Raw genomic sequence first — 144,179 nt, 5'->3', positions numbered from 1 at the left:
CCGTTTGGGCCTGGTACTCTCTAGCAGTCTCCTTACTTCCCACTCCGTGCTCTCTCTTTAGCTGAAGATGGATTTCGGGTAGCACTCCTAGTTGACCGTTCTCCCCCGTCAGTAGCCACTGCGCGGGCGCTGTTAGACAGCAACAGCCCCACAGGTCTGCTCCTCACTGAGCCCTATGGAGTTCTGCTCTAACTGACTCACTGCCCCTCCTCTCCTGTTCTTGCCTACGCCACCTAGCAACCAGACTCTCTTACCACACCCCTTGAGAGGAGATGGAGGCTTTTGGCCCCCTCCACTATTCCAGTGAAGGTCAAGGCTTTTCCCCCTCCTGGGATCCCCAGGGGTCCTCTCATGGGTACATGTGTGAGAGCTGATTACTATGCGCCTGTGTTCCACACCCCTGTCAGCCTTCTGGATTACCTGTATTGTACTGTCCCCAGCATGGGTGCAGTACTCAGTGGTGCCTGACCAGGTCAGGGGCGCCACAACACCAGCTTTAGTCTTTGGGGGGAGGTGGGATAACCTGTTTTTAATTCTATGGTCTTTTATCTTCGGGACACAGTAAGCTGTTTGACCAGTCAGCAAGTCTGTAAAATGTTTTGACTATTTTACTTAAATCACGTCATAACTTCAGAAATAGTTTTTGGCTTTTCATCCCTTTCATTCTGTTTTCAATAGCATTGAATAAAAATACCTATGTAAAGAAAACAAAGAATCATGCCAGGTAAGAAAGTACAGTCTTCAGTGACAGTCATCATCAGGCATAATAAAGTTATAATTGAAGGCTATATTCTACAATGTCTACAGCTCACATTAAAATGAGTCATTCAACTGTAAAATGTACAGCTTTCAAGACCTACATTGCTGTTCTTCGGGAAAATCAATGACATATGTATGTACATAACTCTCTCTAAATTAAAGACCCTCACTGTACGCTATGTCTTTTTCATTTGTTCTGGAATCTGCTATCCGGAGACCTATGGCAGCTTGTTCAACTTTATAATCCACTGGGGGCTTTCGGCAATTCACAAGTGACCAGAAATATGATAAAGGCATAGAATATTAAGCAAGAAAAATCTGTGTAGATTTGTAAACGAAACTATTGTGTGAGACAGGAAAATCATACATTATTTGTGGTTTTCCAATCGCTGCTGGAATATATGCTACCATACTGAGACTTTAAGCCTTGTTTAGATGACTTTTTCTAGTCCTTGCCTTTTCTGAAGCACATAGACCAATGGTAGCCTAAGTGCTAGTAAAAATGAATGATTTTCGATATGGAGAATTGCAGTACCTACTATTCTATTGTTTTTTTTTATGAGAATAGTGCATGAAATGTCAGACAGCCACTGCACCCCATGTGAAGAAGCACACAGAGCCAGTCACATCCGTAATTCACTGACATAACTAGATGATAATGGTCAACTAACCAAGCATTAGGCAACACTTTCAGAAAGTCTTGGCTATATACTGCCAAAACTATACGGTAATAATTTAAATAATGGTCATTAATTATTAAATGCATTGATATAACTTGTAAATATAGTCCAAACAGTCCGCTACCAGGCACTGAAGCTTATTTGTGGGACTCATTTGGGACATTCTCAAAACAGAACATACTGAACAATTTTAAATTCAGTTTAAGGCTAAGTTCACATATTTAGTATTTGGTCGGTATTTTTACATGAGTAATTATAAGCCAAAACCAGTGAGAAATGCTGAAGTGGTGCACGGGTTTCTATTATTTTTTTTCCTCTTATTGCTTCACTTCTGGTTTTGACTTGCAAATACTGATGTAAAATACTGACCAAATGCTGAAAGTGTGAACATGGCCTAATGGTTAGCCTTACTAAAGATGAGAGACTTACTTTGATGAAACCAAATACAATGGAACATTGGATTAAGGGTATGTACGCACGTTGCGTTCTGCGCAGTGTGGAAAAGAACGCACCCTCTAAAACTGTAAACACTGTGTTTGTCAAAAAAATGCATCCAAAATGCATGCACTTTGGAAGCATTTTGCATGGGTTTTGCATGCATTTTGCATGCGTTTTGGAAGCATTTTTTGCAGTGCGGTCCCGCGGCAATTGAGCTCTGCTACATGCCTGCTGACAGCAGACAGAGTCGCGCGTTGAGAATGAACTCGGATGAACTTCACCCGACTTCATTGTCATACTCTGTCTGTGTGTCTCGTCCTGATTAGCGGTCACCCGTGAAGGGCTCACCAGTGACCGCAAATCCCCTGAGTGACTGAAGTGAGCAGCGCAATCAGCGCTGCCGTCACTCAGGTTACCCGCGACCAGCTGGAGTCCTCCACCTGAGACCGCAACTCACCTGTGATGTCATCGCTGATCGCGCAGCTCACTTCAGTTACTCGGGCGACTTGCTGTCACAGTTGCAGGATCCAAGGGTGGCCGTGGGAAACCTTTGTGACATCATCGTTGATCATGCGTCTGACTTCAGTTGCTGCGTGGAGCTGACAGAGAGCGGTCTGGTCTGTGACCGCTCCTGTCAGCTTCATGTAGCAGAACTGAGAACGTCGTGGGACGTCGTGTGGATTATGCCGACCTGGATTGGTATTTGGGGGTTAATAAAGTGGTGATTGTGACGGGAGTGTACAACAGAGCAAAGGATGGACGAGGCCGAGGGACGATCCAACAGGTTTATTCACAAAAACACTGGAACAGCACACGACAAGTCCAAATAAAACAGATTCGGGGGCACCTCCCGATAATCCAAAGTGCCAGATCACAACGTAATAGTCCTTTTCAGAGTCCCAGAAACCCCACACAATCCACTGGACGCCACACAGGCCTAGCTCCGTCCGTGTCCACAGCCACCCAGGCTGGGGCTCCTGCTCTCTTCAAGTTTCAGCTCACTCTGACTGAATCTCCCAGGTAAGCAGAGTTTACACTAGTTGGACTCTAGGCCCACCTCCCCCTACTCCCAGGGATGGAAGTGCCTCAAGAGGATACAACCTTGCATTTTAGGGGGTGATTACCTACAACAATAGAAATGTACACAGAAGTAGTTCAAATAAGACAATGAACCCAGCTTGAAATAGGAATCTGTACAGCAAGATACACCTCCCCCATAGCCCACCATCACAGTGATAGAGGGTGTTTTTTTTGTCTTTTATTCCAAATAAAGGATTTTTTCAGGTGTATGTGTTTATTTTCTTTAACTTACAGGTTAATCATGGAAGGTATCTCTGGGAGACGCCTGCCATGATTAACCTAGGACTTAATGGCAGCTATGGGCTGCTGCCATTAACTCCTTATTACCACGATTACCACCGCAGCAGGGCAATTCGGGATGAGCCAGGTAGAGTCCCGGGACTGTTGCATCTAATGGATGCGGCAATTCCGGGTGGCTGCTGGCTATAATGTTAGGCTGGAGGGCTCCCCATAATGTGGAGCTCCCCATCCTAAGAATACCAGCCTTCAGCCGTGTGGCTTTACCCTGGCTGGTATCGAAATTGGGGGGGAAAGCAAATACTCATATACTCACCTCGCACACTTGAGGTTTTGTCCTTTCACCGCGCTCTGGCCCACTCTGGTGCTCTGTGTAAACCTACTGGAGGTAACTTTCTGTGCATATGTACTGTATAATGTATACCCTTGTACAGTACTGTATATATCATATAGCATGTCTATCAATTTGCATTTATGGATACAGTACTGTACTTTCTTTCTGCTAACCAGTACAGCACATTGCTTGCATTATAATCTAATTGCCTGGGCAGTATTCCTACACCAAATTTGGCTTAGTTCTGCCCTTATTTTGGTGAGAATAGATTTGGGGTGCTTTGTTTTGTGTATTGTACTAGAATAAAGATTGCCAAATTTATACATAATTTTTCCTCTCTATAGTACCTCCCGCACAGCAACAATTCTATTATCAGCTAACGTGCAGTTTAATTTGTTTTATGTTTGTAACTGTACTGTACAGTATTTTGTATTAGTGTACTGTAATTGTATATGAATACAGGACATTATTTTGTATTACTGTAATAAGTTTGTATAAATACAGTAAATATTTTTGGGTTGTGGAACGAATTGTCTGCTTTTCAATTATTTCCTATGGGAAACTTCGCTTTGATATAAGAGTAACTTTGTTTAACCCCTTCACTCCCAGGTGATTTTCCGCTTTTTTTTTGTTTTTTGCTCTCCTTCTTTCGAGAGCCATAACTTTTTTATTTTTCTGTCAATCGTGCTATATGAGGGCTTGTTTGTTGCAGAACAAGTTCAACTTTTAAACGAAGTCATGAGTTTTATCATATATTGTATTGGACAATGGCAAAAAAATTCCAAGTGCGGAAAAATTGCAAAAGAAAGTGCGATTGCACGAAGGTTTTGGGGATATTTTATTCACCGTTTTCACTGTATGGTAAAACTGATATTTCAGTGTGATGCCTCAGGTTGGTATGAGTTCATAGACAGTAAACATGTATAGATTTACTTTTATCTAAAGGATGAAAAAAAATCAGAAATTTGCCCAAAAAAGTGGCACACTTTTTGCACCAATTTCTACGACCCCTAGTGTTCTAATTTTTCAGGATATGGGGTTCAGTGATGGCTTATTTTTTTGTCTTGAGCTGACATTTTTAATGGTATTATTTTTGTGTAGATGCTATGTTTTGATCGCCTGTTATTGTATTTTGTGCAAAATTTGCAACAACCACAATACATAATTTTGATGTTTGGAATAGTTTTGCCGCTACGCCATTTATTGATCATAATCCTTGATTTTATATTTTGATAGATCGGTCCTTTCTCAATGCAGCGATACAAAATATGTGTATAGATTTTTTGTTAACCCTTTCATTTTTAATGGAGCAAATGGGGGGGATTTGAATTTTTAGGTTTTTTATTTTTTAATTTTTTTAAAGTTTTTTATTTTTCTACTTTTTATTGTTTTACTAGTCCCCCTAGGGGACTATAAGGATCAGCAGTCTGATTGCTGATTAATTTCTGTTGATTAGAGCTGCACAGCTCTGATCAGCAGAAATGCTGTGTTCCTGTTACAACCGCTACTCTGCCAGCTCTAACAGGAACTACGTCATGACAGAGACAGGAGTCATCACATGACCCATCGCAACCATGGTAACCATTGGCTCCCTGTCATCACATCACGGGGCCACTTATGGCAGCGGGGAAAGGCGATTTACCTGCTGTGGCTATTTAAATCACACTGTCACGTTTTGACCATCTAAGGGGTTAACAGACGCTGGTAGATCGCGGATCCACCTGCGCCTATTAGCCACACATGTCTGCTGTTCAAATCAGCAGACATGTGTAGGGATTGCTGCCGGCTCACCGCAGCAACCGGTGGTGATTATTACTCATTCATGATTTAGGACGTACCTGTACGTCCTCAGTTGTAAAGGGGTTAAGAACACATCCCGGAACAAATTATGCTCGTAATCCAAGGTATCACTGTATGTGGAAAATGTAAAAATAATTCACTAGCAAAATTTAACATTTCCTATGAATAATTTTGACATTTACCGTATTTTTCGGACTATAAGACGCACCAGACCATAAGACGCACCCTGGTTTTAGAGAAGGAAAATAGGAAAATAAAACTTTAAGCAAAAAATGTGGTCATGACACACTGTTATGGGGCGAGGATCTGCTGCTGACACTGTTATGGGGGTAATGTCTCCAAATTCTCTACTAAGGTACCCCATCCTGGTAATGATCCTCCTGCCTTGTGTATATATATGTCCTCATCCAGGTATAGCCCCATCTTGTTATATACTGCCATCCTGGTATGTGCTCCCATCCTGCTATACACGCCATCATCCTGCCCATATACCCCCATCATCCTGCTCATATACCCCCATCATCCTGCTCATATACCCCCATCATCCTGCTATATGCCATCATCTTGCTCATATACCCCCATCATCCTGCTCATATACCCCCATCCAGCCCATATACCCCCATCCTGTGGCACACAAAAAAAAATAAACGTTTACACTCACCTTTCCTCGTTCCACACATTGTCGCTCCTCCTCCTGTCTGTGCCGGCAGTGCTTTGTTGAGCCGGCCACGTTCCCTGCAGCATCACGATGTCCTCCAGTCTGCCGGCACGGCTGTGTGGACACACATGCGCACAGCGATGACGTCATCGCTGTGAGCCCCGCTAGTTTCCATACAGCCACGGCCGGCAGACTGGAGAACATCGCCGTGCTGCAGGGGAATGGTGAGTACATTGATTCACTGCCCCCCGCGCTCATGATGATGCGCGGGGAGCAGTGAATGCAGCCGCACATGATCACTCCAGGCTGTAGTTGCCAGGGGTGATCACGGCCGGCTGTTAATTATGCGCGCACCCCCCGTCCATCATCCCGCCCACCCGTCAGTGCCGTCTTCAGCGCTGAGAGATGGGCGGGAGGATGGGCGTGCATATGTAATGAGCGGGCCCACGTGGTCATGGCAGGCGCTGCTGCAGCCTGCTCGTGCCCCCGATGACCCGCTCCACCGCAGCACCCTCATTCCCCACAGCCATGCCCTACATTCAGACCATTAGACGCACCTTCCACTTTTCCCCAACATGTGGGGGAAAAAAAGTGTGTCTTATGGTCCAAAAAATACGGTAGTTTATGAAGGGAGAGCTGCTAGCAGCAGTGCCAGTGTGATTGATCAGATGAAATGCGTAGCTGGGTCGGTAGGTTGTACTGCTGTATCTGAATTACATATTTTTTTTTAACTCTTCATGCACTTTTTCAAAGAAAATAAAATTTTAACTCAGTGTCAAAAGAACTGTTCTTGTTGATTAATTCCCACCACACCTCCCCTGTTACAAGGATCCCTCTAGCCTCCACCAGGCTGGTATTGCATTTATTTCAACAAGCTGGCTACCTTTGTGCCAGCCCTTGGGTGTTACTGCCTTTCTCTATTGATCTGTTATACCTTGTTTACCTGGAGATTATTGTTGATTTACCAGGATCCCTTTATTCTCCATTAGGCTGACATTATATTTAGCTCTAACTAGCTGGTTACCCTTGCTACAGCCATGGTTGATAGGCCACTGTCACATTGTGTTTTTACCTACGTTCATTGGTCCCGTCGGGGCATCCGTCCGAGCCCTTTACCCCCCCACCGAATGTAGTCTATAACGTCTGGGTGTCTGCCTGCAGAAAACGTATAAGTCCGAAAATGGTGCAAGACAGAGCACACACTAACTCAGTCTTCTCCATGACTTAGGAACGTCTGACTGACGGCCCTAATTTGCCGTTCTGACCCAAACCAGTTATCCACCTTTCACCACTTTTCCACTAAAATAAGACACAGACTGCGTGACATTGGATGTAAAGGCCACAGCAGCCTCGTTTATTAACACCAAATTAATCAATAACATTCATAAATATAGTAAATAACTCCATAAGCATAACCACCAGCAAAGGAGGGGGGGTAAGTGAAGAGTCCCTTTGTCCATGATTGCAACACCAGCTCCACCATGTGCCCTCAGCCGCACCACACCGACTCGAGGACACCCAGCCGAGTGTTGCTCCACCATGTGCCCTCAGCCGCACCACACCGGCTCGAGGACACCCAGCACATTAACATGCCCTGCTGTGACCCAGCACAGCAGGGTCCCACGTTAACATGTCCCGCTGTGACCGAGCACAGCAGGGACCCACCAACCATACCATTGCACACCAGGGGTAACCCGCTCCTGCACTGGGTTCCCCCCCGCTCTTTGTGCAATCCACCGACTTCAAATACCCCCCTCCTTTCCGCCGACTGCTGCGACAAGGTCGATCCTCCTCGTCTCTCCATGACGATCGCCAGGAATCCCAAAAATAGGGCGGGTGGGCGGGACAATTCAAGACGTCTTCCAGGTAGTGAATGACCTCCCACCTCCTAATCTAGCCCTGTATATACCCCCCTACCCTAGCAACCCCCCTGACCAATTACATGGCCCCACAGTCCTATAACTCCACCTCCCACTTTTCCCGCACAAAATACCCTGTACCTTAACCCCTTGCTAACCCTCAGGCCTAGCATCCCTCCTCAGTCATGTTGCCCTCCCTTGAGCCCTTTCAGGGCAGGCGTCCGGGCTTTTCTTGACTTAGGAACGTCTGACTGACGGCCCTAATTTGCCGTTCTGACCCAAACCAGTTATCCACCTTTCACCACTTTTCCACTAAAATAAGACACAGACTGCGTGACATTGGATGTAAAGGCCACAGCAGCCTCGTTTATTAACACCAAATTAATCAATAACATTCATAAATATAGTAAATAACTCCATAAGCATAACCACCAGCAAAGGAGGGGGGGTAAGTGAAGAGTCCCTTTGTCCATGATTGCAACACCAGCTCCACCATGTGCCCTCAGCCGCACCACACCGACTCGAGGACACCCAGCCGAGTGTTGCTCCACCATGTGCCCTCAGCCGCACCACACCGGCTCGAGGACACCCAGCACATTAACATGCCCTGCTGTGACCCAGCACAGCAGGGTCCCACGTTAACATGTCCCGCTGTGACCGAGCACAGCAGGGACCCACCAACCATACCATTGCACACCAGGGGTAACCCGCTCCTGCACTGGGTTCCCCCCCGCTCTTTGTGCAATCCACCGACTTCAAATACCCCCCTCCTTTCCGCCACAGCGAGCACGTATGACACCTTGTACGTGCGAGCCCCACCACCAAAACCCGACCCGAGCCGACTCCTCGGGTCGAGCAACCAATACTGCGGGACCAATGTCAATCAAGCAAAATGACCCCCCAATAGACTTTACGATGTCAACCTGCACCAAACCACCAATACAACAAGGTCAGCCAACCCAAGACCTGCAACTAGCCGACCACATCGTCCGATCCTATGTACCGCCTGCGCGACCAGTCCCCAACGAGCCACCAGAGCCGCCGCCCCCATCTCCCCGGAATAGGGGGCAAGCTTGGCCTCGTTGAGACAGCTACCCTGCAGGCGCCGCTGAGATTTACCCATCCACTGATAAACAAAGCCAACCATTATTGGTGTACCAGTACCACAAGGGCAGCCGCCCCAAGACAAGCAACTAGCCAACCACGCTGTCCGATCCTATGCACCGCCTGCGCGACCAGTCCCCAACGAGCCACCAGAGCCGCCGCCCCCATCTCTACGGAATAGGGGGGCAAGCTTGGCCTCGTTGAGACAGCTACACTGCAGGCGCCGCTGAAATTTACACATCCACTGATAATTAAACAAAGCCAACCATTATTGGTGTACCAGTACAACAAGGGCAGCCGCCCCAAGACCAGAAACTAGCCAACTCCGCTATCCGATCCTATGCACCGCCTGCGCGACCAGTCCCCAACGAGCCACCTGAGCCGCCGCCCCCATCTCCAAGGAATAAGGGGGCAAGCTCGGCCTCGTTGAGACAGCTACACTGCAGGCGCCTCCAAATTACATATCAGCTGGTAATTAAGCAAAGCCAACCTTTACAGTTGGAAACAAAACAACCTCCCCTGGTTCCCCAACATCTGGCAGATCCTAAGACATACCAAACAATGAACCGCTAGACAGTCATGCCCCTGCGAACAACAACACGAGCACGCCACCCAGGCAGGGAGAAATGGCCCAGGGCAATCAAGCCCGATGTCACGGATCAAGCACCCCGGATGCCCCCCCAGCGACCACGTCTCCTCCACCCACGTGCGGTACCAAAACGCTGCTGTTCCCGTAAAATGTGTATTATCACACCGATCCTGGAATCACCACCCATTCCAATAGCCAAAACCATTCTACCCCAAAGACACAACAACACGGGACCAAAGACAGTCAAGCCGACCACCGGCCTGAAGAAAAGACCTTAACTATATCCCACTGTGTAACCATACTCCCACCACCAGATGATTTCCCTAATTAAGTCAGCATACACCCTTCTGACCACCGCATAATGCTCAAAGCCCCGTAAAAAGGGGGGGGGGGCACATAAGCACGGTTAATCATTGGTATCTCCGTGTGCTTTGAACCTGGAAGCACAACCCTACCGTTGCCACCCTCTCACCAAAAGCCAACTGCACACCACACCCCATCCCCGCTAAACTGCAGATTCAATACAACTCACAAAATGAGAGAAAGGAAACTCCCACTCGACCCGTAATCCAGGGAAACTCAAACACCATATTTCTCCGAAATTGCAGACACCATAAGCCAGGGCCAACCGTCAACGTTACACCCACGAGTGTCTGGTGCCTCCCCGCCATTCAGCCCTAAAGCGCCGCAAAACAACCCCCCAAACGGGGCACCACCCCAGACCATTACCACGTCCTTAAACCATAAGAGCCAGTGCATACCGCCCTGGCTACCCCAGCCATCCAGCCCAACATTGCGGGAGGGAATGGCATAATTACAACCTACTCACACACTACTTCAAATACCTCACCCGCAGCTGCGCCGCACCACTGTGCACCCGTGATACCTGCCGGTCCCGACCAATACGTAAGACCAAAGGAACCGCCCGGCAATGTACTGCCGGGAGGGGCTGCACCACCGCGTGACAGCCCGCGAAACCCACAACAGGCCCCACAGTCTGTCCACATAATCAACAAATGGAGCAACACCCGCCAGCAGCACTACCTGGCTGGAAACTCCCGCAAGTCGCCAATAGGAGGCCCCCCCCGACACCAATAAGCCACACACTAGATCACCCAATGCAAATGTCACTTATTCCTTGCACCGACACATTACCCGAGCCCCCTACCCGGGGGGCACCAGGAAGAAACACACCAAGACGAACCATACACCCATAAGGCAAAGCCAAGTCAGCTGTACCCAGAAGAAACACCCCAAACCCACCGTAAACGAGAACCACCTACTCCTATTATAAACTCCTGTGGAGCTACTATCAACCGCCATAACGAATGCCGCCCAATACGGCTGCCAACGTTAAGCCGGCAACCCTACTAAGAACCGCATACCAATCCGCGTGTATAAAACTTGTTACAACTGCCCCCGTGCAGACACTGCCGGCAGACTCCCGTAATCTCCCCATGAACCCCCAAACGGCACGTGAACCCATGAATTCAAGAAGCCAAACTGGACCACAAACAGTAGCATGATGTACACGGGAACCTGATAATGGCCCGTAACTGTACCTCAAACATAGGGCCCCACCTATACAAACCACACACATCGATTTATCCCACACATTCTAACTCTGCAAATACCCTCTGGGAATGAAGAAACAGCTTAGCAAGCCCCAGGTTGTCCCAGAAGCAGAAAATAAGCACTCAACCATCCCGAATATTGGAATAATACCCAACTATGGGAACGAACCCGAACCATAGACCCCAATAACCGGCATTGCCCAACCATAAAACATCCAGCTCCACACAATACATGTACGAAAGATATCGGAAACAAACACTGAAAAACGATTACAGGCAAAGGCAACAAAATCGTGACTTTTTTTTTTTTTTTTTTTTTTTTTTTTTTCTATATTTATCGCCTCTTACTCCTGTCAATAGACGGCTAGCCTGGGCACCGCATACAGGGGACTGCTCAACTTCAAGACCCCCACAAGGAAGGACAGATATCCAAAAACTGCTGTTCCCATCATCTCGACCTTAACGTCTGGCCGCAACAAAACATGCCGCGCCCCAGTGGACCAGCAAAATACCCCCAGTACTCACACAACACCAGTTGGAGAACCGGGCTAGCCCGATGCCCATAAAACTTAAAGCACCCCTCTTAACACACAACCACCTTCCCCTTCACCTCTCAAATAGCACACACCCCCTGCAACGCTCCAAAGTAAGACGCCGAATGCAAATGCGCCCCCGCACGCCAGGCCACCATGTCAGTGGACTACCATCAAACTCTTATCACATATTAGGAACCGAGATAATCCTCTAGCTAAAAGACCCCCATGACCATTACAGAAACCATGGGACTGCCGTGACCGTGGCTATCCACAACCCATTTGTAAGTATTCGTATCCCTGCCTCAATCACCGCCCCACCGCCAACTTCCACCTGAATCAGTCACAAACCACCTGGAAATCACCCAATCATACAAAACACCCAGAGAATGCGAGCGCCATAACGCCATCCAGAATAAACCAAGTCGTCACCTATAAATAGACACCCTAGCATAGCACGGCACCCGGGACCACGTAGCCACCACTCACACATAAAATTCAACGCCATACTCAGGGTCCCCAACCTCCTGCCGAAACTCGCTGACAAACCAACTACCGCCCTAATGCACCCAAAATCATACCTAACGACACCCTTACCACCCACCATAATTCAAGCATTAATACAAGGTTTTAAGTGAGCCGTAACTTACTAGGCTGACTCCATGGGATCCCACGGAACAGCCGTCACATGTCCTCCGCGTCGAGCACCGCCATCTTCTCCACGGGTAAACGCAGGCTGCAGCCCTCCAGGGCCGCAACGCAACCGGCCGGACTGGCCGGCCAGCCGGGGACGCTTGTCAAGTAGTCACCGGCTCGGAGCCACAACTTAGGGGGGGGGGGGGGTGGTGCGCTCCAGCCGCACATCCGCCAGCTGGCATATGCTGGCCGTAGTAAACGACCGAGATGCCAGGGGCATGTGACTGCGTCGCCAGACCCCGCACCGCGCCATGGGTCACGTGGCCGCGCCGCCCAGGTATCACGCTGACCCCCGCACCGCACTGATCTGAGGCTGTCAGGGCCAGTGATGTCACTTACCACTGCCCGCACCACTGCTGGACGGTCGTCTGGGTCTGCGAAATCCTCCCCGCATCCTGCTCTGCAGCCGCCGCCGATCGCTGCAGGTTTCATCGCCAACACTTCCGGGTCAGCTGACACCAGCGCCGAAGCACGTGACCGCATCGCCAGACCACGTGACCGCGTCGGGTCACGTGGCCGCGACGCGCGCGTCACCAATGCGCGCCGCAACCCGGAAGTGGAGGAGAGGCCGGTTACGTCACACCGCCCCGCTGCCGACATCCGATGCAGGTCACTGCGACGTCTTCCACTGGGACCGCAAGTGACCGCGCCGCCGGCCCACGGGACCGCGCCGCCCGCCCACGTGTTACCGCCGACCCACGTGACACTGCCGACCCACGTGACACCGCCGACCCACGTGACCGCGGCGGGTCAGGCGAGCGCGGCGGGTCAGGCGAGCGCGGCGGGTCAGGCGAGCTCGGCGAGCAAGTGAGCGCGGCGGGCCACGCAGCCGCGACGCGCGCATCACACTGCGCCCCGCGAACCGGAAGTGGAGGGAGGCCGGCCATGTCACTCACCGCCCCGCTGCCTTGATGCCCGTGGCCCGACTTCCGGCCCAGGCCCCGCTTCGTCCCGTTTCTTTAATCTGCCGCCGCTGCCGTGGGTCTTCCGCTGGGGCTTCTACTCCGCCGTCGGGTCCTCGCCGGCATCTCCGGGCTGAGGTGCTAAGAAACCGCGGTCTTCACTGCCGCTTCGGAGGCAGGGGGGGTCCCCATCTGCAGAGCCGCCGACATCGCCGGGCCATCGCTGCAGCTTCTCCTCCTCCTCTTCATCTGTACCCCGAAGCCCTCAATTTTCAGGATCCAAGCGAATCAGCAACAATTCAAGACGTCTTCCAGGTAGTGAATGACCTCCCACCTCCTAATCTAGCCCTGTATATACCCCCCTACCCTAGCAACCCCCCTGACCAATTACATGGCCCCACAGTCCTATAACTCCACCTCCCACTTTTCCCGCACAAAATACCCTGTACCTTAACCCCTTGCTAACCCTCAGGCCTAGCATCCCTCCTCAGTCATGTTGCCCTCCCTTGAGCCCTTTCAGGGCAGGCGTCCGGGCTTTTCTTTATAGTCAACGTTTTGTGGGGATGTTTGGACGGAAGCTCTGAGGGGACCACTGAACGGAGCTAAAAACGCAATGTGAAAGGGGCCTTACTGCTTTCTCTCTACAGAGCTGCTATACTCCCTTTTGCTTAAGGATTATTGTTGTTTTATATCTTTTTCCCTAACCCTGACCAGGGTTACCATTGCCTTTACAGTTTTATTCCAGTATTTGTATATGGATCTTTTTGTTTCAGGGGATTTTTCTATTGTACATGTATTTGTATCCACATTTTGCTACATGCTTATTGATTATATAATTTGGTAGTTGTGGTGTTTGGATTTGTTATGGGCTCTTGTTCCAAACAATGGTTTTAATTGTTTTTAATAAGTTTTTGCATCCAATAAAGATTACTTGTATTTTACAACTCAATGGAATGCTTCTGTATGCTGGTCTCTTTTTCTTCTTCTTGTCAAAAGAAGCATTCTTGTCACAAGTATAGTTTTTTAACCAAAAAAAATGAAATTTAACAAAACTCTTAACCTCACAAAGTGAATTTACGGTGGAATTTTGCGGTTGTTGGCATTGTGGACATGCACCCACCTACCTTGCATTTCATGTTACATTCTTTTTAGGGTGGGGGAAGGATGATTGTTTTTAAAAAACAAAAACACATTCTTCGTTATAAATTCAGATCTTAACAGATTTTAATGGGGTGGTCTGAAGTCAAACTAAATTTCCATCTAATTCCCTAAATATCTAATGCTGTAATCTAAGTTATTTTCTAATATATTATATTAAAAAAAATCCCTACTGTTCCCTACAGACACTAATTGCTATTTTATTTTTTCCCTATTTCCTGTCTGATGATGCTTTAATTGAGAACTCCAGTACATCTTGGGATACTTAAATGAAACCATCAGGGGGCAGAGGCTGCTGTCACAGCCTCTACCCACGCCCCGAAAGAAGCATTATCAGTGGGGCTTGTTTAAATGGCTATGCTCGTCTCTGCTGTGTTTCAAAATTGGGGGGAGCGAATGCCGTTTTTTGTTAATTATTTATTTACTTATTTTACTGTACATTATAAACTGGCCCACCGGCATCTGTGATTGGTTGCAGTCAGACAGATGTCACTCAGCGTGGGGGCGGGTCTGACTGCAACCAATCACAGCCACCGGTGAGCAGGGAAGGTGTGAATATGTTGAGACTAATGAGCGGCCAGCTCTGGAAGATGAAAGAGCTCTCGCAGTAGCAGCGTGACAGCCGACTGGTGATCGGTGAGTATGAAGCGCTTGCTCCTACCCCTTTGCACCAGATTGTGTTCCCCATAAACTTTATATGGGGAGTAGCATCTGGCCAGATACCGGGGATCAATCCTCCGCCGACCCAGAGTCAGCAGGTGATTGATCTTCCAGCCCTCCAAAATGCAGGGACCTGCGGGAAAGAATTGACATGTGTACTGCCCCGTGCTCGGCCGCAGCCGAGCCGCTCAGATTCGGGCTTGGTGGGTGGCTCGAGTGTCTCCGGACCCGGGGGCCCTGTGGTCACTCCGATCTGAAAGGGGCTGGCGGTTTAGGGGACGTAGGTGTACGGCCGGAGCCGTGTTAAGTTCGTGACGCAACTCACGGGATGTGGTGAAGGTGGACACCACCGCTGCGGTTTACGGGGCACCCGGGGGAGATGTTGCACAGCAAGTTGTTAACTCCTCCGTGGGTAGGGATGGTGGCCCCGGGACCTGTTGGGGGAGTAGTTGGGTGATGCAGGGAGATGGGTGGCCGGAGGGCACTGATGTACTCACGATTAGTAACACACTCAAGTCTCTGGTAAACCAAGTGGATGGGGGTTGGTGCCCGCAGCCGGCTGCGTCTAGTCCCCCACCCAGTTGGTGGTCTCTGCCTTTCTCCTGCACCATGTGGTGTATTTGGCTACCTGGCTTTGTGGGTGTCAGGAGAGCCCTTTTGCCCGCAGACGCTAGCCCGTGGGATCTCTCTGCCTGTGCGGTGGCTTTCTATCCCCCTCGTTGGGCTCTTGTCTTCAGTCGGGACTTTCTATGGGAAAGGACCTATAGTCCAGACCGCAATCAGTTAATTAACTCAGTCCAGTGGCTTCTGGACCTTGTTTCTGAGTACCCCCCCTTTGTGCTCCGGTTTCCGAGTCGGTTCCCCGGGTCGGTACCGGTGGGCCACTACCCTGTCCCGGTCCACCACTGTTCCACCGAGCTGTCTTCCCGGCTCCTGCAGGCTGAGGCCACCGTATGCCTCCTAGCCAAAGGTGCTGGGGCTCCAACCCTGGCACCTGTCAGTCTGTTACAGACCTGTCACACAGGCCTGTCCTCCTCCACTCCAACTAACAACTGAACTGAACTGAACTCAACTGAACTGTCTTGTGTTTCCTGGCTCTCTGAACTCCTCGGTGGTCATGGCTAACTGCCTGGCTCCACCCCCGTGGTGTGTCCATCAAGCACTGAGGGAGGTGACTAGGTTTTAATGGTTGGCTGATGACACCTTTTAGGGGACAGGTGTTGTGCGGGGCTCTAACTGTAACTACCTGGCTACTCCAGGGCGTCACACATGCACATTAATCCACAGCGGAAATTCTGCAGCAAAACCCGCAGGGACAAAAAAACACAGTGTGCGCACAGCATTTTTTCGTCCGCATAGGTTTTGCTGGAGAAGGACTGCAGAAATGTTATAATTACTTATAAACATTTTCTGAAGCATTCCTTCAGCGAAATCTGTGGCAATTCCACGGTAAAATCCGCAGCTTGTGCACAGAGCCTTACAACTGTTTAGCACATGATTAGTTATGCAGATCTTGTCATGTCACTGCCTTGTTACTGTTTTGCTCCAGATAGGGGAAAAATCTCCTTCTTCCTGTATGCTAGCTAGAAATTACGACGTTTTCACATTCTCTAATAGCTCAGTGTGTTATTAGGTTGATTCTCAAATGAAAAGTCACTGGTTCGAAACAAGAAGCAGCCATGAAGATTTCCTAAGAATAGAGTCACAGCATCATTCAGTTCATCGATAGCGGTCTGTCAGTCAAGAAAATTGCTAAACTGCATCATGTAACATGACTGTTGGAAGAATTTGAAATGAAGTCTGTTCATTCATTGAAAAGCAAAGAGGTGGATGTCCAGGCAAATTATTGGAGTCAACAATTGGGCTCATCACACGGTCTATCCGTTCTGGTGAGATGAACATAGCAGAGGAGGTGAATTATATGATTCATAATAGTGAGATCACAGACAGTCATACAAGTACCATGCGATGCATATTATACAAGTCTGGATAGGTGGCCTGGAAAAAGGTGAAGAAGTCTTGATTTCAATATTGTCATAAGAAGAGTGTGAGGTTTTCAGACTTTTTGCCTTGTTTTCTGTCATTTTTCTTTAATCTGTTTTTTTTCCATTGGCCATCTTGTTTCCTGTTCTGTTGCCCTCACCTTGCCATCAGTCAATATGGATTCCTCAGCTTCTATGTTCCTGCCCTGTTCCCTGCCAATTACCTGCTTAAGCTGCCTCGGCTGATGGAACAGTGCTTCTGAATCCTGTTTGCAGTCTGCCTGTAACCTGGTCTCCTGAAGTCTTTGGAGGAAATACCTTTCTGCCATCCTTTACTTTGGATCCCTGGAACTCATGTCCACACAGGAACCTTTCTGCTCTGCCATGGCCACTTACAAGTACAGTAAGAGAGACTGAATTATACCTTGAGACTTCTGTTGAACTTTGAGGATCTATTCCTGCTTAATTTGTTCTCAGCCTCTGCACCCTGCAACTGTTTAACCCTTTATGTTTTTTCGCACTTACGTGTATGAAGTAATATAAGAACTTTTTAGCAAACCAGTGTCCCTGTGTTTCCCTTGTACCCTTGTACTAGACTCTATACAAACAGTATTTAACACCTTACAAAGAGTCAGGTAGAATTTGTAGAAAAGTGGACAGTTGAAGATTGGAAACGACTGATTTGGAGTGATGGGATGAAACTCAATAGACTAGGATCCGATCTGAGCAAATGTCTGGAAGAAACCAGGGAGAAGTGGCTAACGGATCGATAAATTGAAGGAACTGTCAAGTTTGGTGGAGAAAGCATGATTATATTGGGTTGTTTCATCACCAAAGGCATTAGATACTTCTACAGAATTGATGGTGGTCTGGTGGCTGAGCTATATGTTACTATCCAACAAGATAAGTTATTTTGTTCACTCAAGTACAATGTTTACAAAGGACAACATAGTGTTCCAGCATGTTAACGACCCTAATCATATATCAAGATTGGGGAAGAAATAGTTTGATAACAATGAAGTAGAGGTGCTCTATTGGCTTCCACAGTCCCCAGACCTCAACCTAATAGAATACTTGTGGCTAGAGTTGAAGAAAAAGCTGTATACATACCCAAGGGAGTTGACCGGTATGCACCAACATTGGGAGACCTGGGATCAAATTTCAGTCTAGACATTCTTGAATCTGATTGAGCGCATGCTCTGAAATGTTTAGGCAGTGTTGAAAGCCATAGATGTATTCACAAAATAATAACAAAGTAATAAAATTTTAAAGTTAGATTTTAAGGTGCAAAACAATAACAATGCAGGGCCATGACATGCATCTGCATAACTAATTATATGCTAAATAGTTGCAAGTCTAATTTATGTATAAGGTAGCCAAGATGATTTTCTATAAAATTAAGGTAGTCTGACATTCAAAGCTGTAGTGGATGGTGAGATTTAGAATCTGAAACGTAAAAGTCCATAAACATTGATACCATTTTGCTTGTTAGTGTATGTTAGAAGAGCGCTTAAATTACAGCCCTAAATAAATAGGGATTTAGATGAAAATTTAGTTTGATTTGAGACCACCTCAGTTTGTTTCCCTGTAATTGCACACCTGTTTTTTTTTTTAGTGGTCTACCTACCTCGCACTTTTTATTATGTCTTTTTTTGGGAAGATGTGGATAACTTTGTTAAAACAATTGGAAAACAAAGAATCAATACTTATAACTCTGACACCTTCCTTACACACCTGATTTATTAATTATATTGAATACGCATATATGGCACATGAGTACAGCAGCCTGTTGCAGTTGCTGTTATTTTGGATGAGTACCTACATACCTAACATTTCGTTTTGCAACCTTCTGTAGTAAAGTGGAAAGTTTCTTAAAAAATAACAAAATGCATTAAAAAAAATCCATGCATTTCACAGTATATCTCTGTTTTTGCACACAATGGTCTGTTGTCGTCTTTGACTTTTTGGAAGTTTACCTGCACACCCATTTTTAATATGCCTTTTTTGTAATGGGCAACAATGAATTTTCTTCAAAAAATAGCAAAAAAAAAAAAAAAGAATAACCCCACAAATTTTACTGTTTTTGTCTGTTTTTGCACTCCTGTTTTATTAGTCCTAACAGTCCACATCAAATTTAGCAAACTACCTCCGGGTCGTGCATTCACTTCCTGTACTGCGCATTAGGCTCATCGCATACACACAGCTTTCCATGCTTTCCCCGCCCACCGGCCGATCTGTCGTCTGTGATTGGTTGCAGTCAGACGTACCCCCAGCCTGTGACAGAGTCTGCCTGCAGTCATCGCTCATCGTGGCTCAGTCATTGTCTGCACTCACAGCCGTCTATCTTGTTCTATGGCCGTTCGCTGCAGAGATGTTGCATTAAGTGGCGTGGGACCTCATGTGGATTACGCTGGACCTGGATGGGTATTTCGGGTTAATAAAGTGGTGAAACAGGGTGTGTTTTTGTACTTTATTCCAAATAAAGGATTGTTTCTCTGTGTTTGTACTTATTTACTTTCATTTACAGGTTGTGATGCAGGTATCTCATAGATGCCTGTACCATGGTAACCTAGGGTTTAGTAGCGGCTGTGCGCTGTTATTAACCCAATTGCCACCGAACCAGAGGAATGGGAAGAGTCGGTAAAGCACCTGGATTGTCACATCTACTGAATGTGGTAATACCGGCTGGCTACTGGGCTGAGAATATCAGCACCCAGCTGGCTTCATCTTGGCTGAGTATCAAAATTGGAGAGACCGCACATCATTTTTTAAAATTATTTATATAAATAATAGAAATAAAAGCCGCATATGGTTTCTCTTAGGTTGAAGTCACACTTGCGAGGGACTTGCGCGAGTCTTGCGTCGCATCTCCCAGCACGGCCACCCACTCTCCTAACAGGAGTGGGTCGACCGTTGTGTTTCTATGTGCCTGCATGCTCATGTTTGGAGTTTGGCAGGCCATGCTGAGTGATGTCATGCTAGACTTGTACGAGTCTTGCATCACTTTACCCGGCACAGCCACACACTCATATAACAGGAGCAAGTCAGCCGTTGTGTGTCTATGTACCTGCACGCTCATGTCATGCCGTTTGATGTGATGTGAGTTCATCGCATGTGTGACTCTGAGCTTATTTTGATATGCAGCACAGATAAAGCCCGATAGCTGGGGGCTGCAGCTATGGGCTTTATCTGTGCTGGTATCAGAATATGGGGGACCCTGCACCGATTGTTTTATTTATTCATTTATTTTTATACCATCATACTGGCCCACAGACACTTGCACTGCTTTCGCCGCCCACCGGCCATCCTGGTGACTGTGATTGGTTGCAGTCAGCTGACATGCTGCCACTCAGGGTGGGGGGGCGCGTCTAACTGCAACCAATTACACGCACTGATTGGCGAGCAAAGCAGTGAATATTTAATTGTCAGCTCCGGAAATGAAAACGTGACCCGGTAAGAGTGTGCTGCCATGACACAGCCTCAATGAGTACACCGTGCGGGCTCCTACCCCTCCCATCTCCTACACCAACGTTTTTAATCTCCTAATTCTGGTCCCAATAGTCTTATATGGGTACCAGATTCCGGAGCGGATCCGGGTTTATTTTTAAATTTAGCAGGGACCTTCTAGTCCTGTTTTTTTGCGAGTTCAACCAGCTCTACTCATGAAATTTACAGCACATCACTCCTCTTAATCACAGCTAGATGATGTTACCTTTGACAGTGAAACCATTATCTTGAGCCATTGTTCTGCCCAGTTCTTCTCCACCACCATAACCGTTAATATTTTACATTGCCGATTTTGAATTCCTAAAATGACAACTCTGTGTTCAGCTCTTTAGTCCCCTAAATCACAATACTCCAGGGGTCAATGAAGATATTTCACAACAATTTCTTCAAGTTGATTTATTTGGTGGAATGAATAGTCAGCTTTTGACCCATTCTAAATGATTAGGTGTGTTGGTGGCTGTTTTAACCATAGCAGACTTGCAAGTGGCAGCTTAAGAGGTTGAAAATCTAATGGTGGGAATTATCTGCTGCTCATGAGCTCGGGACATTTCTCACACTGAGGAAATACAGTAGTCAGCTGAATCAGAGATGCTCATGATTCTGTGATCGGAAAGACATGGTATCCCGATCAGGGTGCTGAAGAGGTGATGCCATCAAAGGAAGAGAGTTTTAGCGTTGGCATTCTGAATAATGTTAAAACATTTTCTTGGAGCTGATATGCTTTTCCTGCAGTCAGGTCAGGATGAGGTGATGCTGCAACTGCTGTTGGTGGAGGAGCCTCAATTGTGCCTTAAAGATCTGGTTTCTTAAGCAGAAGTTATGGGCGAATCCAAACTGTAAAGTTCGTGCACAAGGTCCCGAACACGAGTTTTCCTGGGAAACTCGTGTTACAGTTCGGGTCCAGTTCAGGTCCAGAAGCTGTAAAAAAAAAAAAAAAAGCCTTCAATGTAGTCCAAATACGAGCATCTCTTCAGCTCTGCTGCATCTGTGCGCGAGGGGACAAACACAACACTGACTACAGGACTTCCCATGATGTCATAGCCATGTGACCAGTCTGGTGTGAATGTTGTTGTTACATCGTAGGTTACAGGACCTTCCATGACGTCATAGCCATGTGACCAGATGTCAGCGCTCTCCCTGCCAACAAGCGCTCACTTTACGGCAGTGTTGCAGTGACATCAACTGAGGTTACCTGAGGGCACAGATGACCGACCTCAGCTGTGCACTCAGGTGAAGTGTCTAAGAGCTCTCACCTGAGTCTGTGCCTGCTCATCTGTGTGAGCAGACCTGTCTGTCTCCTCGCACAGGTGTATCAGAGCTGAAGATGCTCGCCCGCCTTTGGACTACGTCGGAGGTTTTTTTGGCTAATAAAGATGGAGTTCTAAATGTCTTCAGTTTTATTTCTCATAAAATATTTTTTTCTTTGTTATTATTTTATTTTACTGTTAAAATAACAGACAATCACAGACGCTGTCACAGAGTGGACGTCTGTGATTAAACCCTGGAGTAACCTGAAACCAGCCCATACATTCTAGCATGTATGGGCAGATTACTCCAACAGCCAATCACAGACGCCCATCATTCTCCTTGACAGCATCTGTGATTGACTGTTGGGTCCCTCCCACATATAGAAGTGTAAAAATAAAGTAATTTAAAAAAATGATGTAGCACTGCGGTATTTTTGATTCTCAGCTGAGATAAAGCAGACTGCTACGGGCTGCCACCCCCATCTGCTTGGCTTTACCTTGGCTGGCAATCAAAATACAGGGAAGCCCATTATTTTTTTATTTCATAAAATAATTAAAAAAAAATGCGTGGGCTCCCACCATATTTTGATTGCCAGTCAGGTAAAACCAGGCAGCTGGGGGCTGGAATTCTCCATGTGGTAAGGCCCAAGCGTTCTAGGACCCCATGCTAAAATCTGCAGTCACCCATGGAAATGGCGCATTGTTTCCTAGCGCCATTTCCAGGTGCTTTACGTGGCTCGTCCAGCAGCCCTGATGGCGGAGGCACGCTGGGTAATAAAGGGGTTAATACCAGTTTTGTTTACTCAGCTGGTACTAAGCCCAAAATTCATGGTGTTATGCCAAATTAGACATGGCCACCATGAATACACAGTAAAAAAAACACAACACATAGAATTTTTTTTATTAGAAATAAAACAAAAAAAACATTTAGAGATTCCATCTTTATTATAAAAAAAATCCTTTGTCCGAGACACATTTCCAGGAAACTCCAAGGGATGCCTTAGCAAGAATCCATTTTTTCCATATAAAGGAGGAGTTTATGCAAAAGTTAAGAGAAATAAGAAATCTCCACAAACCCTTTTTATCTAAGAAAAGTATTCACTGACCTCTCCAATGAGACCATGGCAATGTGCAAATCTTTCAATTTAACCACTAGCTTCTGCCGGGATAATAGAGTCCAGTATACGTGGGGTTTCCCCACTAAATTGTTGATCTCATTCAGAGGGAAAATAGTACCTATTACAATTCCTGAAGATGGCCACAGCTTTGTCAGCTCCCTGGAGGAAAGAGAAGCCCCTCACCCAGAACCACGACGAAGACCAACGTAGACGTGGCCTAGTTGAATTAATTGATTTACTTTGATAGGCCTGTTATTTTATTTTTTTCTCCAAAAATCTTGTGCTTTGAAAATATACAGTAACTCAAGATTTAACTTTGAGTAAAAGTACTATATTAAAGATTTTACAGCAATAGGCTAGTGCCCCAAAAGGGAAGTGTCTGACGAAAATGCAATCCCCGGAGACTTTATTTTGTTGGAACAATACTATTTTTTTCTTGTTTCTGTTTTTTTCTTTCAGTATTTTATAGGTAAGGACATTAAACGACAAGTCACAGAATTAAGAACCCTTAATTTATTTTTTTAATAAAGTATCTGGATTGAATTTTATCTTTTATTTTAGGTCAGCTAAAACTCTTAGTAACACATTTCAACGTTTAATGGCTAACATATAAATATAACTAAACACTAACACAACCACTATAAACCCAAAAAGGACATTAACATTCTATCAATAAATGTTAAAGGTATGAACAGCCCCAGTAGAGGATTCATGATTTGGAAGGAAATTAAAATTTTTAAAGCAAATATAATCTGTCTCCAAGAAACAAGATTAGCCAGAAACAATCACCCTAGGTTTGAAATTAAGAATTACACTAATATTTTTAAAGCCCTTAATGGAAAAAAAGAAGGCAGGCGTCATTACGATTATCAGTAACTCAACTAGGTTTTCCTTGATATCTGAAATACATGACCCTGAAAGATGGTACCTTATCATTATCAGTAGAAATAATGACAACCTATGTACTATCGAAAATGTATATGCCCCAAACAGTGGCCAGATTACTTTCCTTAACAATCTAATGGGAAAAATTCAGGAGTACAAACAAGGAGATCTCTTTGTAATAGGCAATTTTAACTTGATACCGTACATTAAGATGGACTCGACAGCAAATCCCAGACAATATCACTCATCATTGCATAAATGGCTTCAAACTCATGAACTGCTGGACACCTTCAGATGTCTTAACACCACATCTAAAGAACATACCTTCTACTCAACAGCCCACAAAACCTTTTCTAGAATAGATTTACTTGTAACGGAATACTTTTCGATCTCCAGAGTAACTTAAGTAGAAAATAAGGACAAAACTTTCTCAGACCACTCCCCCTTATTCTGCACAACTAAACTAGACCCCCCCCCCCAGACAGGTCAAATGTCACCTAGAAAAATAACCAGGCAATATTCCGAAACCCAAACTTTCAACAAGAAATCAAAAACTCTTTAAAAAAAAATTTCTCCGAAAGTGCCTCAGAATCTATGAACCCTTTTTCAGTTTGTAACACCAGCAAGGCAGTGCAAAGAGGTATATTAATTCAAATTTCTTCAAGATTGAAAAAACAAAGAAAATCAGAACTGTCTAATATACAATAAAAATAAAAGAAAGAGAACAGCAAAGACTACCCCAGCCCAGCCAACAAATACATGTCGATATTATAAAAAAATCCTTAGTCCGATGTAGTCCACAGATAGAGCATTGCCAGATCTGCATTGTCAGATCTGCTTTGTCAGATCTGCTTTATCGCTCTGTACAGACAAGCATCTATACAGAGCAAGAAGCAAGGAGAGCAATGTCAGCTCTGCTTCATCATTCTGTACAGACAAGCCTCTATACAGAGCGCGAAGCAGGGAGAGCAATATCGGCTCTACTTCAGCGCTCTGTACAGACAAGCATCCATACAGAGCGATAAGCCGGCTGACAGTGATAGTCAAAGTTCGATCGAGTCCATGGCTAAGCTAAGGACTTGAAAGAACCCTGACGTCACCGTGAACACGGCCGAAAAAGCCAAAGACTGCCGAGTGATGAGCAGTGCAGTGAATACCACCAAAAGTTAAGGATCGGACCCTGAAGCAGAAGTGGCGGGGAGACAGCGCCGCTGAGCAGGTCTGCAGGATGCCTTGCAGGACTGGTAAGTATAATGACAATGTTTATTATTACCTATATTTTTTTATTTTACAGACCCCCCCCCCCCCGCCCCATCCCATAACTGTAAAGTCCAAGCTCGGGGTTCGGATGTAAGTTTGCGCTATCTTCGTCTTCGAACTTTACAAAACATTCGGACGAGGCTCCCGATCCCAAACTTCAGGGGGGGTCACCCATCACTAGTAAGTAGGCCGGTACTAGTTGCTCAACTGAGCATCTTAGTACTCGATATACTCAGTAAGTGCCGAGTACCGGCGAGATGCTCGGGCATATGCTAGGCTCCCCCTCCCTGTATGTTAGGGCTTTTTACAGAGTCAGCCTTCATGTAGGGATTCGCTGCCACAGACTGTAATGCCACAGCCATGTTGGTTGTGGCATTACAGTGATTGGCTGGCCGCACAGCATCATCAGGTCTATATAAGACCTGACGGCGCTGTGCTTGTGACGCTGATCCACACTCAGCTAGTGTAGGGAGAGGTGCTGCTGAGCTAGGGACAGATTTAGTGTGTGTCTTAGGTAGTGTAGGTACAGGAGCCGGTGAATAGTGGCGCCGGGAATCAGGTGATCGGAGATCAATGTGGCTATAGTAACCCATTAGGTTACTATGTTAACTGTGGCAGCGGTGATGTCCCCGTTTACCAACCCACAGTCTCTGCTCACTCATTGAGTGATTAGACAGCACATGGAGCAGAAGCGTTCTTTCTCCTTCCATGCTTTCTGACATAGTAGAGCTGCATCGGTTGAAGAAGACAGAAGAAAAAAGACCAGGATCATGGAAGGGTGAGAGGGAGTAATAAAGATGGAGTCCCTATGTGTGTCTGTGTATTTATTTCTAATAAAGTTTTTTTTTGGTTTTTTTTTCTTTTTTTTCTTTGTGTGGTGTCTTTTTTTTTTTTTAGCCTTTATCTTAAAAATTCTTATGGCCGGGTCAAACTTGGCTTGACATTAAGAATCTTGGGTTTAATACCAGTTAGTAAAACAAAGCTGGTATTAACCCATTATTACCCAGCATGCCACCGTGCACCAGGGCTGCTTGAAGAGTTGGATACAGCGCCAGAAGATGGCGCTTCTATGAAAGCGCTATTTTCAGGGGTGGCTGCGGACTGAAATTCGCATTGGGGGGGCTGAAAGCTTGGGCCACCTTACGCTGTAGAGTCCAGTCCCCAGCTGCTTAGTTGTACCTGGCTGGACACAAAAATTGGGCGAACCCCACATCATTTTTTTTAATTATTTCATGAAATTCATGAAATAATTAAAAAAAGGGCTTCCCGATATTTCCATATTTTTGATTCCCTGCCGGGTACAAATATGCAGCTGGGGGTTGGGGGCAGCTCGTACCTGCCTGCTGTACCTGACTAGCATGCAAAAATATGGTGAAGCCCACATCATTTCGGTTCCAGGATTCACCAGTAAGCAGCTGATGCTGTCACCTGACAGCATCATCTGATCGTTTAAACTGGCTGGGTGGTAAAAAGCCATCCGGCTTTTATGAACGATCAGCTGATTAATCATATGATTGTTTAAAAGCTGGATGGTAAAAAGCCAGCCAGCTTTTCCCAGCTAGACTTAAACGATCAAATGATGCTGTCAGGTGACAGCATCAGCTGATTACCGGGAGGTCCTGGAGCTGATCAGACGTGTCCGGGAGTCTGCAGAGAGATGAGTATACTTTTTTTTTTTTCTTCTACTATTCACTTTTGATTTCACTTAGCAGCGAATATACAGGCAGAGAGGAGCTGCAGCACATACTCTACTAACCGAAAGTGCCTGTCTCACATGTCCCAGGGAGAAGGAACACAGGATTCTTGTTCCCTAATACTCAGACAACATTGTTCACAGCAGTAACTTGGGAGTAAGAAATGCTTACAGGGGTCTTTCCCATGCTGTTACCATGTCATTTGAGCAGTACTCTTATACATTTGTGACATTTTTAGGCTTTCTGCAGACCGCCGGGGTGCCGCCATAAAAATACTTGAGTTTCCCATAGGTTAACATTGGGCATTTTAATATATTCGATCCAAGCATCGAGCACTCGAGCATTTTACTGCTCACTCATCCCTACTAGTAAGCAGTGAGCTTATTTTTGGGTATCGTGGGTGTGCGTAGTTTTATCAAAGTTGCCAGAGGACCAATCTATTGCAGTGTCCACGCTCTGCAGTAAGAAAATAAGCTGTCACACTTCATAGATTCTCTTCAACTACAAATGGGCAAATTAGTTAGTGAAAATGTCAGAAGCATCAAGGCTGCCATGCATTTCTAGCATTTCTACAATGCAACACATGCCCTTTGAATGGCATATGTTCACAATTTCAGAGCACAAGGTCATGGCATAAAAGGTGACCTTTTTTTTTTTCTTTTTTCAAATAATATTCATAGGGAGTCATTCATGAGTACAATTTTTTTTTCCATCATCCTCATTTTTTGGCAAAAATTAGTATTTTATGTAAAACGACAACCGTGAATCTCCTCCATACAATTAGTTCAAGATCAAGCACCTTCGCAGGGCTGAGCAGAAGAGACAAAAACATTTTTTTAAGAAAAACTGGGCTTCCATGACTAGAATTTTTCTTTACCAAGTCCCTTTCTTTCTGCAAAAATGACAATCTTAAATTTGTTACTTAGGTTGGTGGGGAAGTGTCTTCTCAAACAAATCTTGGAGAATGTATATAAAGTGTAAATATACCATTTGAGCTCAAAGAAATTGAAATAATGCAAAATTACGTTTAATTACATTGAATAATATCTCAAAGCCCACATTATTATTGAATAAAAATATAAACATAACACTTGTTTTTGATCCCATTTTTGATGCGCTGAACTCAAAGATCGAAAACTTTTTCTATATACACAAGTCCTTTTTATCACAAATATTGTTAAAAGGTTTGTTTAAATCTGTCTTAGGCCGGTTTCACACATCCGGCTTTTTGCCGTTTTGCCGGATGCGGCGCTCTCCCGTACAGTTAATACAGTACAATGAAAGCGCTGTAACTTCCGGGTCACATGCGCCGGTCACATGACAGCATGTGACCGGCGCTTGTTGCGCTGTCATTGTACTGTATTAACTGTACGTGAGAGCGCCGCATCCGGCAAAACGGCAAAAAGCCGGATGTGTGAAACCGGCCTTAGTGAGCACTTCTCTGCCAAGATAATACATCCACCGCACAGGTGTGGCACAGGTGTGGCATATCAAGATGCTGATTACACAGCATGATTATTGCATAGATGTGCCTTACACTGGCCACAATAAAAGGCCACTCAAAAATGTGCAGTTTTATCATACCGCACAATACCACAGATGTCGTAGGTTTAGAGAGAGCGTGCTAAAAAGCTTACAGAAAATGTTCAGTAAGTTGAAGAAATGTATATTTTATGTGCAATAAATATCATTCCTGGGGTTCATTGTGTTGGCTAAACGGTTTAAGGTGGATTCTGGGAAGGTAAAGGCCAAAATTTATTTGGTTCTATCTAGGGACTTTAAAAGCATTGCAACGTTTTCTGGGGTACGTAAGTTATTACAAAAAAATGTATTAATGTATTTTTATCAGATTGTCAAACCTCTTACTGATCTCACACATGAGGAGGCAGATCTGGTCACCGGATACTGTTCGGGCCTTTAACCCCTTCACGACCGGCTGATTTTGCACTTTCCGTTTTTTTGTTTTTTTTCGCCATTCTTCTTTCGAGAGACATAACTTTTTTATTTTTCAGTCAATATGGTCATGTGAGAGCTCGTTGTTTGTGGAATGAGCTGTACTTTTAAATTAAACTATGAGTTTTACTATATAGTGTACTGGAAAATAGCAAAAAAATTCCAAATGCAGAAAAATTGCAAAAAAAGTGCGATAGCACTATTGTTTTTGAGATATTTTATTCACTGTGTTAACTATATGGTTAAACTAATGTGTCAATGGGATGCCTGAGGTCGGTGCGAGTTCCTAGACACCAAACATGATTAAGTTTACTTTTATCTAAGGGGTTAAAAAAAATCAGAAGTTTGTCTGAAAAAAGTGGCGTACATTTTATGCCATATTCCGTGACCCATAGTGAGTGATGGCTTATATTTTGTGTCTCAGGCTGACGTTTTTAATGGTACCATTTTTGCGCAGATGCTACATTTTGATTGCCTGTTATTGCATTTAGCGTAAAATTTGTGGCGACCAAAAAACGTAATTTTGGAATTTTTTGCGCTACGCCGTTTACCAATTAGATTAATTGATTTTATATTTTGATTGCTCATTTCTGAACACGGCAATACTAAATCTGTGTATATTTTTTATTTAACACTTTAATTTTCAATGGGGCGAAACTTGTGATTTGAAGTTTTAGCTTTTTATTTTTTTTCATTTTTTAAAACTTTTTTCTTAATTTTTTTTTTTAATTTTACTAGGTCCCCTAGGGGATTATATGGATCAGCTGTCTGATCGCTTTGCCATATCTGCTGATTACAGCTACACAGCTGTGAACAGCAGATATGCTCATTACCTGTCTCATACAGTACTCGGCTTTGTGAGGCAGGAAGTGAGTCATCTGAGCTACAGGAGTCATCATATGACTATGTGCTACCATGACAACTACCAGAATTCATGTGATCACATCATGTGACTTCCGGTATCAGCCAGTGAGTAAATGTTTACCACAGATGCGATTATAATGGCGCTGTCACATATTGACAGCGCCATTTAAGGGTTAAAAGGCACGGGCGGATAACGATTCTGCTCGTGCCTGGCAGGCACACATCTCAGCTGTAAAAATCAGCTGAGATATGCGGCGATCGCTGCAAGCTGCTTGCAGCAGACCACGGGCAGTAACACTATGGCCACTAGGTCGTAAGATTACTGCCCGCAGTCTTTAAGGGGTTAATAAATTAAAGTGTTTTAAAGGGAACCTGTCAGGTCAAAAAAGCGTTCTGACCTACAAGTGTGGAGGTGGCCTGAGCTATAAATTGTTTGTTCAATGTAATGAGAATGTGTATGTAAATAATCAAAATATAGATGTAGTTGCATAATTATCTGTCTGTCTATGTAGCAATTGCACAGACCTATAATATGATTCTAGTCATGAAGGGGTTACCAAGGATAAGTGAACAGATGTACAAACATAGAAGTTTTATAATGATGAGCAGAAGTCTTGTCAGTAGTTTTCACACAGAAAGAATGTATAACGAACAAGAGATGTATTTCATAACATGCTGGGAGAAATTGGGGAGAGGAATCCTCCCTAGACTCTGTGTTTTATTTTCAAGATTAATGATGCAAACTGTATAATTGAACCTATCCAATACACGAAGTTCAGTTGGTGACGCTGGCTCAAAGAGAGAACATGTCTCATGTGTTCATTGTCTGATTCATTACTATCGGCACTGATATACAGCTAATACGGCACCGGTCTCTGATACCCTGTATGAAGACTCCATTAGCAGTCTTACCCAAATTTCTCCCTTGACACAAGGAGGAGCCTGTGTGAGCTGTTGACCCCTTCCTACCCATCCCTGTGCTGTTATATTGTGTAATATGAAAGTAATAAAATATTGTTTTATTACTTTCATATGTCCTATGTAAATAACAATGTCTCTAGCCCCATGGGTGTCTCATCGCCTTGTGGGTATCTACATTCTTTCCATGGTATCATGCCCCTGCGGGCGTGATACCATGGATTTTCATCAGCGACGTGACTGTCACTACTTCAGAATCTCGCACATGCGTGCGCTTACCATTCTCACCGCCTCATCGTGGTGTTTGCGTGTCAGCTTCTGACATGCATTACGCACGCTCAGAATACACCTGCAGTTCTAGTCATGCGCAGTGTGCGTCAGAAGCCAAGAAGCAAGCACCAGGATGAGAAGGCGATGAGAATAGTAAGCGCGCACGCGAGATTCTAAAGCTGCAGAAGTGACGTTGCTGATGTAAATCCATGGTATCATGCCCACAGGGGCGTAGTATCATGGAAAGCATGCAAACGCCCACAGGGCGATGCGACGCCCATGAGGCTAGAGACCTATGCTATTTTCATAGGACATATGAAAGCAATAAAACATATTTTATTACTTTCATATTACACAATATAACACAGGGATGGGTAGGAAGGGGTTACTAGCTCACACAGGTTCCTGTTTGTAGGTCTGAATGCTTTTATGACCTGACAGGTTCCTTTTAAGTCCACTCCAGTTCTTGTCCTAACCGATCTCCAGAAACTGTTCACTGTGGAGGTGGATGCTTCTGAGATCCTAAAACATTAACCAACTGCCAGCTCTAACTTTTTCTCTAAGGAATTCTTGTCTGCTGAGAGAATATATGCTGTTGGGAATCGTAAGTTGCTTTCTGTCAAATTAATATTTGAAGAATGGAGACATTTTTTGCAGGGAGTTGTTCATCAATTCATGGTTGTGATTATTGTAAAAATTTAACTTATATTAAATCAGCCACACAGTTGACCTCAGAAGCCAGATGGTCTTTATTTTTCTCAGAATTTATTTTTTCTATCATGTTCAGGCTGAGGGTCTAAGAAAGTGAGGGCTGACACTTGGTCACACAGCCTTGATATCACATCTTCTCCTAAACCTTCCATCCTCCATTGTTCCTCAGGGTATTGTAGTTTCATGTTTTCCTCAGAGATGGAAGCAGAGATCTGTGAAGCCCAGTCTCTGTCTCTTTCTCTCTCCCAGAACTCTGCCAGTTGTACATTATGTTAGCATTGTGCTGTTGGCCTGTGTTCTTGTGTTTTGCCTGGTCTGATCATTGTTCGTTGACCCCAGATCTTTGGCTCACTATTCCTCTACTTGCTCCCCTTACCCAATGTGCTCTCCTAGTATTCTGACAAGATTAAGGGCTCCATGCCTGAAATGAATAGATGTGTGTTTTCTATCCATCAATGTGATAAGGTATGTTTTATGGACTTCTGAATGCTGGAAGTCTTTTTTGTTTCACCTGTATTCTTTGATCCAGGAACCGACCTGCAGTTCTGTGCACTGTACCTGCATTAGGCTACTACCATTTGGGAGCTGTTTCATATATCCACTTTTACTGCATTTTATTCATGTCATTTTGAATGCACAGAGATAACTTCACAAGATTTTGAGGCCCATTGTTGTGCCATTCATCCCCGACCATGGCCTCCTGTTGCAGCATGATAATGCACAGCCCCATGTTGTAAGGATCTGCACACAATTCCTGGAAGATGAAAACATTCCAGTTCTTGCATGGTCAGCAGAGTTGCCAGACATGTCACCCATTGAGAATGTTTGGGATACTCTGGATAGACGTTTACAACAGCGTATTCAAGTTCCTGCTAATATACAGCAACTTTGCACAGCCATTGAAGAGGAATGGACCAACATTCAACAGATCACAATTACAACCTGATCAACTCTATGAGAAGATGTGTTGCACTGCATGAGGCAAATTGTGGTCCAACTAGATACTAACTGGTTTTCTGACCTCTCTGACCGCCTAATACTGTAAAACTGCACAGTTTAGAGTGGCCTTCTATTGTTGACAGCCTAAGGCACACTTTTGCAAAAATCCCTATCTAATCAGCATCTTGAAATGCCACACCTGTAAAGTGGATGAATTATCTCAGCAATGAAGAAGTGCTCACTAAGGCTGGTTTCAGACGTCCGTGTTTAATCAGGTACCAGTCACACGCATGGTTATGGTCATAGGTGTGTTGTACGTGTGTCACACGTGTGACATCCGTGTGTGTCATACGTGTGACAGCCGTGTGACATCCATGTTTGCATACCTGTGACACGTACCGAGTAAAACACGTGGCTCTGTAATGAAAAGATGTTCTATATTTACCTGTATCCAGCAATGTTGTCTCCGCCTCTGCTGCGTCCCGCTCCTGATCCCTGCTCATTATTTTCATTGATTATTCACTGCCTGACGATCTGGAAGTCGGAAAATTGCGGGGACAGGCTGGGTACAGCACAGCCGAGGACAGCATCGCTGGGGACATCACCGGGGAGATTGCCGGTGACAGGTGAGTATACAGCAGTTTGTGGAGTGACATCCAGAGACTCATCAGGGTTCCCAATGAACTCTCATGAACCCCTGGTAGTCACCATCGTGACACTCGCTGTAACGCAGTTGTCTCAGGGGTGTCATCAGGAGGTCATCAGAGTTCATTGGGAAATCCGATGACCTCCTGGACGTCCCTGAACACACACTGCTGGCAGGATACTCACCTGTCACTAGGGATGTCCCCAGTGATGTCCTCGGCGGTGCTGTCCTTGGCGGTGCTGTCTCTTTTGCTGTCACCGCGATGCCCCTGCTCTCAGCTGCTCAACGCGGTGAATAATCAATGAAAATAATGAGCGGGGGTCAGGAGCGGGATGCAGCAGAGCCGGAGACAGAATCGCTGGATACAGGTAAATATAGAAAATCTTTTTATTTAAAACCCCGTGTTTTCTCCGGTACGTGTCACACTGATGTCACATGGATCACATCAGTGTGCGGTCCGTTTGACATCTGTGCTGATGGAGAAAAAACGGGCATGTCTCCTTGTGAAATAGCGGGGCCACACGGTCCGTGTGAAAACACGGCCGTGTGAGAGTGCACAATAGGGTAACATGGGTACGTGTGACATCCGTGTTAAAAACGGATGTCACACGTACCTAAAACACGGACGTCTGAAACCAGCCTAACAGATTTTGGCCCCCTTCACACGTCAGTGATTCTGGTACCAAAATCATGGATATACACAGACCCATTAAAATCATTGGGTCTGCACAAACAGCAGTGATTTCTCAGTGACGTGTTTCCATGCAGCACACATGCGTATCTGTGTGTTCCGCATGGAGACAAGTCCGTTTTTCTCCTTTATCACTGATGTTCCACAGACCAGACAGTGATGTGATCCGTGAAACACGTACCAGAAAAAAAAACACGTGTTTGAAATAAAAAGCTTTTTAAACTTGCCTGTCTCCAGCGATGCTGTCTTAAGCTGCTGCTGTCTCCTGCTTCCAGGCCGGCTAGTTATGTTAATGATTTTTAAAGTAGCTGCAGCGGGGAGAAAGCGGTGGCCGGACACAGCATCGCAGGAGACATCAGCACTGTGTATAGCATTGACAGGTGAGTATCAAGGATAGCACACAGAGATCCCATGTGTGTTAAAATCATGGCACACATCAGTGAAAAATGTGTTTGGTTTTCACTGACATGTGAAGGGGGCCTTAGACAAATTTGTGACGTGCTCATGAAAAATGGGAGCAAAACCAAAAGTGTTGCGTTTATATTTATGTTCGGAATATATTGCGTATTTCTTTTACATATTCTGAACCACTGATTCATACACTAAATACTGGGTGGTATTTGTAAAAATTCCAACATATGAAACTATGTCTAAAAAAAGTTTTATCTGCTCCATTATTGAATTAAATGAAGTATTAATAGTGAAATAACTGTACATTTAAAGACAGTGATATTTACATGATAGAAATAACACAAATCTCTATATAGCTAAAAGGGGCGGATTAACAAAGCTGTAACACAATCATTTATGGTGAGGAAGTGTGGTCTGCCAATAGGCTTTATATAAAAATGTTCATGGACAGATTTCCCGTATAATATGTTAAAATGATGATGTTTTCAGATGTAGAAGTTATCAAAACATATATTAGGCACATATGTGTTCCACTTAAAATCCAAGTAGTTATTAAATAAAAATAAATGGAGGCATCTAGAGGCTCTTAAATGGCCGTCTTTTCTAAACTCACATCTTTAACACTAAAACCAGAGCTTTAAGTCCCTACAGCTGACATGCGTGTGACAGCTGGGAGATGGAAACCTTTTGCCCTGTTTTCCTGTCCATAGTCACTCTGCATTGAACCTCATGACAGACTTCAAATAGACTCTTAGAATTATTACTTGAAAATGAAACATATTTTACAATCTGTAATTTCAAATGAATCACCTTCAACTTTCTAAAATCAAAACCACCTGAACAGACCTGAACAGAAAAACAGTTCCTACCTTGTTCTAAAGTCGTGGCTTAATCCCTGGAACTCAATGCATGTGAATGCTGGACGCGTGGAGAAAGTAAATCTGTTTTTGTTTTGTAACTTTTTTTAACTTCATCTGCCAGCAACCTACACTAATAGACTTACCTCTCCTGGGCCCAGGACTACAAATTTAAAGGATAGGTAGGATTCAGCTTTAAGTAAAAACAGCCCTCAACCAACATGGATTCCATCACTGCCTCAAATGTACACTACAACAAACGACATTGAGAAGCACCAGTAGCATAAATATACAGATGCAGATTCCGTGACTATTACAATAGTATATAAACAAATAGGCTAGGTAGATGTGATCAACTGAATATATGAATTTTGAACTGCTTTACTACTATGGTGTATATAGTATACAGTACTATTATACTACTGTGAGAACAATGCTCCAAAATTGAATTAAAAACAGAAAAGAAAAAACATGACTGAAAATCAATATTTTATGTTAATTAATTTTGTGCATTCTGAAGCACTATAAAAATGGTCTACGCCAAGACCTAGATATCCAAAAGAAAAATTGCATACCACGACCAATTATACAAATATCTTTATTGAATAATAAATTAAAACTAAGTACACTGATACAATGGAGGTGGAAGGAACCACCAGTGTGGTAAACAACAATAAAAAAGGGGGGAAAAAAATATGTGTTGTCAAGGTACATCCGTAATTATATTGGGATACAAAGAATCCCATAACCAAATGTTGCATGTTAGAGTCTATAGGCCACTTTACATACAGCGACATCACTAGCGATGTCGCTGCCGATCGCATCCGTCCCCGTCGTTTGTGCGTCACGGGCAAATCACTGCCCATGGTGCACAATATCGCTATTAACCGTCACACGGACTTACCTTCCCAGCGACGTTGCTGTGGCCGGCGAACAGCCTCTTTTCTAAGGGGGCGGTTCGTGCGGCATCACAGAGACGTCACACGGCAGGCGTCCAATAGAAGCGGAGAAGCAGAGAGCAGGCGCATGAAAGTCACGCCCACCTCATTGCCGGAGGACGCAGGTACGGTGGTGTTCGTCGTTCCTGGGGTGTCACATGTAGCGATGTGTGCTGCCTCAGGAACGACGAACAACCTGCGTCCTGAACCAGCAACGACATTTGGGAAATGAACGACGTGTCAATGATCAACGATTAGGTGAGTATTTTACATCGTTAGCGGTCACTCGTACATGTCACACGCAACAACGTGGCTAACGAGGCTGGATGTGCGTCACGAATTCCGTGACCCCAAATGACATCTCGTTAGCGATGTCACTGCGTGTAAAGCCCCCTTAAGGTTAATGAAAATCAATGATTAGTAAAGAGTTCAGTGCAAAAATAGCTATATAGAAATGCGCTATAAACCTGGATAATGATTATTATAACGCTATATTTATGGGTAACAAAAATGCAGAATATAACATATCAAAAGAAAGGTAAAAGGCAGTACAACAATGGCATTATTAAATTGTGTTATAGAATTTAGATAATAAATATAATATTATGAACTAAGAAATAGATTTTTCCTTTCGCCACGAGAGCACCCACGAGAGAGGGATCCGCCCCCTTCAGGACAGGAAACCTACAGATAAAAAGGGGCGGTCCCCCTCCCTCATCAGTTGGTTTCCTGTCCTGAATGGATCGGAACCTACCATACCTGGGTCCAGTGGAGTCCGTGCGTTCTCTAGGGGAACGGCGGAGCTCAGGATCCGGAAGCACGGTCGGTGGAGCTCCCCTCGTGGACTCCATCCTCCGGTGCACCTCGTCCTCTTTCCCTTGGTCTGGCCTTGTCCACCTGGGAAATGACGCCTGCAGGACCGCGCTGGTAAGTATGCTGTATGCGGTGGGGCCGGAGGCTCTCTCTGTGCCAAGTGCCTGCTTCTTCAGGGTTGCAGGGCACGTGTGCGCGGGGGGGGGGCGTATCCGAGGCCTGCCGTGTCAGCGCGCGCGCTACTGCAGCGACCCGGAAGTGCACGGGAGCACTTCCGGGGGAACGGACGGCATGGAAAACGCTCGTGGATCCCTCCCTCCTGACGCGAAGAAACGCTGCTGGGCGGTGAGTTGCTGTGCGCGGTGGGTCCGGCGCTCCCTCTACGCCACGTGCTTTGCAGCCTCAGGGTCGCGCGGCATGTACACGCGGGGGAGGGCGTGTCCGGGGCCTGCCGCGTCGGCGCTCGTTGCTACAGTGGTGACCCGGAAATGCAGGAGCGCTTGGAGGGGGGCGGGGTGAACATGGGGGTGCACTAAAGTGGGCTTCCCTATTAATGGAGAGTGGAGCTCCTGCAATGTGCTCCGTCCCTTGCCATGATGGGAAGTCCACACACCTCCCCATCCCGGGACCCTTCTCCATCCAGGGATGCTGGACGTAAGGACTCCAGCGACTCCAGGAGTTCCACGGGTCGTAAGAGGAAGGAGGACCGTATTGACTCTGCATCCTCTAAGGGCCGACTGGCGAAGCCTCCGTCTCCACCTCCAAAGCCGATATCCGTTCTTTTTCTGGTATGGGTGAGTGAACTTCGTGAATGTCCCCCTGATGTTCCCTTCCGGTTCTGTTCCAGGCCCCTAGGAAGTGCACCGCTAAGGCTAATAATAAAGAATGCCCCCTGTGTGCTTGTCCCCTCCCTAAAGACTACAAACAAAGACTTTGTGGGCCCTGCATCCAAGCTATACGGGGGGAGGCTCCGGCTTCTACTGTCCCCCCTCCGGATCTCCGGGACCTAATCCGTTCAGAGATTCAGGCTTCTCTTCAGTCCCTTCAAGGGTCTAAGAAGCACAAGAAAACTCACCGCCAGCATGATTCTCCCCCGTCTTCTGACTCGGATGAAAGCCATGGTGATTCTTCTTCAGCCTCTTCCTTGTCTTCTTCTGACGAGGCTGGAAAAGCATGTTTTTCATTGGATGGGATGGATGGCTTGGTGAAGGCCGTCTGATCAACTATGGGAGTTGCAGAAGAGAAAACCCCCAAATCAGCTGATCATACTCTATTTGCTGGTCTCGCTCAGAAGAAGCGGAAGTCTTTCCCTGTTAATGAGGCCCTTAAAACCCTTGTTCGCAAGGAATGGCAGAAACAGGATCATCGCGGGTTTCTCCCATCTTCTTCGAAACGGCGATACCCCTTTGATGACGCGGACTTATCTCAATGGTGCAAAGTCCCAAAGGTGGATGTGGCCGTGGCAAAATCCTCCAAAAAGTCGGCGCTGCCTTTCGAGGATATGGGATTCCTTCGAGATCCTCTGGACCATAAATCCGATGCCTTCCTGCGAAAGACCTGTGAAGCCTCTGCAGGGGCACTGAAGCCCGCCATTTCTGCGACATGTACTGCCCGGTCTCTTTCAGTCTGGCTGGATCACTTAGACAAGCAGCTTAAGTCGGGCACCTCTAGAGATAAGATTGTTTCCTCGCTCCCCTTACTCAAAGACGCGGCTAATTACTTGGCAGATGCTTCTGCTGACTCTGTCCGCCTGGCGGCCCGAGCGGCAGGGTCTTCTAATGCAGCCCGGAGAGCTTTCTGGCTGAAGTCGTGGAAAGGTGACACATCCTCAAAATCGAGACTGTGTGCACTTCCCTGTGAGGGTGAGTTCCTCTTTGGTCCTCAGCTGGATGACATACTCACCAAGGCTGGTGATAGTAAAAAGGGGTTCCCTAATGCATTTACTCCTCCCTCTAGGCCCCCGTATCGCAAACGTCGTTTCCAGCCCACCCGGCCCGACCGCAGGGAAAGATCTGACAACCCCGCTTCTGGGTCCAAGGGAGTCCTGTTTGGCAACCCTTCCTTCCGTCGGAAGTTCCCCAAACAATGATGAGGTTTTTCCGGTGGGAGGCAGGCTCCGTTTTTTTGTGGACGTTTGGACAACCATCACTTCCAGCTCCTTTATCCTGGATTTGCTCTCACATGGTCTCCGGCTGGAATTCACATCCTTCCCTCCTCGAATTTTTTGTTTTACACCCACTAGGAGGTCAGCAGCTCAACATCACGCACTGGTGTCAGCAGTCCTCACTCTCATGGACAAGCAGGTTCTTGCGCCGGTCCCGTTACATCAGAGGGGCCAAGGGTTCTACTCCCCCCTTTTCTTAGTACCAAAACCCGATGGGTCATTTAGGACTATAATTTATCTAAAGAAGCTTAATCTCTTTCTGAAATACCGGCCGTTTAAAATGGAATCCCTCCTGACCACTATAAAATTGCTCTACCCCAATTGTTACATGGCAGTCCTTGATCTACAAGATGCGTATTACCACGTCCCGATCCACCCACGTTATCAGCAGTACCTCCGGGTAGCACTCTCCATTCACGACTCCGTTCACCATTTCCAATTCACGGCCATGCCCTTCGGCGTTTCCCTCGCCCCACGGATTTTCACTAAAGTCATGGCTGAGGTCACTGCTCACCTTCGCGAACACCAGACTTTCATCGTCCCTTATTTGGATGACCTACTGGTTGTGGGTAGCACGGCGGCACAATTTTCCCTCCGCCTCCATCATGCTATGTCGACCCTGGGCCGTCTCGGGTGGCTTTTGAATCTACAAAAATCTAGACTCACGCCCTCCACCTTTTCAGTCTTTCCTAGGCATGCACCTGGATTCCCGCCAACAGCGTTGTTTTCTTCCGTCGGACAAAGTGGCCAAAATCCAGAGGATTGTACGGCGCGCACAGAGCCACAGGTCACTCTCTCTCCGGTCCGCCATGTCTCTGTTGGGGTCCCTATGGGGAGATAAGGTATGCACACCAGTGACTATGGAAGGGGAATACATGGAATAGCAGAAACTGCTGTGTGAATACTGACATGAAAAATTCAATAGCTATTTGTAAGAATGAAATGTGAAAAATGGAACCTGCATTACTGCCATGAATATATGAATAAAGAGAAATTTAGCTACTGAATTGATCAATGCAGAAGAGCCCCAACACTACGCCAAAGTATTTCTCTACGTTGGGGTCCCTAGCTTGTGTGTGTCCTCTCATGCAGTTAAAAAACTTACCGTGTATGGGACGCTGAGACCCAGGCTATATATGCGTATAATGTGGATTGGCAATAGGTGTGTATGGGGAGGGTTCACAAACGAAAAACTACTAACATTAAGGAATAACGTTTGGAACTCCATTCTATGTCTGAACTGGGTGCAAAAAACCTAAAAAACATCACTATGGGGAGATAAGGTATGCACACCAGTGACTATGGAAGGGGAATACATGGAATAGCAGAAACTGCTGTGTGAATACTGACATGAAAAATTCAATAGCTATTTGTAAGAATGAAATGTGAAAAATGGAACCTGCATTACTGCCATGAATATATGAATAAAGAGAAATTTAGCTACTGAATTGATCAATGCAGAAGAGCCTCAACACTACGCCAAAGTATTTCTCTACGTTGGGGTCCCTAGCTTGTGTGTGTCCTCTCATGCAGTTAAAAAACTTACCGTGTATGGGACGCTGAGACCCAGGCTATATATGCGTATAATGTGGATTGGCAATAGGTGTGTATGGGGAGGGTTCACAAACGAAAAACTACTAACATTAAGGAATAACGTTTGGAACTCCATTCTATGTCTGAACTGGGTGCAAAAAACCTAAAAAACATCACTATGGGGAGATAAGGTATGCACACCAGTGACTATGGAAGGGGAATACATGGAATAGCAGAAACTGCTGTGTGAATACTGACATGAAAAATTCAATAGCTATTTGTAAGAATGAAATGTGAAAAATGGAACCTGCATTACTGCCATGAATATATGAATAAAGAGAAATTTAGCTACTGAATTGATCAATGCAGAAGAGCCCCAACACTACGCCAAAGTATTTCTCTACGTTGGGGTCCCTAGCTTGTGTGTGTCCTCTCATGCAGTTAAAAAACTTACCGTGTATGGGACGCTGAGACCCAGGCTATATATGCGTATAATGTGGATTGGCAATAGGTGTGTATGGGGAGGGTTCACAAACGAAAAACTACTAACATTAAGGAATAACGTTTGGAACTCCATTCTAGGTCTGAACTGGGTGCAAAAAACCTAAAAAACATCACTATGGGGAGATAAGGTATGCACACCAGTGACTATGGAAGGGGAATACATGGAATAGCAGAAACTGCTGTGTGAATACTGACATGAAAAATTCAATAGCTATTTGTAAGAATGAAATGTGAAAAATGGAACCTGCATTACTGCCATGAATATATGAATAAAGAGAAATTTAGCTACTGAATTGATCAATGCAGAAGAGCCCCAACACTACGCCAAAGTATTTCTCTACGTTGGGGTCCCTAGCTTGTGTGTGTCCTCTCATGCAGTTAAAAAACTTACCGTGTATGGGACGCTGAGACCCAGGCTATATATGCGTATAATGTGGATTGGCAATAGGTGTGTATGGGGAGGGTTCACAAACGAAAAACTACTAACATTAAGGAATAACGTTTGGAACTCCATTCTATGTCTGAACTGGGTGCAAAAAACCTAAAAAACATCACTATGGGGAGATAAGGTATGCACACCAGTGACTATGGAAGGGGAATACATGGAATAGCAGAAACTGCTGTGTGAATACTGACATGAAAAATTCAATAGCTATTTGTAAGAATGAAATGTGAAAAATGGAACCTGCATTACTGCCATGAATATATGAATAAAGAGAAATTTAGCTACTGAATTGATCAATGCAGAAGAGCCCCAACACTACGCCAAAGTATTTCTCTACGTTGGGGTCCCTAGCTTGTGTGTGTCCTCTCATGCAGTTAAAAAACTTACCGTGTATGGGACGCTGAGACCCAGGCTATATATGCGTATAATGTGGATTGGCAATAGGTGTGTATGGGGAGGGTTCACAAACGAAAAACTACTAACATTAAGGAATAACGTTTGGAACTCCATTCTATGTCTGAACTGGGTGCAAAAAACCTAAAAAACATCACTATGGGGAGATAAGGTATGCACACCAGTGACTATGGAAGGGGAATACATGGAATAGCAGAAACTGCTGTGTGAATACTGACATGAAAAATTCAATAGCTATTTGTAAGAATGAAATGTGAAAAATGGAACCTGCATTACTGCCATGAATATATGAATAAAGAGAAATTTAGCTACTGAATTGATCAATGCAGAAGAGCCCCAACACTACGCCAAAGTATTTCTCTACGTTGGGGTCCCTAGCTTGTGTGTGTCCTCTCATGCAGTTAAAAAACTTACCGTGTATGGGACGCTGAGACCCAGGCTATATATGCGTATAATGTGGATTGGCAATAGGTGTGTATGGGGAGGGTTCACAAACGAAAAACTACTAACATTAAGGAATAACGTTTGGAACTCCATTCTATGTCTGAACTGGGTGCAAAAAACCTAAAAAACATCACTATGGGGAGATAAGGTATGCACACCAGTGACTATGGAAGGGGAATACATGGAATAGCAGAAACTGCTGTGTGAATACTGACATGAAAAATTCAATAGCTATTTGTAAGAATGAAATGTGAAAAATGGAACCTGCATTACTGCCATGAATATATGAATAAAGAGAAATTTAGCTACTGAATTGATCAATGCAGAAGAGCCCCAACACTACGCCAAAGTATTTCTCTACGTTGGGGTCCCTAGCTTGTGTGTGTCCTCTCATGCAGTTAAAAAACTTACCGTGTATGGGACGCTGAGACCCAGGCTATATATGCGTATAATGTGGATTGGCAATAGGTGTGTATGGGGAGGGTTCACAAACGAAAAACTACTAACATTAAGGAATAACGTTTGGAACTCCATTCTATGTCTGAACTGGGTGCAAAAAACCTAAAAAACATCACTATGGGGAGATAAGGTATGCACACCAGTGACTATGGAAGGGGAATACATGGAATAGCAGAAACTGCTGTGTGAATACTGACATGAAAAATTCAATAGTTATTTGTAAGAATGAAATGTGAAAAATGGAACCTGCATTACTGCCATGAATATATGAATAAAGAGAAATTTAGCTACTGAATTGATCAATGCAGAAGAGCCCCAACACTACGCCAAAGTATTTCTCTACGTTGGGGTCCCTAGCTTGTGTGTGTCCTCTCATGCAGTTAAAAAACTTACCGTGTATGGGACGCTGAGACCCAGGCTATATATGCGTATAATGTGGATTGGCAATAGGTGTGTATGGGGAGGGTTCACAAACGAAAAACTACTAACATTAAGGAATAACGTTTGGAACTCCATTCTATGTCTGAACTGGGTGCAAAAAACCTAAAAAACATCACTATGGGGAGATAAGGTATGCACACCAGTGACTATGGAAGGGGAATACATGGAATAGCAGAAACTGCTGTGTGAATACTGACATGAAAAATTCAATAGCTATTTGTAAGAATGAAATGTGAAAAATGGAACCTGCATTACTGCCATGAATATATGAATAAAGAGAAATTTAGCTACTGAATTGATCAATGCAGAAGAGCCCCAACACTACGCCAAAGTATTTCTCTACGTTGGGGTCCCTAGCTTGTGTGTGTCCTCTCATGCAGTTAAAAAACTTACCGTGTATGGGACGCTGAGACCCAGGCTATATATGCGTATAATGTGGATTGGCAATTTTGCACCCAGTTCAGACATAGAATGGAGTTCCAAACGTTATTCCTTAATGTTAGTAGTTTTTCGTTTGTGAACCCTCCCCATACACACCTATTGCCAATCCACATTATACGCATATATAGCCTGGGTCTCAGCGTCCCATACACGGTAAGTTTTTTAACTGCATGAGAGGACACACACAAGCTAGGGACCCCAACGTAGAGAAATACTTTGGCGTAGTGTTGGGGCTCTTCTGCATTGATCAATTCAGTAGCTAAATTTCTCTTTATTCATATATTCATGGCAGTAATGCAGGTTCCATTTTTCACATTTCATTCTTACAAATAGCTATTGAATTTTTCATGTCAGTATTCACACAGCAGTTTCTGCTATTCCATGTATTCCCCTTCCATAGTCACTGGTGTGCATACCTTATCTCCCCATAGTGATGTTTTTTAGGTTTTTTGCACCCAGTTCAGACATAGAATGGAGTTCCAAACGTTATTCCTTAATGTTAGTAGTTTTTCGTTTGTGAACCCTCCCCATACACACCTATTGCCAATCCACATTATACGCATATATAGCCTGGGTCTCAGCGTCCCATACACGGTAAGTTTTTTAACTGCATGAGAGGACACACACAAGCTAGGGACCCCAACGTAGAGAAATACTTTGGCGTAGTGTTGGGGCTCTTCTGCATTGATCAATTCAGTAGCTAAATTTCTCTTTATTCATATATTCATGGCAGTAATGCAGGTTCCATTTTTCACATTTCATTCTTACAAATAGCTATTGAATTTTTCATGTCAGTATTCACACAGCAGTTTCTGCTATTCCATGTATTCCCCTTCCATAGTCACTGGTGTGCATACCTTATCTCCCCATAGTGATGTTTTTTAGGTTTTTTGCACCCAGTTCAGACATAGAATGGAGTTCCAAACGTTATTCCTTAATGTCTGTTGGGGTCCCTGACTTCCTGTATCCCCACTGTCCAGTGGGCCCAGCTTCACTCCAGACAGCTACAGTGGGAGGTCCTGGCGGCTACAAGATCCCATCAAGGGTCCCTCGATCATCCTCTGACCTTGACAGACACTGCCCGTGCTTCCCTGACCTGGTGGCTGCTGGAGGCGAACTTAACCAAGGGGAAGGAATGGCATGTGCATTCCACCAGTCTCCTCTCAACGGACGCCAGCCCCTGGGGGTGGGGGGCTCACCTGGGGGACTCTATGGCCCAAGGTCTTTGGTCCGCTCAAGAGTCAACGGCGTCCTCCAACCGGAAAGAACTCATGGCAGTCAGTCAAGCCCTGATGTCCTTTCTTCCCCTCCTCAGGGGCACCCATGTACGGCTCTGTACGGACAATCGGACGGTGGTCGCATACATCAACCGCCAGGGGGGGACGAGGTCCTCTTCCCTCATGTCCACGTCGGTTCACCTATTGGAGCTCGCCGAAACCCATCTCTTGTCCCTCTCTGCGGTACACATCCGGGGGGTGGACAATGTCAAAGCGGATTTCCTCAGCCGTCACACTCTCCGTCAGGGGGAATGGGTCCTATATCGGTAGGTTTTTGCTCAAATCGTGCAGTGCTGGGGCCTGCCGGTTATAGACTTGTTTGCTACCAAAGACAACAGGCAGTTGAAACAATTTGGCTCCCTGAGCAGGGCAGATCAGCCGACGGTCCTGGATGCCCTTCAGGTTCCTTGGCGGTACAGCCTTGCTTATGCCTTCCCTCCCATGATTCTCCTTCCTACAGTCCTTCGGAAGATCAGGGAAGATCAAGCTCGCATTCTCCTTATTGCTCCCTTCTGGCCCAGGCGTCCCTGGTTCTCCCTCCTGAGACATATGTCAGTAACGGACCCCTGGGTTCTCCCCTCTCGACCAGACCTCCTTTCACAGGGTCCTTTCCTTCATCCACGCGTCAAGGGATTCCACTTGACTGCATGGAATTTGAAAGGGCGTTACTAGTCTCCCGTGGGTTTTCCAGTCGCCTTGTGGATACCCTACTGCGGAGTAGGAAGCCGGTAACCACCTGTCAGTATGGTCGAGTATGGAAGCAGTTCCTTGCCTCCTTCCCTGATTCCTCACCCTCTGTGGTCCCGATCCCCTCTATTCTGGAGTTTCTCCAGTCTGGACGGGATATGGGTCTATCAGTCAGTACCCTCAAAGTTCATGTGCCTGCCTTGGGCGCCCTTTACAATTCCAATATAGCAGGTAATAGGTGGGTCATGCGTTTCATCAAGGCATGTGACCGCGGTCAACCGCTCTGTCTCGCCTGCCCACCCCCCTGGGATCTCACTCTGGTTCTGGATGCCCTGACCCTTCAACCCTTTGAGCTGCTCGCCTCGGCATCTGTGAAATTACTGTCCCTCAAAACCTCCCTCTTAGTCGCTCTCACTTCTGCCCATCGTGTTAGCGATCTTCAGGCTCTGTCCGTGGATCCTCCCTTCCTTAGGATTTTTCCAGATCGAATCGTCCTCAAAACGGACCTGGCTTATTTGCCTAAAGTAGCTTCCCAGTTCCACCGTAGTCAAGAAATCATCCTCCCTTCCTTCTTTTCTGTCCCTACCACACCTGAAGAATGCCGTTTTCACACCCTAGACGTTAGGGAAACAGTTCTAGCTTATATATCTCGGACAGCCTCTTGGCGACAGGATAGGGCTTTGTTTGTTGCCTTTCAGGGTTCCAGACGTGGCCGTCAGGTGACGAAGCATACCTTGGCCCGATGGATGCGGGATGCCATTTCCATTACATATGAGATGAAGCAAGAGCCTCTTCCTTCCCCTGTACAGGCTCACTCTACTAGGGCGATGGCCTCCTCTTGGTGCCGCCATGGCAGATGTCTCCATCGACAGTATTTGTAAGGCGGCCACCTGGTCCTCTCCCTCTACCTTTTACAAACACTACAGGCTGGACCTTTCTTCCTCCTCAGACCTTGCTTTCGGGAGATCGGTCCTTCAGATGGTTGTCCCTCCCTAAGTGTATTCTCTCTCTCCAAGTCTCTTGTGGGTGCTGTCGTGGCGAAAGGAAAAGACTATATTACTTACCGGTAATGGGATTTTCCAGAGTCCACGACAGCACCCTTTACACCCCTGCCCTTTTTTCTTTTCACCCTTTGGTGTTATTTAAACTTTTCTCTTACCTTGTTACTAATCCTTGGCGGTTCCTCTCACATTCTCTGAAACTAACTGATGAGGGAGGGGGACCGCCCCTTTTTATCTGTAGGTTTCCTGTCCTGAAGGGGGCGGATCCCTCTCTCGTGGGTGCTGTCGTGGACTCTGGAAAATCCCATTACCGGTAAAGCCAGCTTTACACCTTACAATTAGGTATGCGATCTCGTATGCGATGTGACACGCCCAGGTCGCATACGCGATCTAATGAGATTGCACGTAGGTCGTTCATTTGCTGTCACACGTGCGTTAGTAGTCTATGTTAAATTGATCAATTTTGTGTGCGATCCTTTAGATCATGTGTTCTGTGACGTATGCATTGGGCACCTTTTTTTTTTTTTATTTATTGACTTGCCAAGCGTGTGTAATGTGTAGGGATGCGTTTTTACTATGTCATCTGCCGTTCAGCTCTGCTACATGGCCGCTGACAGCAGACACAGACAGCCATGTAGCAGAGCTGAATGGCAGATGACAGCAGACACAGACAGAGCCGCACTGTCAGAATGAACTCAGGTGAACCTCACCCGACTTCATTGTCATGCTGCGGCTCTGTCTGTGTCGCGTCCTGATTAGCGGTCACCAGTGAAGGACTCACCGGTGACCGCTAATCTCCTGAGTAAGTGAATTGAGCAGCCCTCTCTCATATACTCACCGATCCCCGATCCCCGGCGCTGCACGGCATTCACACTGCTCCGGCGGCTTTTACTGTTTTGAAAAAGCCGGCCGCCCATTAAACAATCTCGTATTCCCTGCTTACCCCGCCCACCGGCGCCTATGATTGGTTACAGTGAGACACGCCCCCACGCTGAGTGACAGGTGTCACACTGCACCCAATCACAGCAGCCGGTGGGCGTGTCTATACTGTGTAGTGAAAAAAATAATTAAATAATTAAAAAAAACGGCGTGCGGTCCCCCCCAATTTTAAAACCAGCCAGATAAAGCCATACGGCTGAAGGCTGGTATTCTCAGGATGGGGAGCTCCACGTTATGGGGAGCCCCCCAGCCTAACAATATCAGCCAACAGCCGCCCAGAATTGCCGCATACATTAGATGCGACAGTTCTGGGACTGTACCCGGCTCTTCCCGATTTGCCCTGGTGCGTTGGCAAATCGGGGTAATAAGGAGTTATTGGCAGCCCATAGCCGCCAATAAGTCCTAGATTAATCATGTCAGGCGTCTATGAGACACCCTCCATGATTAATCTGTAGATTACAGTAAATAAACACACACACACCCGAAAAAATCCTTTATTATAAATAAAAAACACACACATATACCCTGGTTCACCACTTTAATCAGCCCCAAAAAACCCTCCATGTCCGGCGGAAGCCAGGATGCTCCAGCGTCGCTTCCAGCTGTGCTGCATGGAGGTGACCGGAGCTGCAGCAGACACAGCCGCTCCGGTCACCTCCACACAGCAAATGAAGACAGCCGGCGATCAGCTGAGCTGTCACTGAGGTTACCCGCTGTCACTGGATCCAGCGGTGGATGCAGCGGTGACCGCGGGTAACCTCAGTGACAGCTCAGCTGATCGCGCTACTCACCGCTGCTCCGGTCAGCTCCAGTCAGCAACTGCGGTGAGTAGCGCGATCAGCTGAGCTGTCACTGAGGTTACCCGCGGCCACCGCTGCATCCACCGCTGGATCCAGTGACAGCGGGTAACCTCAGTGACAGATCAGCTGATCGCGCGGCTGTCTTCATTAGCTGTGTGGAGGTGACCGGAGCGGCGGTGTCTGCTGCAGCTCCGGTCACCTCCATGCAGCACAGCTGGAAGCGACGCTGGAGCATCCTGGATTATGCCGGACATGGAGGGCTTTTTTGGTCTGATTAAAGTGGTTAACCAGGGTATATGTTTGTGTTTTTTATTTCTAATAAAGGATTTTTTCGGGGGTGTGTGTTTATTTACTGTAATTTACAGATTAATCATGGAAGGTGTCTCATAGACGCCTGACATGATTAATCTAGGATTTATTGGCAGCTATGGGCTGCCAATAACTCCTTATTACCCCGATTTGCCAACGCACCAGGGCAAATCGGGAAGAGCCGGGTACAGTCCCAGAACTGTCGCATCTAATGTATGCGGCAATTCTGGGCGGCTGTTGGCTGATATTGTTAGGCTGGGGGGCTCCCCATAACGTGGAGCTCCCCATCCTGAGAATACCAGTCTTCAGCCGTATGGCTTTATCTGGCTGGTTTTAAAATTGGGGGGGACCGCACGCCGTTTTTTTTAATTATTTAATTATTTATTTCACTACACAGTATAGACACGCCCACCGGCTGCTGTGATTGGGTGCAGTGTGACACCTGTCACTCAGCGTGGGGGGCGTGTCTCACTGTAACCAATCATAGGCGCCGGTGGGCGGGGTAAGCAGGGAATACGAGATTGTTTAATGGGCGGCCGGCTTTTTCAAAACAGTAAAAGCCGCCGGAGCAGTGTGAATGCCGTGCAGCGCCGGGGATCGGGGATCGGTGAGTATATGAGAGAGGGGGATAGACTGACATGGACAGAGAGAGAGGGACAGAGAGAGGGACCGACTGACAGAGATTAGTGAATGACAGACATTGTGAGGCGCTTCAGAACGCAGCTTTTCAGCTGCGCTCTGAACCAGACCTTTTTTAAGCTGCGGTGCAGAGCACACACCTGCGCACATAGCATCAGACATCACAATCGTATGAGGGATGTCACACGTTACAATTGACTAGTTTCGTACAACAAAACGTCCAATGTATGAGGAATAAACGACGTGTATGCGATCACCGTATTTTCGTTCAATATCGATCGCACGTAGGTTTCACACGCAAATACGTCTCGAACGATGCAGGATGTGCGTCACTTACAACTTGACCCCGACGACGGATTGAAAGATCTATTGAAGTGTGTAAAACAGGCTTAAGTAATATAGTCTTTTTTTTCTATTATTATAGGTGAGAGATAATACAAAGGTTGTATTTCTACTCCAATTACAAATAATGCACATATGTTCCACTACTGCACCAAAAATGCATGTGTTTTTGGTGTGTTTTTGTGCCATGTGTTTATTTTAATTAACGCAATGGGTGTAAGGGTTAAAAAAAAAAAAAGCAGGAAAAAATGTTCCAATTGACCTAGTTTATTTTTTGCACCAAATTTGCAAGTAAAAAAAAATCACAAAGCACGTCAGAATTCTCATTGACTTTGCTAGCAGCACTGACATGAAGACAGATGTGTAGATTATAGCCACAATCTGCACCAAATCTGCATCAAAAAATGTACTGTGCACACAAGGCCTAAAGGGACCACACACAGAAACAAATTGAAGTGGACGAGACAAGAGGATGTTATCAGTGTTGCCATATTTTTTCTATATGACTTTTTAATCACTTTTAATTTTATTTTTTATGTTTCTATTTAATGAAAAAGTAACATTTTTTTATGTGTTTTTCTTTGATAGTACAGTTTTATATCTTGGAATTTTTTGGATGTGGACACACTAAATGTATGGGGGATTTTTTTTTTTTTACTTTTACATTTGATACTGCATAAAATAGTGTTTTTTAGTGGTTAAATATTTTTCAATTTTTTTTTTCATACCTCATTTAAATTTTTTTGTTATTCTCACAATTTTTTTAACTTTTTTTCTTGTTCCCACGAGGGACTTTTAACTCTTACTTGCCTGATCACTGATATAATATTTTGCAATGCTTTTGTACTGCAGGATATTTGATTTGTCAGTTTTACATTGACACTTTATTAGATCCTGCCTATTTCACGGCCGTACAGTCTGACATAGCTAAAACAAAAATTCAGCCAGCAAGGAGTTGCTTAAAGGGGGCTTTACATGCTGCGACATCGCTAATGCGGAGTCGTTGGGGTAACGGAATTTGTGACGCACATCCGGCCGCATTAGCGATGTTGCTGCGTGTGACACCGATGAGCGATTTTGCATCGTTGCAAAAACGTGCAAAATCGCTCATCGGTAACATGGGGGGCCATTCTCGATTATCGTTACTGCAGCAGTAACGATGTAGTTCGTCGTTCCTGCGGCAGCACACATCGGTATGTGTAACGCCGCAGGAACGAGGAAGCTCTCCTTACCTGCCTCCCGGCCGCTATGCGGAAGGAAGGAGGTGGGCGGGTTGTTACGTCCCGCTCATCTCCGCCCCTCCGCTGCTATTGGGCGGCCGCTCCGTGACGTCGCTGTGACGAAGCACGGACCGCCCCCTTAGAAAGGAGGCGGTTCGCCGGTCACAGCGACGTCGCTGGGCAGGTAAGTATGTGTGACAGGTCTGGGCGATGTTGTGCGGCACGGGCAGCGATTTGCCCGTGTCGCGCAACAGATGGGGGTGGGTACCCACACTAGCGATATCGGGACCGATATCGCAGTGTGTAAAGTAGCCTTTAGTATGACTCAAAGGCCATTGCTTGGCTTAGGGTTTCCATGGCAACTACTGTCAACCCACAACTTTGGGGGTTCTGCTAGGTTTAAAGGGAACCAATCACCAGGATTTTCATGTATAACCTAAAGCCACTGCTACAGTGGCACTATCAGGCTGAGTCTATACATACCTTTATTGGTCAGCTCAGATGTTTATATTTTGAAATCCAAGAGAGTAAAGCTTATAAAATCGGCAGCCTCTTGAGTGACAGCAGCTGAGGATCAGATAATATCTGGGGGAGTATTCAAAGTTATCCCCTCCCCTTGTTATAATTAGCATAAGTATTATATAATCAATTTACTTTTACTTGCAGGATCTGTGCTGAGGTCATACCGATGTGACCAGAAGGGGCGGAGCCTCAGCCAACAAAGCTGATACTGGGAAGCAACATTTTCTGTTGACTAAGGCTCCACCCCCTTCTGGTCACATGGGTATGATCTCATCCCAGGTCCTGCAAGTCAAAAATTAAATCGATTTTATAATACTTATGCTAATTCTAACAGGGGGAGGGGATAACTATATATACCCCCCAGATATTATCTGATCCTCTGCTGCTGTCAGTCAAGAAGCTGATGATTTTATAAACTTTACTTTCTTGGATTTCAAAACCTATACATCCAAACTGATCACTAAAGGTATGTAGAGAATAATTAATATTAATTAATAATAATAATAATAATTTTATTCATTTATATAGCGCTACTAATTCAACAGCGCTTTACATACATTGGCATACACCACCTCTCAATTTTTACTACCACATTTTAAGTGCACAATCTTGTCGCAATCAAAATGAGTGGCAAAATGACAGATGCTAGTGGAAAGTGGAAGAGGCATGTTGAAAAAGGAAAAAAAGGGTTTGTCCGTGGGGAAGGTGGCAAAGCTCCATTAACATCTGCTGAAGATAGACCATCTTCCAGCAAAAGTAAGATGTCTACTACTTACCGTGGACAATCCGATGTGCTCCCTTTTTTACGGACACGAACAACTGGAACAAAGGTAGATGATGGTCAAAAAAGGAAAATGCTTGAATGGACCTCAAGTGGTCCAACAAGTGCCCGCTCTGCCACCTCAACTACCGCATCCAAAAAACACCAGTCCTCTGAGTTGTCAGCCCAATCACACTTGCATTTCCCCAGCTCTGAAGTCTCCATTCGCCCTGCACAGTATGGTGGAACTGAGATGGCTGAGTCTGCAGAGCTGTTCAGTCACACTATAGCCTGGGAATCAGAGGTCTGCTCCCAAGCTACAGTGAGTACAGACCAGGAAATGGTCTGCAGTGATGCCCAGAACCTTTGTGTCTCTGATTTAGGCCGTGAGAAACAAGTTTCTGAGAATAATGTTGACCCTTTTTCACAAACTGTAACACCTGTTGTTATAGACAATGAGGAACATACTGATGACGATGAGATGCAGATACCAGATTGGGATGACAACTTAAATATTCGGTCAGGGCAAGAAGAGGCTCGGTCTGAGGGTGAGGGGAGTGCAAACACAACAATTGATGAGGAAGTTCTAGATCCCACCTACTGTCAACCCACAGTCAGGCACTCGAGGAGGTCAACAGAGGCGGTGGAGGAGGATGCAACCTACGACGAAGTTACCTTGTGCCTTCCTGGACAGAGTCAGAGCACTGGTAGCACGTCTACAACTGCATCCTCAGCCACCACTCTGCCTCTGAGCACTAGTCGGGGGGCTCAGCAGGTCGCATGCCCTCTAAGCCTTGCCTAGCCTGGTCCTTTTTTGACATAGAAAAAGATCGCCCAAATTATGTGATGTGTAAAATTTGTCGGGATTCTGTTAGTAGAGGTCAAGACCTCAGCAGTTTGACAACTTCTTCCATGAATCGTCACATGAATAAATATCATAGGTCCCAGTGGGAAGCTCACCGTGCTGCAATGCGGCCTAGCGGAGCGAACCATCCACCGCCTGCCCCTTCCAGTGCATCCGCGCGCACTTCATCTTCTAGGTCTGTGGGGACAGCTGTCACACCTGGTTTTCCACGCACAACTTCCACCACTGTAACCGCAACAGGTAGTTTGCTTGGTAGGTCGTCAGTTGGTTTGGAAGGGGAAACAAGTGCGTGTGTACAGCTCTCTCAGACATCGATAGCACAAACGTTGGATGAAGGCAACATCATGTCTCTGACTGCACTTTCCTCACAAACCTGCATTTTTCCAGGGGCACCCTACTCAACACCGTCTACACACAGCAGCCAGATCTCTGTCCCTCAGATGTGAACAAATAAAAGGCCATTTCCTGCGACCCATGACAAAGCTAAGAGGTTGACTTTATCCCTCTGTAAGCTGTTGGCTACCGAAATGCTGCCTTTTCGCCTGGTGGACACATAGGATTTTAGAGACCTTATGTCTGTCGCTGTGCCCCAGTACCAGATGCCCAGTCGCCACTACTTCTCTAAGAAAGGTGTGCCCGCGCTACACCAGCATGTCGCACACAACATCACCGCTTCCTTGAGAAACTCTGTGTGTCAACGGGTGCATTTCACCACCGATACTTGGACCAGTAAGCATGGACAGGGACGTTACATTTCGCTGACTGGGCACTGGGTAACTATGGTGATAGATGGTGAAGGGTCTGCTGCACAAGTCTTGCCGTCCCATGACTTGTGTGTCAATCCTCTGTCTGTCCAAGTTCCGCCACTGCTTCTGCCTCCTTCACCTCATCTGGGTCCTCCACCTCTGCCCCATGCCTGCCTGGTCAGGCCACCAGCGTTCTCACTGCGCAGAAGGAATCACGCACCCCTCATTACTATGCTGGCAGCAGAGCGCAACGTCATCAGGCGGTCTTTAGCTTGACATGTCTTGGAAATAGGAGTCACACAGCGGCTGAGTTGGGGGCAGCTCTGGAGACTGAGTTTAATAAATGGTTGTCTCCACTCAACCTGCAGCCTGGTAAGGCCGTGTGCGACAATGCTGCAAACCTGGGTGCGGCCCTTCGCCTGGGCAAGGTGACACACGTGCCTTGTATGGCTCACGTGTTGAACCTTGTTATCCAGCAATTTTTAACACACTATCCCGGCCTAGATGGCCTTCTGACCAGGGCACGAAAACTGTCTGCTCACTTCCGCCGTTCAACCGCCGCAGCTGAGCGACTTGCATCGCTCCAGAAGTCTTTCGGCCTGCCGGTTCATCGCCTGAAATGCGATGTGCCGACACGCTGGAATTCGACTCTCCACATGTTACAGCGACTGTGGCAGCACCGCCGAGCCCTGGTGCAATACGTCATGACGTATAGCCTGGGCCAACGAGATGCAGAGGTGGGGCAGATCACCCTGCTGGAGTGGTCTCATATCAAGGACCTATGCACCCTTCTGCACAGTTTCGACATGGCGACGAATATGTTTAGCGCTGCCTATGCTATTATCAGCATGACAATTCCAGTCATTTACATGCTGGAGCACACGCTAAACACTATTCGGAGTCAGGGGGTGGGACAACAGGAAGGGAGGAACTACAGGAGGATTCATATGCGCAAGACACAACAACATCACCAAGGTCCAGACGTTCATCATCACCAACGCGGCAGGCATGGGACCATGGGGGACAGGGATAAACAAGGGCGCATGGTAGCAGGCGAAATGTTGAGGAAGGTGCTGGAGAACATGAAGAAATGGAAGACGAACTGTCCATGGACATGGAAGACTCAGCGGATGAGGGAGACCTTGGTCAAATTTCAGTTGAAAGAGGTTGGGGGGAAATGTCAGAGGAAGAAAGAACGGTTAGCACCTCTATGCCACAAACACAGCGTGGACTTGGTCCGCATGGCTGCGCAAGACACATGAGCGCCTTCTTGCTGCTCTACCTTCAACATGACCCTTGTATTGTCAAAATTAGAAGTGATGATGACTACTGGCTTGCCACACTATTAGATCCTCGGTACAAGTCCAAATTTTGTGACATAATTCCAGCCATAGAAAGGGACGCACGTATGCAGGAGTATCAGCAGAAGCTGTTACTCGATCTTAGCTCGGCTTTTCCACCAAACAACCGTGCAGGTGCAGGGAGTGAATCTCCCAGTTGTAACTTGACAAACATGGGACGGTTTCGTCATCTTCAACAGTCTACCCGTACCAGTAGCACCGTACCTGGTGCTGGTAACAGCAATTTTATTGAATCTTTTCATAATTTTTTTAGACCGTCCTTTGCAAGGCCACCAGAGACAACAAGTCTGACACATAGTCAACGGCTAGAGAGGATGATACAGGAGTATCTCCAAATGGACATCGATGCCATGACTTTGCAGTTTTACTCATTTTGGGCTTCAAATCTTGAAAATGGCCAGAGCTCTCCACTTACGCCTTGGAGATTTTGTCGTGTCCAGCTGCCAGCGTTGTCTCTGAACGTGTCTTCAGTGCTGCTGGGTGTGTGCTGACAGATAAGCGCACGCGTCTGTCCAGTGACAATGTGGACAGACTAACGTTCATCACAATGAACAAGTCATGGATCCACAAGGAATTTACTACCCCTGTGTCATCCTGGGGAGAGTAAATGCTTGTGGATTTGGAATGTGCTTGATGCAAATCAAAACATCCTGTTTGCAACTAGGGCACAAGTGCTGCCACTGATGGGGTGTCTGTGTGGCCCAATTTTTGGAAAAAAAGGGAGACTCTGCTTGGAGTAACCCTTGCTTACATTGTTTTTAAAAATGATCCAAGATGAACAGATCTGGGATCAGGAAAGACTTAGCTATCTACCCCGGGGTCATCCTGGAAACGGTTAAGTATGGCGTATTTTTTAATGTGCTTGATGCAAATCTACCTGTGAAGTGTACAACTGGGGCACAACTACTGCCACTGAAGGGGTGAGTGCCTGTGTGGCCCAATTTTTGGAAAAAAGGGAGACTCCGCTTGGAGTAACCCTTGCTTGCTGTGTTTTTTAAAAGGAGCCTAGATGAACAAGTCATGGTTCAGCAAAGACTTAGCTACCTACCCCAGGGTCCTCCTGGGGACGGTTAAGTATGGCGTATTTTTGAATGTGCTTGATGCAAATCTACCTGTGAAGTGTACAACTGGGGCACAAGTGCTGTCACTGAAGGGGTGAGTGTCTGTGTGGCCCAATTTTTGGAAAAAAGGGAGACTCCGCTTGGAGTAACCCTTGCTTACATTGTTTGTAAAAATGATCTAAGATGAACAGATCTGGGATCAGGAAAGACTTTGCTACCTACTCCGGGGTCATCCTGGAAACGGTTAAGTATGGCGTATTTTTGAATGTGCTTGATGCAAATCTACCTGTGAAGTGTACAACTGGGGCACAAGTGCTGCAACCCACTGAAGGGGTGAGTGTCTGTGTGGCCCAATTTTTGGAAAAAAAGGGAGACTCCGCTTGGAGTCACCTTGCGGTGTTTTACATGATTTTAGAAGGGCGTGCCATGCCTATATCTGTGTCTCCTCCTCTTTTTCCTTGTCCTGCTCTTTTGTTTTTGCATGAGTATATGTCCTTGTCACTTTCCCATGTGTTTTTGTTGTGTTGTGAGTTGTTTGTCACCTTTTGGACACCTTTGAGGGTGTTTTCTAGGTGTTTTTATGTGTTTGTGATTGCCTGCCATTGTTTCCTATGCAGATCGAGTTCGGTTCGTCGAACGTTCGCCGAACCGAACTCGAACGGGACCCCCGTTCGACGAACCGAACTCGAGCCGAACCACGGCCGGTTCGCTCATCTCTACTTGTTATATACTGTAGTTATTCCAATGACCACATGTAAGCAGTAAAGAATATGTGAATAGTTACTTTTATTTATATGGCAGACTACTAAGGACTAGGAGAAAAGTGGGGTTGTCTATTATAAGAACTGTAGTGATTAGCAGGTGTTGTTGTGCAGAAACTGAGGCCATCGGGAAATATTCCTGTAGTCATGTAGAATATTTTCTTTATAAAGATAGTTTGAAAGTATGTCTTGTTTAGAGTTGAGGGCGGTTCGCGGTTCTCCAGTTCACGGCTCGAGTGATTTTGGGAGCTGTTCTAGATCGAACTAGAACTCGAGCTTTTTGCTAAAGCTCGATAGTTCTAGATACGTTCGAGAACGGTTCTAGCAGAAAAAAACCCCAGCTAATTCCTAGCTGGCTTTCCGCTGTAATAGTGTAAGTCACTCTGTGACTCACACTAATATGACATTTCAGTGTATAGTGTGCGGGAACAGCGCATTCAGATCACTGCTGTATGTATAATGGCGATCGCCATTTTTTTTTTATTTTCCTTGTCTTCCTTCCCTAAGCGCGCGCGTGTAGTGGGGCGGGCCAGCATGTCAGCCAATCCCAGACACACACACAGCTAAGTGGACTTTTAGCCAGAGAAGCAACGGCATGTGTGATAGGATGTCCATGTCACATGTCCCTACATTATAAAACCGGACATTTTCCTCCAGCACGCCATTATCTGCCTTCTGCGTCCTTGGTGTCAGACATCACTGGCGCAGCTCCTATCGCCGATACTGCTGTGTACGCTCCATACACAGCGCTGTACAGCATGGGGATAGCACTTTCTATCAGTCCTTTTAAGGGCTCATACCGGCAGGGTCAGAGCCATAGGTGACAGGTCCATGAAAACAGAGTTTAACAGCTACACAAGATGACAGCGTCTGTGTAGCTAAGGTCAGGGATTTCCTCTCTGCATTTCCCCATTAGGAGGGATAGAAAGGCAGGCATCCTTTCCTCTACCCAGAGACCCACAACCCTGGCACTGTACCCTCCTGCCCTTTGCACACTCAAACTCATTGTTACTAAGCCATTATACTAGCAAACACTGAGTGAACTTAGTGGCATCCTAAACGTGGCTGTTGGACTGCTGTATTGCCCCAGTAGTGCAAAGATATTTGCAGCACGTCTGCCTGCATTGCACACTAAAACTCATTGTTACTAAGCCATTATACTAGCAAACACTGAGTGAACTTAGTGGCATCCTAAACGTGGCTGTTGGACTGCTGTATTGCCCCAGTAGTGCAAAGATATTTGCAGCACGTCTGCCTGCATTGCACACTAAAACTCATTGTTACTAAGCCATTATACTAGCAAACACTGAGTGAACTTAGTGGCATCCTAAACGTGGCTTTTGTACTTTTGTATAGTCCCACAAGTGAAAAGATATTTGCAGCATGTCTGCCTGCATTGCACACTCCAACTCACTGTTACTAAGCCATTATACTAGCAAACACTGAGTGAACTTAGTGGCATCCTAAACGTGGCTGTTGGACTGCTGTATTGCCCCAGTAGTGCAAAGATATTTACAGCACGTCTGCCTGCATTGCACACTAAAACTCATTGTTACTAAGCCATTATACTAGCAAACACTGAGTGAACTTAGTGGCATCTTAAACGTGGCTGTTGGACTGCTGTATTGCCCCAGTAGTGCAAAGATATTTGCAGCACGTCTGCCTGCATTGCACACTAAAACTCATTGTTACTAAGACATTATACTAGCAAACACTGAGTGAACTTAGTGGCATCCTAAACGTGGCTGTTGGACTTCTGTATAGCCCCACTAGTGCAAAGATATTTTCAGCACGTCTGCCTGCATTGCACACTAAAACTCATTGTTACTAAGCCATTATACTAGCAAACACTGAGTGAACTTAGTGGCATCCTAAACGTGGCTGTTGGACTTCTGTATAGTCCCACTAGTGCAAAGATATTTGCAGCATGTCTGCCTGCATTGCACACTCCAACTCATTGTTACTAAGCCATTATACTAGCAAACACTGAGTGAACTTAGTGGCATCCTAAACGTGGCTGTTGGACTGCTGTATTGCCCCAGTAGTGCAAAGATATTTGCAGCACGTCTGCCTGCATTGCACACTCAAACTCATTGTTACTAAGACATTATACTAGCAAACACTGAGGGAACTTAGTGGCATCCTAAACGTGGCTGTTGGACTTCTGTATAGTCCCACTAGTGCAAAGATATTTGCAGCATGTCTGCCTGCATTGCACACTCCAACTCATTGTTACTAAGCCATTATACTAGCAAACACTGAGGGAACTTAGTGGTATCCTAAACGTGGCTGTTGGACTGCTGTATTGCACCAGTAGTGCAAAGATATTTGCAGCACATCTGCCTGCATTGCACACTAAAACTGATTGTTACTAAGTCATTATACTAGCAAACACTGAGTGAACTTAGTGGCATCCTAAACGTGGCTATTGGACTTCTGTATAGTCCCACTAGTGCAAAGATATTTTCAGCACGTCTGCCTGCATTGCACACCAAAACTCATTGTTACTAAGCCATTTTACTAGCAATTTATGCTGCCAGTTTAAGGGCCGTAGTTGCATTGTCAGGGATATTTATTCTTTATTATTCTGCTGTTAATTAAGCTAGACCACCGCTGCAATCTACACCACCTCTCAATTTTTACTACCACATTTTAAGTGCACAATCTTGTCGCAATCAACATGAGTGGCAAAATGACAGATGCTGGTGGAAAGGGGAAGAGGCGTGCTGGAAATGGAAAAAAAGGGTTTGTCCGTGGGGAAGGTGGCAAAGCTCCATTAACATCTGCTGAAGATAGACCATCTACCAGCAAAAGTAAGATGTCTACTACTTACCGTGGACAATCCGATGTTCTCCCTTTTTTACGGACACGAACAACAGGAAGAAAGGTAGATGATGGGCAAAAAAGGAAAATGCTTGAATGGATCTCAAGTGGTCCAACAAGTGCCCTCTCAGCCACCTCAACTACCGCATCCAAAAAACACCAGTCCTCTGAGTTGTCATCCCAATCAAACTTGCTTTCTCCCAGCTCTGAAGTCTCCATCAGCCTTGCACAGTATGGTGGAAGTGAGATGGCTGAGTCTGCAGAGCTGTTCAGTCACACTATAGCCTGGGAATCAGAGGTCTGCTCCCAAGCTACAGTGAGTACAGACCAGGAAATGGTCTGCAGTGATGCCCAGAACCTTTGTGACTCTGATTCAGGCCGTGAGGACCAAGTTTCTGAGCATAATGTTGACCCTTTGTCACAAACTGTAACACCTGTGGTTATAGACAATGAGGAACATACTGATGACGATGAGACGCAGATACCAGATTGTGATGACAACTTAAATATTCGATCAGGGCAAGAAGAGGCTCGGTCTGAGGGTGAGGGGAGTGCAAACACAACAATTGATGAGGAAGTTCTAGATCCCACCTACTGTCAACCCACAGTCAGGCACTCGAGGAGGTCAACAGAGGCGGTGGAGGAGGATGCAACCGACGACGAAGTTACCTTGCGCCTTCCTGGACAGAGTCGGAGCACTGGTAGCACGTCTACAACTGCATCATCAGCCACCACTCTGCCTCTGAGAACTAGTCGGGGGGGCTCAGCAGGTCGCATGCCCTTTAAGCCTTGCCTAGCCTGGTCCTTTTTTGACATAGAAAAAGATCGCCCAAATTATGTGATGTGTAAAATTTGTCGTGATTCTGTTAGTAGAGGTCAAAACCTCAGCAGTTTGACAACTTCTTCCATGAATCGTCACATGAATAAATATCATAGGTCCCAGTGGGAAGCTCACCGTGCTGCAATGCGGCCTAGCGGAGCGAACCATCCATGGCCTGCCCCTTCCAGTGCATCCGCGCGCTCTTCATCTTCTAGGACTGTGGAAACAGCTGTCACACCTGGTTTTCCACGCACAACTTCCACCACTGTAACCGCAACAGGCAGTTTGCTTGGTAGGTCTTCAGTTGGTTTGGAAGGGGAAACAAGTGCGTGTGTACAGCTCTCTCAGACATCGATAGCACCAACGTTGGATGAAGGCAACATCATGTCTCCGACTGCACTTTCCTCACAAACCTGCATTTTTCCAGGGACACCCTACTCAACACCGTCTACACACAGCAGCCAGATCTCTGTCCCTCAGATGTGGACAAATAAAAGGCCACTTCCTGTGACCCATGACAAAGCTAAGAGGTTGACTTTATCCCTCTGTAAGCTCTTGGCTACCGAAATGCTGCCTTTCCACCTGGTGGACACACAGGATTTTAGAGAGCTTATGTCTGTCGCTGTGCCCCAGTACCAGATGCCCAGTCGCCACTACTTCTCTAAGAAAGGTGTGCCCGCGCTACACCAGCATGTCGCACACAACATCACCGCTTCCTTGAGAAACTCTGTGTGTCAACGGGTGCATTTCACCACCGATACTTGGACCAGTAAGCATGGACAGGGACGTTACTTGTCGCTGACTGGGCACTGGGTAACTATGGTGATAGATGGTGAAGGGTCTGCCGCACAAGTCTTGCCGTCCCCACAACTTGTGTGTCAATCCTCTGTCTGTCCAAGATCCGCCACTGCTTCTGCCTCCTCCACCTCATCTGTGTCCTCCACCTCCGCACCAAGCCTGCCTGGTCAGGCCACCAGCGTTCTCAATGCGCAGAAGGAATCACGCACCCCTCATTACTATGCTGGCAGCAGAGCGCAACGTCATCAGGCGGTCTTTAGCTTGACATGTCTTGGGAATAAGAGTCTCACAGCTGAGGAGTTGTGGTCAGCTCTGCGGTCCGAGTTTAATAAATGGTTGTCTCCACTCAACCTGCAGCCTGGTAAGGCCATGTGTGACAATGCTGCAAACCTGGGTGCGGCCCTTCGCCTGCGCAAGGTGACACACGTACCTTGTATGGCTCACGTGTTGAACCTTGTTGTCCAGCAATTTTTAACACACTATCCTGGCCTAGATGGCCTTCTGACCAGGGCACGAAAACTGTCTGCTCACTTCCGCCGTTCAAGCGCCGCAGCTGAGCGACTTGCATCGCTCCAGAAGTCTTTCGGCCTGCCGGTTCATCGCCTGAAATGCGATGTGGCGACACACTGGAATTCGACTCTCCACATGTTACAGCGACTGTGGCAGCACTGCCGAGCCCTGGTGCAATACATCATGACGTATAACCTGGGCCAACGAGATGCAGAGGTGGGGCAGATCACCCTGATGGAGTGGTCTCAGATCAAGGACCTATGCACCCTTCTGCACTGTTTCGACATGGCGACGAATATGTTTAGCGCTGACAATGCCATTATTAGCATGACAATTCCAGTCATTTACATGCTGGAGCACACGCTAAACACTATTCGGAGTCAGGGGGTGGGATAACAGGAAGGGGAGGAACTACAGGAGGATTCATATGCGCAAGACATAACATCATCTCCAAGGTCCAGACGTTCATCATCACCAACGCGGCAGGCATGGGACCATGGGGGACAGGGATCAACAAGGGCGCATGGTAGCAGGCGAAATGTTGAGGAAGGTACTGGAGAACATGAAGAAATGGAGGACGAACTGTCCATGGACATGGAAGACTCAGCGGATGAGGGAGAGCTTGGTCAAATTTCAGTTGAAAGAGGTTGGGGGGAGATGTCAGAGGAAGAAAGAACGGTTAGCACCTCTATGCCACAAACACAGCGTGGACTTGGTCCGCATGGCTGCGCAAGACACATGAGTGCTTTCTTGCTGCACTACCTCCAACATGACCCTCGTATTGTCAAAATTAGAAGTGATGATGACTACTGGCTTGCCACACAATTAGATCCCCGGTACAAGTCCAAATTTTGTGACATAATTCCAGCCATAGAAAGGGATGCACGTATGTAGGAGTATCAGCAGAAGCTGTTACTCGATCTTAGCTCGGCTTTTCCACCAAACAACCGTGCAGGTGCAGGGAGTGAATCTCCCAGTTGTAACTTGACAAACATGGGACGGTCTCGTCATCTTCAACAGTCTACCCGTACCAGTAGGACTGTATCTGGTGCTGGTAACAGCAATTTTATGGAATCTTTTCATAATTTTTTTAGACCCTCCTTTGCAAGGCCAACAGAGACAACAAGTCTAACACATAGTCAACGGCTGGAGAGGATGATACAGGAGTATCTCCAAATGAACATTGATGCCATGACTTTGCAAATGGAGCCTTGCTCATTTTGGGCTTCAAATCTTGAAAAATGGCCAGAGCTCTCCACTTACGCCTTGGAGATTTTGTCGTGTCCAGCTGCCAGCGTTGCCTCTGAACGTGTCTTCAGTGCTGCTGGGTGTGTGCTGACAGATAAGCGCACGCGTCTGTCCAGTGACAATGTGGACAGACTAACGTTCATCACAATGAACAAGTCATGGATCCACAAGGAATTTACTACCCCTGTGTCATCCTGGGGAGAGTAAATGCTTGTGGATTTGGAATGTGCTTGATGCAAATCAAAACATCCTGTTTGCAACTAGGGCACAAGTGCTGCCACTGATGGGGTGTCTGTGTGGCCCAATTTTTTGAAAAAAGGGAGACTCCGCTTGGAGTAACCCTTACTTACATTGTTTTTAAAAATGATCCAAGATGAACAGAGCTGGGATCAGGAAAGACTTTGCTACCTACCCCGGTGTCATCCTGGGGACGGTTCAGAATGGCGTATTTTTGAATGTGCTTGATGCAAATCTAGCTGTGAAGTGTACAACTGGGACACAACTGCTGCCACTGAAGGGGTGGGTGTGTGTGGGGCCCAATTTTTGGAAAAAAGGGAGACTCCGCTTGGAGTCACCTTGCGGTGTTTTACATGATTTTAGAAGGGCGTGCCATGCCTATATCTGTGTCTCGTCCTCTTTTTCCTCGTTACGCTCTTTTGTTTTCGCATGAGAATTTGTTCTTGTCACTTTCCCATGTTTTTGTGTTGTGTTGTGAGTTGTTTGTCACCTTTTCGACACCTTTGAGTGTGTTTTCTAGGTGTTTTTATGTGTTTGTGAATGCCTGCCATTGTTTCCTATGCGGATCGAGTTCGGTTCGTCGAACGTTCGACGAACCGAACTCGAACAAGACCTCTGTTCGACGAACCGACCCTGAGCCGAACCGGGACCGGTTTGCTCATCTCTAGTCTTGTTTACAACCTGTCTATAGTGTTAGTTTCACTATAAGAAAAGGAAATATCCTTGTGCAACTGCAAGGATTTTAGTGACATCAGCTTACTTTCCAGTGGCTTGTAAAAGATTGGGCACCCCAAGTGAATATTCCTGTTGTGAACAGTTAAGTTGAACATGAAATTACCTCTAAAAAGCATAAAGTTCAAGATGACACATTGCCTTTGGATTTTAGGCAAAAAAAAATTTATACTTTGATATTTTACATTTTAAAATTAACAAAAAAGGAAAATGGGCCATTGCAAAAGTTTGGACAACCTTGGAGTTTTGGTTGCTCAGATAACTTTGACCAACGTTTCAGACCTTAGTTAGCCTGTTAGGCTTATGGCTTGTTCGCTATCATTGTTACGAAAGCCAGGTGATGCACATTTCATAGTTTTATAAAAACCCAGCCTCCTCTAACCTTGTGCCAAAGAGCAGCAGCAATGGCTTCTTCTAAGCAGCTGCCTAGCACTCTGAAAATAAAAATGGTGGAGACCCACAAAGCAGGAGAAGGCTATAAGAAGATAGTAAAACATTTTCAAGTTGCATTTTCCTCAGTTTGAAATGTAATTAAGAAATGACAGGTAACAGGAACAGTACAAGTCAAGATAAGGTCTGGAAGGCAAATCAAAATTTCTGGGAGAGCTGCTCATAGAATTGCTAAAAAGGCAAATGAGAACCCCTGCTTGACTGCAAAAAACTTCAGGAAGATTTAGCAGGCTCTGAAGTTATGGTACATGGTTTTACTATTCAGAGACCCCTGCACAGATATCACCTTCATGGAAGAGTTATCAGAAGCAAACCTCTCCTGTGTCCTCACCATAAAATTCTGCTTCAGAAGTAGGCAAAAGAACATCCAAATAAGTCTGATGCATTTTGGAAACAATTCCTGTGAACTGATGAGGTTAAAATAGAACTCTTTGGCCACAATGATCAAAGGTATGTGTGAAGAAAAACGGGTACAAAACTTCAGGAAAAGAATATCTCGCTAACCTTGAATATGGTAGTGGATCTTTGGGGTTGTGTTGCAGCCAATGACACAGGGAACATTTCACAGGTCGAGGAAAGAATGGATTCAATGAAATTTAATGACATTCTTGATGCGAATATAAAACCATCTTTAAAAATGCTTAAGTTGAAAAGAAGATGGCTTCTACAAATGGATAATAATCCTAAACACACATCAAAACCCTCAATAGACTACCTGAAAAGGCACAAGGTGAAGGTTTTGCAATGGCCCTCACAGTACCCTGATCTGAACAGCATTGAATATCTGAGGCTAGACCTCAAAGGAACAGTGCATGCAAGACGACCAGGAATCTCACAGAATTTAAAGACTTTTGGCGTATTTCCTTTTTTGGTCATTTAAAAATGTAAGAGATGAAAATAAAATATTTTTTATTGCCTAAAATGGAAAGAAAATGTCATCTTTAACTCTTTGCTTTTCATTTTCAACTTGCTTCAATGTTTACAATAACAGAGGTGACCAAACTTATGCAGGTCACTACAGTGAATCTAATTAAACAAATAACAATTTGTTTTAAAAGTACAGAGTCTATGAAGTCAGCATGATGCTAAATTAGAAAGACTTTCTAAACATATCTTTTTATTGTATATGGCAAATAATAGAAACATTACTTGGTGTTCAATAACTGACATAAAGCCAATATCCCAATGTTTTGAAGTTTTGAGCCTTCTACTTCAATGAAGGAAATCCTAACAATTCTGTGCTTTCAGCCAATTTTTTAGAAAAAAGATCACTTTTGGCTCAGTTTTCTTGTTACAATGACATCTGTCAAAATGTGGAATATATTAGGCAGTAAGCATTCAATTATTTCTTGAATTTTATGTGTTGGTAGCAAAAGAAACAGGCAAGGATACAGATATAAGCATCTTGATGAGTATTAAGCTGTGATTGTGTAAGGCTTGGCTGCCCCAGACCTGCGTGTCTGCTGTGTGTAAAATGTAATGTTTAAAGTTTATGTTCTGGTGTAATGTGTTTAAACAGCCACTAGGTGGCCACAATGTGTAAGCTGCTTCTCTGGTACTCCCAGAGTAGAGTGAGTTAGTGAAGGGGAGGGGCTTAGTTTGAAAAATAATGGTGAAAAAGTCAGTTAATGAGGAGAGTCCCTGAGGGTGAGGAAAAGACTGCGTCTGTGAGAGTTGTGGTGGAGGAAAATCCCAAGAACTTTAATTTGGCTTGACTTTATGGGTCGAATCTGGGTGCCGGACGCGCAGTGCGGATCGGGTGGTGGCCATTCCCTGCCAGATGCCTAACGAATCCCCTCAATCAGCGTAAGGTCAGTGGGGTCTTGAGAGAAGAGTAGGTCCTGACTGACCGGAAAGACTGTTGTTTCTGCTGTGAACAATGAGGCTGAAGGAGAGGAAGTGGAGCTTAGGGACCCCAATGGGAGGCCAAGTGCTAGGGAAGCGGTTGGCTGGCAAAATGTACATATTAAGAGTGGCTCAGGTCCCAAATGGCATCAACCGAAGAGGAAAGCCGGAGCGTATGTTCAAGGGACAGTATTTATTAAGGATGATGCTCCCTGTAACTAGAAAGCAATGTGCGTGCCGCTGGCAAGATGTTACAAGTAAATAGATGTTTTTGTTCAGAAAAGACTGTGTCAGCGTGTGATTTTTGAGGGCACTGGGACCTGCTGCAACCGACAGCTGGGAAGCGGTCCTGAAGATGGAACAAGCCCTGGCCCCCGGCCTGCAAGTAAGTGCCCTGCACCACAAGTCCCAGCAACCCTTCCCCTGCACTTGAGGGGCGGACGCAGTGCAGAGAAATGTTCCAGGGCTGCGCTGCAGCAAACCAGCATTATCTTTCATGACTACCACTACACCCCGCCGCCCACCTAACATTTCCAAGAAAAACTCATAGCAACAAAAGGGCAACAGGCCACAGATTCAAATGCACTAACAAGATGTAGCAAAACCCCTTAATAAAGATGGAGGCAACACGTGCAAACCTCTGATGGAGAAAACACTCACACACTGCCATTCCATGGAGAAGGTGATTGCTTGGTATTAAAAGTGCACATGAATGGCTTGTATAAGGCGCCGTTCACACACATAGGTGCACAGTGTCTGGTTTACAGCTTATTGATGACGCCCATACTATTAGATTAGGCAGGCTGCACCACACAGGAACGGGAATTCTAGTTTAAAAGGCCTACATTAATGAGCCTGGCTTTATCCTGTATATAGATATGATAAGTCCCCCAAAAACTATATATAATTAGTGATGAGCGAGTACGCTTGTCACTACTCGGTACTCGCACGAGTATCACTGTACTCGGGCTACTCGGCGGGTACCGAGTAATCTCGCGATACTCGTGCTGTACTCGTGGTCTTCATCCCTGCATGTTGGCGCTCTTTTGAGAGCCAGCCCTCAGGCAGGGATTGGCTGGCAGACCACTGCAATGCCACAGCCCTGTTAGTTGTGGAATTGCAGTGATTGGCCGGCCCGTACAGCGTGACCGAGCCTTTATACCGGCGGGCGCGCTGTGCTCTGAACACATCCATCCAGACAGTCAGTGCAGGGAGAGTGTTGCTTCTTCAGGGAAAGGTTTGCGGCCCTTTATAGTTATTTCCGTAGCAGGGCTGCAAACAGTGTGACCAGAAGTCCTTCTCAGGACTATTGTAGTTGTATACAGGCAGGCAGGGTATAGCCAGATCGGAGTACAGGAGCAGAGTCCTTCTCAGGACTATTGTTGCTGTATACAGGCAGGGCAGGCAGGGTATAGCCAGGTCGGAATAAAGGCTAGTGACCAGAAGAGTCCTTCTCAGGACTATTGTTGCTGTATACAGGCAGGCAGGCAGGCATAGTATATAGCCATTCCTAATGGTGACCGTATACCAGCCGTCATCATATCTGGGGCTGGTGTACACAGTCTAAAACAGTCCTGATAGTGTCAGACTTCTCAGTAATTGTCGCTCCTAAAAACCTGTTAGGTTCTTAGTGTGTCCATGCTTGCATTTAAAAACCGCACGTGTGTGCCTGTCGGTGGCAGCGTACAGGTGCACTTGTGTGCGTTTTTCACAAACTAGTATATAACGCACAAGTCTAGTGAATAATACACGTCAGCAGTGTCTGATAGTGTCAAACTTCTCAGTAATTGTCGCTCCTAAAAACCTGTTAGGTTCTTATTGCGTCCGTGCTTGCATTTAAAAACCGTACATGTGTGGCAGTCGGTGGCAGCGTACAGGTGCACTTGTGTGCGCTTTTCACAAACTAGTATATAACGCACAAGTCTAGTGAATAATACACGTCAGCAGTGTCTGATAGTGTCAAACTTCTCAGTAATTGTCGCTCCTAAAAACCTTTTAGGTTCTTAGTGCGTCCGTGCTTGCATTTAAAAACCGCACGTGTGTGCCTGTCGGTGGCAGCCTACAGGTGCACTTGTGTGCGTTTTTCACAAACTAGGATATAACGCACAAAGTCTAGTGAATACACGTCAGCACAGCATTGCAAAATGCTCAAAGGTGTTGGCAACGAACAAGGAAGTGGACGTGATGGTGGTGCAGACAGAGGCCGAGGTCGTGTGCAAGCTCTAATTTCGCCACAAGAAAGGGCCACATCTACTCGCTCGCACGTCCTGTCCAAAATTCTTGGGGACCGCAGCAGTACACCGCTCTTGAACCAAGACCAGTGTCAATAGGTTGTTAGTTGGATAGCGGATAATGCTTCCAGTCAGATTGGCACCACCACTAACACTCTGTCTTCCACACGGTCAGGTGTCAGTAGCCGTGATACTGCACCGCACATTTCAGAACCTGATCCTCCTTCCTACCACAAGGCCGAGTACACGTCCATGGACATTACTGATCCCACACTTGGACACTCGGAAGAGCTGTTCACGTTTCCATTCGCACATTCTGGCCTCTCGCCAGCTCCTGTTGAAGTGGGTCATGAGGAGATCGTATGTACAGATGCCCAAATATTTGAGCAGCCACGTTCTCACGAAGTTGGCAACGTGTCTCAACAAGGGGTGGACGATGATGAGACACAATTGTCAGGAAGTCAGGAGGAGGAGCAGGGTGCGGAAGAGGAAGACGACGTGGTGGATGATCCAGTAACTGACCCAACCTGGCAGGAGGATATGCAGAGCGAGGACAGCAGTGCACAGGGAGAAGGAGGCGTAGCATCCCAACATGCAGTAAGAAGCAGGGTGGTGGCCCCAGGCAGAAGTCAGGCAACTGTTCCCCGGAACAACAACACGACACAAGGTGCCTGTACAAATGTTAGGTCTTCCCGAGTCTGGCAGTTTTTTAAGTTGGCTCCAGATGATTCTAAAAAGGCCATTTGCCACACCTGCCATGCCAGCATCAGCAGGGGTACCAAAACTAGCAGCCTGACCACCACCAGCATGATCAGGGACATGTCAGCCAAGCACCTGACTTTGTGGGATGTACAACAGAGTCGAGGAGCAGTGCTTGCTGATGTCACTGCTACGTCTTCGCTTGTTGTGCATGCGAGCCAATCCCCTGTCCATGATGCCCGCGAACAAGCCTCCTCTGGCCCTGCACCTGCATTTGCCCACGCAGAAATAACACCATCATCAAGCACGTCCTTGTCCCAGCGCAGCGTTCAGTTATCCATTCAGCAAACCTTTGAACGCAGGCGCAAATACACTGCCAACGCCCCACATGCCACACTTCTAAATGCTAACATTTTGCGACTGCTTGTGCTGGAAATGTTGCCTTTTAGGCTGGTGGAGACAGAAGCATTCAGCGACCTGATGGCGGCAGCTGTCTCACATTACTCGGTCCCCAGCCGCCACTATTTCTCCCGGTGTGCCGTCCCCGCATTGCATAACCACGTGTCACAAAACATCACACGTGCCCTGAACAACGCTGTTTCAGCCAAGGTCCACCTAACCACAGACACGTGGACAAGTGCTTGTGGGCAAGGCCGCTACATCTCGTTGACGGCACACTGGGTTAATATTGTGGAAGCTGGAACCCAGTCTGAGCGAGGGACGGAACACGTCCTTCCCACACCAAGGTTTGTAGGCCCTACCTCAGTCAGGGTTTCACCCACACTCTACAGCTCCGGAATGTCATGCTCCACAGCCTCCTCCTCCTGCGCATCCTCATCCATTTTATCCTCCACACCAGTCTCAAGCTGGAAGCACTGCAGCACTGCCTTGGCGAAGCGGCAACAGGCTGTGCTGAAGCTAATCTGCATAGGTGACAAACCCCACAATGCAGAAGAGGTGTGGACAGCTCTGAAACAGCAGGCAGATCACTGGCTCACACCTCTGAACCTAAAGCCAGGAAATGTCGTGTGTGACAATGGCTGGAACCTGGTGGCGGCTTTGAGGCAAGGCCAGCTGACACATGTTCCATGCGTGGCCCATGTGCTCAACCTCGTGGTTCAGCGGTTTCTAAAGTCATACCCAGAGTTGTCTGATCTGCTGGTAAATGTTCGCCGCCTGTCTGCACATTTTCGAAAGTCACCTACTGCTTCAGCCGGCCTTGCCGGCTTTCAGCGTCGTTTGCATCTTCTGGCTCACAGACTGGTGTGTGATGTCCCCACGCGTTGGAATTCAACTCTGCACATGTTGGTCAGGATATGTGAGCAGAAGAGGGCAGTTGTTCAGTACCTGCATCACGTAAGCCGTCGGGAAATGGGTCAAACTCCACACATAACACCTGAGGAGTGGAGATGGATGTCCGACCTATGTACCATCCTCCAAAACTTTGAGGACTCCACCAAGATGGTGAGCGGTGATGACGCCATTATTAGCGTCACCATACCGCTTCTCTGCCTTCTAAAATGGTCTCTGCTCAAAAACAAACATGATGCATTGCAGGCGGAGCGCGATGAGTTGGAGCAAGAAACAGTAGTGGGTGTGGGTGATAACACACAGCCCAGCCTCGTCTCATCACAACGTGCAGTGGAGGACTATGACGAGGAGGAGGATGAAGACATGGAGCAACTCTCCGGCCAAATTGAGGATATGACATGCACACCAGTCATATCCTCGGTTCAGCGTGGCTGGCCAGAGGACAGGGTAGATGAGGAGGAGGAGGAGGACAGCATGTTCAGTCATCGTGTTGGTCAGGATACTGAAGTGATGGCTGTTAAGAGTCTGGCGCACATGGCTGACTTTATGGTAAGCTGCCTGTCTCGTGACCCTCGCGTTAAGAACATCTTGGCCGACAATCATTACTGGTTGGTAACACTGTTAGACCCAGGCTACAAGGAGAACTTTATGTCTCTTATTTCCGAGGCGGAGAGGTCAGCCAAAATGCAGCAATTCCGGAAGGCCATAGTCACGGAAGTAGGCAAAGCATTCCCCTCACAAAACGCTAGCGTCATAGGTCAGGAATCAGTGGATAACCAAGGCGTACAGCCGACAGGGGCACAAGTCCAATCCGCCAGAGGTAGGGGAACAGTCTTTAAGATGTGGGACAGTTTTCTTAGCCCCTCACGTACCACAGCCCCTGAGGTGCGGGGTAGTGCCACAAGAAATCCCAGATGCTCAAGGAGTACCTTGCAGATTGAACAACTGTACTCCGACATTCCTCTGTGCCTTACAATTATTGGGTATCCAAGCTAGACACGTGGCATGAATTGGCTCTCTACGCCTTGGAAGTCCTGGCTTGCCCTGCCACTAGCGTTTTGTCAGAGCGTGTTTTTAGTGCCGCAGGTGGAATCATTACAGATAAACGCACCCGCCTGTCAACTGAAAATGCTGACAGGCTGACTCTGATCAAGATGAACAAGGGTTGGATTGGGCCAGACTTCACCACACCACCAGCAAATGAGAACGGAATTTAAATTTTGTAACGGGAATTTGCCATGTACCTCCACTCACCCATGGGTACACACTTCTGGACTTTGGATAATCGCTGGACTGCTCCTCCTTCTCTTCATGAGCCACCATGATGACCATTACAATAGTTAGGCCGTTGTTTCAGGTATACCCCCAGTGGTAAATTTTTTTGCCCATTATTTCAGAATGGACATTACAACAACAGGAGACCCGCTCCTTTGCAATGGGAACAATGTTTTGAGGCCCTCATGCACGTCTCTATCCAGGGACAATGTGGAGCCTCCCAATTTTTGGCTGCCCTGCCAAAGGGCTATTCTACAATAGACCCACTTCCTTACAATGGGCACTTCAGGTTTACAGGCCATCAACAAAAAAAGAAAAGAACAAAAAAGAAGATATTAACAGTAATCTGAGGACAGCAGGGAGCTCGTGTTCATCTTCACGGGTTTTTCAGCAAATATGGACATTCCACATTTTTATTTTTATTTTTATTTTTTTTGTTTCTTCATTTTTTCACTATCACATATTTTGTAAAATATCACAAAGGGTTGCTTGGCATTTTTTTGCCTGATATGCATCTTATAGTTATCACTAATTATCTTTTGTAGAAAATTTTTTTTTCTGACATTCAATAAGAAACAGAATGTATTGCAAAAGCTACTCTTTTGCAGGTTCACGTTCTGATATATGTATTGGCACTGTCTCTGGTTCACTATTGGTTGATGTTTTAGCAATTTCACTAGGGACCAATGTTGTTTCCACACTTCATAAGATTTGTCCTTCCTTCACTTATTTATATATCCCTCACTCTTAACAACTATTAATTATATATTAAGCTTTCACATATTATAAATTACACATTGCATTTCTGGTGATTCTTATACTTCTTACTTAATGGCACGAACTTCTGACACGCTATCTTCTAGATCACGGGAGAGTGTGCATTTCATACATGCTCCACTCACTGATCTCTGCTTTCCGCCGGCAAGTAGGAGTGCTGACATCCCGAGTCGTCTGTTGCCTTGACGACCCGGCCTGCCATGTGCTTCATGTCCGGCGGGCAGTGATCGCATATAGTGATGGATGTCATGGTATGCAAGCACCAACAAAATCCCGTCATCGGAACCAGCAGCTGTTCCCCGTTATGGGCACTATTAAACCAAACAGGGTATTTAAGAACCCTAGCTTCATTCCCTCTCAGCATCCCCTGAAGAAAGTACGCTGAAACGCGCGTCAGGATATATGCGGCATACCTAACAACCCTGACCATCTTTAAGGTATTTTGTATTCAGCAATATTCATTGCGGTTTATTGGCACTTGCATTATAATGGTTTTTTACTTAAATGCCTTTCTTACCATAATTATTTAGTGTTATTTATAATGAAGAAGCACTTTGCACTTTATGCTTGATTTTTTGAAAAACATTAAAATTATGGCATTACATACTAGTTGGTCTAATAATTAAAAGGTTGTAATTTTTGGTTTAACCGCTGCTGCTGTATTATGGGCTTTTGATCCAGTCCTTTTATTAGTATTTACAAATATGCACTTGATGTAATTTTAACCAAAATTTCTGAATAAAAAATTATTTTTTAACATGAAAAAAGTCACCTATTCCTTTTTGAGGTATTTTTTGATTAGCATTATAATTTAAGGTGGATTTATACAAAATTTTTGATGATTTATTCCTATTCTCTGTTTGCATAACAGAATTATTTTTCATTCCCAAAATGTGGAAAATGGATATGAAAACCAGAGAATTAAACTGGAAAATTAAAGCTACGGATTTATTTGGACAGGGGTCTGCCCATGATTTTAATGAATTGTCTTTATCCAATAAAGAGACTATCAAATCCTACAAAAATGCCCTGCACAGAAAAACCAGAATGTGGTGGACGATTACCACATTAGATAGCTATATCTCACGCAAAATTATACCAAGGGGATTGAGAATCCAACTCTTCCCGACTTTTGAATTAAAAAATGAAAACCTTTTACAGAAATGGATAGAAACCGCTAATAATTGCTCCCTTGCTTTTTTACAAATTATTAATGAACACAATAATCAGGCCTTACAGGAAATTGAAGAAGACATTAGTAAAATTGAAGCCGCTTTGCAAAATAATATGGATAAGGAGACTTTTGATAATCATAGTAAAGAAATTGACAAGGACCTTGAAAAGTGGGAGCAGGACATCAGCACCAACAAGAAGAAAAAATTCTCTAGGGACATCCAAGATTATGAGAACAAAAGAATATTTAGAAGGCAATGCAAGAAACTTCCTCCAAATAACCCCCAAACACGCCGAGGCTCCTTGACCTCGACTAGCTCAGTTGGAGAAGGATATACCTCGACTAGTGACCATGAGGCAAGTGTGGCACATGGCCCTATCACTAGACAATCTGGTAAAAGAAAAAATTTTCCCCAATTCAGAAGTATGAATAAACATAAACAACCAAGGGAACATAATAAGGTGATAAATTTATCTGAACATATTTTGAGTGATGCACAATATAACCTATTGAGTATGGGCCTAACTTTTTCTCCTGCCCGTTCTTTAGATCCATTCTTAACTATTAAGGATATTCACCTATTTGCCAGGAAGGTCCTTCTCAAAAAACTGCATTTCAAATCCAATGATATCTTTCAAACTAGAGAGGAATTCGAAGCCTTGGCTACTCTGGAATCTCTCCGTGATGAAAATGAATCCACCACTGAGGTCAGTAAATTTCCTACACATTTGTTCCATAAATCTAGAACATTTCCCTCATTAAGTATCTGTCCTTCGATAGATATTTTTACTAAAATGGTTACCAGTGATATAGAGGATCTAGCTAGACAACCCGCTTGGTCACATAATTTAAAGAGGGAGGAACAACAAGCCCTCAAGGAGTTGAAGAATTGGGATGATGTTGTTTTTAAACAGGCAGATAAAGGAGGGAATGTGGTAATTTGGCCTAACCACCTTTATATGAAACAAGCTCACATCCTATTGGAGGATAGTGATTGTTACGCCAAATTGCCACAAAACCCCCTTCCTTCCTTTAAAACAGAATTATTGGATATCCTTCAAAAAGCCCATGAAGCAGGGTTAATTCCTGAGGAGATGGTCAAATATTTCCGGTTATTGAACCCCAAACTCCCTACTTTTTATATCATTCCCAAGGTGCACAAAAATTTACAGGATCCCCCGGGCAGGCCCATTGTATCGGGTAATGATGGTCTCAATGAGGTAATTTGCCAAACAATAGACCACTTTCTTAAACCGTTGGTCAATACCTTACCATCTTATTTGAGGGATACTACCATGGCCCTCCAACGATTGGATCAGTTAAATTTGACAGAGGATATGATCTTAGTCACTGCTGACATTGAGGCTCTTTATACCTACATACGACATAATGATGGCCTCAAAGCGATTGCCTGGTTTCTCAACAATAGTAATATGGACCCCGATTTATCAGAATTGATTCTATTACTCCTAGAATTTATTTTGACACACAACTGTTTCTATTTCCATAAACAGGTGTATTTACAAAAACAGGGCACTGCTATGGGTGCTTCTTGCGCATCTTCTTACGCAAATTTATTTTTGGGGGCCTGGGAAAGGGAAATATTCATCAGTGAACCAATGTCAGGCAGTGAGCATGTTCATCAATGGATGAGGTACATTGATGATGTCCTCTTTGTTTGGGAAGGTACAATCCCTGATCTTGAGAAATTCATGCTGAACCTTAACAGTAACACCATCAACATGAAATTTACTTACCAGTTTGGAAGGAAGATTGAATTCCTTGACATAAGCATATCCACTTTGGATAATGGTGACATAGCCACTGAGATCTACCGTAAACCTACGGCAACCAATTCTTTCCTTAAAGCTAACTCCTCACATCCTCCGGCTACTATAAAAGGAATCCCTACAGGGCAGTTTATACGTGCTAGAAGAATCTGCTCTACTAACCAATCTTTCGAAAGGCATTCTGAAAGTTTACAAAAAAGATTTGAGGAAAGAGGGTATAGTGGGAAAAGGATCAGGGAAGCATACAATAAAGCAAAAAGAATGGACAGGAACAATCTGCTTTACAAACCATCTAGTAAAATTAGAACCCCTGATAATGGAGTTAGACTAATAGCTGATTACAATAAACAATGGAGGGATTTCAGCTCTATCATCAATAAGCACTGGCCCATTCTACTTAGTGATCCTATTCTAAATAAGTGTCTTCCCCCTCATCCACAAATCACGGCTCGTAGATCGAAGAATCTACGTGACATTTTAGTGCACAGCCATTTTGACCCTAATAAGAACAAAAAACAGCGCAACTGGCTAACGACTACAGGATTCTTTCCTTGTGGACATTGCAAGGCTTGTCCTAACATGATGAAAAGCAAGGATTTCCACAATGCGGATTTTTCTCAATTTTTTCAAATTAGACAATTTTTGAATTGTGCCTCAAAAGGAGTTGTATACGTAGCAGAATGTCCCTGCAAAAAGATTTATGTTGGTCTCACATCCAGGGAGTTTCTCATCCGTATACGCGAACACATAAGAGACATCGAAAAAGGGAAAGAAACAGAACATCCTTCACAACTCAAAACTATTGCCAAGCATTTCTTTTACCACCATAATTCAGATTCGAGCCTCCTTAAGGCAAAAGCAATTGATCAGGTCAGTATGGGAGTTAGAGGGGGCTGTATGAAAAAAACACTAGCCCGTACGGAGAGTAAATGGATTTACAGACTAAATAGTGTTGCTCCACGAGGTCTAAATGAGAATTTTGGGTTTGGGGCATTTCTATAGGGATTAAACATAGCTGGTGAAGATATCGTATATGCGTATTGATATATGTGTTTCTGCGTGGGCGCCTTCAAATAGGGGCGCTATCCCGCCCATGCACATCTGCATTCAGGTTTTAATATAATTAACAATGTGATTAAAAGGTTTTGGATAAGACATTCTTTTAGGGGGGGTGTTTTGTATTTTTTATAGGGTTTTAAAGTCATCATACAATTTTTAATGAATAAAAATTAATTCAATTTATTTATTTATAGAATTTACATACCGTCATTTATTCGGGTGACTTGCCATTGAATGAAAATCCGGCTGCTTTTGTTTTAAGAAAATGCCATCAAGAATGTAAAAGAAAGAAAAGAACAAAAAAGAAGATATTAACAGTAATCTGAGGACAGCAGGGAGCTCGTGTTCATCTTCACGGGTTTTTCAGCAAATATGGACATTCCACATTTTTATTTTTATTTTTATTTTTATTTTTTTGTTTCTTCATTTTTTCACTATCACATATTTTGTAAAATATCACAAAGGGTTGCTTGGCATTTTTTTGCCTGATATGCATCTTATAGTTATCACTAATTATCTTTTGTAGAAAAAAAAATTTTCTGACATTCAATAAGAAACAGAATGATGTGCAAAAGCTACTCTTTTGCAGGTTCACGTTCTGATATATGTATTGGCACTGTCTCTGGTTCACTATTGGTTGATGTTTTAGTAATTTCACTAGGGACCAATGTTGTTTCCACACTTCATAAGATTTGTCCTTCCTTCACTTATTTATATATCCCTCACACTTAACAACTATTAATTATATATTAAGCTTTCACATATTATAAATTACACATTGCATTTCTGGTGATTCTTATGCTTCTTACTTAATGGCACGAACTTCTGACACGCTGTCTTCTAGATCACGGGAGAGTGTGCATTTCATACATGCTCCACTCACTGATCTCTGCTTTCCGCCGGCAAGTAGGAGTGCTGACATCCCGAGTCGTCTGTTGCCTTGACGACCCGGCCTGCCATGTGCTTCATGTCCGGCGGGCAGTGATCGCATATAGTGATGGATGTCATGGTATGCAAGCACCAACAAAATCCCGTCATCGGAACCAGCAGCTGTTCCCCGTTATGGGCGGTCACTATTAAACCAAACAGGGTATTTAAGAACCCTAGCTTCATTCCCTCTCAGCATCCCCTGAAGAAAGTACGCTGAAACGCGCGTCGGGATATATGCGGCATACCTAACAACCCTGACCATCTTTAAGGTATTTTGTATTCAGCAATATTCATTGCGGTTTATTGGCACTTGCATTATAATGTTTTTTTACTTAAATGCCTTTCTTACCATAATTATTTAGTGTTATTTATAATGAAGAAGCACTTTGCACTTTATGCTTGATTTTTTGAAAAACATTAAAATTATGGCATTACATACTAGTTGGTCTAATAATTAAAAGGTTGTAATTTTTGGTTTAACCGCTGCTGCTGTATTATGGGCATTTGATCCAGTCCTTTTATTAGTATTTACAAATATGCACTTGATGTAATTTTAACCAAAATTTCTGAATAAAAAATTATTTTTTAACATGAAAAAAGTCACCTATTCCTTTTTGAGGTATTTTTTGATTAGCATTACAGGCCATCATGCACGTCTCTATCCAGGGACAATGTGGAGCCTCCCAATTTTTGACTGCCCTGCCAAAGGGCTATACTAAAATAGACCCACTTCCTTACAATGGGCACTTCTGGTTTACAGGCCATCATGCACGTCTCTATCCAGGGACAATGTGGAGCCTCCCAATTTTTGGCTGCCCTGCCAAAGGGCTATACTACAATAGACCCACTTCCTTACAATGGTCACTTCAGGTTTACAGGCCATCATGCACGTCTCTATCCAGGGACAATGTGGAGCCTCCCAATTTTTGGCTGCCATGCCAAAGGGCTATACTAAAATAGACCCACTTCCTTACAATGGGCACTTCAGGTTTACAGTCCCTCATGCACGTCTGTATGCAGGGGCATTGGTGAACCTCACAATTTTGGAGTGCCTTGGCAAATGAAAATACTACAAATACTCACTTCCTCAAAATGGGCACATTAGACTCAAAAGGCCTTCATGTACGTCTCTTCTCAGGAACATCGGAGTGCCACACAATGTTTTCACGTAAAATCTTTCATGTAATCTCAAAAAGTAACATACACCAACTCTATCCCACTATTGGGTATGTGCCCTTAACATTTCCGCCATGAAAATTCATTTTGGTGTCATTTTGGAAGTTTTCTGGCGAGTCCGTAAAAATGGTGTAAAACTCGGATAGAATTGTTCACAGCTGTGACTTTTGAGTGATAAATGCTTCAAGGGGTCTTCCCCATGCTGTTGCCATGTCATTTGAGCACTCTTCTGAGACTTTTGTGACATTTTTAGGGTTTCTACATGCTGCCGGGGGGTCATTTCATAAAAATACTCGGGTCTCCCATAGGATATTAAATGGGTCATGGGCACCTGAGCCTTAAGCGGGTTTTACACGCAACGACATCGCTAACGAGATATCGTTGGGGTCACGGAATTCGTGACGCACATCCGGCCTCGGTAACCAGTAACGATCAAAAATACTCATCATATCGTTAATCGTTGTCCAGTCATTCCTATCCCGATTATCGTTGCTGTTGCAGCTACGATGTTGTTCGTCGTTCCTGCGGCAGCACACATCGATATGTGTGACACCGCAGGAATGAGGAACAACATTGTACCTGCGGGTGCACGCAGTGAGGAAGGAAGGAGGTGGGCGGGATGTTCGTCCCGCTCATCTCTGCCCTTCCGCTTCTATTGGGTGGCCGCTTAGTGACGCCGCTATGACGCTGCACGAACCACCCCCTTAGAAAGGAGGTGGTTTGCCGGCCACAGCGATGTTGCTAGGCAGGTAAGTATAGTGTGATGGGTGTTAGTGATGTTGTGCGCCATGGGCAGCGATTTGCCCGTGACGCACAACCGACGGGAGTGGGTACGCTTGCTAACGATATCGCTTGCGATATCGCTGCGTGTAAAGCCCGCTTTGGTGATACAGTCCGGAGGTGAAGGTTAGCTCGTCTGTTCCAAACCTAAAAAGAGCTGCTGTTGCACAAAATGCAGAAAAACCTTAATGCTGTCTTTCATAGATAGATGTCAGAATAAGCAGTACTCACAGCATGCTTTTTTGGGGACTACATAATTACAAATCAGTCAAAGTGGTCAGAGTGCTAATATTCTCTCAAGTCAATCATCCTTGAGACAGTAATGGGACATTAACTTCACAACTGGACCACAGAACAAAGAATGGAAATGTTCTGGTCTGATGAATCATGTTATCTTATACATCATGCCAGTGGCAAGGTACATTCCGTATCTTTAACTGCACCAGGATACAAGGATACACTGCAGTAGTTGGATAGGCCATTATAAGCAGAATGATGCACTGGGCAGTATTCTGCTGGGAAACCTTACGTCCGTTTATTCATGTCAATTGTTTTTTGACAAGTATTCTGCATGTGGCTGTGTCCTCCTTCAGCAGGATAATGCAAACTGCAAAATACTGACTTAACCCCTACATTCTCAAGATCTCAATCCTTTTGATTATAATCTGTGAATGGGCTGCAGAAACTTTTTAGATCTGTAGATGCCCAATCTTGAGGAATAAGAAAAACAATTACTTACTATGCTGCACCAGTTCTCATGCTTTGGTGATTCCTGCAGTAATGAAAGTGATGATGCTCAGTCCATCAGTCCACTTTTGGCAATCATTGAACTCAGCGGTATGTACAGCAAAGGACAGTTGCGGCCAGTGATTGGCTGCAGTGACCTGATGACTGTTGAATGAGAAGCCACCACTCCCAGCACCTCCTAGAATGTTGCTACTATAGCCTATAGCAGGGAATTAAAGTACTAAGCATTGGTTATGTCTTTGCTCTATAACATTTTTGTTGTTACAACTTTTTGAAATATACATAGTGCATAGAGATGAGCAGACTCACAGAAAACCAGGACCTGTGGGTCCCTGTTATCTTTTTTTTAAAATGCGGTTCCGATACGGAATCTGGTACACATATAAGACTATGGGGATCAGAAATCGGAGATTAAAAATGATGGTAGAAAGCATAGGTAGATAGGAGCGTACATGGTGTACTCACCAAGGATCTGTCATGGTGGCAAACTGCTTCCAGGTCATGCATTCACTTCCGGAGCTGCTAATTAATTCTCATTGAATATGCCCTGCTTTCCCCGCCCACCAGTGCCTTTAATTGGTTGCAGTCAGCCCCACCCCCTGGGTGGCAGCATGTCAGCTGACTGCTTCCATTCACAGGCGTTATGCTCGTCTATATCGTAGGCCGATGTCACACTGGCATACGGCATCCGATGCGAGATTATCGGATACGATATACTAATGACACTCAGCTCAGGCTGTGCTGCGAGCGTGGTCTGGTTGGCATGTGACTGTTAACTGATCCTCCATCTCCTTGATTGTCAGCCTTTGCATATATTGCACTGCACTTGAATGTCATCTGAGTGCAGTCCGATGTTTATCTTGCATTCATAGACATTTATGGGTGCGAGTAATAGGAGACTCGCAGACAATCGTAGCATGCTGCGATCTTTTCCTTAGTCCGATTAGGGCTGAGGAAAAACTCACACATCTGAGCTGCAGCATTGTCTTACATGGGGCCGAGTGCAATGCAGAATTTTCTCAGTGAACTCATGCGAGTCATACGTCAGTGAGACTTTGGCTGTACAGTAAAAATAATTAAATAAATAAATTGGCATAGGGTCCCCCAGTATTATGATACCCAGCACACATAAAGCTCACGGCCCCAGACTGCAGCCCTAGCCCTGCTCTTATCTTGGATATGTTGTTAGGGATGCGATTATGAGTATATAAGTATATAAGAGTTACATGGAGATATCCATAAAGAACAGGATTTAAGATGGTGTTTGAACTGTACCCCACATATCTCTTGGCATAAAACTCAGACAGTCTGGGCTATTCTTGTGACAAGTGAATCATGCTGACATTGCTTAATATAAATGAGGAACCAAGCACATTACAGTAAATTGTATATCACAGAATAAGCTGTTCTACTTTATCCAATAGGAGACGTGTTACGTATTCTTGGCACCTAGCCAATAAGGTTATATATATTTGTACAACTTCCGGAAATAAATCAGTCTTACTTTCTATTCATATCTGAGCACGTCTCTCTGGTGTGTGTGAAAGATAGTGGTTATGCATGCTACCACGAGTGACTCATAATTTGGACTGCAGACAGTTTAAGAGGGATGCATGATTAGATTGCATCAACCTAAATTACGGCCTTATCATTTGGCGCCCAACGAACCTTAGGACGGAGCTCTGGATGGCGGACGGCCGTGCTTACACCTTCAGTCGAAAGGCAACTACGCGAGAGGTGGAGGTGCACACTCCAAACGCAGGTGAGAAAATTTGTATAATCTCACCTTGCAAACCTCATGCGTGTACTTGCATTTCGAAGGGGGGGTTGGGCTGTCCCAGTCTAGACACCTAATGACCGCCATCTCGCATGAGATAAGCCGTCCTAAGAGATCCCACACCAAGGTGGTCAGGTTCACCTTAAGCTGTCTGTATAAATTGTAAATCACATGAAATGTAATGTGGTTTTTGTCTGCTCTAGGAGAAAAGCAGAAGTTCTGTGTTTTATTTTTCTCTGACTTAACTGCAAGGGAAAATGAGGAAGTTGTTATATACGCTGCATATATGAATATATATGGTTATATCTGCAGGTGAGATCAGCCACCTGGATGGTGTATATAGTGTCCTTATTGTTATGTCATTGTGTTGACCTGTGTCTACCTGTTGAGATGTCTGTCTATTTGCAGCAGGTGGAGTACTTGCTGGTTACGAGAACCGTGAAGTTCTATGTGCTTTGTTCGTATAGCTGCCAGAAAGAGGAAGTGTCACGTAATGTAGTGAGAGCTGTCTTTGAGTGAAGAAAAAGGAAAAAAAAAAACTCTGAAGATGTACTTTGAAGTATGATGTTTATGTATACTGCTATGTATACTATGAGATACACTGGTGTGTAACAAACCCGGTCGATAGTTGATGTTTGATAAGGCCTTGGACGGACCTGATCTTCGGGGATAGAAGATTTGGAAGGGTTTTCTATGTACGGGTGCAGTCTTGTATAAAGTTACAAAAGTGGGGGACGGACCCTGACTGTTACCTGGTACGGTGTTCCTGCTAAGCAGTGAGTTTAAGTTGTACTCATTGGTCTTGTTTTAGTGGATGTCAGTGTATTCTTACCTAGGAATTGAATATACTGGGGAAAACCCTTGATGTCAGGCTTAATCATTGAGTATTGATGTTCTGGACGGATTTGTTCAAAGAAGGTGTATATAGTGTGAACAGAGGTTACTAGTACATGAAGTAAGAGATAGTGAGGGTGAATTTAGTATCTATCACCCACGTGACACTTCCTGGTAGGACAGCCCGTTTGTGTTTGTGGTTTGTGGACTGAGGTAGAAATTCTGTGTATTCTGTGGATGTGTATAGTCTATGGTCCAGAAGAGGAAGTGGATTACGGCATAGCAGACATCCAGATTGACGTGTTAGTTTTGGGTCGTATACCTCGTATACCCTTGAAGCATGGGGTCTAATCAGTCCACACCTGTCAAGTTAACGGCAGAAGAATTAGTAAGCGAACGAGAAGGAATGGAAAGATGTTTTGTTAAACAAGCGAGGGATCTTGAAAGATAAAGATCTCCTTATGGATGCTGAAGCATGGTATAGAACGTCAAAGGACGTTAAAAGATTGGCCTGAAAAGAGGAATGGGATAGAGATGGTAGATATTTCTATATTGCACCAGCTCAGAAAATGGCTCCTCAGGAAGTGGCCAAGCCCATTAGAAAGCAATGCCCACCACCCTATATGTCATCCTCAGAGGGTTGGACTTGTGTAGTTTGTCCCCCTGCCCACCAAACGCCCTCCCTAGCCTGCCCAGACGTCATTTCAGGTTGGGCCGCACCTAGTTCCCTTTTCCAGCCATCTTCAGTCCCAAGGCCACTGGCCTATTTGTTGCTGGGGCAACAGAAGACACCGAGGGGGGGCAGGAAGATGACAATGATTTAACAATGATCCACCCCACCACCAACACTGTCCCTAGTAGAGGTAAACCACAGGTGCTGTCCTTATTTGAGGACGTCAGGCCACACATGGCATCGCACCATTATTCCGATAGTCCCAGACAAGAACGCCCTAAATATGTGACATGGAAGCCTCAAGAGGCTGCAGTCCTTGTGAAGGAACACTGAGATATGTACACCTATGAGTGACGTGTCATCAATAATTGATGTTTGATACCTTGGACCTGATGTACAGGTGCAGTGTTAAGGAAAAAGTGGGTGAAAGAGCCCTGACTGTTACCTGGTACGGTTTTCCTGCTAAGCAGTGAGTTGAACGTTGTATGCGTATTCACTGGTCTTGTTTTAGTGGATGTCAATGTATTCTTCCCTAGAATTGAATACATTGGGGAAGACCCCTAAACTTTGGTCTTAATCGGAATTATTGCGTATTCGATAGACCGTTCTCATGGAGGTGTATGTATATCGTGAATTCTCTCTCTGACATAATATCTCATATATAGTTTTCCCTGAAAGATGTTTTCACCCAGATTAAAGCTGGGGATTCTTTCTGGCCAGTAATGGAGCCAGGTTTGCAGGTTTACAGTGAGGGTGCGTGTACCTTATCACCCAAGTGACACTGGAAGATGTTTTATGTATAATGTACGCAGTTTTTGGTGTGAAACACCGTAGGAGAGTTGAAAGGAAAAAAAAAAGAAAAACAGGGAAGTGTTAGTTTCCATTTCAGTCCTGTGAATGAAATTCTGTGAAGTTTAGTTGTAAATGACACACGTATGTTGAAATGGAGAATTCTCCCAAAAGGGGGGGAGGTTAGATGACACTGAATACACTATGTGTATTTTACCTGTCTGTGGAGCACTGTGTCCACGTAAGCCCACCCCATTATTTTCTGTTCTGAATGTAGATTTCTTTCTGTCACTCAGCCCTGGGTGGGGTATGGTATGGGGATAGTTATCAGGGTCTGACAGGAGATAGGGATACGCTGGAGGCTCGGCCCTGACCACCATCAGGTCTACCGTCGAGATGAGGGCGAGTACAGGGTCCCTAGTTACAGGGTCAGCCCAGGGGTCCCTATATAATCCATATTCCCGGTGACAGATTGAATATCTCCTGAATGTAGATGTCACAATACATGTCACTCCCTCCCAGGACTCTTCAGACGCCATTTTTGGCCAACACCTACTTCCTCTTTTAGCGGCTGTTTCTTATCGGTAATTATCTTTAGTGGACGTTTTAACTCAGACACTACATAGTTCATCTTTAGACGCCATTTTAGTCCAGCCGACACCCAGTTCCCCATTTTTGTTTATGCAGCCAAAGTCACTGCTCTGTTTATTGCTGACATAGCAGGGTCTGCAGAGGGGGGAGACAGGGACCTGGAACACACACACTCCATTTTTGGTCATTTATGCAGTTTTTCCCACTAATGAACCTTAGCAGAGGTTATTGCTGATAGTCCTGTGGAAACCTTTTCCCTTCACTTTTGCATGTTTGTTTTTGCTGTATGTTATACAATTTAGTAGACGATATAGACTGCTCACTATTAGTCCTGGTGGACAGTGAATATTTTTCTGCCTATGGCAGTTGCTGCTTAGCCTGGTTTTGAGATATTTTCACTTGTATGTTATCCTGCCAGTAGCTTGCACAAGAGTTCCCTGATAGAGAGGGTGGAGGTTCATGTGGTCCCAAGGGGACATTGATCTTCAGGAGTTAGTATATATTAGGGTTTTCGTTGGCAGCACCCAGTAATCCTTTGTGTCTTAGTTTGCAGGTCTGACAGGAGATAGGGATACGCTGGAGGCTCGGCCCTGACCACCATCAGGTCTACCGTCGGGATGAGGGAGAGTGCAGGGCCCCCAGTTACAGGGTCAGCACAGGAGAGGTAGAGTAGATACACTCCACTGCTTTTTCCTAGTTGTGTATATGTAGTCAGGGGGTGCTGTTTGCTAGTTTCCAAACCCTCTTGTGCTCTTTTCTCTTTTCCCGGGGTTTTAGGGAGTCTTAGTTTTTAGAATTTCAGTGTTCTCCTGACCCCAAAGTTACACTCATTGCTCTTTCTTACAAACCTAGGTATAGTCCTTTGTATCAGGTCTCCGAGAGCCCATATGCAAACAACTACAGCTGGTAACTCCTGAGTTACAGTCACAGTCACCTGAGTTACAGTTATAGTCACCTGAGTTACAGTTACAGTCACCTGAGTTACAGTCAGTCACCTGAGTTACAGTCACAGTCACCTGAAGAGTATCATCACATCATCTCCAGCCCAGAAGTCATTCTACATGTTTGCCATGGAGTAAGACAGCAGTCCTTTGAACACTACTCAGCCAGATTGAACACCTACCTAAAGCACCAGTTGAAGATCAGTGCCGGTATGACATCACTGCTCCCTGACAAAGTCACCAACTCCCGGTGTGCGGTCCTTAATCCTGCTGAACTTCTCCCTCTTCCAAGGGGGGAGTGTCCCACCTCTGACACCTTGGTGGAAGAGGTAGTCGACTCTGGCATAGCTGAAACTCTGGATTCGATACCCTGACTTAACACCTTTGGACCCTGACTTAACACCTTTGCGGATGGATCGAGATGTGCATCAAGAAGACGGTTCCACACGGGTATGGTGCTGGTAGCAGAAGACGCTGTGCTGACAGAGCAGTCGCTACCCGCATGCCTGTCTGGGAAGAAGCAGATGTATGTGCTCTCGCTGAAGCCTGCAAGATGGCAGCCAGCATCTACTCTGTGGAGGACAAGAGACTTGATCACTGCCAATGGAACTGTACGCCGCCATGAGGCCATAGAAGAACGGATGGAAGCTTTGCTATTGCCAGACAGAGTCGCGGTGAGCAGGGTTGAGGCCTACATTGGAGGAGTCAAGGGAAGCAGTAAGAAGTGCCCTCACTGACAGAACATCCAAAGAAGCCCCAAGACCACTTACCAAAGAAACAGTCAGTCAATCTGAGCTTGAGAAAACGTTGTCCTGACCCTACAAGAGCAAGTCCCAGAAGAAGAAGAGGACTAAGATAGGGTGCAGCTGTGGGCTCCCGGAGACCATAGAAAGTGGCTAGTGACCTGCTTTCACTGCCAGCCAAAGAGATATGGCAGGCCTTAGACACAGAACTGACTCTACACACCCCATACCAGCCACAGAATAGAGGGAAGGTTGGGAGGATGGGGCAGTGTAGAAGGCAAGGGCATGAGAGTCTTCGCTTGCATTGTTCAGTGTCAGACACACCCCAGCAGGGACCACTAGGTTGAGACCCTATGAAATCCTGTTTAGAAGTACCCCCAGATACTTCAACTAAGCTTGTTGTTTGTTTAAACATGTGCCTAATACACGTTTTTGAGTTTTCTCCTCCAGATCCAACCAGATCTAGATTTATCTCTTTTCTCTTTCTCTCACTCCTCTTTTTCTCTCTCTTTTTCTCTCTCTTCCTCTCTTTCCTCAAATCTTTCTCTCTCTTCCTCTCTTCTGAATCTTTCTCTCTCTCTCTTCCTCTCTCCTCTCACTTTTTTTCTTTCGGACGAAGATCCATGCATTCCACTACAAAGAGATGTCGGACCTGCCTGAGACCAGGAGATGGCTGTCTTCCCTCTTCTACCCGATACTTTGTGCCAGGATGATGATATCTAAGCATGTGGACTGGAAGACGACTCTACATCCCACCTTTGATGATGTCCCACCATCACCGCCTGAGGACTGAGGAGCATAAGACTGAGTGAAACCAACCCTGATAAATATTAGCCCATTAAAGGACTAGTGCCACGTTCCCCCTTCCTGAATAACGTGTGCCAGCGGAATATAGCCATGAGGACAGTCTAGAGAACACGGTCAGGATCTGGCTTCCTATGCATAGTCTGATGGGTGGGAAGATTCATCCACAAGGGATGGGTTATCTCTTATGTGAGTGAGGTAACCATCGGCATTAGGACAGATCAATAGACCTGGAAAAGCAAGGAAAGACTTTTTGGCTATCTCCAAAGGGGGGACTGTTAGGGATGCGATTATGAGTATATAAGTATATAAGAGTTACATGGAGATATCCATAAAGAACAGGATTTAAGATGGTGTTTGAACTGTACCCCACATATCTCTTGGCATAAAACTCAGACAGTCTGGGCTATTCTTGTGACAAGTGAATCATGCTGACATTGCTTAATATAAATGAGGAACCAAGCACATTACAGTAAATTGTATATCACAGAATAAGCTGTTCTACTTTATCCAATAGGAGACGTGTTACGTATTCTTGGCACCTAGCCAATAAGGTTATATATATTTGTACAACTTCCGGAAATAAATCAGTCTTACTTTCTATTCATATCTGAGCACGTCTCTCTGGTGTGTGTGAAAGATAGTGGTTATGCATGCTACCACGAGTGACTCATAATTTGGACTGCAGACAGTTTAAGAGGGATGCATGATTAGATTGCATCAACCTAAATTACGGCCTTATCAATGTATCAAAACAAGAGGAACCGCTACAGCGTTTTTCTAAAATTATTTAAATAATTAAAAAATTGTTTACTGAACTGAAGTCCTCAGTGGTTGATACCTTTTAATGGCTAACTGAAAAGATGGTAATAATAGCAAACTTTCGAGACTACTTAGGTCTCTTCTTCAGGCTCAATATAACACAAAATCTGACACAAAGAGACCTGAGTAGTCTCGAAAGCTTGCTATTATTACCATCTTTTCAGTTAGCCATTAAAAGGTATCAACCACTTAGGACTTCAGTTCTTTTTTATCTCTACTGTCTAACACGGTACAAAGATATATTTTACCTGTATTAAATAATTAAAAAACAGCATGTTGGCCCCCCCAGTTTTGATACCAAGCCAAGATAAAGCCCGACAGCTAGTGGCTGGTATTCCATGACTGGGGAAGGCCATGGTTATTGGCTGCCCCCCCAACCTAAAAATAGCAACCGCAGGGGCCCAGGATTGTCGCATCCATTAGATGTGACAAGCCTGGCACTTTACTCAGCTCTTCCCATTGCCCTGGTGTGGTGGCAATAGGGGTAATAAGGGGTTAATAACCGCTAGATTAGTGATGGCAGGCATCTATGAGACCCCACCATCACTAATCTGTAAGTGAAAGTAAACAAAACAAACACTGAAAAAATCCTTTATTTGGAAAAAAAATAAAAAGGTCACCCTGTTTTACCACTTTATTAACCCCCTAAACACCCCTGCAGGTCTGACATAATCCACATGAGGAACCACAGTAGATTCCAGCTCTGCTACATCTCAGTTACAGCGAGAGGCCATACAGTGTGACTGCCCGCTGTGAGTGCAGACAGAGAATGAACAAGCCGCGATGAACGATGATGACTGGTTGCAGGCAGACGCTGTCACACAGATTGAGGGCACGTCTGACTTCAACCAATCACAGACATCAGGACGGCCGGTGGGCAGGAAAGCAGTGCTTCAGTGATGAGCAATGATGAGCTGCCCAGAAAGTGAAGGAGAGGCGCAGAAGCAGTTTACAGCCATGAAGGAGCCTCGGTAAGTATGAACTTCATTCTTCTTCATTCTTATTTTTTTTATTTTTCCTTCATTTTTTTTACTTTCTTGAGTGCCAGATCTGGATCAAACAGCCAGAATCCCGGACCTGGGCCCAGTACTCGGGCACCTTTGAAACAGCGCGGATCCGGACCTGAATACAGTTTGAATTAAAGAAAAAAAAATAGTTTTGCGACAGCATGTATCAGCACAGATTTAATAGCAGGTTTATATTTGAGGTTAATATCGCAGGTGATGTATTTCCCCTTTATATAAATAATATGTATTTTTATAAATTGGATTTTATCTAATAAAACCCCACCCTGCTGTGTTTGGATAAACAGGACTGCACATTCACAGAAATGACACTGTCACAGCTCTTAAATGTAGGTGTTTATTACATTTAATACAATTTATGTCAATGTTTACAATAATAAAGCCAAAATATTATATCTGCACAGCATATGCTTTACATTAAAGAAATCCAATAACTGGGAATTAAGCTTCAGTAAATCACAACACGGCAATGCTCAATATCTCCCGACAGTCTTGAAAATGTTGAAGGGCACAGTAGAGAATCCAGTTGGTAAGCGTTTGTCTTTATCTTTTATGCATATGTTGCTAGTTTAGATAAAGAAAAAAATGTATTTAGTGCTTTTAGTTTCTCTGAAACCTCTTTTTTATTAACAGCTCCCAGGGGTCCAAGCTTTCAAACGTATTGAGGATATTAAGTGCAATCAGGGCACAGCTGAGTGAAATGATCTACAACATTTAATTTTGTCTAAATAAGTTAACATGAAATAATGGAACAATGGAATAATGTTGAGCTATTTTAGAGTCTGTATGTTTTAATTATTGAGACTGATGTTTAAAAACTTAATAAATAGTATGTAGAAGAAGGGTCCACACTGTTTCATGTAAAACCGATGTCTCAAAAGTTATATGCAAATTAGAAATGCTGCAGTGTTGTGTATGTTGCCGCTTTATTGCCATAACATTTTTCCCAAATCTGAGGTCTAAAAGCAATGTCCTGTGCAAGGCTTATGCTAATGCACTGCCTTTAGTTTTTGCTTTAAGCTGCAGCGTTTCTTACTTTAATGGACTCCTGTTGATAAATACTAGTCCACCAGACGCCTCTCACAGAGTAAGGGTATGTGCGCACGTTGCTTTTTACCTGCTTTTTACCTGCTTTTTTGCTGCTTTTTCTTCTGCGCTGTTTAATGCCAAAATGGATGTGTTCTTCTATTCAAGCAAAGTCTATGGGAATTTGGGTTTCTTGTTCACACTATGTTGTTCAAAATGCTGCCTTTTTGTGGCAGAACTTTGGTCAAAAACTCAGCTTTTCAAAGAAGCAACATGTCAATTGTTTTTGCCATTTGGGTTTTGCACTGCAAAGCTGAGTTTTTGACCAAAGTTCTGCCACAAAAAGGCAGCATTTTGAACAACATAGTGTGAACAAGAAACCCAAATTCCCATAGACTTTGCTTGAATAGAAGAACACATCCATTTTGGCATTAAACAGCGCAGAAGAAAAAGCAGCAAAAAAGCAGGTAAAAAGCAGGTAAAAAGCAACGTGCGCACATACCCTAAGGCTGCTTTCACACATCTGTTTTTTGCTGTGCGGCACAATCCGGCTCTTTGCAGAAAAAACGCAACCGTTTTTTTTTGCCGCCGGTCGCGTTTTTTCCGCATAGACTTTCATTAGTGCCGGATTGTGCCGCATGGCCTTGCGTTCGGTCCGGTTTTTGCCGGATGCGGCATATTTAGCCGATGCGGCGGCCGGATGGAACGTTGCCTGGCACGTTTTTTTGTCCGGCAAAAAAAAATGTATCGCGCCGCATCCAGGCGATGCGGCACTTTTTCCAATGCATGCCTATGGATGCCAAATGCGGTGAGATGCGGCAAAAACCGCATCCGGCCGCCGCATGCGTTTTTTTGCACTGCGCATGCTCAGTAGCGTGCCGCAACCGGCAAAAAACGGACGGGCCGCATGTAAAAACTTATGCAAAAGAACCGTTTTTTTCGCCGCATCCGTTACATAGGTTTTAGAGCCGGATTTAGCCGCACTGCTAAAACCGGATATGTGAAAGCAGCCTAATTCCACAAGCAGCATATATTAGGTATCCTTTACACATGCAGAACTAAAATTGAATCGATGATGAAATCAAAGCTGTTCTATTGCTTGAAGAAGGAATTATAATGCTGTTGTATTTTAGCATTTTAAAACCCCATTTGAAAAGAAAAATTGGCTCTGACCCACTACTGGTTCTAAGAGCTGAGCCCACAGGAGGATTCTTTGGTACCTTATTGGACTATTCCAGCCCTGGTCAAACATTTTCTTTAGCTTTAAACACAATACTAATAACAGGGCACAAGCTACAATGCAGGAAGTGTGTATGTGGCTAAAACCACATTTGAGGCAGAAGTCTTCTGTAACATCTGCCCTTGACCACAGACTAAAGCTGACTGTCACAAACAGACTGCCAAATCGGCAGGACCTCAAGAACCCTAAAACCCTTTAAACCCTATACAGGGATTTGGAATTACACAAAGTCCAGGAGATCACTGCCTATGGAAGGCTGCGATCCAGAAAAGAGTGGTCATCAGGAAGGGTCCAAACCAGGAGGCACAAAGAGGCACAAACTCAGGAGGCAGAGCATAGTCAGGAAATCAGGCAGAGGTCAAAACCGGAGATGGCAGTGAGGTACATGAATGGCAGGCAGGAGGGTAGTCAGGAAACAAGTAGAAGTCAGAACACCAGAATCACTAGACAGAACAGGGCGGGACAGGAACCAGGAATACAGAACTATCTCTGGCAGTCGTCAGCAGACAGGAGAGAGAATAAAAATGGTGTGTTGTGTTCCCATTGGCTATAGCTGAATGATGGTAACTTCAGCTGGAAGACACACGCCAGCTACAGTCAGCCAGTGGTACTGCAGGTGCCAGGGAAACCCAGCTTAGTGGATGAGCGAAGCCTTCGCCCACCAGAGCCAGTGGCACTGACTCCTCTCTCATCCCCAGTACTATCCATGGTGGGAACATGGCGTCACCTGGCGATCGGAGCAGAAGTTGCAGGAGCGGACTCCGGTGGTGACATGACATCCTGTTGGAGAGAAGAGAGCTAGGACTGAAGACATAAATAATGAGCCTGATGAAAGGGGGGCATCTGAAGAATGTTCCAGGTGTGTTGCAGCTACACAGATGTGTTATTTGCTAAGTCGTTGAAGCAGACCCTAAATCAGCATCTGCCAAGGCCATAAGGAGAGCAGGCAGAGTACAATGAGATTTCATGTATAACTTGAGGTACCTGACATTGAATAGTGAATCGTGAATAGGTAAGTAGACCTGAGTCCTTCATGTGTGAATTATATTATAATAATAGCTGTCTATTTGACAACAACACTACCATATTGTCAGCTTTTATGTATCAGGCAGGTTGACGTCGATGAGATATATTTAAAACAATAGACAAATAAAGCAGACAATCTCTTCTAAAACACACATAAAAAACAAAAAATATGTGACTCTTCAGATTTTGTATTATACTGAGCCTGATGAAGAGAGCTGTGTAGTCTCGAAAGCTTGCTATTATTACCATCTTTTCAGTTAGCCATTAAAAGATATCAACCACTGAGGACTCTCAGTTCTTTTTTTTTTTTTATAAATGTAACTTTTATTAACATTATCAATAACACAGGAAACACCGTATTGTACAGAATAAAGCACAATGTCAGAACACAAGCATTGTACCGAGGAATTGTTAGCGGTTCAAATCCTAAAATATGGGGAGATACAAAACTCAAGACTGTATAAACAACGATAAGAACTGTAACCGACTACTGTCGGAGGATCAACATAATACCTTTTTATACTATATAACGAGGCCACCTTAGAGGAGTGAACAAAACCGGGGCCGTAACTCAAGTGTGAGTTGGCAGAATAGAAGATACTGAGTAAAACATGAACAAGAAAGAAAAAGAGAGAAAAGAAAGTCAGAGAAGAAAAAGTTGGGAGGATTGGGGTGAAAAAGGTTAGGTAAATTTGTCAGGATGGAGGAGGAGGTGATGGGGGGGTTCTAGACACTGACAGTGCAAATTCAACTTGTCTCCAACAGTGAAATGTAATCATCAGATCCCTTAAACTCTGTCCAGTTATACCACGTTCTAACAAACCGGTCTTGAGAGTTGTGAATTATGGAAGTGAGGTCTTCGAGCAACATCGTCTCGTTTATCCTGGCGAACCACATTGCCATCGTAGGAGGGTTATCATTTTTCCACAAGCGAGGTATGCAAGCTCTGGCTGCCGTGATTAAGTGTCGTAGTAAGGAATTCTTGTACTTTTTCGTTGGGATGTCACAATGATGTAAAAGGACAAGGGCTAGATCCAGAGCGGTGGTCAAGATAGTAATTTTTGTATAACTGTTTGTACATTCTCCCAAAACGGGGCAAGGCGCCTACATGACCAGAAAAATATGCATCAGACTACCATCCTCCTCATCACATCTCCAACAGAGTGGGCTCACTTCTGGGAAGATTGAGTGCAGTCTAGTAGGAACTCTGTACCATCTGGTGAGCAACTTAAAACTCGCTTCCTGATCACGGGACTTAGATAAAGGATCGATGGGTCAGAGAACATATCTTTTCCCCATTGGGACTCAGAAAATTGGATTTGAAGCTCATCCTCCCATTGTGATTGAAATTTGGTTTTAGTGTTCCCAGTGTGTGTGTTAATAAGATTATATGCCATAGAAAGGGTATGTCTAATGGGACCCGTGCTTATACATTCCTTTTCAAAAGGTGTCATAGAGTTAGAAAAATGGGATCTAGGAGGAAGGGATTTCATGAAATGTGTCAATTGGTTGGCTCTCCATACATCGAGGAAACAATGAGGACGATTGGTGGAGTATATGTGATCTAATGAATGAATTACCGCGACATGACAAAGTGGGGTCATCTCTCAGATGTTTTACTCTGCTGGAACCCACCCATGGAATCCCCGGTAAATATACATCTGTGAAGTCCTGTTCCACTCCTACCCAGGCCTTCATTTCACCGTTCCTACACCAGTCCAGAATTCTAGAAAGATGAGTAGCTAAGTAATATGATTTGAAATTAGGAAGTGCGGTCCCTCCAGCCGGCTTGGAGCGGTGCAGGATCTTTCTGCTAATTGTGGTGGTTTGTCTCCCCAGATGAATTTAGTTTGGATTGATGTGAGGCTTTTAAAGAATGATGAAGGGACCATAATTGGGAGGGCTTGAAGGATATATAATATCCTGGGAAGGATGTTCATTTTCAAAATTGCAATCCTCCCAAACCATGTGAAAGTGTTCTTCCTTCACCTCGAGCAATCATTTTGGACTTCCTGTAATATCTTAGGATAATTTAGGGAGAAGGTCTAGCAGGTGTCCCTTGGGAGCACAGTGCCTAGGTACTTGATCGAAGAGTTCGCCCAGTAAAATTTGTAAGACCTCTTCAATGGTGCCAAGGCAGTGTGAGCTGAATTAATGTTTAATGCCTCCGATTTCGCTAGGTTAATTTTAAGATTGGATAGCTTGCCCTACAATTCAAATTAAGTCATGAGAGCTGGTAGAGTAGATAAGGGGTTGCTGATAAAAAACAATAAATCATCTGCATAAGCTGCAATTTTGTATAGTGCACCTTTAATCATGGGGCCTTGTATGTTAGTGTTATTCCTGATCTTCCGGAGGAATGGTTCTACTGATAGTATGAAATTCAAAGGGTAGAGTGGGAACCCCTGCCTTGTTCCGTTAAATATAGGAAAATCAGAGGAGAGGAATACATTCACTTTCACCTTGGCCGACGGTTTTGAATATAAAGCTGAGATCTAGGCGAGCATGTTAGGTCTGAGGCCAATTCGACAGAGTGTCTCGAACATAAATGTCCAAGTCACCCTGTCGAACACCTTCTCTGCGTCAGTAGCAAGCAGCATCAGGGGTAGAGATTTCAGCTTTGCTCTGTAAATAAGGTGTAGAGCCTTAAGCTGGTGTCACACTAAGCGACAGCGACAACGACGTCGCTGTTACGTCACCATTTTCGGTGACGTAACAGCGACCTTGTAAGTCGCTGTTATGATCGCTGCTTAGCTGTCAAACACAGCAGAAGCAGCGATCATAACGTCGCTGTGCTACATGTGCAGAGAGCAGGGAGCCGCGCTTAGCGCTGGCTCCTTGCTCTCCTAGGTACAGTACACATCGGGTTAATTAACCCGATGTGTACTGCAGCTACATGTCACAGTGCAGAGAGCAAGGAGCCGCGCGCACTGCTTAGCGCTGGCTCCTTGCTCTCCTTGCTACAGTATACATCGGGTTAATTACCCGATGCATACTGCAGCCACATGTCACAGTGCAGGAGCCGGCACTGGCAGCAAGAGCGGAGGCTGGTAACCAGCGTAAACATCGGGTAACTAGGGAAAGGTCTTCCCTTGGTTACCCGATGTTTACGCTGGTTACAGCTTACCGCAGCTGCCAGTGCCAGCTCCTGATCGCTTCATTTCGACGCTCTCTCGCTGTCACACACAGCGATGTGTGTGTCACAGCGGGAGAGTGACGACCAAAAAATGAAGCTGGACATTCAGCAACGACCGGCGACCTCACAGCAGGGGCCAGGTCGTTGCTGGATGTCACACACAGCGACAGCGACGGGACGTCGCTGCAACGTCACAGAAAATGGTGACGTAGCAGCGACGTCGTTGTCGTCGTCGTTATGTGTGACACCAGCTTAAGTTGTGTTATCTCTAGCTTCTCTACCACCCACGAAGCCTGCCTGATCAGGGTAAATGAGTGATTGTAAAGAAGGAGCCAATCTAGATGCTATCATTTTCGCAAATAGTTTGATATCTACGTTGAGAAGTGATATCGGCCTGTAATTGGAACAGAGGACAGGGTCTTTACCTATTTTATGTATGACCGAAATGTGGGCTCTCAAAGAGTCTACTGGCAGTCTCGACCTCCCAGGAATAGCGTTCAGGCACCTGATAAGGTGTGGAGAGAGGGACTTCAGAAATAGTCTTTAATAGGGGAGTGTAAGACCATCGGGACCTGGGGCCTTCCCTGGTTTAGTGTTCTTAATTGCCATGGAGAGCTCTTCTTCTGAGAAGGGCTGTTCCATGGCCACTGCCTCATCATCTGACAACGCTAGCATGCCCAATTCCTTAATGTATTTTTGAATTCGGTCTTTAAATTCATCACCTTGCGTCTCCTCCGTACCCTTATCTATTGAATAAAGTGCCTCATAATAGTGTTTAAAGGCATCCGCTATGCCCGAAAGTGTGTGAGTATGTTGCCCTGACTGATCTACTATAGGTGGTACGTACTTATTGGACCATTGGGCTCTCAGTGCTCTTGCTAGTGCTTTGCCACTTTTATTGCTGTGTTCATAATAGAAGCGATGGCACTTGGTAAATATTGCCTTTGCTTTGTGGGTCAGTATAGAACGTAGGGATTCCCGCCTGGCCAACAGGGTTTTTCTCAGGGACTCATCGGGGGATTTTTTGTGAGAGCTCTCCAAGTGATTTATCTCTTTTAGTAAATTAGATAACTCCTCTCCACGTTCCCTCTTCATCTGTGCCCCACGTTTGATAAAAATTCCCCTTATCACGCATTTGTGTCCTTCTCAGACTGACCAAGGATCTGTGTCCCCTTTCATATTGGCAAAGACCCAATTTAAAGTTTCTTGAATTTCTGTTGTTACGACAGGGTCATCTAAAAGCGACACGTTCAATCTCCAAAGACATTGCTTTGGTCTAAACATCGGCAAGAGTATGGAGATGCTGACATGATCGGAAATTATTATGTTATCAATATCAGCGCTACAGAGAAGGGAAACGTCTTGGTGTTTAATGAAAAAGTAATCGATCCTCGTGTACATGTCGTGGGGAGCAGAATAGTATGAGAAATCCCTATCTGATGGGTGCATTAGTCGCCATGTATCGAGCAATTGGTGGTTACGGATGCAGGAAGTCACGCGCTTTTGAACAGAAGGAGGTGTGGAAGAGATGCCTCTGGAGTTATCCAAGGCAGGGTCCGGAATCATATTGAAATCTCCGCCCAGGATTAAAAGGCCCTCCGCTAGAAAATCCAACAACTCTAAGTATATGTGAAGCACCCTATCCTGCCCCGTATTTGGGAGGTACAAAGATGCCAGTGTTACCTTTTGGGAAGCAATATGTCCCTTGACCACCAGAAAGCGGCCCTCTCAATCTGTGTGAGATTCAAGGAACTCCCAGGGGATCGCTTTAGAAACGACTATGCTCAAGTCTCTAGATTTTGGATCCGGTGAAGGACTGTGATATGCTGCAGTAAACCTGGAATCAGAAAGCTTAAAAGGTTTAGTTAGACAGTAATGAGTTTCCTGAAGGAAGGCAATATCTTAAGCCTGCTTTACACCTTACGATACAGCATACGATATCGTATGCGATCGTAACCGCCCCCATCATATGTGCACGTTCAATTTGTTGAATGTGCCGCACAAACGATTAACCCCCGTCACATGTACTTACCCATCCATACGACCATGCTGTGGGCGGCGAATGGCCACTTCCTGGAGTGGGAGGGACGTCCGGCGTCACAGCGACGTCACGCGGCAGCCGGCCAATAGAAGCGGAGGGGCGGAGCTGATCGGGACGTAAACATTCCGCCCACCTCCTTCCCTCCGCATTGCTGGCCGGGAGCCGCAGGACGCAGGTAAGATCTGTTCATCGTTCCCGGGGGGTCACACACTGCGATGTGTGCTACCCTGGGTACGATGAACAATCTGACGTTCAATTCTAGAGAAATGAATGATGTGCGTGCGATGAATGTATTACCGTTCAATCGCAATCGCATTTACCTGTCACACACTGCAATGTAATAAAATAGAAGAAAAAAAACAGAAGTTGTGCACTGCACTGCTTACCACTCTGTGGAAAATGCTGCAATAAAGTCCTTTGGCTCAATTCCATGTAGAGCCCGTCTTGTGGGTGCTTGAAGTACAGATCAGCTGCTGTATCCTCACATTGGACTTGGCTGGAAAAAACAGCTGACGGCAAGTGGAAGTCCTGAACTACCATGGTGCTATGTGCCAAGAAGCCAGAGCAAGTACTAATATCATAAAAAAGAGAAGTTTTGGCAGCACTCTGCGGTGTCAAGAAATCTATTTTATTTTTATTTTTTGCAGACAGGTGATACAGACATGAGGGAGCAGGGGGAGCGGAGCACAAGGATGACAGTACCGCTCCCCCTGCTCCCTCATGTCTGTATCACCTGTCTGCAAAAAAAAAAAAAAAAAAGAAAGATAAAATAGATTTCTTGACACCGCAGAGTACTGCCAAAACGTCTCTTTTTTATGACACACTGAAATGTACCTTACGATGCCGGATGTGCGTCACCTATGACGTGACCCCGCCGACACATCGTAAGATACATTGCAGCATGTAAAGCGGGCTTAACTTCCTTTTATGCAGAAGATTTAGGAGGATATACCGTTTTCCTGGGCTATGCAGGCCCTTTACGTTTAATGAGCCTACCCTCACTTCTGAGTATGGGTTTGATACCATTGTGATAATTGTTTGTGGTAGATAGTGCACGTCTGTGTCAAGATATGTTAGGGGAGGGAGCGGGAAAAGGGAAAATGGGGATGGGAAGAAGAAGGTAATGTAATGGAAAAAAGAGTAAGGGTATAGCTTACTAGAGAAGAAAAAGGAAGGGAGAAAGAAGAAGGATTTGAGAAACTAACATTAAATGCTGAGGTACAAATCTCAAGTCGGCTCCAGACAGCAAAGTGCTGAGGAGTCTCAAGGGAATAGAGTAAGAAGTAGAGAAACAAAGACAGTAATACGTTGAGGAGGAAAGAGAAAAGAGTAATGTGTAAGAAAGCTAACGCAGTGTACCCAAGAAAATTCTTAGGCAAGCTCCAAAAAGTGGAGCATTGGCGAATCAGAAGGTTAAAAACAATAAAGATAATTAACACACATGGGGGGGACATGGCCGTGGGTGCCACAACCTCCTGAAAGCAAAGAGGAGTGTAAATGTACTGTTACCAGTTGAATAACATCATCCTCCCTGGTGTAACAGGGGAAGGATGATGACCAAGTCTAAAAGGCCATTAAGGAGGCTAACAGCTCCTCCCTGCTTATTCTATGCTAAAGCATTAACCTTATCATTGCCATCTAAAGAACAAAATACATATTAAACAGCAAAATAAGTGTCTCCCATTTGGTCTGTGTATACCATATATGTGGATCCCCGAAATGGTTACTAATGAGTCATTTATGGCCCTCCTCTTGTCACCTCTCAGAATACATGTGGGAGGGATCCCCAAAATGGTTACCACTGGGTCATATATGCCCCTCCTCCTATCGCCTCTCATGGTACATGTGGGAGGAGTCAGTATGGGAGACACAAATTAAAAAGCAAAATCTCAAATCAGACTGCGCTTGATGGATAACGCATTAGGGAGATGTAGAAATGTTATCCTTCTGCGAAGGCTGATGGTGGCAACATACTCCTCTTCGTGGCTTCTGCTGAGGTGTACGGAAGCCCTCCAATGACAGCCAGTCTGGAATCGGGACTGGCACCACATTGAGGAGATCAAACAGTGCAGGGAGATCGTCCAGTGTATGAAGGTAGAACATGGTGTCTTCTTTTCGGACGATGAGGTGCAATGGGTGTCCCCACCGGTATGTTGCTCCGGCATCCGTTATCTTCACCAAGAGGGGATGAAGAAGGCTTCTCATGTACAGAGTGCGAGAAGAGACATCTGGAAAGATCTTAGAAGGAGAGTCATTGAAAACGATCCGGTCAGACTTCCAAGCCTCCCGTAGAATGTCTTCTTTGTTTATAAAATAATGGAGTCTACACAAGATGTCTCTCGGCTTGGCCGGATCTAATGGTCTTCTCCTTGTGACATGATGCACTCTATAAAACTGATAGCGGTCTTCTAGAGCTCGACCGGTCCCACTTTGGAAAAGTTTCTGCACTTTAGATTGCAAGTTCTCTCTTCCTTCTTCTTCAAGGAGCCCCTTTATCCAAATGTTGTTTCTCCTCCCTCTATTTTCTTGATCATTGAGCAGGAGAGCCATTTCTTGCAATTTTGAGTGCATTGTATCTTGTATCTCGGAGAGAGCGAGGACTTGAACCAAAATGTCTTTAAGTGAGACCTCAGTCGCTGATGTCCTATTTCTGAGCTCCGCAACCTCTCCCTTAATATTGTCTATAGCCTGCTGATGAGATGTTTCAATTCTTTCGGCAAGATCAGCGAGGTCTTGTTTAGTGGGGAGAGCCTGAATCAAGTCCTTCAGCGCTTGAAAGTCTAAATTAGCCTGCGCATGAACTGACCTAGTATATGAAGGATCCATATCGTGGGGAAGCAGTATTTTTGTGAAGAGGAATTAGAGGCTTCTTGTGTGTGGGAATCTGGAGAGGCGTCTTTAGATTTCGATGGCGGAGAATACTCCGAGTGAGAGGTGGAGGGCAGCCTTTTAGGGGTGTCTTTGTTTTTCCTTGAGGTGCTTTTAGTAACTTGTGTCGAGTTAGGCATTGATGTTTTTGCCTTCAGATGCGAGACAGCCTTTGCTGTAGGCGCCTGTATGAAGTAGTGTCCTATTGTTTTGGAGACTTCCCGTGTAATGTGGGGAGAAGAAGGTAGCAAGTCTGAGTTGACAAGCTGGCGTTTCCATGGCATTCCACTTTAAGATGGAAGTGGAGGAGTTTGAAGTGAGAGGAGCAAGCACTTGGGTGTCTGGGTTTGTGGCCCAGGCACTAACAGCAAGGTTGGCAGACGGTGGTGGCCGTCTGCAGGAGTGGTGGAGCAACGCGGAACCGTAGGACCGAAGTCGGGCGACGGCCCGCCGGTACTGACCGGGGAGCGAAGTGAAGCCAGCACACACAGGCAGGGCCATCGGACCCCGACCAGGCTTGGAGACACTGACAATAGTCAGATCCGAATGTGACTGGAACCCCAGGGGTTTCACAACAGCAAAAGTCCCAATTGAAGGCAACAGCCCACACTGTGAGGGTATACAGCTACCGCCTAAAGCTAGAGACCCAAGGGCCAGCGCCAGCGGACAAACGGGCTCCTCCGGTACCCATACACCTAGGAGCGGACTACCGTTTGGAATCCATAGTAGTCAGAAGGAGAACATCAAGGTGCAAGGAAAGACAGCCGGCATCACCTGTCCGAGGAGAAACACTGCAGCCGGCTGCGGGACCCGTCCATCCAGCCATTTGGTTTACCGAGGACTTTGTACCTTTCTTGCTGAGTGAGTACATCTATACCATCCGGCACCGTGCCGCGCTGTCCCTGCAACCCTGCACCTCACCAACCCTATCTCCCCGTCACGACATCATCGGGCCCCGGGACCACCGACCCCTACCCACGGAGGGGGAAAACAACATCCCAGCTGCTCCCTACCATCGCTCCCGGGATCCCCGTCACCAGCAGCGGTGGTGCCCATCTTCACCACGACCCGTGGGTGGCGTCACGGACTAAATCCCCCAAACCAACCACCCCTTTCACTCACGGGCGAGGAGCGCTGCTCGAGTCCCCGGATCTGGCCCACTGCTCAAGCCACCGAGCAGCAGCAGCAGCCACAGCAGCACCAGACCCGAGCGTTAGCAAGAGCGCAGCAGCGACGGCGTCCTCCCTGCCCGCGACACCGGCGTCACACGGTACGATATATCGGGCGATATGTCGTCGGGGTCACGTCGTTAGTGACGCACATCCGACATCATTAGACATATCGTATCGTGTGACACCTAGGAACGACTGTGAACGAGCAAAAATACTCACCTTATTGTTGCTCGTTGACACGTCAATCATTTTCAAAAAGTCGGTCCTCCTTCTGTGCTCCCGTTGTTCATCGTTCCCGTGGCAGCACACGTTGCTCCGTGTGACACCACGGGAACAGCGAACACAGCTTACCTACGTCCCGCCGGCAATGCGGAAGGAGGGAGGTGGGTGGGATGTTACGTCCCGCTCATCTCCGCACCTCCGCTTCTATTGGCCGGCCGCTGAGTGACGTCACTGTGATGCCGAACGTCCCTCCCCCTTCAGGAAGAGGATGTTCGCCGCCCACAGCGAGGTCGTTCGGGAGGTAAGTACGTGTGACAGGGGTTCACGACTTTGTGTGCCACGGGCAACTAATTGCCCGTGACGCACAAACGACGGAGGCGGGTAGATATATCGTCCCGTGTGACGCCGGCATAATTGGTGTTTTTCAAGGGTTAAATGGCTTTCGGCTAATGATATTACACTACATCTACATACATGGTGATGCCCCACATCAAATTCAGATCACTCCAGCCTGGCCCAAACAGGTTCTGGGCATCAGAACTTGCATCAAAGTGGGCAAAACCTCAGTTTTCACAGATTTGAATAAGTAACTGGTGTTTTTGAAAGGTTAAGTGGCTTTGGGCCACTGATCTCACACAGCACTTACATACCTAATGATGCTACACATCAAATTCAGATCACTCCAGCCTGGCCCAAACAGGTTCTGGGCATCAGAACTGGCATCAAAGTGGGCAAAACCCCAGTTTTCACAGATTTGAATAAGTAACTGGTGTTTTTGAGGGGTTAAATGGCTTTGGCCACTGATCTCACACCACATTTACATACATAGTGATGCCACACATCAAATTCAGATCACTACAGCCTGGCCCAAACACATTCTGGGCATCAGAACTGGCATCATAGTGGGCACACAGCCAATTTTCACAGATTTGAATAAGTAACTGGTATTTTTGAGGGGTTAAATGGCTTTGGACCACTGATCTCACACCACATTTACATTCCTAGTGATGCCACACATCAAATTTAGATCATCCCAGCTTGATCCAAACAGGTTCTGGGCATCAGAACTGGCATCATAGTGGGCAAAACCCCAGTTTTCACAGATTTGAATAAGTAACTGAAGTTTTTGAAATTCAAATCTGTTAAAACTGGGGGTTTTCCCACTTTGATGCCACTTCTGATGCCCAAAACCTGTTTGGGCCAGGCTGGAGTGATCTGAATTTGATGTGTGGCATCACTAGGTATGTAAACTTGGTGTGAGATCAGTGGCCCAATGCCATTTACCCCTTAAAAAACACCAGTTACTTATTCAAATCTGTGAAAGCTTTGAATTTGCCCACTTTGATGGCAGTTCTGATGCCCAGAACCTGTTTGGGCCAGCCTGGAGTGATATGAATTTGATGTGTGATATCACTAGGTATGTAAATGTGGTGGGAGATTGTTACGATTGTGATGCCCTGGAATAGCCAGGTAGTCATAGACAGGCCCTTGCACAAACACCCGTCCCCTAACAAAGTAACAGCGGCCAACCTAAAAAACCCTGAGTCACCCCTCTCGGGTCTTGACGTTCACACCCAGGGACGGAGCCAGGCAGTTGGCCACGCCCACCGAGGACTTCGGATAGCCTGGGGCGGGAAAAGCACAAACAGATCAGTTTTGGAGGTGAAAGAGAGTAGTGGTAAAGAGTAAACATCTGTCAGGGATCTGGGTCGTAGCCCAGATACCCTGTGGCCAGGAGGCAGATGGTGGTTGCCGCCTGCAGGAGCCGGGAAGATGGCTGGTGGAGCCGTAAGGGACCGGGACAGGGTAGTGGTACCGAACTGGGGAACCAACTGGAAACCGGAGCACCAGGAAGAGTACTCAGACCCAGAACGAGGTCCAGAAGTCACTGGACCACGTCAAATTTACTGATTGAGGTCTGGACCTTAGGTACTTTCCCGTCCCAAGACCCGAAAGACAGCAACAGCCCACCGAGGGGGATAGAAAGCCACCGCACAGACAGCGAGATCCCACGGGCCGGCGCCTGCGGGCAAAACGGGCTCTCCCGACACATACACGCTGGGGAGCGGACTCCCGTCACTGAAGCGTAGGCAGTCAGAATCTACAAAAGAGGTGCAGGAGAAAGGCGGGGACCACTAACCTGGTGGGGGACCAGACGCAGCTGGCTGCGGGCACCGACCACCATCCTTTTTGGTTTATCAGACACTCCGGTGTATCTGTCATAGTGAGTACAACAGTGCCATCCACCCGCGCACCGCCCTGCATCGCCCAGCCACTACACACTTCCCAAACGGTCCTGAGGCTACCATCCCTACCCACAGAGGGGTTAACATTTTGCTGCACGACCGTCTCCCCCGGGTGCCCCGTAATTGCAGCGGTGGTGTCTACACCTTCACCACGTCCCGTGGGTGGCATCACGAACTCAAAACACGGCTCCGGCCGTACACCTACCTAACCACCACCCCCATCGAGATTGCCAGCAACCCCTTGCAGAGTGACGTGACCACCGGGTGCGGAGGCGCTCGAGCCACCCACCGAATGAGCCCAGATCCAAGTGGCTCGGCTGCGGCCGAGCGCGGGTCGGTACAAGATCAGTGGCCCAAAGCCATTTAACCCCTCAAAAACACCAGTTACATATTAAAATCTGTGAAAACTGGGGTTTTGCCAACTTTGATGCCAGTTCTGATGCCCAGAACCTGTTTGGACTAGGCTGGAGTGATCTGAATTTGATGTGTGGCATCACTAGGTATGTAAATGTGATGTGAGATCAGTGGCCCAAAGCCATTTAACCCCTCAAAAACACCAGTTACATATTAAAATCTGTGAAAACTGGGGTTTTGCCCACTTTGATGCCAGTTCTGATGCCCAGAACCTGTTTGGACTAGGCTGGAGTGATCTGAATTTGATGTGTGGCATCACTAGGTATGTAAATGTGGTGTGAGATCAGTGGCCCAAAGCCATTTAACTCCTCAAAAACACCAGTTACTTATTCAAATCTGTGAAAATATGATGTGTGCCCACTTTGATGCCAGTTCCGATGCCCAGAACCCCTTTGGTCCAGGCTAGAGTCACTTGAGTTTGATTAGAGGCATCACTACGTATGCAATTTTGGTGTTAGATCAGTGGCCCAAAGCCATTTAACTCTTTCACTAACATACTTCGGTGCCCACTTTGATGCCCATTTTTTTTGGCAGTTTTATAATTTTTGCAGCTGATTTTAACTGTATTTATATTAGGGCACATCAGTGCATTGTATTTTATTATTGTGATGTGATTTTTGTTATTAAACCTTTAAAAAACTGAAAATACTAAATTGCCGAATAAGAAACTAGACAAATAAGAAACCAACTTCAGCCCCGAATAAAAAACTGACGAATAAGAAACCAACTTCAGCATCGTCTGTCTGTGTCTTTCTTTGTCTGTCTGTGTTCATGTCTCTGTCTGTCTGTTTCTATCACTCTGTCTGTATTTGTGTCAGTCTGTCTTTCTCCATCTCTGTGTCTGTCTGTCTCTCTCTATCTCTGTCCCTGTGTGTGTCTGTCTGTCTCTTTCCCCGTCTGTCTTTGTCTGTATCTTTCCAGGTCTGTTTCTTTGACCATCTGTTTTTTTCCCAACTGTTTCTTTGCCCGTCTGTTTCTTGGCCCGTCTGTCTCTTGGCCTGTCTGTCTCTTTGCCCATCTGTCTCTTTGCCCATCTGTCCCTTTCCAGGACTGTCTCTTTCCAGGGCTGTCTCTTTCCAGGGCTGTCTCTTTCCAGGGCTGTCTCTTTGCCTGTCTGTCTCTTTGCCCGGCTGTCTCTTTGCCTGGCTGTCTCTTTGCCCAGCTGTCTCTTTGCACATCTGTCTCTTTCCAGGGCTGTCTCTTTCCAGGGCTGTCTCTTTGCCCATCTGTGTCTTTGCCCATCTGTCTCTTTGCCCGTCTGTCTCTTTGCCCGTCTGTCTCTTTGCCCGTCTGTATCTTTCCAGGGCTGTCTATTTCCAGTTCTGTTGCTTTGCCCGGCTGTCTCTTTCCCAGTCTGTCTCTTTCCCCATCTGTCTCTTTCCCCATCTGTCTCTTTCCCCATCTGTTTCTTTTCTCATCTGTCTCTTTGCCCAGCTGTCTCTTTGCCCGGCTGTGTCTCTTTGCATGGCTGTCTCTTTCCAGGGCTGTCTCTTTCCAGGGCTGTCTCTGTCTGTCTATTTCCATGTCTGTCTCTCTCTGTCCGTCAGTTTGTTTGTCTCTATTCGTCTCACCACCGACATCTTATTACCTCACACATAAGCTTCTTATACTAACAGTTTATTTTGTTCCCATAGCAACTACTGACAGTTGCTATTAATAGCTTGTAGCTCCCACCTCTATTCAGTTTAATGGAGGCAGGATTTTGGAGATTAACTGTAAAGTGCGGGGTTAAATTTTCCCAGCAAACATAGTCTATGACGTACCCTAGGCCACATGAGGCGTCTGCAAAATGTCGTGATTGTAAATGCGATGATGCTAATTCCTTTAGCAGACATACACACACACACACACACACACACACACATACACACATACATACATACATACATACATACACACATACATATACTGAGCTTTATATATTAGATAAAACAACTGAGTAGAAATTAGTTTCACAATTGATTTTTGAAAACATTGAAGTGGTGTCTGCGATCAAGTTGTCCAGAGGTATCGGACTAGTGCCGTATAGCAAGACCAATGTAATATCACAGAGAGACAGTTGGCCTACTGAGTGGGGATGTATTTTTCTGGACTGAGCTTCATAAAGGGGGTGGTATATTGGGGGTCTAAGGCACCACCCACTTCATACAGAAAAAGAAACTTAGAAAAATAGGAAGCAACCTGACTCTTATTCGACGCATGAAGCATTGCATGGTCTTGGTAGAAGACCAATTAGAATAGGATATAAAGTTAGGATCAAAAATCTTGCAGCCAACAAGTTTTATTGTGCCACTTCAAGTAATTTGTGTCACTGTTGTTAAGAAAAGCAGTTTTGCGCCCCTGTTGTGAAAGAAAATAACTTTATCAATAGCTAAAACTCTGTGACAATTTCTTAAAGGAGAAACCATTAACCCCCCCTCTTCCGGGTTAAAATAAATACCTTTTCTATAAGTTAATAATACATTTTTTTTTTTTTTTCACAAAAATTCAAGGATAATTTGAAAACACAGAAATGTCTCTTCCTATTCAATTTAATTAGAAAAGTGCAGAATTTAACCTTAAAACTAAAGTTTCCTTATCCAAAAAAAAAAGTCTTGAGTCCTTAATTTTAAACTATTGCTTTATTGCAAATTAATATATTTTGTTATACTAGTATTCAAAGAGTAATCTGAAAACATAACCTTACATGCTAAAATGATCTATAATTCTAAATTTACAGAAAAGGAAAGATACTGACTAGTTTCAGATGCCGATAGGTAACGCATAATAGGCCTTTGTTTCGTTCTAGGAACCATTTTCCTTTATTCTTGGCATCACTTGGAACTATTACTGACATAAAATAGACTGGAAACAGCACACTGTTCCAATCACTTTTATCCCTGTGTTTATATTACATTAGCTAATGAGGAGACTAGGGCATTTGAACAGTTAATGAAAACCTGCAGCTAACGCAAATTAATTTAATGTATAGTTACTGGTTTCACTAACACTTTATAGTTTAAACTGCAGAAAACCTTGGAAGAATATTTATACCTAAGCTTATTTTCTAGTGCGCACACCCAAAGGTTTAAAAGCCCAACTCATTATCCTAATTTGATGAATATTTTACTTAGTTAATATATGCTGTATATTCTCATAAAGTCTACCGCTGCTCTTTATTTTACACATTTTCTGGTCTGACCTGCCATAAAATCTTTGTACAACAATTATATATCATATTTTTATTGAGAAAAATGTCACAAATCAGAGGGCGTTCTGTTACGGTTGCTGTGGCTCTGGAGACTATGTCCGCATTTCTTGCTACTGCACATGTGCAAGCGCTGGAGACTAAGTCCTATCTTGGAGCCATTGCACATGTGCAGGTGACATCATCGCTGACACGAGGTCACATGTCTCTGACACCTTCTAAGCTGATTGGCCACTGGTCATGTGCTTCTGACACGTGGTCACATGTCTCTGACACCTTCTATGCCGATTGGTTGCTGGTCATGTGCTTGTGACGCTTTGCTCGGTGATAAGTCAGCGTGACGTCATTGCTGTCATTCTGGCAGCGGATTGGCTCTGGTGTCCTCCATCTTGGATGAGGCACAGAGTCTATATAAGACCCTGACGCACGCCACCCGGCGCTCAGTCCTCTTGGTTCATGCATGAGGGTAGACGCCCTGTGCACGTCCCTCTAGGCATCTCTCTGTCTATGTTAGGTGAGCGCTACTGGCAGGGTAGCATTCTTATACCTTACAGCTTCGGCTGCAGTCCGTATCCTTACCTCTTAGTGGAGCGGACATAGGCAGGTGCCTGAGGCACATGGTCCGGCTGGGCCTAGTGATTTTACTCGTAGGTGGACGTTGCCGCTAGGGTAACGTTCCTTATACTGCGTCTGGCAGTTGTTCGTATCCTCGCACACTAGGGGAGCGAACAGAGGTAGGAGCTTTGTGCGGCTTATGCTGCTGTCCGTCTCTTTTGCACCACTAGAAGAGCGGACCTAGGCAGGTGCCATATCTAGTGGTTCGTGTCCTCGCACACTAGTGGAGCGAACGCAGGTAGGAGCTTTGTGCGGCTTACGCTGCTGTCTGTCTCTTTTGCACCACTAGAAGAGCGGACCTAGGCAGGTGCCATATCTAGTGGTTCATGTCCTTGCACACTAGTGGAGCGAACGCAGGTAGGAGCTTTATGCGGCTTACGCTGCTGTCCGTCTCCTGGCATCACTAGAGGAACAGACCTAGGTAGGTGCCATTTCCCACTCACTGCTTTTGTCTCTGTGATCTTTAACAGAGACCATTCCACACACCCTCCAAGTAAGGGAGGAATTGCTTTATTTTCTAATTATATTCCTCTGTGAGTTTAACAGAGGTATTGCACTCTGCAATTGTGCTATTATTTTTTACAGTGGCACACTTATATACCCCTTATCCTCTGCCATAGTCTGCAGCAGAGTCTTTGCACGGTGGACCCTGACTGTCTGACATTCCTTTAGGTTTTATTATCAGACAGCCCCCCGTAACATGTTCAGCTACTATGGCTGGACCATTTTCCACTGCAGTGCTACTGTTTATTGTGTTTTTGGATCACAAATGAAGGGAATCTAGTATGGAAACAATATTTAAAAAAAATAAATGATTGATATGTAACTAAAATATTCTTTATAAACAATCACCAAAATTTTTTATATAAGTGTTATTAGTTCATTTGACTTTACTTACATTTGTGCTTTTATTTGCTTCTACTGTTTGGCTATAAGAACAGGAACCCACCCCCACCCCCCATCAACTTACGAATTCGCACTTAACACCAACTGAGCCTAAGGGTACCTTCACACTTAGCGATGCAGCAGCGATCCGACCAGCGATCTGACCTGGTCAGGATCGCTGCTGCATCGCTACATGGTCGCTGGTGAGCTGTCAAACAGGCAGATCTCACCAGCGACCAGTGAACAGCCCCCAGCCAGCAGCGAAGTGCAAGCGACGCTGCACTTGCACAGAGCCGCCGTCTGGAAGCTGCGGAGACTGGTAACTAAGGTAAACATCGGGTATGGTTACCCGATGTTTACATTAGTTACCAGCGCACACCGCTTAGCTGTGTGTGCAGGGAGCAGGGAGCCGCGCACACTGAGCGCTGGCTCCTTGCTCTCCTAGCTACAGTACACATCGGGTTAATTAACCCGATGTGTAATGCAGCTACATGTGCAGAGAGCAGGGAGCCGCGCACACTGCTTAGCGCTGGCTCCTTGCTCTCCTAGCTGCTGTACACATCGGGTTAATTAACCCGATGTGTACAGCAGCTACATGTGCAGAGAGCCGGAGCCGGCAGCACAGGCAGCGTGAGAGCTGCAGAGGCTGGTAACTAAGGTAAATATCAGGTAACCACCTTGGTTACCCGATGTTTATCTTGGTTACAAGCTTACCTCAACTGTCAGACGCCGGCTCCTGCTCCCTGCTCGCTTCATTTGTCGCTCTCTCGCTGTCACACACAGCGATCTGTGTGTCACAGTGGGAGAGCGCCTTTGAAGAAAACGAACCAGGGCTGTGTGTAACGAGCAGCGATCTCGCAGCAGGGGCCAGATCGCTGCTCATTGTCACACACAGCGAGATCGCTAATGAGGTCACTGCTGCGTCACAAAAAGCGTGACTCAGCAGCGATCTCGGCAGTGAGCTCGCTGTGTGTGAAGCACCCCTAAAAGACCTATTGACTTAACTGGGATCCATCAGGATTCCATCACAGTGGTCATTGTTTTACCGTACACAATATAGCAATATGTTGCACTATTTAGTTTAGTATTTTTACTACAATCTGTAATGGAGGAATCTCCAAGGGTGGATGCACGTGATCAGGACATGCTGCATCCTAGACGCAGCATGTTTTCTCCTGCAGGACCACAGTGGCCCATGCCCACAATCAGGGTTTGGGCCACTGAGGACTTTGTCTTTTTTTTCCCTTCGGAGAACACTTGTGTCTCCACAGCATAAATTGACATGCTGTGACTAGGAAAGCTGTGTTGCATGTCAATTTAGTGTACAAGTTGGTGCGGTCTTTCACCTTTCCTCACGCATCTGTATTAAAGTACTTTGCTCTGCCCTCGGCATGGCAGATCAAAGTGCGCCTCTGCAGGACCTCAATGCCGACCTGTGTGGATGATATAGGACGCATCATCTACACAGGGCTGAGAAGAAGCAGGACGATGATCGCAGCAGAGAGGAGGCGCTGGACCCACAAGCAACCTCCCCAGGAGAGTATAATTAAGGTCTTTTTTACATTATAGAGAGTGGCCTGGGCTGTTATATACACTATTCTACAATGCTGTATATAACAGCTCACTGGTGGTGGCCACAGCTTATAAGGGACAAATCTGGTGACAGGTTCCCTTTATGTCCTATCCACTATGCTTCTACTGTACAACAGTGTTTTGGACGCAGCAAAAATATACTGCAGCCAAAACACTGCAAACACTGATTGTGGGCACATACCCTTAGACAAGAAAGAAAAAAGCTATCAGAAATCCTTAATGCAAAATATGTTTTATTGAATAATAAAGGTGCTACAGTGGAAGTGAAAAAATGTGACCACACAGGTCAGGAGAAGGGCTCAAAATTCCCACAGCAAATGTGATTGCTAACTATAGAAGTATACTAAGGAGTTAATAAAAATATATATATATATATATAAATAACAATACCGGAAAAATAGTTGTCCAAGCAGATACACATAGAATACAACTGCAAATATTAAATGTAAACAGCTCAAGGACTGCAAACTAAATTGTATAAATATTACAGCATACAGGGTTAGCCACCTATCATAGATTAGCAAAAAGGGTCGGGTCTGGGATTATTATTGCAAAATGTTGACAAAGTATTTGATAGCATTAATAAAAAGCATCTATATATGCCATATATATATAACCAGTGCCCTTATGGCAGAGATGTTATAGTATTACAAATCGTGTAAAGGGGATCATATCTAAACGAACTATATAGGGGATAGAAAACTATCTCCCAAAATTAATAGCCCAGATCCACTTACCAATTTGATATAGGAAGCAACCCCGATCACGTAATCCTGCGCTGCAAAGAAGTAAAGCCAGTATTGATGGGGAAAAAGGCACCGACCCGACGGCCGTTTCGGCGTGAGCCTTCGTCAAGGAGTGACATCATGTGCATGGACAGAAGTATAAAAAGGTCCGATGACCAATCAGTGCATGACCTGCAAAAGATTGACGCACATACCCTTAGGTAGATATAAGCATAGACTTAAAAAATTGCATAATTTGATATTTACATAAATTATTTTTAAAATTGCCATGTTTTGCATACATTATTTACAAAAAGCTTCTTATCTCTTTCCTCCTAATAAAACAAATTCTATTTTTAATCTTATATTCTCTCTGAATTATGACTTTTGTCTCAAACTCTTTTGTATTTATCAGTGTTACGGTATATTAGAATATATTCTTCAGCTTTTACCTTAAATTTGAAAAAAATTCTAATTATATCTTGAATAAATTAGTTCTGAAACCTGGAGATAGTGCGGTCTTTCACCAGTTACAATCAATATTGCTCAGCTATGTGATTGGATCAGCTGTCAGGGTATAGAAGAAACTTCTAAATTATACATTCATATTTTCTTTTTTAATATAAAGGCTTGACTTTTAAAGGAGGCCTTGCACCATTAGGAGAGAAGCTTAAAGAAATCTGTGTGCTACCTAATGCTGGCCTCTCTAATAGTTAGTAAGTAGAGGCAGACAGATTTATTAGCCCCCCTTGAAATCTAAAAAGTGGGGTTTTGATCAATAAAATGGGTCCTTCTCAATGAAACAAAGATGTGCAATCTCTGTTCCGTCCATTTTATAGGACACTGATGGAGAAAGATCAGTAGAGCTTTTGGCTATGATAAACAATTGATGGAGCCATGTGCTTCTCTGTTCCATTCAAAACAGGATTCAGAAGAGGCCATTCTTGAGATTCAGAGCAGTGTTATTGGGATCCTTACAACTGAGGGCTTAACTCCTAAAAATCATCAAAGGGAACCTGTCAGGTCCAATAGGCACCCAGAACATAGAGCAGTTCTGGTTGCATAGTGCTAATCTCTGCCTAATGCCTAGGCCACACGGCGAGAAAATCGTTGCGAGTGGAGTGCGATAAAACATCGCATTCCACTTGGACCAATTCTAGCCTGTGTGTCAGCGCACATGAGTGATTATTTTCTCAGCCCTAATCGGACCGAGAAAACAATCGCAGCATGCTGCGATTGTAATGCGAGACTCTTTTCTCTCGCACCCATTCAAGTGAATGGGGCGAGAGAAAAATCGCACTGCACTCGCGGTACACCGGTGTACCACACGTGCAGAGCGAGAATCGCAATAGCCAGCTACGGAGGAGAGAGGTAGAGAAATCCCTCCCTCCCCTCCTCAGCACCGGCCCTCCCCTCCTCAGTGCCGGCCCTCCCCTTCTCAGCACCATCGCTCCCGTCCTCAGTGCCGGCCCGCCCACCGGCAGTTGAGGTCTGCTCGCACGGTCAGACCTCAGTCGCATGGATAATAGCATGACACTCGGCTCCTGTTGTGCTGCCAGCGCGAGCCGAGTTTCATGCGAGCATCGCAGTAGTGCCCCCGGCCTAACTGTTCCTGTATACACTAGCATAGATAAAGGGGTCTTTGGAAAAAGTATTTCTAAAGATATTTTATTATATGCTATTGAGTGAGGGGACTAGTCTCCTGGGGGTTAGTTCCCCTGGCTAGTCATACTAATGGCGCTGTTAGTACGCCCATGTGGACCCCTGTTGGTGTGCTAACATGCTAATGAATGTGCAGCATCAGAGGATGATCTCACTCACCTCTCCACTGCCAGCGCGTCCAATGCTGGATTTTGGCTTAGTGCGCATGACCCCAGACTCTCGGTCATGTGCACTACTTCAGTTTGAAGCCAGGATGCATACACCAGGCTTCATTGAGCGCATGACCGAAACTCTGGGGTCTTGCGCACTGAGCCGAGTGTCAGTTGGCGATGGCAGCGGAAAGGTGAGTGAGATCATCCTCTGATGCTGCACATTCAATAGCATGTTAGCATGCCGACAAGGGCATACAGTCATATGAAAAAGTTTGGGCACCCCTATTAATGTTAACCTTTTTTCTTGATAACAATTTGGGTTTTTGTAACAGCTATTTCAGTTTCATATATCTAATAACTGATGGACTGAGTAATATTTCTGGATTGAAATGAGGTTTATTGTACTAACAGAAAATGTGCAATCCGCATTTAAACAAAATGTGACCGGTGCAAAAGTATGGGCACCCTTATCAATTTCTTGATTTGAACACTCCTAACTACTTTTTACTGACTTACTAAAGCACTAAATTGGTTTTGTAACCTCATTGAGTTTTGAACTTCATAGGCAGGTGTATCCAATCATGAGAAAATGTATTTAAGGTGGCCACTTGCAAGTTGTTCTCCTATTTGAATCTCCTATGAAGAGTGGCATCATGGGCTCCTCAAAACAACTCTCAAATGATCTGAAAACAAAGATTATTCAACATAGCTGTTCAGGGGAAGGATACAAAAAGTTGTATCAGAGATTTAAACTGTCAGTTTCCACTGTGAGGAACATAGTAAGGAAATGGAAGAACACAGGTACAGTTCTTGTTAAGCCCAGAAGTGGCAGGCCAAGAAAAATAACAGAAAGGCAGAGAAGAAGAATGGTGAGAACAGTCAAGGACAATCCACAGACCACCTCCAAAGACCTGCATGATCATCTTGCTGCAGATGGTGTCAATGTGCATCGGTCAACAATACAGTGCACGTTGCACAAGGAGAAGCTGTATGGGAGAATGATGCGAAAGAAGCCGTTTCTGCAAGCACGCCACAAACAGAGTCGCCTGAGGTATTCAAAAGCACATTTGGACAAGCCAGTTACATTTTGGAAGAAGGTCCTGTGGACTGATGAAACAAAGATTGAGTTGTTTTGTCATACAAAAAGGCGTTATGCATGGAGGCAAAAAAACACGGCATTCCAAGAAAAGCACTTGCTACCCACAGTAAAATTTGGTGGAGGTTCCATCATTCTTTGGGGCTGTGTGGCCAATGCCGGCACCGAGAATCTTGTTAAAGTTGAGGGTCGCATGGATTCAAAACATTATCAGCAGATTCTTGACAATAATGTGCAAGAATAAGTGACGAAGTTGAAGTTACACAGTGGATGGATAGTTCAGCAAGACAATGATCCAAAACACCACTCCAAATCTACTCAGGCAATCATGCAGATGAACAATTACAATGTTCTGGAATGGCCATCCCAGTCCCCAGACCTCAATATCATTGAACATCTATGGGATGATTTGAAGCGTGCTGTCCATGCTCGACGACCATCAAACTTAACTGAACTGGAATTGTTTTGTTAACAAGAATGGTCAAATATACCTTCATCCAGGATCCAGGAACTCATTAAAAGCTATAGGAAGCGTCTAGAGGGTTATTTTTGCAAAAGGAGGATCTACAAAATATTAATGTCACTTTTATGCTGAGGTGCCCATACTTTTGCACCGGTCACATTTTGTTTAAATGCGGATTGCACATTTTCTGTTAGTACAATAAACCTCATTTCAATCCAGAAATATTACTCAGTCCATCAGTTATTAGATATATGAAACTGAAATAGCTGTTGCAAAAACCCAAATTGTGACAAAGTAAAAAGGTTAACATTAATATGGGTGCCCAAACTTTTTCATATGACTGTACTAACATGCTAATGGAGAAGACTAGCCAGGGGAATTAACGCCCAGGGGACTAGTCCCCAAGCTCATTAGCATACGATAAAATACTAGAAATACTAGAAATACTTTAACAGTCTGACAAGAAAATGTGCTAAACCAACAATAAAATAGTTTTTAATGGAAAAAATGTTAGAAGACATTCTTTCCTGTATAATGGCATGTTTCTAAGGCAAATTTAACTAGAGAGAATAACTGCCTGCTCCACCCTTTTGGCTATATTCACACTAATGTGGATTGCGATATCGCATCCGATGCGAGTGCATCAGATGCGATATGCTAATGTCACACCCCAGGGCTATGGGGTACTCGGTCATGGGCCTGTTTTCACTGGGAAGTGTCACGGGTGTAATGGCCGGTGCCTGGTTCCGTGCCCCTGGGGGTTGCTTTTAAAAGGGGCATATTTACAGGAATTATAATAAAGTTTGTGTCGTGACGCCACATGCAGGTTGCGGTTATATAGCCGCCGCTGCACGGTCTCTCACCGCTGGGGCTGATGTTAATGGCAGCCTGGATGTTGCGGCCCTCCGCAAGTAGGGCTGGGCCCCAGGGGGTAAATGATGGTGTTTGTTGTTTATGTCCGTTGGTAATAACAGGGCACGGAAAGAAGGTAGGCCACACAAGGGTTTGCAGTGTAACTAGTTCTTTACTCACAGAGATGTTGCTGGCAACCCGATGGAGGTTAGCTCCTCTCCACTAGGTCCAGGGTCAAGTGTCGGTGTGGTGACCTGGTGGCTTACTTCCCCTGCACCTGTCTCTGGTTAGTGGGTCCCCGTGGCTTGGAGCATATGGGGGTCCCCTCCTGGTGGTCTTTCGGTTCTGGTCCGTATGGCAGGCAGTTTGAACCCTGTCGGATCGGTCTTCTGTTCCCGGTTTCGTTTCTTCCTTCACTGCTGTGCCCCTAACTCTAAGGTCGGGGCGGTCCTGGATGGTCCCCTCACCGTACAGATTTTATCAGGTCAGCTTGGAGCATTGCACCCCGCCAGTGCAATGGTTCCGAGAGTACTCCACCGTACTCTTTCGGGAACCACACGCCTGAGCCTTACAGGTCACTGGTACACTCTCCCGTCAGTATTGTTACATCCATCTCCTTTCACTTAGACTTACTGACTGTCTGACCCCTCCTCCCTGGTTGTCGTTGTGGAGACACGGGGGTCAGTGTGTGCTCTCGTACGGTCACCTGGCCGCCTTTAGAAAGATAGCATGGCTCAGGGCTCATCACAACTGAACGCCCGACCTCCTTAACCGTGGGTGGAACACTACTCAGACAACACAGGATGAGGGAATCACAATGTTAAGACTTTATTGTATCCCCAAACAATTACCAATATATGGTACATAACCAGCAAATCCACAAAATGTAACCGGCAACAATTTCTCACCCTTCTGCTGGCTCACCAGGGATAAGAATGTCCGTGTCTCAGAGCTTCCAGGGCTACTTACTCTAAACCAGCGGCACCCCGCTTTCAGCGGGCACCCACCGAGAATGGAATAATGCCAAATTTAGGAAGCTGGCTGAGGTCCGCAAAGTCTGTAGTCAGGTGACTGGATTGTCCCAAGCTGGATTCTTTCCTTAGGTAGTCTTCGATATCTTAGCCAAATCCTTGCATTCGATGCTGAAGTCCATGTAGTATTATAATCCAGGTTTGGTTATGGCTTGCCAATCGGATACGCAGGTCCTAGATTGGTAGCATGTAGCAAGAGTCTCTCCGGACAATGGACGGTCCTCCTTCTTATACCCCTGAGCTCTCCATTCAGACCATTGGGGTCTTCACGATTGGTGGATAAGACTGGGCTCTTATTAGCTAGATTTCAAGCCAAATACAAAATATCCCTAGTAGTACTGCTAGCATGGCAGAGATGAGGGAGAGACAGCTAAGTTACATCGCATCTAGAAATACTATGGGAGGTTTGCATAATTGATTTGTCTGGGTTTCTGATCTCACTGGCCAAGGTAATTACATGAGTCAACAAGAACTTTAACACTAGACTTGTAAAGCTGGTGTCACACTAAACGACAGCGACAACGACGTCGCTGTTACGTCACCATTTTCGGTGACGTAACAGCGACCTTGTAAGTCGCTGTTATGATCGCTGCTTAGCTGTCAAACACAGCAGAAGCAGCGATCATAAGGTCGCTGTGCTACATGTTCAGAGAGCAGGGAGCCGCGCTTAGCGCTGGCTCCTTGCTCTCCTGCAGCACACATCGGGTTAATTAACCCGATGTGTGCTGCAGCTACATGTCACAGTTCAGAGAGCAGGGAGCCGCGCTTAGCGCTGGCTCCTTGCTCTCCTGCAGCACACATCGGGTTAATTAACCCGATGTGTGCTGCAGCTACATGTCACAGTGCAGAGAGCAGGGAGCCGCGCGCACTGCTTAGCGCTGGCTCCTTGCTCTCCTTGCTACAGTATACATCGGGTTAATTACCCAATGCATACTGCAGCCACATGTCACAGTGCAGGAGCCGGCACTGGCAGCAAGAGCGGAGGCTGGTAACCAGCGTAAACATCGGGTAACCAGGGAAAGGTCTTCCCTTGGTTACCCGATGTTTACGCTGGTTACAGCTTACCGCAGCTGCCAGTGCCGGCTCCTGATCGCTTCATTTCGTCGCTCTCTCGCTGTCACACACAGCGATGTGTGTGTCACAGCGGGAGAGTGACGACCAAAAAATGAAGCTGGACATTCAGCAACGACCGGCGACCTCACAGCAAGGGCCAGGTCGTTGCTGGATGTCACACACAGCGACAGCGACGGGACGTCGCTGCAACGTCACAGAAAATGGTGACGTAGCAGCGACGTCGTTGTCGTCGTCGTTATGTGTGACACCAGCTTAAGAGTATTGTAGAAACAATGAGAAATTTATCCCCCTTTTATAAACAAGATATCATCATGTCTGGATGAACTTTAAGAAAATTAACCCATGCTAGGCACTAAAGGCCCAGTCACACTAAACAACTTACCAGCGATCCCAACAACGATACAACCTGATAGGGATCGCTGGTAAGTTGCTAGGAGGTCGCTGGTGAGATGTAACACTAAGCGACGCTCCAGCGATCCCACCAGCAACCTGACCTGGCAGGGATCGCTGGAGCGTCGCTACACGGGTTGCTGGTGAGCTTGTCACACAGGCAGATCTCACCAGCAACCCATGACCAACCCCCAGCGCCGCGTGGAAGCGATGCTGCGCTTGGTAACTAAGGTAAATATCGGGGAACCAACCCGATATTTACCTTGGTTACCAGCGCACACCGCTTAACGCTGGCTCCCTGCACACCTAGCCACAGTACACATCGGGTTAATTACCCGATGTGTACTCTGCTACGTGTGCAGGGAGCAGGAGCCGGCTTCTGCGGATGCTGGTAACCACAGTAAACATCGGGTAACCAAGAAGCCCTTACCTTGGTTACCCGATGTTTACCTTCGTTACCAGCGTCCGCCGCTCTCAGTTGTCAGTGCCGGCTCCTGTTCTCTGCACTCCTAGCCACAGTACACATCGGGTTAATTACCCCACGTGTACTGCAGCTACGTGTGCAGAGAACAGGAGCCGGCACTGACAGCTGAGAGCGGTGGACGCTGGTAACGAAGGTAAACATCGGGTAACCAAGGTAAGGGCTTCTTGGTTACCCGATGTTTACTGTGGTTACCAGCGTCCGCAGAAGCCGTCTCCTGCTGCCTGCACATTTAGTTGTTGCTATGTCGCTGTCACACACAGTGATGTGTGCTTCACAGCGGAAGTGCAACAACTAAAAAATGGCCCAGGACATTCAGCAACAACCAACGACCTCACAGCAGGGGCCAGGTTGTTGCTGGATGTCACACACAGCAACATCGCTAGCAACGCCACAAAAGTTGTTCCTTAGCAGCGATGTTGCTAGCGATGTTGCTTAGTGTGACGTGGCCTTAACAGAGTCCATGTCATCACAGTCATCTAGTGGAATGGATCGGTTTGACCCCTAGGTGGCCATCCATTGGGTCCAACCCTAGACTGTCACCAGTTCTTGGGGAAAGGAAAAACGGGGATTATATATGTGTTTTGGTGTTACCAGCACTGGTTTTCTGGGTCCTTGGGTTAGGCCCTGCATCTTTGTAAGGATGCAGTTCGCTGTAGCTCCTGATAGCTTTAGGGGTGCTACATTCCCCCTTTGTGAATTCCAGCATGTCCTCGGGCTGCAAGGTGTACAAGGGATAACACTTTAATATTTTTCTTTTCAAAACATAAAAACGTCCTTCCCATAGAAGGGAGGCACTTTTCTTAAACATTTCTTTAAACCAAAACATATATACAAGAGGCACCCCTTTTGCAACCCATAACCTGGTGTCCCTGGGAGGTATGTCGCCAATTGCTATGACGACTCGGTCTCGGCCGCCTCTGCCACAGACCCTTCCTGCGACCTTCCTCTCCCCAAAACTTTGTTGCAAAAATAAGGGTCTTCTTCGAAAGACTTTGCTAGAGAATTATTCTGTTAGTGTGCACAACTGGTACAACTATTTACAATGGAAAGTTTTTACTACTACCAGTCCAGAAGTTTGGGTCCATTTTTATCAAAATTATGCAAAGCCAGCTAAAGGCAAAATCAACATTTTTCACACATTATATCAACATTTAAACTGGTTTAACTAAAACGGGTAACTTTCTGGTAGCAAAACAGATTACAACTACCAAGAGACTGGAAAGGGGCCATCTGGATCAACTGGCCTCCTGGGATCAGCACTCTGGGTCTGGGTGCACTGGTCTCTCACACCTCTACTACCTCCTGGTGGCAGCTGGGGGATTGGTACTGTGGCAGGAGCAGGGGCTGGTGTTTCTGTAGCGGCCCCTGCTGGACATATCAACATATCCAGGGCATACCAGCCCCGGTCCCCACAGTGGTGGGTGTAGGTTACTACCTCTCCCGCGTGCAGATCCCGTTCAGGGTGTCCCTTAGGGAGATGGGGTCTCACATCCGGCCGGGAGATGAAGATTCCCTCTTTCAGGCCTGGTTCGGCAATGAAACCCCATTCCCTTTTCAGATTGAACTGCTGCACTACCCCCCGTACAGCAGTACCCGTGCCTTGTAGCTAGCACGCCGCAGGCGTTGCTTCTCCTGAAGATCACAAGCCTCCGCCTGTGACCGCTGGGTTTCCCACTACTCCTGCTTCCCGGTCAGGAGGGTGACCATCGCCTGGCATTACCCACGGGTGTCCTCATCGACTCTAGCCCGAACTCAAGCAACGATCGCTGCTCGCTCCGGGTCTGATTTATAAGCCTCTGGTTCCGTAACCGGGTAGCTTACTGCAGGGTCCCCCGACAGCAGCTTGGGGCGGTACCTGGTTATTGACAGCGGGGGCAGCATCCTCCTTGCATCTCCCGGTAGAGGTGCGGCTTGGTCTATCGCAGCCGGGTCAGAAGGCGGTGCGGCCTGGTCTGGTCTGGCCGATTTGGAAGGCGGTGCGGCCTGGTCTGGTCTGGCCGATTTGGAAGGTGGTGCAGCCTTGTCTGGTCTGGCCGGGTTGGAAGGTGGTGCGGCCTGGTCTGGTCTGGCTGGGTAGGAAGGCGGTGCAGCCTGGTCTGGTCTGGCCGGGTTGGAAGTCGGTGCCGGCCTGGTCTGGTCTGGCTGGGTCTGGTAGTGGTGCAGCCTGGTCCTTCACGGCCGGTACTGATAGTGGTGATGCAGTCTCATCAAGGATGGATTCGGGCAGACAGGTTGGTGCAACCAGGGAGGTTTCAGTGTCACCTCCTCCCTCTGCAGCTCTGCAAGCGGTGCCCGGTACTCGTGGGCCCGCACGGTCACCATCACCTCCATCATACTGGCTCTCCAATCCTCTATCTGCCGGAGCTGCTGCGCCCACATAAAACAGCACAACTGCTGGACCTTTTCCTCCACCCTCTCCACAGTCCATGTTCCTGGGTGACCTTGTTTACTCTCCCGGTCCTTTGGAGCTGACATTCTCCTAGCGTTCCAGGGGGGCATTCTGTCGCAGGGTTTTTGGTCTCCCTGCTGCTAGTTTCGTTTTTACATGATGGTCATTCCCAGGGGCAGGGTTTCTTTTTGCGTGCTTTTCACCACTGCTATGGTGCACTTTTAGTTTTCTGACACCCAAGATGATGGACAGGTTTACAAGTCCAAGCACAATACAGTTCACAAGGCGCACGTCACCCGGTGTTATCGGGTCTAGTTTGGATCCTGTTCGTGATGCCAAGAAAAGCCTGTCGCACCCCAGGGTTATGGGGCACTCGGTCCCGGGCCTGGTTTCACTGGGAAGTGTCACGGGTGTAATGGCTGGTGCCCGGTTCCATGACCCTGGGGGCCACTTTTTAAAGGTTTAACAGGGATTATAATAAAGTTTTTGTCGCATCAGGTCTGCCTGGAACATTTTCCTGACCTAGGGCTCTTCACCCTGCCGGTGCTATAGTTCCGAGAGTACTCCACCGTACGCCATCGGCAACTACACGCCTGAGCCTGACAGGTCACTGTTACACTCTCACGTCAGTATTGTTACGTCTGTCTCCTTTCACTTCCACTTACTGACTGTCTGACCCCCTCCTCCCTGGTTGTCGTCTAGTGGACTGGATCGGTTCCACCCCTAGGTGACCATCCATTGGGTCCAACCCTAGCCTGTCACCAGCTCTTGGGGAAAGGAAAAACAGGGATTATATGTGTGTTTTGATGTTAGCAGCACTGGTCTCCTGGGTCCCTGGGGTAGGCCCTGCATCTTTGACAGGATGCAGTTCCCTGTAGCTCCTGATAGCTTCAGGGGCGCTACATTAATTACCCTTGACTCCCACTTTGCTGCCAGCTGTGGCGGAGAGGGAGGGATTAATCACCCCACCTCCTCCATTGTCAGCTGATGCGATTATTTTACTGCACTAGGATATCATCCGAGTGCAGTTTGATGTTTCCCTCACACCCATAGACTTGTATGGGTGTGGGTGACATGGCTCTCGCAGACAATCGCAGCATGTTGCAACTTTTCTCTCACCCAGAATTTAGGAGAACTAATTTTCTAAAAATGTACTCAAAAAGCATGGTCGATTAATTTTAGAGAGTTATGGGGACACTTTTCCACAAGTGTATACCCGCTTCTCCCCCTCATTTTGAGTGAAGCAACAACGTTATTAATAACGTTAATCATTTAGATCCAATGACTATGTTGTCATGAGGAAACACTAATTTAAATAAATCCACAAACCTATAATTCCCTCCACCAAATTACACATATTCCATTCAAAATATACTAATAAAAACAGAAAAAGATCCAGCAGTGAAAATTAACTCATTTAATCCATATTAAAAATACAATCTGTGTACATAGAGGCAAAAGACAAAAAAAAACAACACCTGGTACTGGTTTCGAGGGATAACCTCTTAATCATAACTTGAATCAAGCATGGTAGACAAGGTTTAAAAGCACTACAAGAAGATCTCCACCCGCCAAACTTGTTATAACCTTTCTGTGATACAAAGAAGGGCATTGCGTGACATCCGAGAGATGGATGATGTTTTTAAAGCAGCTGACAAGGGGGGAAACGCTGTGGTATGGCCAATTGATAAATATAAGAGGAAGGTCCTTCATCAGTTGAAATAGAGATACTAATGAAAAATTACCTGCACGTCCACTTATATCATGCTCTGTTCAGCTATACTTCATACTCAACAATGCCTTTGATCAAGATATAATTACCAAGCAGATTTTTTGATGGACTCTATGTCAAGATCCAAAATTACCTACTTTGTATCTACTTTCAAAAGTCCATGAGGCTCCCATCGGTCCTCCAGGTCGTCCCATAGTCTTGGAATTGGATCATCCGATTTGGCTGGCTTATGTAACCGAGTTTGCAGTTTTATAGACCATTATCTCAAACCTCTTGTGGAGACACTCCCATCTTTTGTTAGAGACACCACAGAGGTTTTTAATTGGATTGATGGGATCCATATGGACACTAACACTCTTGGTAGTTGCTGAAATAGTGTCCTTATACACTAGTATCAGGCATGAGGATGGTCTGAGGGCAGTCTGCTTTTTCCTGAGGGGGAGCAACTGGGATGGATGCATCTGTGAGCTGGTTCTTGAACTCCTTGAATATATTATGACCCACAACCTTTTTGTATTTAAAGACAAATTCTACTTGTTGAAGTGGGGTACTGCGGTGGGTGCAGCCAGTGCACCTTCATACGCAAACCTCTTCCTGGGGTACTGAGATAGGGGTTTCTTTGATAACGGAGGTGTGCGGACCACATCCCAGGCGCAGCTGTGGGTCAGATATACAGATATGTAGATGACCTTTTAGTGATCTAGCAGGGTTTATCCATAGAATTAAAGGAGTTCATGGGCCAGCTCAATCAGAATCAATATAATATCAAACTTACTTATAATTTTAGTGACAGTGGAGTGGATTTTCTGGACATCAAAATTGATTTGGATCGAAAATGCATATTGCAGACAGATATATTCCATAAAAATCTATCAGTAAATTATTTTCTACATGCGACATCAGCACACACCCACTCCAATGTCCGTGCCATCCCAGTTGGTCAATACCTCAGGGTGAGATGGATTTGCTCCTCGGAAACCAGGTTAAAATGTCAGCCTGCCAATTTCAGAATTAGATTTAGAGAGATAGGATATGGTCAAAGGTGCATAAAAAAGGCATATAAGAGAGCTATATTGACACCAAGAACTCAGTTGTTAAAGAACTGGGTGAGAACCTCAGAAGGTGAACAAAGCATTCACTTTATTGGCACATTTAATGAGAAATGGCATTCAATGCAAGACATTATTAGGAGACATTGGCCTGTCTTATGCTTTGACCCAGTTCTTACTACCTATCTGTCTGAAACACTACTAGTGACAGCTAGACTCTGTAAAAATCTTAAAGACATTCTGGATACAAGCCACTACGTCCCACCTAGAACCATTACCCTATTGAACTCTAGGGGTCGCCTTAAGGGCTTTATTCCCTGTGGTTGCGGTCTTTTTTGCACTAATGTCTCTCGCCACTCTGAATTTAGTAATAGTGATGAAGGATGTCATTTTGTAATCAGGGAATGTATATCTTGCAGAAGTAGTAATGTGATTTATCTGGCAAAATGCAGCTGCCTGAAAATATATATAGGACTCACCTCTAGAGAACCAAGAGTCCGGGTTAGAGAGTTTGTGACAGACATTGGTGCGGCAAAGACAGAGTTCAACACATCCCATGTCACTATAAAGTTTATCATGTTTTATGGTCTTTGGAATAGATATTGTGCATTGTGGGATACATGGTGGGAATATAAAAAATGCACTTGCCCAACATGAGGTCAAGTGGATAAATATTTTGTACACCATGGCTCCAAAAGGACTTAATGAATCCTAAATTTTTGCCCCATTTCTTTGAAGTCCTAATATGTAATATATTCCTGCATTATGATACTATGTGATGTTTTCATATTTTTTATTCTTTAGTAAATTTTATTCATATTTTTCTATTTCTCCTGTGTGGGGTGTTGGGCATTTTGTTTATTCTATACCATTAATTGTAACCTTACTTTATATGCAGTCATCCTTTATGACACATGGACCTTGAATGATATCTGTGGCTGGGATCTTTGGCTGAATTACCACTATACGATAACTGATCAAATCCCTGACATGGGCACTGCTTGACTTTTTGATGTGGTTTATGGTATGGAGATTTTATAATTATTTCTTGATTGTTGTACTGTTGACATGCCCATTTGCCTGATGTTAATATTATTGGTACTGTCATTTTAGATGCACTTGTGCACTTTTCTTTATTGTTGTATATATCGTGGCAGTGGTGTAAGGGTTAATGCAGCTCATGTTCGGCTGCTGGTGTTCCAGGGTCCCGTCCAGCCCCCTCCCTGTACACTTCTCCCTGCATCTTTAATGGGTCACACCGGGCATCTGTAGGTCTATTGTAACACATGGGTGGTGGAATGGAATACTCCCCACTCTCCTTGATGGCCGGGTGATGCGTACAGGGTGGCAGTTGTGTGATGCACATGGGCCAATACACTTCTGCAATTGGCCAAACATTCCGGGCATGTCCTGCAATTCTAATCAATGCGGTAATTTAAGGTTCTTTACAGCAGTGGTTCCCAACTCCAGTCCTCAAGGCACACCAACAGTGCATGTTTTCAAGATTTCCTTAGTATTGCACAGGTGATAATTTAATCACCTGCAAAGGTGCTGAATCTAACACCCATGCAATGCTAAAGAAATCCTGAAAACATGCACTGTTGGTGTGCCTTGAGGACTGGAGTTGGGAACCTCTGCTTTACAGGATGAGGGGATCAAACCCCCCTGAAGAAGCAACAAAATTTCCAAGCGAAACGCGTGTTGGAGGGTATTTTCTGTGGGGGGCACTCTGCTGAAAGGGCACCGTCCAGATGGGTGAGTTGTCAGTTACAGTAACTTATGAAATATTCTCCTTTTTCATCAATGATATACACATTTTACATAGTGCTCACAAAATGATTACCTGATTAGATGTTGTGACAGCCTCCTTTTGCAGCCTCATCAGGGCTTTTGTTTTGGGTTTCCTGCTTAAAGACACTATTCAGATAGGTTTAAGTGCTAGTGAGCACATAGTACGATTTTTTCATTTCATAAATGGTAAATATAATTTTTGGAGCTTACTATGTGATTGTTTGTTCAGCTGGTTCGATAGCCTCTTCTGTATGGACCCTTTAGAGTACCTTTGTAGCCATATCTCCACTGTATGCTGTACATTAACCTTTTCTTATCATTTTTTTTCTCCTTTTTTTGTTGTACATTTTTCTTTTTTTTTTTATATGTAATTGATGGTGGTTAATAAAAATTAGCAAACTCTATGGACCATAAACTCCAAATTTTTGTTTTTCGTGTTCTTACCTATTACGATTTTAGTAGGCAGAAACAACATACAGTGACATGCAAAGGTTTGGGCACCGCTTGTCAAAATTACTGTTATTGTGAACAGTTAAGCAAGTTGAAGATGGAATGATCTCTAAATGGCATGAAGTTAAAGAGAACACATGTCCTTTGTATTTTAAATGAAAAAAAACCATTTTCATCTTTTACAGTATATTTTAAAAATTACTATAATATATATATATAAAAAATAATTATTTTATTTATTTAAATTACGAAAAGTAAAACGGGCCAATGCAAAAGTTTGGGCACTCTGTATGGTTAGTACCTGGTCACAAACCCCTTTTGGTAAGTATCACATCTTGTAAATGTTTTTCATAGCCAGCCAAGAGTCTTAAAATTCTTGTTTAAGGGATTACTCACATATAGTGGAAATGCTGCAACTGTTTATTGTGTCTTAATACGCTGCTGAACTGTGAGGTTTTTGTACTTTTTTATGTAGAGACTTTTATGTGAAGCCTAAAAAACAATTAAAAAAACTGCAATTTTTTTTAGAAGACAATGGTAAATGTGTGTGACTAAGAGCGTAGTCAACATTTGCCATGGCACTAAGCATGCCACATGCTTTGTCCCTCTTTCTCTTCTCCAAAAGTTGACAGGTATACTGATTTTCTGTGCTACACCATGTGATCCGACTGTTTCGGGCATTATAGCCCACAGCAGACATCATTACCCCACTCAGTGAGTGAGCAGCACGAGTGAAAAGGCACTGGGTATTTTTTTTTAATTGCAAACTGTGAATCTTATTACAGAGTTTTTGAATTTGCATGAAATTACAGATTTCATGAAATTCAACTCGATCTTGATCCTCCACGAATCGATACGCTCATCACTACAGCCTGCCTTAACACTCGCTCACACTAGCGTATAAGATGGATGAGTGTTATCTGATGTTTTGTCAGAAAGCACTCGGCCCTATGTTAAACTATTGGGCACTGCTGAACAGCACTTTTTTTCTTATTCCAATTTGGCATGAGAAAAAAAATCGCTGCATGGTGCGATTGTCAGCATATATTGGACGGTGCACATCTATTCAAGTTAATGGGTGTGTGCAAAACATCAGACTGTAGTCTGATATCATCTGAGTGCAGTCCAGTATATGGGGGTACAGACAATAGAGAAGATGGAGAAATTAAATTTTCCATCTCCTCCTCACCTGTGATCAGATTCTTGCATGAGAGAATCAGATCACAGTAAACTAACACTTAACTCCAACTTGTATCAGATTTTGAGCCAAGTATCATTAACATAATTGGCACGAGTCATGATAAAGCAATAATGTTATCAATATTAACTCACGAAAATCACCAAGTAAGATACAGTATAACACAAAGTTATAGTGGGACAAATGATTTTGAGCAGCTCTTTATTGATATAGGACCAGGTTTACGTTTTATGGCCAAAATACCAACAAAAACCTCATACTTTTTTGTACAGGATACAGCCAGGCCCCTTTCTGTGGGGCCTTGCACTGTAGAGTGTCTGTCCGTGCATGATACACAGGTGAGGTATGGCTTGGCAGCCTGCCTGATCTAATAGTATGGGCATCATCTATTAGGCTACGGGTTTGTGACTCTGTTATCTGCATGTGTGAACAGCGCTCTATGCAATCCACTAGTGTGCAGTTTTATAATGTAGCAATCGCCCCCCTCCATTCCATGGAGGTGTGTGTGTGATTTGCTCCTCCTGCACCTGTGATGCTTCCACTTTAGTGGGGGTTTAGCTGTATCCTGGTAGAGTACTAGTTTTTGGCCTGTGCGATGTACACACTGCAGCCTATCCTGCTGTAAGTAATACTTAATTTTTGCAGGATATTTTCCTTTTTTGTTGCTATTTTTATATTTAGTGTAGGGACCTACAAGCATGAGGTCCCATGACGAGGGTTGTAGGCTTACGTTTTATGGCCATAAATACCAACAAAAACCTCATATTTTTTGTACAGGATACAGCCAGGCCTCTTTCTGTTGGGCCTTGCATTGTAGAGTGTCTGTCCGTGCATGATACACAGGTGAGGTACGGCTTGGCAGCCCACCTGATCTAATAGTATGGGCGTCATCTAATAGGCTGCGGGTTTGTGACTGTGTTATCTGCATGTGTGAACATGCAAGCCACTAGTGTGCAGTTTTATAATCTAGCAATCGCTCCCCTCCATTCCATGGAGGTGTGTGTGTGATTTGCTCCTCCTGCACCTGTGATGCTTCCACTTTAGTGGGGGTTTAGCTGTATCCTGGTAGAGTATTAGTTTTTGGCCTGGGCGATGTACACACTGCAGCCCATCCTGCTGTAAGTAATATTGATATAGGACCAGGCCAAAAGGTCATAATGTGTTAATGTATACATGTCTATTTCCCTTGTGTGTAATGGAACAATAGAATAAAAACTGAAAAAAAGGGAAATTGGATGTAATTTCATACAAAACTCCAAAAACGGGACTGACAAAATTATTGCCAACTTTCCAAAATTGTAGGTAAACAACTTTGGTTCAAGATTGCGATCACCTGTAGCAAGTAACAGGTGTGGGCAATATGGAAATCACATCTGAAACCAGATAAGAAGGGGAGAAGTTGACTCAATTTTTGAATTGTGTGTCTATCTGTGCAAACTAAGTATGGCGCACAGAAGGAGAAGAGAGCTGTCTGAGGACTTGAGAATCAAAAATTGTTGAAAAATATCAACAATCTGAAGCTTACATCTCCAGAGAGCTTGATGTTCCTTTGTTCACAGTGCACAACATAATCAAGAAGTTTACAAATCCATGGCACTGTAACTAATCTCACTGGGCGTGGACGGCAGAGAAAAATTTATGAAAGGTTGCAATGCAGGAGAGTGTGGATGGGATGGTGGATAAGGAGCCCCACTCAAGTTCCAAAGAAATTCAAGCTGTTCTGCAGGCTCAGGGAGCATCAGTGTCGATCAATATTTGACTGAAATTAAATGCTATGGCAGGAGACGCAAGAGGACCCCAATGTGACATAGACATAAAAACTGCAGTTTGCCAAAATATACGTGAGTAAGCCAAAATCCTTCTAGGAAATCGTTATGTGGACATATGAGACCAAGATAGAAAATTTTGGTAAAACACAACAATCTACTGATTACCAAAAAGCAATGAGGCATGCAATGAAAAGAACACCGTACCTACAGTCAAATATGGTGGAGATTCAAAGATGTTTTGGGTAGGTTTTTTTTGCTTCTGGTGGGCAATATGGAAATCACATCTGAAACCAGATAAGAAGGGGAGAAGTTGACTCAATTTTTGAATTGTGTGTCTATCTGTGCAAACTAAGTATGGCGCACAGAAGGAGAAGAGAGCTGTCTGAGGACTTGAGAATCAAAAATTGTTGAAAAATATCAACAATCTGAAGCTTACATCTCCAGAGAGCTTGATGTTCCTTTGTTCACAGTGCACAACATAATCAAGAAGTTTACAAATCCATGGCACTGTAACTAATCTCACTGGGCGTGGACGGCAGAGAAAAATTTATGAAAGGTTGCAATGCAGGAGAGTGTGGATGGGATGGTGGATAAGGAGCCCCACTCAAGTTCCAAAGAAATTCAAGCTGTTCTGCAGGCTCAGGGAGCATCAGTGTCGATCAATATTTGACTGAAATTAAATGCTATGGCAGGAGACGCAAGAGGACCCCAATGTGACATAGACATAAAAACTGCAGTTTGCCAAAATATACGTGAGTAAGCCAAAATCCTTCTAGGAAATCGTTATGTGGACATATGAGACCAAGATAGAAAATTTTGGTAAAACACAACAATCTACTGATTACCAAAAAGCAATGAGGCATGCAATGAAAAGAACACCGTACCTACAGTCAAATATGGTGGAGATTCAAAGATGTTTTGGGTAGGTTTTTTTTGCTTCTGGTGCTAGATGCGTTGACTGTGTGCATGGCATCATAAAATCTGAAGATCACCAAAGAATTTTGGGTATTAATGTAGTGCCCAGTGTCAAAAGCTGGGTTTGTGTCCTAGGTCATGGGTCTCCCAGAAGGACAATGACCCCAAACAAACTTCAATAAGTACCCAGAAATGGATGGAAACAAAGTGCTGTAAAGTTCTGAAGTGCCAACAATAAGTCCGGATCTAAATCTCATTGAACACCTGTGGAGAGCTCTTAAAATTGCTTTTTGGTGAAGGCATCTTTCAAATATGAGACCTGGAGCAGTTTGCAAAAGAAGAGTGGTCCAAAATTCCAACATTGAGAAATGTCAGAAGCTTGTTGATGGTTATAGGAAGCAATTGATTGCAGTTATTCATTAAGTTGAGGGTGCCAATAATTTTGTCCAGCCCATTTTTGGACTGTAGTGTGAAATTATGTTCAATTTGCCTTTTTTTCCCCCATTTTTTTGTGTTGTTCCACACAAAGGAAATAAACATGTAAATAACAAAACTTGTGTAATTGCAATGATTTTCTGGGGGAAATACTTAATTTTCTGCAAAATTTTCCAGAACGTCAACACCTTCGGCTGTGACTGTATACTTGTAGTCTCAGCTCAGAGATGAAAATGTATCCAGTTCTTGATTTTTACTTCTTTTTTTAACTGAGTTGTGGAAGGGTCATGGGTAGGTTTGTCCTTTGTTATACTATTGTGTAAACATAAAAATATTGGATAAAACATAGCCTCCAGAATCCAGATATGGTATGTACTGTTTTATTTCATTAGGCATTAACCTGCAATAATCTCAGATTTTAGTGGCTGCTGTGGATTATAACACGTTTTGCTTTGTATGGCAATGTATTATCAACACCATTATGCCAAGATATTGGTTGCACTTACAAGTGATCCTGAACCACAGCACTCTTGAGGGCATGACCCTGTCAATACGATTCCAGCTACATTTATAAATGTTTTATTCTCCATTACTTTAATTTAATGCATTTTCAGATACATTTCCAAATTGCTAAGAAACTAAGTAACCACTTTTAAAGGTTTTCTTAGTGTTGGACATATCTAAGAAAATAACAAATCTTAAAAAGTCTTGGTTTATGACCTGAAGAATAAACAATTATATGCAGTACAAAGTACAACATGCTGAGTTATATAGCACAAATGAAATACTGATTTACCATTGTAGCTTTTAATATATTTTTTAAGTGAATGAGAAAAAAGATCCCCATAGTTTAACGTAAACGTCTCGCACTAATGAATGCATATCACTTAGAAACAATATTTAGATTTGTTGAAATGAATTATATCCATTAATATCCATCATCATACAATAAACTATTTCCATATGTGTATAGCTAATCAGAGGAAAACATTTCTACATTTCACTGATTAAAAAATGTTTTCAGCAACTGTATTTCTTTCTTTAATATAAGGTACAGCATTTACTACCGTGTTTCCCCGAAAATAAGACCTCCCTGAAAATATGACCTAGCAGGATTTGTCAGGGAGGCTTAAATATAAGACATCCCCCGAAAAAAAGACCTAGACGCGGTCAATAATGAAGTGTCCATGCAGCAGTAAAAAAGTTAAAGATACTGCAGGACACTTCATTATAGACAGCGGGCACCCCCAGAAGAGAGAAGACAGAAGAAAGACGACCCCCCTGATCATACTCACCAGACGCCGACCAGGAGCAGGTGAGCGCAACAAGGTCCTGCGGCGTAACACATACACACACAAATCAGATAACATATACCTGAAGTGTCTATAGAATGTAAGCCCGCAAGGGCAGGGCCCTCTTCCCACTGTATTAGTATGTCTATTGTAACTTCTATATGTATTCTGTATGCAACCCCCTTCTCATGTACAGCACCACAGAATCAATGGTGCTCTGTAAATAAATAAAAATAATAATAATAATATACACACACACATGAGAACGCACGCACACACACACACACACACACACACTACAGATTGCATACACACACTCACCACATACAGCGATATCACTTGCTTTTCGGCACGTGTAAGGACTTGCGACGGTGTGCAGTGGATCTTCCAGGACCTGCGGGAGGATCACATGGCCGGAAGCATGTGGTATCTCCGGATGTTGTCAGTGTGTGCGTGTGATTGTACCCGTATCGTTAGTGTGTGTGAATTTATGCGATCGGATGTGTAAGTGTATGTTGTCTGATGTGTGAGTGTATGCAATCGGATGTGTAAGTGTGTACTCTGATGTGTGAGTGTCGGCAAGAGGCAGAGGAGGACGGTGTGCTGCACAGCTGCCTGGAGTGCCCACTGGAGATCACATGGAGGAATTATGTGGAATCTGACGTGTGTGTGTTTATGCTATCTGATGTGTGTGTGTGTGTGTTTGTGTTCTGATGTATCTGTCGGCCAGATGCAGGGGAGGTGTGCAGCACAGAGATCACAGGGAGGAATGATATGGAATCTGATGTGTGTGTCTACATGAGTGTATGCTATCTGATGTGTGAGTGTGTGATCTGATGTATGTGTGTCGGCCAGACGCAGGAGAGGGCGACGTGCTGGGAGATCTGGGAGCCACATAGACGCCTGGGGCCGGTAAGTATGATGATCCTGGGAAGGGGGGGGCTGCTTTTTGTTGGGGGGTAAACTTACCCCAAACCATGTCTCCTCGAGAATAAGACACCCCTTAAAAATAAGACGTAGTGCTTTTTTGAGGCAAAATATATGACAGTGTCTTTCTTATTTTTGGGGAAATAGGGTATGTTTATCCTTTTTATTCTTACTTGTTACTATTTTTTGCAAGCAGTATCTGAAGTACAAGAATGCAAATAAACTTTTGGTCTATACAGTATGTACTTAAATGCAAAAAAGCCCAGAACTATCTAAAGGTAGTAATTTCATTGCACAGATTCTAAAAACAACTTTCAAACAACCATCCTAGTGAAAGATTAAAGGGATCCTGTCACCTGATTTATTCTGCCATAACTCCGGGAGGCATAACCCTGGCTACACAATTGCAGCCACATTAAGGTTTATTCTGTTCCTAAACCATTCCAGTGTTTCAAAGAAAATTTAATTGTAGGATTTCAGCCAGAAAATTATGGGTAACAGCCTAATGGTGAGGAAATGTAGGTTAAGAATAGCTAGAGATGGTGCTGTATATGTAAGACGTATGTGAGTTGGTGCTACAGACTCTGCAATAGATGCAAATTGTCTAGACGTTAAAAAAATTGAATGACTGAAGTTACCTAAAATTCACTATATTTATGTCTTGCTCATGCAAGGGAATGCTCAGCACACTGCACAACACAGAGGTTATAATAGGGATAGAAAGGGAGAAGAAGACCCTAATGATAGGGCGCAGGGGACGAGTCACCACCTGACACTAACCTGTGTCTGAACCCTGAAATCCCCTAACGGCCATTTACAAATCCTTCAGCTCATCACCATCACGTGCATAGTCCCTAAGTGTCTCTTCACTCACCCTAAGCAGTGCAAAGACCGGTGCGTGCACTAGACTCCACTAATACTGTAATAAGACACAGGGGAAGGAAGACAGATAAGGGGACATAGACAAAAAGGATATACAACAAACTTCACTGCTGCAGCTAAACACCATGACTGCAGGCGACATGGCTCCAACAGCTTCCATAGACTTCCTCTTCCCATGGTGGTCAGTTCATAATGAATTCAATGCTATTACTGGCATCAGGTGATGGAACATGTGACTATTTAAAGAGAAAGGTAGTGGTCAAAAACATGCTGCACCTGAGATTAAACTAACAAGGAACTACCAGCAATGAAAGAGTCATTAACCCTTGCAGGACCAAAAGAAAGCAAATACATTTAAAATCCTAAGTCTCACAAGGCAATGTGAGACTTACATGCAAAACCTGTCACACTTCTCCCAAGGATGGGAGATGCTCATGACAATAAAACTGTACAGTCATGGCCAAAAGTTTTGAGAATGCTACAAATATTAATTTTTACAAAGTCTACTGCTTATGTTTTTCTAATGGCAATTTGCATATACTCCAGAATGTCATAAATAGTGATCAGCTTAACAGCAATTACTTGCAAAGTTAATATTGGCTAAGAAAATGAACTTTAACCCCCAAAACACATTTCAACAGCATTGCATTCCTGCCTTAAAAGGAGCAGATAACATTGTTTTAGTGATTGCTCCATTAACATAGGTGTGGGTGTTGATGAGGACAGGGCTGGCGATCAATCAGTCATGATTAAGTAAGAATGACACCACTGGACACTTTAAAAGGAGGCTGGTGCTTGGTATCATTGTTTCTCTTCAGTTAACCATGGTTATCTCTAAAGAAACACGTGCAGCCATCATTGCTCTGCACAAAAATGGCCTAACAGGGAAGAGTATCGCAGCTACAAAGATTGCACCTCAGTCAACAATCTATCGCATCATCAAGAACTTCAAGGAGAGAGCTTCCATTGTTGCAAAATAGGCTCCAGGGCGCCCAAGAAGGACCAGCAAATGCCAGGACCGTATTTTAAAACTGTTTCAGCTGCTGGATCGGACTACCAGCAGTGACGAGCTAGCTCAGCAATGGCAGCAGGCTGGTGTGAGTGCTTCTGCATGCACTGTGAGGCGGAGACTCTTTGAGCAAGGCCTGGTTTCAAGGAGGGCAGCAAAGAAGCCACTTCTCTCCAGGAAAAACATCAGGGACCGACTGATATTCTGCAAAAGGTACAGGGAGTGGACTGCTGAGGACTGGGGTAAAGTCATTTTCTCAGATGAATCCCCTTTTCAATTGTTTGGGACATCTGGAAAACAGCTTATTAGGAGAAGAAGAGGTGAGCGCTACCACCAGTCTTGTCTCATGCCAACTGTTAAGCATCCTGAAACAATTCATGTGTGGGGTTGCTTCTCAGCCAAGGGAATCGGCTCACTCACAGTCTTGCCTAAAAACACAGCTATGAATAAAGAATGGTACCAAAATGTCCTCCAAGAGCAACTTCTCCCAACTGTCCAAGAGCAGTTGGGCGCCCAACAATGCCTTTTCCAGCATGATGGAGCACCTTACCATAAAGCAAAGGTGATCACTAAATGGCTCATGGAACAAAACATAGAGATTTTGGGTCCATGGCCTGGAAACTCCCCAGATATTAATCCCATTGAGAACTTGTGGGCAATCATCAAGAGACGGGTGGACAAACAAAAACCAACAAATTCTGGCAAAATGCAAGCATTGCTTATGCAAGAATGGACAGCTATCAGTCAGGATTTGGTCCAGAAGTTGATTGATAGCATGCCATGGAGAATTGCAGAGGTCCTGAAGAAGGGTCAACACTGCAAATATTGACTTGCTGCATTAACTCATTCTAACTGTCAATATAACCTTTTGGTACTCATAATATGATTGCAATTATATTTCTGTATGTGATGTAAACATCAGACAAACACAATTAAAAACCAGAGGGCAACAGATCATGTGAAAAAATTATTTTGGTATCATTCTCAAAACTTTTGGCCATGACTGTACTGTAATTTCTTATATGGTCTCCAGAAGTGGAATCTACGACATTGTGGTCAGTATATGTGGTTAATATTAGTGGTTTTTATAGTGTGGTTTTTTTTTTTTGTTTTGGGATAATTTGGTTGTGCAATTCAGTCTATTTGTAGTTATGTGCAGTATATAGAAAATTATAATGGTAACATTGGTCTTTGTTTAGTGTATAGCAAATTGGGGTGCTCTGGTAGGCTCGATACTCGATAGAGTATCCCTAAAACTCCAGCACTATGCTTGAATCCTCACCCCACATCTTTTGCTTCTGTTTTTCAGCCACTAATCATGCAAGAATTGCCTGCCAATAATGGTAATGCCAAGGCTATGTTGGCTACTGGCATTAATGTGATTGGCCTGGTCTATCGCATCATCTGGTCTATATAAGACCCGATGATGCACCACTCAGCTCACTCTTCACTAAAAACAGTGTAAAAAGAGCTGCTGGAGAAGGGATAGTTTGCTTTACTTTCCTATTCCATTCTCCAGTAATACTGATCTTAGCTGCATTTAGTGTGGGAGAGCTGCTGGAAAAGGGATAGTGTATTAGAGGCATCTAGGCAGGTATTATAGGCTTACAGTCCTTGTTGCTGCAATGTAAAATCAAAAGTCTTTTTCAGGGATAAAGGTTGCTTTACACGCTGCGACATCGCTAGCGATAGCACCCGCCACCGTTGTTCGTGCGACATTTGGTTATCGCTGCTGTTGCTTCTGCAACATAAAAATATATATATATATTTTCTAATACCACTCTTAGTTGCATTTAGTGTAGGGAGAGTTGCTATAGAAAGGCTATTTTAGCATTAGAGGCATCAAGGCAGGGGTTATTGCCTTACAGTCCTTGCTGCTGCAACGTAAAACTAAAAGTACTTTTCAGGCCTACACCTATTCTATTCTAGTCACTATTAATTCTAGTCTTAGCTGCATACATAATTTAAAATGTGCAGGGAGTGTGGTTAGGAACAGGGAAGTGGATATCCTACTGATGGTGGTACATGCAGAGGCCGTGGCAGTGGGCCAGTGCAATCTGTGCCTGCTGTCGGAGCATAGCGAATACACTCATCATCTAGACCTATCTTCCTGTCCCACTTTTCACTGGGGCACGGGACAGCATTGCTGATGCCAGAACAGTGTAAACAGGTGATGGGTTAGATGGCAGATAATGCTTATTGTCTTTTTCCCAATAGCACCCTGCCACCACATGATTCAGTCACTAGCCAAGAGTCTGGACCACATAATTCTCACTCTGATCCTCCTTCCTTCCACCATGCTGAGACCCAAGAGACCAGTGAACTCACACTGGGACTGTCATGCTAGGGTAAAGGAATTCCTGGAGCGCGGTGCAGCACAGAGGAAAAACCAGGGAAGGTGTTAAGGAAATATGTTTTTAAAAAGTTAATTTTCATAATGTGCATATCAATAATCTGTCTAAACCTGCGATTTTAACAATGTCATATTTTTTTCCTTCTTGGTGTTGCAATTTCAATTTAGTGGAGTGTATATTGTAATTCAGATGCGTCAGGACAACTACCATCTACACCATATCTCTATCCCACTATAAATTGAATCTTTGTATTATTCACCAACTACTACACTCCTCTTCTTCACTGTTGCAGTGGTACAACACTTTACTGTCGTAGTATTTGTCCAATGGTTTAATGCTTTCTCTTCCTATCTCTATGGCAGAGTTCTAAGCTTAGATGAGGTCTTACTATCCTTAAATTGTCAAAAAATGGATTGACATACCTGCCTCCACTGTTGGCTGCACTACCCTATGTAATATGATGGCTATGAGGAAGCCCGTGCAGTTGCATCTATGGTCGTGTGCCTTCTGTGGCTCATGCAAACTTATTCCATGTTGGCAGACATTATATGGCAATTTGTTTGAATTGAATAGAAAATTGTTCAAACTCACTGGCACCTGCAATTTTTTAGAAATTCGACTGAAATTTGATTTGGTCAAAAAGTGTAGCTTATTTCTAATAGCTGCGGATGCTTCAACTATAGCAAACAAAAATAAAGAAAAATGTAACAACAGATCAACTTTTTTGACCGATATCTGCCATCGGTCTCAATTGTTTTATGAAATGCTGTTGTCGGTCAGCAGTAAAATTATTTCAATCTGTCTCTTTTGCTATCCAAAATCTCCAGTGTATAGTCACTTATAATTTTTTAATTTTAGATGATGAGTTATGTGAAAGAGAGTGAACAGTTTTCAAGCCACTGAAACTCAAATGTGAATCTGTAAAAGTGATATTCCTAATTCATAGTGAATATGTTGGACAGAAGAATGATAGCTGTATCTGCCATGTTACTCCTGGCGCTATTTCCCTAATGGCATCTGATTCAATTGTTCGCTTTACATTAGCGTTCCATGACACAAAGGAAATGTCTTTATCTTTGTAGACAAATTTTTTGGAAAACAGCTTGTATGTTACTTTTAGCCAGACGTACATATGTAAAGACCAGGTGTCTTTCTCTAGACTTCAGCTGTGAATGTGATTACTGTGTTCAATGTCTTTATAGATCTATATATTTTTTCCCTTTGTGTTTAATGGCACAGAAACACCCAAGAGAATATTTTGAAAATGTAGTGATAATTCATTATTACTTGGATGGGGAGAGCTGTTCTTCAATTAAGGGTAAATATAAGCGACATTGACTTTTCATGGTGTAAAGAATAACTGTAAAGAAGTGGCTGTCATTTTCTGCTTTTCAGCACACCACACTTTGTATTCTTTCTTCTTTTTACTTCTGTTTATTCAGTGTCTCTGTACATTTCCAATCTTTGGACATCCATTTTCCTTTTTTTTTTCCTATGATCAAAAGCCAAACAAGACTGGAAAAGCCCCATATATTTTATCACTCTTCTCTGAAGAGCTTGTTGCTACAAAACAGACCCAGTCTGTTACTCTATGGAATAACCAGAAATTGTGGCGATAGGGATTATAATTACATATATTTTTAAGTTTATAGCAAACCAACCTGTGGGTTTTCATGCTGTGTTTCTTTATAAAGTCAGAATTTCTCAAGCTAAAGTTGTTTAGTGTTGGTTGGAATTGATGAACTTGGGTCAAACTTATCAATTGTGTTGTTGCTATTTGCAACTCAAATAAAAAGCTTACATAAAATGTATGTTCTGCAGCACAAGTGAATATACATGGTACACTAGCAATTCAGCATAAAGTTAAAGGGAACCTGTCACCAGATTTGGGGCTTATAAGCTGCGGCCACCACAAGTGGGCTCTTATATACAGCATGTTAGAATGCTGTATATAAGAGCCCAGGCCGCTGTGTAGAACATAAACATGACTTTATAATACTTACCTAAACGGTCGGTGCGCTGCAAATGAGTCAGACGGGTGTCTCCGTTCTCCGGTTGCGGCGCCTCCTCTTTCGGCCATCTTTGTCCTCCTTCTTCTGGAACCTGGGTGCATGACGCGTCCAACGTCATCAACACAAGCCGACACTAAGGTCCTGTGCAGGCGCACTTTGATCTGCCCTGAGCTTTGTAACATTATAGTGCGCATAAGTGGGACCTCAGTGCTGGCCTGTGTGAATGATGTAGGACACATCATGCACCCAGGCTTCAGAAAAAGGAGGATAAAGATGGCTGAATGAGGAGGCATCGTACCCGGAAAAGGGAGACACCCATCTACACCATATCGACTATTTAGGTAAGTGTTATAAAGTCATTTTTATGCTCTACACAGCAGCCTGGGCTCTTATATAGAGCATTCTAACATGCTGTATATAAGAGCCCAGTGGTGGTTGCCGCAGCTTATAGTTTAGATCTAATTTGAGCAAATCTGTTAAATTTGAATTTCAACTTAAAGGTGTCAAGGCCTATCACAGAGGTGTCATGGCTGCCTGACAATCCAGTGGTAGTGAGTGTTAGAAAATCCCAGAGATTGGCAGTTTGTGTTGTCATCTGACAGTTCCCTGCTTCTGCAACAGCGGACTCTATGACTCTGGGAAACTGTCAGTTTTTCCTCTCAGTTGCAAGCCTCTGACTTCCTTTATAACCTCACCCTGGGGTGGTTTGGGTGTGGTTTATAGTTGATCCTGATTTTGGTCTGCAGTGGTCGTCTCCTCATGTTATTCCAGAGACTTCTGTAGTAGCTACTCCTAAGATAAGTGTTTGACTTTTGCTATCTACCTAGGCTCAGGTGGTTGCATTTTTCTTTGCCTTGCACTGATTCCTTTTGTCTCCCTTAGCGTTACTAGTGTTGATGAAGAGCTCATACCCGCCATCCTTACTTTTGGCCCAGATCATGAGTATCAGAGTATGCCTAGGGTGAGGTATTCCTGCTCGGCGAGAGGGGCAGAACATCTATAGAATTGGTGAGGTCAGGGAGGGTAAACTGCAGGTTATTTTCATCAGTCACCACTTTCCCCTTTCCCTAGTGATAGGACATTCCTTTACCCTTTCCCTTTGGATTGTATTATATGGATGATAAAGCTTCTATCCCCAGTTGTGACAAAATATGAACATTAATGCCTGCCTGATATGACACAACCATTGGGCAAATGGCAACTTGAGAAGGCTATATAAAGGAATTTGATACCCAAGAATGGACAGTTTCCACCAACCTACACCTAGTAAATAAGACGTAAGTAAATAAGGAGACTCAAAATTAGTGATGGGCCAATCCGAACCGGATACCTATTATCCATGCAACAACCCCAAACATGGAGTTCTCAGTGAATTCCATGTAACTGATTAGATTCGAATACTCTGATAATTAAAAAAAGAAAGGAAAAAGAAAGAAAAGAGGGAATAAAGCAGGAGCGTTATGCTTACAGAGTCTCTCGCACGGTTGTAACATTACTTACGGGTTTGATAATTACCTCTAATACATATGTACTACTTCCCTCACCCACTGGCAGTCCCAGCATCTGTAATTGATTGCAGTCAGACCCTGTGTTACAGCGTCTGTGATTGGTTGGAATCACATGTGTTGTCTGCATAACTATAGTGTAAAAATAAATTAATTGGTGTAGATCCCCCCATGTTGGATACCAAGCATAGATAAGGCATAAGGCTACAACCTGAAGCATTGTTTATCTTGGCTGTGTTATAAAACAAGATGGACCCCATGCGGCTTTTTTAAAATTATTTAAATAAATAATTTTAAAATCTAGTGTGCGGTTCCCACTAATTTTAATACCCAGCCATGATAAAGCCCAACTGCTGGTTCTGGTATTCTCAGGCTGGGGAGGCCCATGGATATTGCCACTCAGTCTAAAAATAGCAGCCTGCAGCTGCCCAGAATTGTCACAATGCTGGCACTTTACCCGGCTCATCCCGATTGCCCTGATGTGGTGGCAATCGGGGTAAAATAAGTGATTAATGACAGCTCACAGCCGATACAAAGCCCTAGATTAGTAATGGGAGGTGTCTGTGAGACCCCCCCATTACTAACACTGTAAGGGAAAAAAATAAACACAAACACCAAACAAATCCTTTATTTAAAATAAAACACAAAAAACACCCTCTTTCTCCAATTTATTAATCCCAAACACCCAGTTCCGACGTAATCCACACGAGGTCTCATGACGATCCCGGCTCTGCTACATACTGAAGTCACAGTGCGCAGTCACAGAACATGATCGCACACTGTGGCTTCAGGCAGAGACTCACTGAGCCACAATAGTGACATCACTCATTTTATCTGCGATCACAGCTGGAGGTTCCCATGGTACCACCACCTGTTACCACAGGTAAACTGACCTCAGGTGACCTCATTGAACTGTGACTTCACCTCAGGTGAACTGAGTTCAATCAAACCTGTATCTCCTGGAAGAAAACCACCTTTTTTGCCAAGAGATGCAGATATGCTGCTGAAATGTATATACCAAATTCCTGCACCAATATGCATTTCCTGGCAAAAAAAGGTATCAAAATTCTCTGCTATACTGCGCCATCACATCTATACACAATAACAATCTGATAAATCTTTAAATCTCATGGTGATTTAGACAGTATAACCATCTTAAAGTCAGTTTTTTACAGAAGAATCCATTGTGTCTGATGAAGACCTAAATATAGGGGTCGAAATGTTACATTTTGTAGTTTTGGATTGCCTGTATAATAAAGAACGTATATTACATTTTGGTGTGCCAAGTCCTCTTGTATATAATGAGGGGTTTGAACCTTTCTTGAGCACCCTTAATTCCAAGTGTTCCATAAACTTTTTTCTTCTTTTCTGGTAGATATCAAATTGACAAAAGAAAATAATATTCAAAAGCTGTTCACTAAATACCATTCTCTAGTTTTTTAGAGCACTTATTTAGAGTATGTGTACGTGTAGCACCCATGGAGCAAGGGGTTAAATATACTCATCGATGGGCCGGTGATGTCGGGTCTGAGATGCCACATGTGGCCCTGCCTGGCTTCATGGCCACGAGGTGTACAATAAAAGGGGTGAAGAATGGTGGGAGTAATAGTTTGTCTCGTGACGCCACCTGTGGTACGCGGCCAGGGATTAGCTGCTGCTGCGAGTGATGTCCTCCGGGACTGCTGATGTCGCAGAAAGGATGGTTCTGCTCCCTACAGATGGAGTGGGCCCTGAGGAAGATGATGGAGGTTGTAGTGGTGGCCGTTGGTGCCGAAGCACGGGGAGATGGCCCTGGCAATAAGGGGCTGAGTCAGCTGCTGCGGTTCCATGTCTTTTTACTCTCAGTTCAAGTGCTGCCCTCAGGGTACTGGTATTCACAGTGATGGGTCCCAGCCGATTCCAGGTAAGTTGGAGATAGCCACCGGTATTTGGAAATGTCCTTTCATAAGGGTTGGCCCTGTGGAAGTGAGGAACCCGGGCTGAGCTTCTCCCACCAAGCCACAGGCCCCGTGAAGAAGAAAGAAGGAAGAATGTGGTGTCGTGTTGCCAGAACTGTAGTCCCGACTTGACTGAAGTTTGTGTAAGGGTTGCTTCTACTTCTACCCCAAGTGGTCCCGCCCCCCAGGTGGTTGTCCTAGTGACCGGGAAAGTCTCATGCTTCGTGATGATCACTCCCCCAACCTACCCTAGTCCAGGCCCTAGTGGAAAGGTACCTAAGCTGTAATGTATGTAAGGTGGAATGTGGAAACACTGGTGATTAACCCCCTCCTTACCTAAAGTGAGGTGCAATACCCTGTGGCGACTGAAGCCTCTGGGGCGCCACATACACAATGTCTTTTTCAAGCAGGTCTGCTCTGAAACCTGTGTGAAAAATGCTTAAGGATGCTAGAAAGATTGAACATATGCCACACAATGACAAAATGACTTGCTGTGCACATTCAGTCTTTTTCAGCTTATTTTAACTTCTTCGGACATCAAATGTTGCTAAGCAATTAAAAGCAGTGACCTGATCATTCTATAGATGGCTTCCGCTTGGAAGCTACTCACTATTGTATGGATAATGTAAAACAAAAAAGAAATGGCCCAATAGATGCGAAAGAAGATGCTTCAGGAATAACACTGCCACACACCCTTATAATGTATTCGCAAATACATGAAGCAATGTGGTTGTTGGTGGCCTAGTATATTTTATAAGGCATGTATAAGTTCAATTTGTTAGGATTTTAAGTATAATGTTTGTTCTGCATTTATTTTTACGTATAAGCAGCTTTAATTGTCCTTGAATTTGAAAGTATTTGACCATCAGAAGAGCATGGCCTTATCCATGGTCCGGTAGAAATAGCAAAACATTAGCGATGGGAATGTGAAAGTATTTTTGCTTGCTAGCTGCAATCCATCAGCACATCTGACACTGGGTTTATGCCAATAAACATAACAGTTGGGTTAACATGACTTTTATGTCATGAAATCCCAATTAACTTGAAAACCCTTCATTATACTTTGTAGTGGAAATAAAATCTGAAAAGATAAAACCATCCAACATAGTTTCCTTACATGAAAAGTATATGCCAACAGACTGCATCTGTAACACATTGCCAGAGCTAGTACGATAATGAAGATAGGTAGATTATGAAGGCTGATGAGGGCACTTTAAGAAAACATTAAGTGTTTCTCAATCTTTACAGAAGGAAATAAGCAAAACCTATATAGGAAAACTAGTAAATAAAAATAGAGGTGCAGTTTCCCATTATCATTTAAAAGCTAGAATCTGTTAAGGTGCTTTTTGTCTGCAGTAGTTTATCTAACCAATGCCCCAATTGTAAAAACAATAGTGGCACTTCATGTCTCCGTAATTCTTTCTTTTGTTTTAATGTCTTTCAGCTCATTCTCAAGCCTAGGCAACTTGATGGATGAACGCTCTGTAGGAAGATCAATCCTGTGCCTAGATAGGTCCACCAGGGTCTTTTCCGCCTTTATCTTGATTGTATCAAGCCATCAGGTTGTTGGTCTCCTCTTCACCTTGTTCCTTCTATTTTTTCTACCATGATGTCCTTCTCCA

This window comes from Anomaloglossus baeobatrachus, chromosome 1 (assembly GCF_048569485.1).
Source record: "Anomaloglossus baeobatrachus isolate aAnoBae1 chromosome 1, aAnoBae1.hap1, whole genome shotgun sequence".
Classification (NCBI taxonomy): domain Eukaryota; kingdom Metazoa; phylum Chordata; class Amphibia; order Anura; family Aromobatidae; genus Anomaloglossus; species Anomaloglossus baeobatrachus.
This window is presented reverse-complemented; position numbering follows the sequence as displayed.